Below are 144,179 nucleotides of genomic sequence, written 5' to 3' on the forward strand. Positions count from 1 at the left end.
TTTTAGGATATGAGTAGGGTTGACAACTAAACGGTGCAAGTCTATCTTATTTCTAATCTCGAATCTCAATACTCTTTACTTCACCCTATAATCTGAATCCTATAGTTCGAACGAAAAAGGGTTTTCATCTCATTCCTCACTCCAATGGAGCATGGGCTGGGGGTGTCAAGGTGACCGAACCCATTCCTCCAAAAGATTTGGCGGGGTGAGATGTCCTAAACCCAAATCTATATATAAAAATATATATATATAATATACAAAATAAATAATATATAAATATAATATACATAAAGAGATAGGGACAGGACGGGGCAAAGATGCTAATGTTAGAACGGAGGTGCTATGACACACACTAAGAGGGGATGAATTGGATATTTTAAAAATCTTGATAGAACTTGAAAACTTTTTTACTCAATTGAGGTTTTAGTGATTTAAAACATAGAACATATGAAATGACAAATGTAAAGCAAGAAGAATAAATAAGACAAATGATTTATAGTGGTTCGGCTTAAACCAAGCCTAATCCACTACTTGAGTTTCCACTAAGAATTTTAAATCGATTCACTAAAAATCTCCTACTTACACAAGTAGGGCCCCTAGCTACACAAACTAGAAAATACAACCTCCTAATTAAACTAAGTAGGCCTTCTAGCTACACAAGCTAGGAAATACAACCTCCTACTTAAACTAAGTAGGCCCTCTAGCTACACAAGATAGGAAATACAAGAAGTATACAATTGGAGAGAATCTAAGAGATGAATCTTTTAGTTACAATGTCTCTCAAAAATGATACAAGGCTTGAAGTAAATAATTACAAGTGAAGATCAAAGCCTTGAAGAGAGAAAATTAAAGCACAGACAATTTTAAATACAAATGAGAATAATAGTAGGCTCAAATTATTTCATTTCCATCCATTAGCCTTCTCTTGATCATCCATGACTTGTATTTATAAGTTTCTCAAGAGATTGAAGAGAAATGTAGCCATTTGTGACCATTGGAGTTTGAAAAACTAGCCGTTGGAAGCTTTCTGCAAAAGATATAGTCAACAGAAGAAAATGCATGGTTGACTATATTTTCAAGTAAAACAAGACATAGTCGACGGACAAAAAAACATAGTCGACTATCTTATAACACAAATTTTTCATAGTCGACAGACACATAAACATAGTCGACAAATGCAAAAATATGAAGATGATTTTGAATTTTATGAACAAAAATAGTCGACAGATGAAAAGTCATAGTTGACTATCCTTACATGATAGTCGACAGAGTGAAAAATAGTCGACATTAGCCTTAAATAGTCGACAGATCAAATTAGCATAGTCAACTATTTTCAGACATAGTCGACTATTCTTTTTATAAAAACTAAAACGATAAATGATAATATGAAAAAAAATATTTTGAATCATAAAATTCTTTTACATTGAAATCTCATAACTTTATTTTATTATCAAAATATAATTATTTTTCATCATCAAAATTATATCAAATACAAAACATCAGCTAAAAAGTATCCTCTTCCGACCTCAATCAATAAACCTTTAACCAAAGCGAAACGAGACAAGAGAGATGGAGATTAATTTGAAGTATTTTACCAACACTAGATATATATTAGTGCAACCATGTGCAAAGAACTGAAGTTTGATTAGATGGTTGTGTGGTAGTAGCGGAAACGTACTCGAAGTGCTAATTAGAATATTCTATTTTAGAATCTTTTATATTTTATTATACATTATTATAGTAAAATATAAAAATAATTTTATTTTCTTTGTTTTAAATTCACATAAATAAGAGGGTATTAATGAGATTTAGAAAACTTGACAAGCCTTCACGATTTAGTAATATCAAAAATGATGTTTGCTTAATTATGTAATAGAATAGATACAGGTTTGCTTTCAATAGATTGGTCTAGTTATTGATCACCACTAATTAGAGGGTGGCACTTGTCATCCACGTGTAAAAAACATAAAAGAATTTAAATAAAAATTTATTGAATGATATTTAATAGTTGATATATACATGTTATGAAAGTTGGCCTTAGACTTCACCAAGGTCAATTTTCATGTAAAAAGGTGGCACTTTAAACCATTGTTTGGAGAGTAATCATGAGTTGCCAACACAAATCTTAATAATCGCACAATTATATCATTCTAATGCTTAGAGATAATCATGTATTGACGATTACCAAATTTAGTCGTGCCTTCTCCAAGTCATTTAAGTGAGTAACTGGGCGTCTACATCACCAATATTGAGATTTGTATTAAAATCTTTTAAATTCATAGAGAGGCTTACCTGATGAAAATTGTCACTTAGTTTTCTCAAAGCAATTTTTCAAAGATATCCTTTGATTATTATATATAATTGTACAGTTTTTTTTTTCTTTGTTTAGAGAATTTTCTTTATATACTTGTTTAGTCATTTTTTTTGGTGATGCTCAAAGTATACCCTAGCATAAAGATATGGATGTTTTTGTGGTTTTTTGTTTAATGAAATTTTATTTACAAAAAAAAAAATACATAATTAAAAGGGTATTAATGAGATTTAAAAAACTTGACAAGCCTTCACTATTTAGTAATATAGAAATTATGTAATAGAATAGGTATAGGTTTGCTTTTGATAGATTTGGTCTAGGAGTTGACCACTAATTAGAGTCGGAGTCCGCCTAATGTACGAAAATTTTTAATTGATATATATATATATATATATATTAGAGGGTGTCATGAGTTTCTCACGTGTAAAAATAATAAAGGAATTTAAATAAAAATAATATTTATTGGATGATAAATCACTTTTTAATTTATTTTAGACAATTTTCAACAAAATAAATCTTGATATAGCAGAAAGTAAGGTTCGTTGTCCTCTCTAAGTATTTTTAAATAAGTAATTAAGTATTTTTATTACAAATGTTGACACTAACATTAAAAGCCTTCTAATGCTTAATGAGGGGTGACATGTTAAGATGATCGTGGTTCTCTCTAAATATTTGTTTGTTGGGTAGCCAAGTGCTGGGATCATAAATTTTATTGTTCGCGTCAAAATCCTTACAATAAAGAAGTAAAACTCATGAAGATCGAGAGTTCAAAATTCAAGGCAAAGCTATTTGAAGATTCTTTTGACATTTGTATATATTATTTATGTTAGGAATGTAAAGATATTTTGATAATTTAGAGCCATTATTTTTTAGTTTTCATTATGAGGCTTGAGGTCATTCCTAGCATAAACTGTTGATGTTTTATAATTTTTTTTTATAAAATACTAACTTTTAGAAAAAAAAGGATATAAAATTAAAGTTGTTTGAGAAATTTGTTCCTGTTTATAGGCCAATATAGTCAATTGCTTTTAAAAAAAATACATAAAAAAAATATTTTAAAAAAATATTAACATGATTTCATAATATTAAAATATAATATTTGGTTATATAAAAATATAGATATTATTTAATTTTATAAATATACACAAAGGGTTCAGAGACTTCTAAGACTAATTCTAAAATATAGCTGACTGTCCTTCTAATGTGTTTCTACAATTTACCCATTATATTAAGTTACTATAATGAAAGAAAAAAAAAATAAGATTTATCTTATGAAAGAAAGGAAATAAGCCTAACATTAAGGAGAAAGAAAAAAATTTAAAAATAAAATAAGAAAGACAACTCAACCCCAAGAAAAAGAAAAGAAGACCCAAAATGTTTTCAAAAGCAGTTTCCAAATATATATATATATATATACATATATAGTTTAATTTATATATATTTATAATTTTTATGTAAGTTAAAAGTAAATTACACTACTACTCTCTAAATTTTATAATTCATAACAAATTATTCATTATATTTTTTTTTTATCAACACAACCATTAAATTTTGATTTTTATTAATCGGTTCTTTTGAGTAATTAATTTGATAAGTTTTGAATTGATGAGAAACTAAGAGAATATTTGTCAATGATGATCATTAAAATAGTGTGCTAAAAATGTAATATGTTAGTGAAATTATCGAGTAATGTTTGTATATCAATCGAGAAAAACAACTTTCTTAGTCGAATACAAATCTATGTTACTCGAGTACTATAGAGATCTCTCATATTAGGTCAGAAAGTTTGTCCTTATAATCGAGTATAAAGTTATGTGTAATCGATTAATCTTCTGAATTAAATCTTTTATTGGAGTAAAAATCTTTTATACTTGAGTAATGTTCTTTTTAGATAAGCCTTAAAACAATATCAAATAGGGTATGTCATGTTAATCAAGTAAATCTTATTTGTAATCGAGTAAGAAAAAGTTGTTCTAAAGGGTAATTAATTACAAATTATAGTGTATTCGAGTAAAAATTATATATACACTAAGTAGATTTTGTACTCGAGTAGTTAATACAAATTTTTGGCTGAACAAAATTAATCGAGTATGTAAATTTTGTAATCAAACAATCATCTAAGTGTCCTTGAGTAAGCATATTTTGTAATCGAGTATATATCTTCCAAAAATATTTTAAGTCTCAGGACCCTTGGTGTAATTGAGTACTTGAAATAATAATAGAGTAAAAGTTTTAATATACTCGAGTAAATAAAGCTTTTTAATAGAGTATGCTTTATAATTTTCTATCTCAAAAATCTAATCGAGTAAAAGTAAGTTGTAATCAAGTAGGTCAAACAAAGAGTTGATTGCAAAATATCTATACTCGAGTAAGGATACAACTTAGTCGATTAAACACACTTTGTACTCGAGTAATGTTTGGCAGAATTTGAAATTTATAGTTGTTACAATGTATTAAATGCAACCAGTCTCTACTTTTCAAAATATTAAATGCTAAAAAAATCTTTTCAGACAAATTGTACATGAAATTTGATGTTCTAATTGATTTTTGATATGTTGTTGAGGCAAAAAATTGCAGTTAAGATATAAAGAACATTTTCTCATTCAAGACAACTCAACAGAAGCATTAAAGAATAGAATACTATATAAGGAGCTGGATGTCTGAAAAAGAAGAAGTTGTGAATTTCAAAAGAAAAAGAACTTATCGAGAATTCAAAAGCTTTAAAGAGTGACTTATTGATTACATTAGCCAAAAGTGTAAAGAGATTGAGCTTGTCTTTCCATTCCTCTATCTCTTTGTAAAACCAAGAGAAGAATTTGTAATCTTGTATCATCTTATACCTTCTCTTGCATTCTTTATGTAGCGGCCATCTCCCAGATAATCCCGCTAACATAGGAAATTCGAAAGAAGATAGTCATAAAAATGGATGCAGAAACAATAACTCAAATTGAACACCAATTTTTTTTTTACTTGCTCACTGATCATTAGGAGCCAAAATAAAACATTTCCAACTACAATTTAACTTACATAATCCTTTGGGCTTAATGGCCACACAAATCAAAATATAAGGGCAAGTATCAATTACAAAATGAACCTTACTCTACATGCCCTCAAAACAAATCACTCCCATGGACTTTTTTTGGCTAGGATATTTCTGTACATAACTAAATCAGGGCTCTAGCCTCACTGAACTCGCCCTCAACAATTGCTTTTCCCTTACCTGGAATGACAGGAATAAACAAGATGAGCCACAAGACTCAACAAGCATACAATACAACAATGGAGCAATAGAATTAAGGCATGGATAAAACAAAGTAGAGTACACCCAACTCCCCGGATACAAATAAGAATCACTTATTATTTCCCATCTTTATTATTATTCCTATGCCATCGTCATTATGCATTTTATGCATCTTTTCATTTCTCAAGAATACATAGATTCTCATACATCACGTCGGCTCACAAAGTCTTTCATTCACATGCATGTATACATATATATAGAAAAATCAATTAGCCATTCATTTGGCTAGAGCATTGCCTATCGTGCTTATGATCACCTTAACCCACATCAGGCGCTCCTTTAGGATATCCTTTTCTCCCCTCGCGGAACATAGCCGTTGCACAAAATAATAGGTGTGCAAATAATAATACCATGTAATGTTCATGAAGGTTTCAAGTAGATATATCATACATGCTTCTTTATTAGATGTGTTCTCATTAGATCATCATGCGCACTTAGATATTTCAAGATCATATCCTCACACGAGCTAATAATATTTTCATCCATATGATTTAACATCATTCATTGAGTTTCATTTCCGCGCCATTTCTCAATATGAAACAACTTGATTACATAAATTCATCACTAAAGTCTCATGGTTTTCATTTCTTATTACACACGATAAATTTCCCCTCTTTAAGACACCCACATATCATCAAGAAACATTTTTAGGCTCATTTGAACACTACAAGATATTTGGAGAAGAAATCACAAGCATTTAAGAAGAATTGGACCAAAAAGGAAAGAGTTAGTCGATAAATGGAAGCCAAATTGTCGACTAACAAAAGCCGAAAAACCCACTTAGTCAATAGAAATAAAAGGTTAGTCGACAGAAAGAATTTATGCATTCTGTTAGTTGACAGAATAAAAGAGTTAGTCGACTAACTGGGGATTTAGTCAACAGATGGAGAAGACTTAGTTGACTAAATAAGGACTTAGTTAACGAATTAAAACACTTAGTCGATAAACAGAAGCCAAATTACCTACTTAGTTAACAGATGTAAAAATTTAGTTGACTAACATAATCTAAAACACCCACTTAGTAGAGAGATTGAGGACTTAGTCGACTAATAGAGACATGGACTTAAGAATTTCAACGACAACCTATAAAAACCAAATATCCCAAGCAAGATACTCCAAAACCTTGCTTTACTAAAATTCATCATCAATCAAAGTGTCATTCCTTCGAGAAATTTAGGGTGAACTAGACCCTAATGACAACTCTTAAAAGGACCCATTATGGTAAAAACAAAAACTTTTAAAGGAATGAGAAGAAGACCCACCAATCAATATGGATTTAAGATTGGATCTTCTAAGAAAGCAGAAGAATCGAAGACAAATGGACCAAGAAGAAAGACCAACTTGACCTTAGAGAGAAAGAAGAACCGAGCTTGCATTAACAAAGAAAAGCACCATGAACTTGCGTTGAAATAAAATAGAAGGAACAAGAACTTGCATTTAAAAGGTGAACTTGCCTCCAAAAAGAAATAAGAAGGAAATGGAACTTGCCTTAATGATGTTTAACCCAAGAGAAGAAGAACAACTAACTACAATGCTCCCACTTAAAGCTTCACTAGAGATTATCAATGGAGGGAGAAGAAAAAGTGAAGGAGATGGTCAATCGAGAGAGAAAGGAAGAGAGAGAGTAAGAAGAGAAAAGAAAAATGAGGAGGTATGAGGGAGGAATAGGCTGTCATCAGCTCTCCAACCACCCCCTTGGCTAATTACCACTTTGCCCTTCTCTTTAAAACACACCCAATGCCCTCATTAAACCCATTTTGGACATTTGAATCTTTTTTTTTCTTTTCCCATTTTCTTTTTATCCAATAATACACACTAAATTATTTATGTAAAATACCCATTTATGAAATTTCCATTTTACCCTTAGTTTTATCACACTCAACATATAAGGCAACCCTTCTTTGGTTATTCTACCATTTCATTTTCATTTAATTAAAACACCTCATCTCATGCACATGGGCTCAAGCCCAAATCAATAGCCAACTTATTTTTTTTAGGCCCAATGAGTTAACTCTTCAACTTGGCCCAACCCATTTCATTTAACTTTCAACTTAAACTTAAATTCTTGCTTGATGACTTTTCAACAATTTATGCCACATTTTCACTTAAATTTCAGCTCACATTTTATTTTCCCCCAACTTCTCATTTTCACTCATGGCCTCATTTATCACAATATTTCTAGTACTTAATTCTTGATGCAAATTTATCACACATAATAAATCATAATTCAAATAAAACTCTAGACCCTCTAAGGGGTTGTTACACTTTATTCACATTTCCTTTGTGATATTGTAAAGGTTAAGTTTGATCTTAATAGAAGGCATTGGTTGCAGTTGATCTTGTTTAAAAGCCATTGGTTGCAAATGTTTATAGTTGAGTTTGTTTCAAAAGCTACCCAAGTAAATTGTTTTGATTAAATCCTTGGTGAGGAGCCAAGGTAGTGGTGTAGGCATAGTCGACCTACTATACATTCTGATGTGTTGCTATCTTTTAGTTTATTTTTATTTTAACTTAAAATTACTTATTTTCTTTAAGGGTAAAAACTTAATTCAAGGGGTGCTAAAACAAAATCGCTAAACCGTGAAAACCGATTGCACCGCATCGTGTGATTTTTTTATGAGAACAGGTTGAGATGGTTTGAGAAATCTATAAACCATGTGATTTGCAGTTTGATAAAAATAATTTTGATTTTTAACCGAACCACCCAACTATTAAGAGTCTAACTTTAATTGGTTATACTTGGTGTTTGGACTGAAGAAATTAGTAATAAGTTGATTATGCTTGCTGTTTGGACTTTAATAGTTATGGCATATTTTGAAAATATGTTTAAATTTACATTTTAATTTTTGATTTTGTTTAAGCTACTAGCATAGTTTCTCTTTTTTTTTTCCTTGTAAAAAAATTAATTTTGAAGTGAAAAACTCAAAATATGTTAAAATGATCAACCAAAAAAGGTTTAGACCTAATTTGTTAATCTACCAAGCCAAATAGAAAGTCCACTCAGACAAACCGTGGAAACCACACTGAATCTCATCTTATTTTGATGTACAGTTTGGTGCGCTTTATGAAGACCAAATTAGCTGCACGATTTGGAGTAATAAAAAATCGCACGTATGGTTTGGCATATTAAAAAATGGCTTACACTGGCCAAATTGCACCACAAACACCCTTACTTAATTTACCCCCCTCTTAAGCTAACAAAGTTTTATAGATTCCACTTTTTACTTTAATAAAAATTAACATGACATACATTAATATAAACTCTAAAATTACTTAATATAAAGTTAACCTAAACCCTAGTCACATAGTTTTAAAATTTAGTAATTTTAAGATTATAATAATATATGCTACATCAATTTTTAATATTTGATTTGAGAAAAAATTAACATGATGACTAGATTTGAATGAAAATAAAAGTTTTGTAGTTACGATAATAAAATTTAAAGTAATAATTAATTTGTTATGGAGTATTAAATTTAACAAGTAACAATATAATTTATATAATAAGTTAATAATATATATGATTATTACAATTTTTTTATGGAGTACAACTTAAATAGCACAGACACGCCGAAAAAAGGGTCGTCTTCATGTCTGTGTAGTGTCAAACACATACATGGTGGTTGACATAGTTTTGAGTGTCCAACACACGATTTTATTAAAAATTCAAAAAAAAAAAACTATAGACACGCATATCCGACACTCTAAACAAGCACGTCAAACACTTATAGACACAACATAATATTATTTTAAATTTTTTTACAAAAAAATAGGGGTAAATTTTAAAAATAGCATTTATATTATATTATCATGCAGATTTATTGTTGAACTCTTTTATAACTATTTTAATATTATTTGTATAATAATGTGGAATTTAAATTTATGAATTAAATAATAATAACAAAATATGTGTATATATATATTGTCGTGTTTTCGTAAACTGCTTTCTTTAATTTTTTCCATTTCTCATGCCCATGTCATGTTGTGTATATGCCATCATCTCCATAACTGTGCAACCTTGAATGCAAGTAAAAAAAAAAAAAGTAAAATTTGGTCTGAGGTCACAGTTTTTTGCTTTCATCTTGTTCTTGTCAACTTTTGCCAAGAAAAAAATAAATATTTTGTTAATTTCTGTTTGAAAGTTGGTTTTTTTAATTGCTTTATTTTTATTTTACTTTTTTTTTACAACTTTTAAGAATATAGGAACATGTTTAAAATTTTTTGCTTTCTTTTTTAACTTATTCAAAATAAAGAAGCAAGTCAATTTTAAGGAATATTTGATTGCAACTTTGTTATCACTAAAATCTTACAATTGTAAATGTTTTTGATAAGAAGTCTCGTGTCCAAATGAAAAGATAGAAATAACCATCACAAGGGTTGGGTCCGAGTCCAAGGGCCTAGATACAACTAAAAAGCCCCAGAATGTGGGAAAAAGAATTGAGCGCGAATCAAAGCCCAACCCCAAGCCATATCCCTTGTGGGGTTGATCCACAATTTCAAGATCTAACCGTTCATATGGGGGCAATCCTAATTGTACACTAGGCCAACATTCGATCAACCATGTGATGGAATAATAATCCCTCACCAGCCTCTTCTGTGCCTATATGCAGGCGTAACTTTTTAATTAAGAGTCGGGTACTTCAATTATTGTTTATTGATTGCATCGTTAGTATATCATTTAGTCTTGAATCTAGTTAGTGATTGATTTGAGTGTCGGAGGACTAATCAAGAGGCTAAGCCCCTCCCTCCTCTTGCAAGTCAAGCTAGTCCTAGATAAAATTGGGTTTGAGAACAACTAGCTAGAAATGCCTTAGCATCAAAATAAGCCAATCAACTATATTAATAAGAAAACAAATTTATACCCATATATAAATATCCAAATCATGAAAGTGAAATCATTTTCCTAGTTGATGTTGCTAGGGAGATGGGCAATGTCCTCTAGATTCAAGATTTTTATTTTTTGGTAGAAATTTTGAACATTAGATTAGTATTTTGATAGATAAATCGAACAGCGGAACAATTAAAAGATGAGTTAATGCATATTTGTCACTGAAGAATTGAGGGCCTTTATAACTTACACAAGAAATAGTTCGAGAGCGATTTTCATTGGAGACCTTATTTTAGATATGATTGGACATGATTAATATTTGATGTTAGGAGCTCGAGGGATGCCGATTGAGCCATGCTCATTAATGGCTAGGGTATTAGGTCTCGCCATGTGACAGCTCAAATGCCTTCTAAATTCCCTTTAAGTTAGATTATTAGAAAAATTGTGTAACATGCCGATTTGCTATTGGTCCAAGTGTCTTGTTTGGTTTGGTTCACGTGTTACATTTAGATTGGCTAATGGCTAATTTTGATATTTAAGGTGACACTCTATATTAGTGTACTATACATTTAGGGTCTGTTTGATTGCAATGGTGGAATTTGAGTGGAAATAAAATGAATTACAGGGAATTGAATTACCTAGAATTAAATTCTAAGGAAAATATCAATTGAAGGTGTTTGATTGATTTAATTTTCTATTTAGAAATTGTTATAATTTTTCAACTTTTGGTATTTGATTGTTATAATTTTTTATAAAAATAATTATATATACATATGCAGATAATTAATAAATACACAAATTAATAATCAATACATAAAATAAATTAAATATACATACACAATATTTAAAAAATAAATTAATACATACAAAAATATACATACACACAGCAAAGAGGATGAAGAGCCGCTGCTACCATCGCCGCTGTCAATGGCCGCCGCAGTTGCAGCTGTCGCCATTCACCCCTCGGTCGCACACCGTCACTTCGTCGCTGGCTGTTGTTCGCTCGCCTTTTCTCTCGCTCGCTCCATCACTGGCCATAGATCGCTCATTCTCTCTCTCTCTCTCTCGCTCGCACTCGCTGTCAACCATGGCTTCCCACTGAGCTCCACTCACTGCCCCTCTCTCTCTCTCGCTCGCACTTGCTCTCAGCCATGGCTTCCCACTGAGCTTCAGTCGCTGCCCTTCCCCCTCTCTCGCTCCATCGCTGTAGATCGCTCTCTCTCTCTCTCTCTCGCTCGTTGCTCGCACTTGCTCTCTCTCTCTTGCTTGGACTCGTTCTCAGCCATGGTTTCCCTTTGTAGCTCTAGTCGCTACCCCTTCCCCTCTCTTGCTGCAAATCGAAGGTTTCCTTCCTACCTAGAAAATCATTTCTCTCCCTCACCCTAAGAATTCATTTTTCAGCAAAAGTGGGAAAAGAGAGTCACGTGACCCTCAAGTGAGAATTTAATTTACCTAAAAAATTAAGCAATCAAACACTATAAAAGCTAGAATTTAGATAAAAAATAATCATTTTTTATGAAAAATGTGGTCAATCAAACAGGCCTTATATTAATATGACATAATGCAATGCATTAATGTACGAGACACACACAATAATGGTTTACGCGTGTGCATGAACTTGTTAATGTTAAAAACTAATGGCGATGGCTAACGCACGCAGAATGGTGGGCTCTAATTTCTTTCCCTGAACTGAAAGAAGAACATTATTACCAATTACCAAAGACCCTATATAACAACACGTGAGTCGGTAAGTCTATAGAGATGGATGTAACATCAAATTGACTTCATGGTCTTGGAGAGTGATAGAAAGGTGGTCGCTTTTCCCTGGGTATTGGTTTGCAGGGCCCAGTTGCCACGACTGGACTCCATGGTCTTGGTTGATTAAGTCTTCTAACACTAATACTTTCTTATTTTTTGCAACATAGTTAAATGTAAATAATATTTTGTTAATTTTAATTTTATTTTTTTTATGTTAAAGTTACAATAACATGAATAATTAATAATATTCTATAACTTATCTATCCATTTAGAAAAGAATTTACCTTTTTTTTATAAAATTTAGTATTATAAGTGGTGTTTTTATTTCTATAGTTATAATTTCTTTTAAAATTTTTATTTCTAAAAATAAATCTAAATCATTAATATCAGAGAACATATCATGTTTTAGAAAATTTTTAAGATTTAAACATTTTTTCTTCAAATTCTAATCATCAAGTAATTTTAACTTTTCTGCAGAATCCAAAATTATCTTCGTAAATTTTAAATTGTTCAAATCTATTTGGAAGAGAGAAAATAATATGATAAACTAAATATGTAAAATAATTAATTCTAAAATATTATTTAATAGATAATTTAATCTCCTCATTTTCATTCTCATCAAATTATTTCTTTCTCCTTATTATACGTTTGTCATGAACTTTGATTCTATATACATTTGTTCTGTAATTTTTTTAGCAAAAATCATCGAAGATTTAAAATTATTTTTTTATAATTTTTAAGAAAAGAAATAAGATCTTTCAAGTGATCTATTGTAACATTATAAATATTTCCCAATCAAATTAACAACAAACAATATATCATACCAAAAAATCATGCCTAACAAAAATTTAAAACTTTTAATCTCATATATAAATATTTACTAATCGTATTAACATCAAATAACATATATATAAGTTTTGTTGTAACAACGTTAACTTTTAGATATACATTTAATAATAAAAATATTATTATTTTGCAAACATTAAAAGAAATAGAAACAAAAGAAAAAACGTACGTGTGTGGAACGCCTTTCATGCAATTATTGCTTAGACTATAAGTGAGAAATTTATTAATTTAATTAAAAGCACTTTGTTAAGGCTCATTTGTCAAAAGGGAATGTAAAACAAATGCGGAAAGCAAGTGTGAAGGCTAAAGCTAAGACAAAAGTGAAGGCCGAAGCTGGGCAGAAATTTTTTAGGGTCCCTTTTTGGGGTCTTAGGTCCTAATTAGCTTGTTCTTTTATAATACATAAAATATTTTTTTATAATATTTAATTCACAAAATATTAAAATTTATCACGCAATATAATTATAATTTAAATAATTATTCTAGACCCACTAAAGAGCTGTTATATTATTAGTTGTGCCACACTTAGCCCACCATCTAGGCCACTCTTTTGGAGTCTGTAATGGACCCAAAGACAAAACAATCCAACTTCGAGTTGAATTATTAAATTTGATTAAGATTTTCTCTTAGAATTAATGGATAAGATCAATCACAATTTAAATTTGTTTCCTACAATCTACCGGTCAATCTAAATCTTAATAAATTTGGAATAAATTCCTTGTGAAACTTAAAGGTTGGTCTTGGAGATGAGCCAAATTTCTTCTAACTAGTCTAAGATTACTCTTCTTAAATAATATGTAACAAGGAAATTTAAAATTAAGTGAATAATTATCTCTAAATTAATATAAATATAGAAGGATCTTCAATCTAGGATAAACATTTTCAATTTTAATTTATAATTACATTATTTTTTTTTTACTATTGCTCCACATCTCACATAGATATTAGGGAGCGTTTGGTACATGTGAAATTTTTAGATTTTTAAGAATGTTAAGTTGAAAATCTACATTTTTAACCTAACATTCTCATGTTTAGTATAACCTTTTTAAAAAAGAACCCTAAAAAAAGCATTTTCGGGATTTACTTTTAATCAACTTTTCTACAAAAAGATTTCCATGAGAGGTGAGAATATTAGATTTCCATGAGCAAAACAAAGTTTTTAACAAGTTATTCACATATAACATTCCCGTCATTCATGGACTAGGGAAAATAGCATCCCCATTATTCATATATATGTTTGTATATACCATGTGCATATATATACACACACATCTATACATAATGTGTAAAAAAAAAATGACGTTTTTGACTTCTTAAAATGGTTGTGGATCCCAATATTTTATATACTAGAAAGAATTTATTATTTTTAAATAAAAAATCAAATAAGGGTAATTTTGAAAAAATAATATGAATTCTCACAAATGTTGCATTTAAATCAAACATAAGAATATAAATTTTTTAAAAAAGAATACCCAACATTCTTAAGAATGTTTAAAGCAAACAAAACATAGAATTGCATAAATATTGAGAATCTGTATTCTCAAAAATTATGAATTTTAAAAATTTAAAAATTTCCCTCGTACCAAATATTCTGTTAGAGTAATTTTTCTAGCAGCATCCAAGACAATCTCATTATTCTTTCTTTTGTAGCAATCTAGCTAGTCTAGAGATTTTGAAGTTAAGGCATTCGCACAACTTGATGTGTTTTCTCGACAAATACATTATACTTTTTATTCGGTTCTTGCCTTTAGATTTCTTTGAGAATTTCTTATTTTTCTTTTTCGTGGTTGGATTTCTTCTTCTTCATCAACACGCACTTGATCGAATATGATTTTATAAAATAAATAAAAAAAGTCATTTGAAATTAAGATATAAGAATTGTAAAAATAAAATTCAGCATAGTATGATAATAATTAAGAAATTTACAGATATATTAAATAACCTTACCATGCAAAAGCAACAGCATCATACAATTAGAAATTATTTATACAATAATAAACATAAATTTATGATGAAAATAAAATAAAACTCAAAATCAAATGCTAAATTAAAATTAAAAATTTACAAAGATTATCCATATCTGTACTAACAAAATAATAAATGACATTCAAAAGTAAAAATCAACTTGAGCCAGCATTCGACATCAAACTCCGAACACAAAATATTTTATATCATAGGCAAAAGTACATTAAAAGAGCAAAAAAACCCATAATAACTCCTTAGACTAAAAGATGTAAATTTCCCTACAAAGAGAGGGGTTTAGTACAACGCGCAAAATAGACAACTCCGATATTCAAAAATTGCTCTAAAAATTCTACGAAAAGGATAAGCAATTATTCATAAAGAATTCTAATTTTAAAAAGATTTCAAAATTTTGGGGTAAATATTGATGTTTTACCCTTGTGTTTAATTTTGATGATAAAAAACAACAATTAGTTTTGATTCCTAAATGATGAGTCACGTTTATGATTTTCAACAAAATCACTTTCAAATATTTTGTTAAAATGAAAACAAAATGATTTATATTCTTATACATGGAGATTTGCACAAACATGTATTATGATGAAATCTCCTAAAATAATTTTTCAATTATTAGCTTTGAAGTCATTGATCAACATAGAGTTAAAATTGTTCTAAGGCAAAAGACTAACTAAAACATATTTTTGAAAATATTTTCATTTTGAAAAACTATCTCCCGATATTTCGATATCTAATATCTATTATTGTTAAAATAATTTTTAATGATTTTTTCAAAATATAGAATGTATGTATTTTGGAGGTGGTAAAATTGTCAAATATCGAGTTTGTACTAAAATCAAAATTCTACTTTCTTATTGTTATGGATTTTGATTTTTTAGATATTTTTATTGAATTCAAATGAGAGTACTTTCTTATTTACATTTATGTATTAAAGTAAATGAAAGGTAAAATATAAATAAATAAATTGTAATGTATACATGCTATGGATTGTATCATCAAGCTAAGTATAAGTTTTATCTTGCAAACTGTTGACCGATGCTTATGCATCTATCGACCGGTAGAATGGTGGTCTTTGAAATGACATCCACCTGTCGATCGGCCTACTTCCATCCGTCGACTAGTAGAATGCAAGTTTTGAATCTGTCGACCGTTCTTCTTTATCTGTCAATCGGATTTTAAATTTTTACTCATCTGTCGATCGTTTGTGTTGCAGAATCCCCCAACGGCTAGTTTTTTCACTAACCCAAAGTGATTTTTGTAACAGCCCACTTCTTTAGGGCGTGTTATGCCTTAGGAAATTTGGTCTTTTTTTTTTCTTTACATTATTCCGAAATTCCCCAAGACCTTATCTAGTGCGAGATATCTACACTAGAAAATAAATACAAAGCGGAAGCTGAATCGAACCTGCTCATATAATAATAACTAGACATGATATTCATTACAAAGTTAATTCATAAGCGTCTGACAATACAATGTACATAATTCTTAAACTACTCATATTACAACATAACATGTTACATTTACTCGCTTCTTGACGTCTCACGTCACTACATATCACCATTCTCGGAATCATCTCTGCAAGTCCCGACTGGAACGTTGAATGTTCCAGGGGCGAACCCAAGTTAGATGATGAACCATCTAAGTAAGGGTACATAATGCTATGTCATGAGTGTATGCAATGTCTTTCATCGTAGGTGTCAACTGCACCCCTCATGCTACCTACCATTTTAGCGGCCACCTCTTTCGAAGCCGGGGTGTATGGGTGCACCCTTGGTAAGGCAGCGGTGCCAGTTCGTACCCCCTACGGCCTCATATGCGTGTGATCGATGATATCAACGTGTATTTATGCATTTCATAATCATGTATGCAGTCTACGTGATGGATACATATTAGGGCATGTCAATATGATGAAATCATTATCAAGGAAGTACCACTTACCTTCTAGAGCTTATCGGGCTACCTCGATATCCGTGTTTTGCCTCGATTTGCATGCCAACCTCAAAATTTGCGCGAGTCTCTTCAAATTCAGTCTCAACGTATCCTAATCACCATAATTATTTAAATAAACATTAAAAACTATTTTTTCCATAATTTCTGGCATTTTCTATAATTTTCTCTCTATTTCTTCCTCAATAAATCCAGATTAAATATTTCTAAAATATTTTCTCAAATATTTCACTACGATAATTCATAAAATAATATTCTTGAATTTATGAAATTTTCTAAGGAATTTTACTCACCTTAACTTAGCATCTCGAATTTTCTCGATATGCGTGCCCTATCCTTGAAACGAGTGCCCGGGTTGTTTTTTCTCACCAAAATCTTCAAGATATCACCGAAATATAGTTTCTTATCTTTTGTGATTTTCTAGAATTTTTCCCCATCATTTTCCTATTTTTCTTCTTTTCCTTTCTTTTTTTCCTTTTCCTTTCTTTTCTTTTCTTTTTTTCTTTTTCTTTTCCTTCCACTTCATCTTCTTCTTCCTCCTTCTCTCCCCCTGCTTCCCGCGCAACCACCTGCAACTTCTTCTTTTCTTCTTCCTTCTCTTCTTTCTTTCTTCTTCTTCTCTTTTCCTTCTTCCTTCTCTTCTTCTTCTTCTTCTTCCTCCCTCCCCTGGTTCTTCTCCTTCCGCCATGGGCGCACGGCCAGCTTCGGCCAGCCGCCGAACTGCCTTGTTGCCGGCCTATCACCGCCCTCGTCAGCTCCCGTTGGCCTCATCGACCTTGCTGAAAGCTGCTTGCGCAGCATGCCGGCGCCCCGCCCAGTCGCTGCTCGCGGCTCTGCTCACTGCGCGTCGGCCATGGCTGCGCTGAGCTTGCTGCCATGGCCGTTCGCTGCTGCAACGGTCACTTCCGTTGCTTCCTTGCGTCGCCGCAAGCCGCCCGGACCTTGCTGCCATCCTCCGTTGCGCCTTCTCGCTGCTGCTCCTCCTTCCTTGACCACCATGGCTGAGCATCGAAGCTTTGCTTCTCGGCCATGGTTGCTGGAAATGGCCATTCCTTGGCCACTCACTCTCTCACCCGATCTCTCTCTCTCTCTCTCGCAAGCTCGAGCTCGAGCTTCCTCTGCCTTTCCCTCGGCCGAATGCATCCCTTCTCTTCTTCCTTCCCTCCCGATCTCTCTCTTCCTACCTCTTGGATCCCTGCTTCCATTCGGCCAAGATTGCTGCCCATTTATAGGCAAATGTGGCTTGGGCATTACTCAACTTGGCGTGCAAGATCTTCCAAACTTTGCAGAGGTGAGCTTCGATTACAGACGTGTGGCTGATTTGCGCAAATCGCGGATGCAAATGGCTGATTTACAGGGCATGGGTGGATTTGCAGGGTGCCTGCTACGCATATGCATATATGTACATAATTATATACTACTTTAATATATAAAAATTACATAATTAATTTACAAAATTATATATTAAACTTCAAATTTTATCCCTATTACACTAATACAATTCCCTAATTGCAATTACGGCCTTAAATCTCAATTTAATTTGCATTACAATACCGAAAACTCAAAATTAATAATTCAAAACTTAGTAAAAAAGGACGATTCGCCCCAGTGTCCTTATCGGGCTGTTGTTTCCTCCTGAAACCACTGAAGGGTTGTTCGTTACGCAAAACCAGGGCCCCCCTAAGGTTTCGTTGATTTTTCGGGAGCCTCCTACGACGATTCGGTTTTACAGTCTAAATAGCAACTGTATTTTAGCTGTACCGAAAATTATTCCTGATCCGATTTCTTTAGTCTCCATAAATCCCAACTCGATATGCTCATCGAGACTATATACTTTTCCTTAGACAATTTCACTCCGAGACATTCCTTGCAGTTGATTTGGTACCTGAAATTGCTATAAAAATCAATTTTTCGGTATTCTAAACTCATCAAAATTACGTGGCATCCTCATACGAACATGGGGTATTACAATTTTTCCACTACCAATAGCAAGATTCATGAATGAGCTCTCAAGGAACTATAAATACAAGACAAATGAGCGATTCAAATCAACCAAGAGGATTGATTTCAAGCTTTCAAGTGTTCATTCTTTCAAGCGCTTAATTATTTCATTTGTTCTTCATTTTTCTCTCTAAAAGATTTGATTATCATTTGTATTATTTTGTTCAAACCTTGTATTTATATTGAAAGATCTTGTAATTAAAGGTGTCTACTCTTAGATCATCTCATTTTGTATTATTCTTGGTTTTCCTACTTTGTTGTGCTAGAGGACTTGCTTATTGAAGCAAGGGGTTGAAATATCTAACTTGGTGTTAGAGGGCTTGCTTGTCTAAGCAAGAGGTTGTAAATTCTTAACTTGTTACTAAAGGGCATATGTGGAGAGACAGGAGGTTTTTAGTGGATTAGTTGAAAAATCCTTAGTGAAGAGCTAAGGTAGTGGATTAAGTTTAGTTTAAGTCGAACTACTATATATCGTTGTGTCTTTTCTTTGCATGTGCTTTTCCATTCATTGTTCCAAGCATTTCAATATAATCCTCACTTGCACTAAAATCTCATTTTTCATCAAAAGGATTTTCAAATTCAATCAATTTTTTTAAAATAATCCAATTCACCTCCATCTTGGGTATTAGTGCCATTGCTATACAAATCTAACAAATATCATCCATAAGAATTTTAATCCTAACGAGTTTCAAAAAATCAAGCTAGACATTATCTAAAAGAATCATAATCCTAACAGATTCTAAAATATCAAGATATAGACGTTATATGTAAGAATCCTAATTTTGGATTGTTTAGAATTACTCTATACCCCTCTATAAATAAGCAATAACTCATTGTAGAAAAGATACATCTCTAATACTAGTTTCAATATTGTCTTCATTATTTTTAGTGTCTGATTTAAGTATTTAGAATATTTGTGTGGGAACCTTCCCACACCTTTTGACGATTTTCTTTCTTCCAAACTCAGGCAGCCAGACTACGACGTTTCCAATTAAATAAATTTATTGTTATATCTTTATAACAACAAAAACAAAGAAAACAAAAGGGTCTTATAAGAATGCATCATCCCAAGGTTTTCTAGCATTAAAGCACACACATACATATCGACACAATATAAGTCCAATTATTGCCACACGACCTACATAAATCTATAGATAATACTACAACACATAAATTTTTTTATTAAAATAAAATAGAAGAAAATATATAATAAAGACCTATATTAAATTGACCAATACAACCACCGTCCCTTCTTATGCAACAAACAAAATACACAATACGCCCAAACCCCAAATAATTAAGGCAAGTGAAAACAACATAAGCACAATAAGAGACTCTTCACCATCACCGTATCATTTAGTGAATCCAAGTAGGTATGTAAACAAGGGTCCATCATTTGACCCTTGTTTAATGATTTAGGCAAGTTTAACTCGTTAGTGGAATAGGTTGAGTTTGGGCCATCTTATCTCCATGCCATGCTATTGGCGGCAAGCTCATTTGTGTCTCCTTTCATTTAACCTTTGATTGATATGTGAAGTCATTTTCCTAGTTGATGTTTCTAGGAAGAGAGGCCATGTCCTCTAGATTTGAGTTTTCTTTTCTATTTTTAACCTATTTTGAGTTTTTAAATAATGAAAACGAATTTAATTTTATATTCTTAAAAATACATTTTCAAAAACAAAAAATATTTTTGTAAAGGAAACCTTTTGGCTGCTTTTAGCTAAAATACTCTCAAAAATCCAAAATGCAGAAAATGACCTTTAGTCCCCTATTGCCTTTCGCTCGCGACCCTCAGCTCGTTGGGTCACACAATTTTGTTGTCGTCGGTCTCTCGCGACCATTGTCTTCGTCACTTGCTTTCGCAGTGGCCATGCTTGCTGGTGGCCTCTCTGCCATCGCCATCGTTGCCCATCATTTCTTTGATAGTCTTAGTCGTTGGCGGCCTTGCTTCGTCCTCTACGGCCAAGCATCATCTTCGATGATGCTACTGTTGTCATCGTCAATCTCCCGATGGTAGTCGTCTCTTGCTTCTTCTTCCATGGCTTTCAGGCTTTCCCCTCATTCAACCAAGTTTCTAGAAGCTTGTATCATAATATAATATAATATCTATATATACATGGCTTTCGGACTTTCTCTTCCTATTTTTTGCCAAGTCAATTTATTTATTTCGTATTTTATTCTTGTAACAAAAAAAAATGTTACAAGATTCGTTAATTTTAAAATGTATATATTTCTTAATAATATATTAGTATTAAATAATTCTAATTTACTAAATAATTAAATTCATTGAATAAAATATCATAAAAAAATTATTTTCAAAATTTCAAATAAAATGCATTTTTTAGTTTTCTATTTTGAGAAACAGTTTTTTAGAATAACAAACCAAATGTGTTTTCAATTTTTTGAAAATAGACTAGTAAAATAAAAAATTGAAAATAAATTCAAAACTCAAAATTAAAAATTGAAATATAAAGAGAATGTACCCTTATTTTTTTGTATAAATTTTGATGATTAGATTAGTGTTTTGATAAATAAATCGAGTAGAGGAATAACTAAAGGAGGAGTTAATGCATATTTGTCGTTAGAGAATTAAGAGCTCGTATAGGAGATGGTCCAAGTGTAATTTTCATTAGAAACCCTATTTTAGATATGATCGGACATGGTTAATACATGATGATAGGGGTTCGAGGCATGCCGATTGAGCCATGCTCATTAATGGTTAGGTATCAGATCTTGTCATGCGATGGGCCAGATGCCTTCTATGTGCCTTTTTAAGTTAGCTTATTAGGAAATTGTGCCACATGTGAACTTTCTTCTTGGTCCACGTAATACTTTTAGATTGACTAACAGGTTAATTATTTACTTGACCTTTTATACCAAGAAATTTCATTTCTTGATTAATTATTTTAAAAAATTAAATGAAGAAAACTTATATATATTGATATATCCATTGTGTGCACGTGTATATATATATATAATATAAATGTTACCTAGATACTAAATTTTGATATATGAAGTGACACTATGCATTAATGCATTATACATTTTCTTTAATATGATACACTATAATATATTAACCAACGAGTGTCATTTCAAATATCAAAATTTAAAGTGCAAATAACATTTTTAATATATATATATATATAATTGATCTATTATTCGCATAGGATAATCTGATTCTGTCCAATGTAGGCTCCATGGGGTGAACAAAATTGCACTCGGGACAACGCGTGCAGAAGGTGTTGGGGTAGTAATGGTTTGATGCGGGCAACATATTAATTTCGTACTCGCGCAAGCACACACGGACAATTATAGCGTGAAAACTTTTGTGTCAATCCAATTTATCACGATATTTTGCGGCTAAATTATTGTGATAATTTAGAAGCAAAAATATTTGAATTCCCACCCACTTATTCCTCTCTCTCTTCGAATGACCCAGATTGTTCCCCTCCCTCTTCCCACCGAAAATCTCTCTCTCTCTCTCTCTCTCTCTCCACCGCTTGAAAACCTCTGGCGTGACGTCGCGGTGCTGCCGCCGTCGGTACTGACCAGCAACGATCTTCGCTTCCCTTGCGTCCCAACAGACCCAAATCCACCATTACCAGCAAGCTTATGTATGATTGCAAGGACCTGGTTTTCGCTCCTTACGGGGAGTATTGGCGGTAGATCAGAAGCATATGCATGCTCGAGCTTCCCTGCATGCAGCAAGAGGGTCCAGTAATTTCGCGCCGTGAGAGAGGAAGAAACTGCCCTTCTGATTGAGAAGATCATGGGATCTTTCTGCTCTGCCTCTCCCTCGGTGCTGGTGGTGATGATGAGATTAATTTAACCCATAGATTCATATTTATCTCTTATATATTCAATCACCTGTAGATGTCTATTTATAAATACCCATATAATTCATCATATTCATTGGTTCGAGTCCCATATTTATTCTAACAGGTAAATCTAAGCTTGTAAACCGGGCGGAGGAGTTCTCGGCAATGGTAGAGAGAGAGAGAGAGAGAGAGAACGAGGAACACCGTGGGCAGGCTTTGCCAATATTACCAGGGGTAGATTTGTAATTGTCTTGAGGGATATTTCTGTAATTTCAGTTGGGGTTGTCCACCAAATGTCCGTCTAGCATTATCCTAATGTTAAATATTGCTGGCGATGACTAATGCATGCGGGATGGTTGGCAAATAAAACAAATTGAGTACCACAACTTGAGTCAGTCAAGTCTATAGAGATGTAAAATCAAAATAAAACTCTCTCCCTTCCTTTCTCTCGCTCTCTAGCTACCACAACTTGGTACTCCAAATACCGATCTTTCTTTGAAGATTCCAAGTCATTCCAGTCCAGTTGGTGGGCAATATTAAATGCATTCATTAGATTTATACAGTTTGGATCTATAAATACCCCACCATGCACTTGAACTCGTCATCCACCAAGCCGCCATCACCACCCTTTTCTTAGATCAAATAGTTAAGAGCAATGTCATATTCCCAAACAATTAGTTCACTTTCCATGCATCTTGCGGCCGCCATGGTTCTTCTTGTATTGGCCTCCTCTTCCTGTTCTACTGCTGCTTCTGTGTCCAATGATGAAGCAGCGGCTCTGTTGAGATGAAAGCCAGCCTTCAAAACCAAAGCCAATTTGTGCTGCCATCATGGGACGTTGGAAGCAACCAGTCTTATTGTAATTGGGCTGGAATTGTTTGCGACAACACTAGCAGCATCGCCAACATTGTCCTTAACAGCTTAGGCTTGACAGGTACACTTTTCAGTTTTAGCTTCTCCTCCTTCCCCCATCTTATCCGATTTGAGCTTCGTAACAACTCATTCTACGGGTCTATTCCTGCACAGATTGGTAATCTTTCAAGACTCTATTATATTGATTTTTCTTCAAATCATTTTATTGGAAAAGTTCCATCAAATTTAAGGCGCTTACGAAACCTACAATGTCTTTATCTTCTTGAAAACAACCTTTCGGGATCAATTCCTCAAGAACTTGGGATGTTGACTTTGGTTTCAGATCTTCAGCTCTCGGAAAACAATCTCACAGGCCCAATTCCAACTTCAATTTGGAATTTAACCAACTTAGTTCGTTTAAGACTTCATGAGAACCATCTTTCAGGTTCAATCCCAACTTCGATTGGGAATTTAACCAACTTAACTCTTCTATACCTTTACAGTAACCAACTTTCCGGACCAATCCCTCATTCGTTAGGAAATTTGAATTCCCTTACTAAACTGGTCTTGTTAACTAATAAACTTAGTGGCCCTATTCCTTTAGGATTAGCAAATCTTACACATTTAGAGAGATTCGCCATAAACGATAACAAGCTCACTGGTCGTCTACCTCAAAATCTATGCCTAGATGGATCACTCACAGGTCTTGGTGCATCAAACAACAATTTAACAGGCAATATCCCCAAAAGCTTGAGAAACTGCAATAGCTTGGTTCATGTTAGGCTTGAGAACAACCAACTAGAGGGTAACTTGCAGGAGGAGTTTGGTGTACTACCAAGCTTGGAATACATGGATTTGAGTTATAATTGTTTCACGGGCAAGCTTTCTGAAAAATGGGGGCAGTCCAGGAATTTGACTAGCCTGATGATCTCCAATAATCAACTCACTGGAAACATACCGCCTGACCTTGCTGCAGGAACTAAGTTACAGTTTCTTGACCTCTCTTCAAACCATCTAGTGGGGGAGATCCCAAAGAATTTGCGGGAATTGGGCTTACTATTCCACCTTAATTTGAGTAATAACAAGCTTTCAGGCAATATCCCAACAGAAATATTTGGTACCCAATCCAGTTTACAAAACCTTGATCTAGCAGCAAACAACCTTACTAGTTCAATTCTAAGGGAGATAGCAAACTGTGAAAACTTACAAAACTTGAATTTGGGTGAGAATCGACTCGCCGGTGGTATTCCTTTTGAGATAGAAAAATTACAATTTCTTCAAAGCCTTGATCTTGGAGACAACAATTTAATGGGTGAAAAACCATCTCAGCTTGGGAAAATGCCAAGGTTGGAGAAATTGAATCTCTCCCACAACATGCTTTCTGGTTCCATCCCTTCCTCTTTTGGCAATCAGCCAACAAGTTTGACATCTATTGATATATCTTACAATAACTTGAAAGGTCCTCTACCGAACACCAAGGTTTTTGAAGCATATGAAGCATACAGAGGTAACGACAGTTTGTGTGGCAATCAGACGGGCTTGATACCTTGCTCATCACTTAAAGAGAGGAACAAGGTGGATAAATCCAGAACAAAAACCAAACTTGTTCTTCTTGTGGTAGTTCCTCTGGTAGGGACTCTATTTCTCTTACTTGTAGTTGTTGGAATCTTTCAATTTTTGAGCAAAAGAGTAGTATTGAAAGAAGAAAGTGAGATCCAAGTCGTACATAATGAAAATTTATTTGAAATATGGAGCTATGATGGGAAAATAGTGTACGAAAACATCATAGAAGCAACAGAGGACTTTAATGAGAAACACTGCATTGGACGAGGAGGATGTGGCGTTGTTTATAAAGCTAAGTTTTCAAGTGGTTTAGTTGTTGCTGTGAAGAAGATCCATCCTTCCGAAGATGGAAATTTGGTTGATTTAAAAAGCTTTAGGAGTGAGATTTGTGCACTAACAGAAATACAACATCGTAACATCATAAAGCTTTATGGTTTTTGTTCGGATTCACGTTGTTCATTTTTGGTCTATGAGTTCTTAGAAGGAGGTAGTTTGGAAAATAAGCTCAAGAACAAGAAAGAAGCATTGGGGTTTGACTGGGGTAAACGAATGAATGCTATCAAAGGTGTAGCGAGTGGTTTGTGTTATATGCATCATGAATGTTCACACTCAATCATCCATAGAGACATATCAAGTAAGAATATTTTGTTTGATTCAGAATGTGTTGCTCACATATCTGATTTTGGCACTTCTAGACTCTTAAACATCCACTCCTCCAATTGTACTTCATTTGCTGGGACCTTCGGATATGCGGCTCCAGGTATGACTTTTTTTTTTTTCAATCTTAATGCATACTACTTAATTATAGGTATATTTTAATTAAATTAAATATTATTTATAGTGTAAGTCTGGTATGAATGAGGATTTTCTTATCTACATTAAAGATTGAAGTTGAAACAAACTTGAGGTAGGCACTTTTTGTCACCTTTCCTAATCTATTATTTGGATGCTTACTATTTAACAACACGTTATATTTAGCTACCATGTTCTAAGTATCTTTGAACTATAAAAATTGCTAGTTAAGGTTTGTTCTTTTATCTCTTTCTAATCTTTACCTTTTGTTTTTTAACCTCATTTTATAGAACTTGCTTATACAATGGAAGTGAATGCAAAATTGGACGTATATAGTTTTGGGATTCTAACATTAGAGATGTTAATGGGAAAACACCCATGTGATCTTATCTCATCTTTTTCCTCTTCGTGTTCCTCGTCTGTCTCATTGCCTTCCACTTTCCATGGCATATTATTGAAAGACGTACTAGACAAACGCCTCCCACCACCAGAGGATCAAATGGTAGAGGAAATTTTGGTTCCCACAAAGTTAGCACTTGCTTGCATTAACACCAATCCCCATCTCCGACCATCTATGAGGCAAGTTTATGTGGAGTTATCAAAACAGAGGCCATCTTTTGAGAGTTCATTCCACACAATTGCTTTGGATCAACTCCTTGAAATGAAATGTATTTAACTGGCCCCATTTCCCTTTGTAGTTTGACAAGTCTCTAGATAAATATATCATATCTTATGATTTGTGGTTAATTTTTCTTAGTTCAATAAAAGAAAATTGCCCTTTCTCCACCCAAACAAAATTGTGTATATATATATATAAAGCTCGACTTCTTTTTTGGTTTTCGCTTTTTGTGTGTGTGGTTATTTTAGGGACTAATATTAGATGTTCACTATTTAAACACTAAATTAGTTGGACATGTTCTGTTAATTAAGTTTACAAATATCCTTTTTTAAGTTTAGATCTTATTAAATTTAAAAATATTTAAAAATGCCCAATTAGCTATTTCTTCAAATATACAAATTTAATGTGGTTCGATAATATGCTTGCATCATGGTGCAGAAGAAGTGATAGATTAGAAAAGAGAAACTCTTTCTCGCAGTGCTAGAAAGAAAAGAAGTAGAATGTCCTTGTCCGGGCCAAACTTGGTTTTGAGGAAGCATGTCCTGTGCTCGTGGATCTGGCATAAGGATTTCCTTCTCTCTTTTTTTTTATTGTGTTTTACTAGTTTATTTTGTCCTAACGTGGGATGTTTGGTGTTCTTGTGCTTGGGCTATGCCCTAGTGTAAGCTGTAGAATATTTGCGGTGTTTTTAATTTAACTTTTACTTATAGAAAAAATACCCATTTTCAGAGTCTCAGTGAGATTCTTGAATATGCCAACTCCAAAATTATACAAGTTATATCTCTAACACACTGGAGGCTGTATTTGTTGACCTCAAGGGTAAAATCTATTCATTTTTTTTATGATAACAAAACATTTTTAAAGTTTATTTTGAAAGAATATTTTGCATTTTCAATAGGAACCTTTTGGTAGTCTCCCAAAAAATAAAAAAATTAAAATATATAAATAGGTAACTAGTGCGTGCAACTAGTCGATTGAAATTGATGAGCATCTTAAGATTGAAATTAATAAGATTACAAGTAGTCAACTAATAATCATAATTAGTCGACTAGAGTAAAAAATGAAAACAGTAATAGTCACCTAGTTAATTAGGACTAATTGACAAAAGATTTATAGAAACTCATGCTGGTACAAAATAAACAAGAAGCCAACTAGTTGTTCACCGTTAGTCAACTAAAGTTTTGACAATTAAATCTAAGTCTCTTAGAGAAAATTAATTAGTTAACTAGTGACAATCTACTAGTTAACTGACATGTAACCTCCAAAATTTATCTTTAAAAAGAAAGAACATAAACTTGCCAAAGTTGAACCTTTATAAAACTTTTATATTGTTTTGTTGATTGATCTTTCATCTTATATCAATAGAAGTATTTCAATTCAAAACATTATCCATTTGCAAGAAAATGAGCTATAGAGTTCTTACATTTACTTCTTTATATTTAGCGATCAAGGCTTTATAAATTGGATTTTGTTTTATATTTACTCACTTGTGAGTGAGAAGATTCTCATTTTTGTGCCAGAAAATTGTTCTTGCCACATGAAGTGCTCTTGATAGGCAAGGGATAGTTTAGAGGTTTTTAAAGATTTATCTTTAAAAGAGAGAGAACAGTTGCAAAAGTTGAACCTCTATGCAACTTTTATATTGTTTTGTTGATTGATCTTTCATTGTTGATATACAACGAAAGTATTTCAATTCAAAACGTTATCCATTTGCAAGGCCACACTAATACGCTTAAAGCTTGCACATCTTACTTGGGTCATTTCCAACCTCATCACTTTATTACTTGTGCACACTTAGCCCATCATCTAAGCCACTCTTGGAGTCTCTAACTATAATACCCTAAGAGCGCAAAGAAATGTAATATATATCGATAATAAATAAAGAAAAAAACAACACTAGTTGAATACCTTTTGAATTGAATGTAGGCAAAGAACTCCCGAGTTAAGCGTGCTTGAGCTGAGGAAGCTTCAGGATAGATGACCCCTGAGAAGTTCGCCTAGATCTATTAGGGTAAGTTATTCCGATCTTTCTTATCGCTCAATGTGGGATGTTACACTAATGGACCCAAAGACAAAACAATCCAACTTTGAGTTGAATTACTAAATTTGATTAGGATTTTCTCTTAGAATTAATTAAGGGATAAAATCAATCACAATTTGAATTTGTTTCCTACAATCTAGAGATCACTATGAACTCAATAAATTTAGAATAAACTCCTTCTCGTGAAACTTAAAAGATGGTTTTGGAGATGAGCCAAATTTCTTCTAACTAGTCTAAGATTACTCTTCCTAATTAAATAATATGTAATAAGGAAATTTAATCTTAAATGAATAATTATCTCTAAACTAATATAAATAGAGAAGGATCTTCATTCTAGGATAAGATTCTCAATTTTACATTTTAATTACATTATTTTCTTTTACTATTGCTCCACATCTAGCATAGATATTAAGGGGCGTTTAGTACAGAAGAAGTTTTTCGAATTCTGAGAATATTAGAGCAACTCCAATGGGAGTTGCCATTAAGGGTGTCATCCTCGTAACTGCCGAAATAGCACCCTGAAATAGAAAATTTCCATTCCAATGGGAGTGGCATATGGAGTTACAAAATGGCAACAATCGTCTTGCAGTGCCATTTTTACAACTCATAGAGAGAGAAAAAGAGAGGTTGCATTTGCCAACAGTAAAAAATCCAACGGCTATATTTACCTAAAACAGGGGAAGCGAGACAGAGTAAGAGAGAACCAGAGGCAGTGATCGACCAGCAAGGCAACGAGCGATGAAGGGTTGAAGCTGACGAGGGAAAGGCCTAGGGTGAGGTGGCAAGCGACGGAGCGAGATGAAGGCGAGGGCGAGTAGTAACGAATGACTGAGGGAGAAAAAAATGAGGCGGAGATGGCGACCTACGAGGGCGAGGGAGAGGCGACGACCTGTGAGGGCATAGGGAGAGGCAACAACCGGTGAGGGCGAGCCGCGAGGGCAAAGGGGGCAAGTTGTGGAGGGGTAGGAGGAAGGAATGAGGAAGGTTCTGGAGGTATGTATTATATATATAAATGTTTTTTAGTTAATAAATTATTAATTATATATATAAATATTTTTATTTTGATTAATTATTAGAATTTAAATTGATTATTTTAGGTTAGAATTATATATTTTGATTTTAATTTAAAATAAATATTTTAGTTAATTGTTAGAATTTATTTTAATTTATTATCTTATGCTCATTCTTTAAATTGATTACATTTTAATTTGAATTTTGAAATTTGAATTATATTTTTTAATAAAAAATATTAAAATAACACCATTGTTTGCAACCTGCCATTGGAGTAAATGTAGAATTCAGAAGTGGCATAACACTATTTAAGGTTGCGAATTGATAATTTAACACCCCAAAATAGCAACTCCCCTCGGAGATACTCTTACATTGAGAATCTACATTTTCAACCTAATATTCTCATGTTTGATACAACCTTTTTAAAAAAGAATACTAAGAAAATAGTATTTTCGATATTTATTTTTAATCAACTTTTTCACAAAAAGATTTTCACGGGAGGTGGGAATATTGAATTTCCATAAACTAAGAAAAGTTTTTAACGAATAAAAAGACTAAAACACCCATTACCCTCTTATAATCCCATAACCCTTTCACGATTATTTTCACCATAGCTTCCTTTAGAGTTGGCAAATGGGTCGGGCCTCCTCCCAACCTAGCTTGGCCAGGTATTGTTGCAAATGAGTTGGGCCGGGCCAGTGCTTTGTGGCCCATGGCCCGACCCAGCCCACCAAAAACCTTCCAATAATAAATTTTTGTATTTAATTAATTATGCACTCCGGCCCGGCCTGTCTTGCCTTGGCCCATTTATTAAGGGTCATAGGGCCATGCTAGGCCCCCATTTCCTATTATCCGGCCTTGCCACGAAATGGGTGGGCCAAGTGGGAGGCAAGTCGGCCTGGTCCGACCCACCCATTTGCCATCTCTAGCATCCTTCTTATAAACATATATATATATATGTTCATACAAATATATATTATGTATATAATATATAATTATAACATATAAAATGTGTATATATATACACACACATATATATAATGTGTAAAAAAAAATGACGTTTTTGACTTTCTAAAGAGGTTGTGGGTCTCAATATTTTATATACTATAAGGAATTTATCATTTTTAAATAAAAAATCAAATAAGGGTAATTTTGAAAAAATAACATGGATTCTCAAGAATGTTGCATTTAAACCAAATATAAAAATGTAAAATTTTCAAAAAAGAATACCTAACATTCATGAGAATATTTAAAGCAAACCAAATATATAATTGCATAAATTTTGGAATCAAATATTCCCAAAAATATTCTCAAAAATCACAAATCTCAAAAATTTTAAAACTTCTCTTGTACCAAATGTCTCGTTGGAGTAATTTTTCTAGCAACATCCAAGACAATACAAAATATGGAGAAAAAAGGTTGTATAAGGCTGTATATCAGTGCAATAATGAAGAAAATTACTTAAAATATTATAAAGAAGCGAAAAAGACAGCAAAATGAGTTGTTAGTGAAGTAAGGACAAAAGCATATGAGAATCTATATAAACGACTTAATACAAAAGATGGAAAAAGATATATATATATATATATAAATTAGCTAAAATAAGAGAAAGAAAAACAAGGGATCTAAACCAAGTAAAATGCATAAAAGATGAAAACCAAAATGTATTAGTGAATAATAGAGCAATTAAGGAGAGATGGAAGGAGTATTTCACAAAATTATTCAATGATGGTGGGGACACAAGAGTTAGGTTGGGACATCATAGTAACTGCGAAGGGAACGTGAGCTATACATTTTATCGACACATAAGTTAAAAAAAAATAAAACAAGCATTAAAAAATATGAAAAATCATATGCGGTGGAACCGAATAATATATCAATAAAAACATGAAAATGCATGGGAGAAGAGGGCATCTCCTGGCTAAAAAAATTATTTGACATGATCCTTAAATAAAAAAAGATGCCAAATGAGTAGAGGAATAGTACTTCGGTTCCTATATACAAGAATAAAGGAGATGTTCAAAATTGTGAAAATTATAGAGGAATTATGTTAATGAGTCATACCATCAAACTCTGAGATAGAGTAATAAAGCAGAGTCTCAGAAAAGAAAGAAACATCTTGGAAAACCAATCTAGTTTCATGCCTGGTAGATCAACAATGAAAATTATATACCTACCGAGGCGCCTAACACAACAAAAAAATTGATATTTTACGGCGATTTTTTTGCGGAGGTTCTAAAAACCGTCGCAAAACATGGTATTTTGCGGCGGTTTTAAAACCACCACAAAATATGATTTTTGCAGCGGTTTCTTTAAAATTTTGTTGCGGTTTCAAAAAACCGCCGCAAAATTTAGTAAAACATGTTTTTTTGCGGAGATTTTTAAAAAATAGTCGCTAAATTTAAAAAATAATTAAATAATAAAAAAATTAAATTATTTTTTGCGGCGGTTTTTCAAAAACCGCCGCTAAATTAAAAATAATAATAATTTAAAATTAAAATTAAATTAACATTTGCAGCGGTTTTCAAAAATCGCCGCAAAATTCAAAAGAAAATAAATTTAGCGGCGATTTTTGGAAAATCGGTGCTAAATTTAAAAAAAATAAAATAATTTAAAATTAAAATTAAATTAATATTTGCGGCGATTTCCAAAAACCGCCGCCAAATTCAAAAGAAAATAAATTTAAAAATAGCCGCTAAATTTAAAAAAAAATAAAATTAAAATTAAATTAATATTTGCGACGATTTTCAAAAACCGCCTCAAAATTCAAAAGAAAATAAATTTAGCGGCAGTTTTTGAAAAACCGCAGCTAAATTTAAAAAAATTAAATAATTAAAAATTAAAAATAAAATAAAATAATTCATTAAAAAATTAAATTTAGCGGCGATTTTTGAAAATTGCTAAATTGAAAAAAAAAAACTAAAATTAAAATGAAATAAAAATCTGAAATATTAGAATTCAATATTTTCATTAAAAAAAATTAAATTTTGTTTAAGAAAATAATTAAAAATTAAATAAATATAAAATCTTTAAAATAAATATAAAGTTTCATTTAAATTAATAGAAAAATTCATTAAAAATATAATTTAAAAAAATAAAAATAAATTTAACAAAATGTTAATATATAAAATTTTAATAATTTTTAAAAAATATATTAAGATCAAAAAATTTTAATCTTCCTTTTATTTTTAATCAATTAATTTATTTTTATTTATTCTATTATTCTTTTAAAGAATAATCAATTAATAAATATTTTTAATATATATTAAAAAATATAATTTTTAGTTGTTAGATTAGTATATAATACATATATGTGCATAAATGTCAAGGAGTCATTCGCAAATCAGGCGGTTCGCGCGCACGCAAGAGGTGTTGGGATCGAAACGTGGGAGGAGAAAGTGCGCTGGGAATTAAATTTCTAGCATTGCCACATAGCGCGCGCACAAGCGGCCACGTGGCGCGCAAAGGTTGGGCAGGAAGGTGGCTGGGGCGGGCCGGCCTGGTCTGCAATGGCAAATTAAAAATTTTATTTTTTTATTAATTTTAGTGGCGGTTTAGAAACCGTCGCTAAAATTAAAAATTTAATTTTTTTTATTAATTTTTGTGACGGTTTTGAAACTGCCGCTAAAATTAAAAATTTAATTTTTTTAAAAATTTTTAGCGGTGGTTTTCAAACCGCCGCTAAATCACTTATTTAGCGGCGGTTTCTGAAACCGCCACAAAATTTAAAATTAGAGGCGGTTATTCCAGCTGTTGCTAAAAACCGCCGCAAAACGCTTCGCGACGGCTGACTTAAATTACTTGGCGGCGGTTAAAAACCGCCGCTAAATGCAAAAAAAATTGCTGCTAAATATCGATTTTTTTGTAATGTAATGGAAAGGTATTGGGATCATTAGAAGGACCTGCATATGGTGTTTATAGATCTAGAAAAGCCCTATGATAAAGTCCCTAGAGAAGTATTATGGAGGGTTTTAGAGAAAAAAAGAGTCTGAATAACTGATATACAAGCCCTTAAGGACATGTATCACGGTGCATAGACAAGGTCTAGAACATGCAGAAGGGATATTGAATCGTTTAAAATTACAATGAGACTACATCAAGGTTCTGCACTAAATCCATACTTATTTGTTTTAGTAATAGATGAACTCACTAAACACATTCAGACAGAGGTTTCATGGTGTATGCTATTTGCAGATGACATAGTGTTGGTGGATGGAATAAAAGAGGAAGTGAACATTAAGCTTGAGTTGTGGAGAAATAATTTAGAATCTAAGCTATTTAATTTAAGTATAAGGAAAACGAATATATGGAATGTAAATTTAGTAAGAATACAAGAATGGAGGATGTTGAAAGACCAAATCATACAAAGAAAAAACAATTTTTGATATCTGGGCTAAGTGATTCAAATAGATGGAAAAATTCACGAGGATGTCATGCATAGAATTAAGGCAGGTTGGCTAAAATGGAGAAATGCATCGAGCATTGTTGTTAAAATCCCGATTTTATGCATACGATTTTACGATTCGAAGACTCCCAAACGATTCAAATCCCATGTAAAATCCAATTTGGGATAAAATCTTATAAAATCTCGATTTTACATGTACGATTTTACGATTTTACGCTTCAGAGATCCCTAAACGATTTTACGATTCAAAGACCTCCATTGATTTAAGTTGTAATTTAGAGGATGCTTCTAACGTCTCAATGTCACATAGCATCTGACATTGGAACTTATGCAATGAATTGTTATATTTTGCCTCTAAATTGGAACTTGATTTAACATTGATTGCATAAGTTCCAATGTCACATAGCATCTAACATTAATTGCATAAGTTCCAATTTACTTGATTTAAATTATAATTTTTACTTGATTTAACATTGATTGCATAAGTAAATCAAGACAAACAAGTAATTAATTAATAGACCACCCAACTCCAAATTGGGATATTACTTGATTTAATCAATGTTAAATCAAGAAAAAATTACAATCTAAATCTAATGGAAGACGTTGGAAGCATCTTCTAAAGAATTTTAAGCTATATTTTACCTCTAAATTACCTATATTTTGCCTTTAAATTGCCTATACCAACCTGCTAGTTTTTGAACTATATTTTGGAAATATCATCTTTTGAATTATAATAAGGAATAATTAGGTTATTAAATGATATTAATTCATTTTCTATAAAATTATGTTATTATAAACATATATTTACAAAAATTAAAGGGTATTTTTAATTATCTCTAAAATCTTACGATTTTACGATTCGATTTTACGATACGATTTTATGGACCCTTTGTCGATCCCACTTAAAATCCCGATTTTAACAACCTTGGCATCGAGGGTGTTATGTGATGATAAAATTCCATTAAAACTGAAAGAAAAATTCTATAGGACAGCTATAAGACCAGTTTTATTGTATGACTCAGAATGTTGGGCAATCAAATACCATCATGAGCAAAAGACGAGCGTAGCAGAGATGAAGATGCTAAGATGGATGTACGACCATACGAAAAAAGATAAAATTAGAAATGATGTTATTCGTAATGAGGTAGGAGTAGTACCAATCGAGGAAAAGATGAGAGAGATTAGATTAAGATGGTTTGGTCATGCGAAAAGAAGACCAATAGACGCTCATGCGAAAATAATTGATGAAATGGAATAATTAGTCAAAAAAAGAGGTAGAGACATACTCAAAAAAACTTTTGAAAAGATATTAAAGTTTGATATGAAGTGTATGGGCCTAAATGAAGATATGACAAAAGACAAAAATATATGAACGTATAGAATTCATGTAACCGATCTCATATATGTTATTGTTAATTGTTATTGTATCTAGAACAATCTCATTGTTCTTTCCTTTGTAGTAATCTAGTCCGGAGATTTTGAAGTTAAGCATTCGAGCAACTTAATGTGGTTTCTAGGAAATATATTAATGATCAATTTCTTTGCATCATCAGGCACGTACCTGATTATACTTTTTATTCAGTTCTTGCCTTTAGATTTCTTTGACAATTTCTTCTTTTTCTACTTTGTAGTTGGATTTCTTCTTCTTCATCAACACGTACTTGATCGAATATGATTTTATAAAATAAATAAAAAATGTTATTTTAAATTAAGATATAAGAATTGTAAAAATAAATTTCAGCATAGTGTGATAATAATTAATAAATTTACAGATATATTAAATAACCTTATCATGCAAAAGAAACAGCATCATACAATTAGAAACTATTTATACAATAATAAACATAAATTTATGATGAAAATAAAATAAAACTCAAAATCAAATGCTAAATTAAAATTTAAAAATTACAAAGATTATCCATATCTGTACTAACAATATGATAAATGATATTTAAAAGTAAAAATCAACTCGAGCCAACATTCGAAGTTGAACTCTAGTCACAAAATATTTTATATCAAAATTATTGTGTCATAAACAAAAGTACATTAAAAGGTCAAAAAAGCCCATAATAACTCTTTAGACTAAAAGGTTTAATTTTTTTGAAAAGAGAGGGTTTAGCACAACGCGCAAACTAGATAATTCTGACATTCAAAAATTGCTTCCAAAATTCTACGAAAATGATAAGCAATTATTCATAAAGAATTTTAATTTTAAAAAGATTTTAAAATTTTAAGGTAAATATCATCTATAAGAATCTTAATCCTAACAAATTTGAAAATATCAAGATAGACATTATTTAAAAGAATCATAATCCTAACAGGTTCTAAAATATCAAGATAGATGTTATATGTAAGAATCTTAATCCTAGGCTGTTTATAATTATTCTATACCCCTTTATAAATAAGCAATAACTCATTACAAAAAAGATACATATTTAATACTAGTTTTAATACCGTCTTCATCATTTTCAGTATTTGACTTAAATATTAGAGTATTTGCGTGGAGATCTCTCTGCACCTTTTGACGGTTTTCTTTCTTACAGACTCGGGCGGCTAGACTACGACGTTTTCAATAAAATAAATTTATTATTATATCTTTACAACAACAAAAACAAAGAAAACAAAGAGCTTTATAAAAATGCATCATCCCAAGGTTTTCTAGCATTAAAGCACACACATACATATTGACACAATATAAGTCCAATTATTTCCACACGACCTACATAAATTTGTAGATAATATTGCGACACATAAATTTTTTTATTAAAATAAAATAGAAGAAAATATATAATGAAGACCTGTATTAGATTGACCAATACAACCACCGTTCCCTCTTATGCAACAAACAAAATGCACAATACGCCCAAACCCCAAATAATTAAGGCAAGTGAAAACAACATAAGCACAATAAGAGCCTCTTCACCATCAATGTATCATTTAATGAATCCAAATAGGTATGTTAAATGGTTGGCTAGGCCCTGGTCCATCATTTGACCATTGTTTAATGATTAGTGGAATAGGTCGAGCTTGGGCCATCTTATTTACCTAACCAAGGGCTCGGCTCAACCCATGAACATGTTGATGGGGTTTTCAGCACTTGAAACCCATTTAGGTGATAATGAAAAATTCAAATGACTACAAGAAAAAATACAATTTTAAGTTATATATCTTTCTTTCTTTCCTCCACCTAAATGAGGAAGAAAGTTCGAGTTTTAGGGTTTGGTTTGCGTAGAGAAGACGAAAGCAAGCAGGCAGAGCAATTGATATTTGAGATTACAGTGTTAATAAAATGGGAGATCTTTTCACTTTCAAAGTTTCGTACATCTTTTAGCTCTTTCAAAATATAAAGATTACAAGAAAAAAAATGATATTTTCTAATAATTAGTTCTCAATTAAAATTTTCTTTTATCTTAAAATTATTATACTTTGTAATTCTTAAATACTCATAATTTTTTTTCTTAAATAATTGCACGTAGAGGCAAATTCTGGATTTGTTAGTGAAATTATAGGTTGCATATATTGAAAATCTTAATTGGTTAATAAAAAGTTAAAAGAATGAGAAAGTTAATAAGATAGAATAATTATCACTTGAATTATTAAATCTTTAACTTTTGAAATTTTCACTTTCATAGCTTCTTATATCTTTCATCTCTTTCAAAATATAAAGATTGCAAAAAAAAAAAAAAGAAGATATTTTCTATTAATTAGTTCTCTTTCAAAATATCCAATGCTTGATTAGTATGATTGACTCTCAACACTGAGGAGTCACAATCCAAGACTTGCATATCCAATGTTTGATCGACTTGATATTTTATGATCCTCATATATTTGGGGCATTCATGATCAAATGGTTGAGATCAAAGCATGCCATCTGCAGTTTGATCAAAATGGTTACGGTCATTTTAATATATGTAATTAAGACGCAAGACCCTAATGTCAATGTCAAGTTAGCTTCGACGGAAGGCAATTTGGAAAGGTCGCTTTTCCCTCGGTATTGGTTTTGCAGGGCCCAGTTGCGACGACTTGACTCCATGGTCTTGGTTGATTGCTTTTATTTTTAAAAGCTTCAAAAATAAAAGCTTAACCAAACAGGCCCTAAGTCTTCTTAACACTAACTGTGGCTAGGCTATCTATCTTTCTATCATCACAAAATTCCACATCTTTCTCATTGGCCAATTACTAACAGCTAGCTAGCTAGCAACGGTACATATTTCCAGCTTGAAGATGAATACTGAAACAAAGATGGTGTCTAGATATGGAATCTTGGAGTTTTAAGTGTCATAAGAAGCATAAAAATTTCGTCTCCAAGTAACTATTCGTATACAGAAATGCATGAACTTTGTGTCCATAAATAACCACCAATATGCACAAAGTATACAGCTGAATGGTGAATTCTCCTCACCGATTGGGGACGGCATGAACTTCCACGGCGGGTTACGATGCACCCACAACTTGGTACTCCAAATATTGATCTTTCCTTCAAGATTCCGAGTCTTTCCAATCCAGTTGGTGGATACCGTAGCCGACATGGCTTTTATGCGTGTCTTGACACTCTAAACAGGCATGTCAGACACCTATGAATACGACATAGAGTTATTTTAAAAGTTTTTACAAAAATATGGGGCAAGTTTTAAAATAGCCTTTTAAAAATTAATAAAAAATATTAAAAAAAATTATTTTTATTTTTTGAGATGTAAAGTTACTAATTAAATTTTTGTATTCTAATTTAAAAAATAAATATTTTTTAATTGATAATATAGCCAAATTACTTAATTTTTCTTGTGACATTGTTGAACGTAAATAATATTTTATTAATTTTAATTTTAAGAAATTTTTTTATACTAAAATTACAATAACATGAATGATAAATAATATTCTATAAACTATCCATACATTTGAAAAAAAAATTATTTTTTTTATAAAATTTAGTATCGTAAGTGGTGTTTTTATTTCTATTAGTTATAATTTCTTTTAAAATGTTTAATTTTAAAAATAAATCTAACCATCAATATTAGAGAGCATATCATGTTTTAAAATTTTTTCAAGATTTAAACATTTTTTCTTCAAATTATCATCATCAAGTAATTTTAACTTTTCTGCATTATAAATGAATCCAAAATTATCTTCGTAAATTTTAAATTGTTCAAATATATTTTGAAAAGAGGAAACAGTATGATTAACTAAATATATAAAATAATTAATTCTAAATAATTTTTCAATAGATAATTTAATCTCCTTATTTTCATTCTCATCAAATTGATTCTTTCTTTTTATTGTATGTTTTTCATGAAACTTTGGTTCTATATTCATTTATTCTGTAATCCTTTTAGCAAAAATCATAGAAGATTTAAAACTATTTTCTCTATAGTTTTTTAAAAAAGAAATAAGATAATTCAAGTGATCTATTGTAACATTGTAAATATTTACTAACCGTATTAATAAAAAATAATATATCTTACCAAATAATCATGCCTAATAGAAATTTAAAACTTTCAATCTCATGTTTAAATATTTATTAACTGTATTAATAACAAATAACATATATATAAGTTTTGTTGTAACAATTTCAACTCTTAGATATACATTTAATATTAAAAAGAATATTATTTTGCAAACATTAAAAGAAATAAAAACAAAAGAAAAAACGTTTGTGTTGAACCCCTTTCATGCAATTGTTGCTTAGCTCATTTGTCAAAAATTGTGGCTTGCATAATTTCCCTTTGTCAAAAGTTACAACTCTTACCTTTTCACATTCAACAATTTTCAACATCATCATCAGTCTCTCAACACTAGGGAGTCACTTGCATATCCAATGCTTGATCAACTTGATATTTTATGATCTTAATATATCTGGGGCATGCATGCATGATCAATTGGTTGAGATCAAAGCAAACTATCTCAAAATGGTTACGGTCATTTTTAATATGTAAGACGCAAGACCCTAATGTCAATGTCAAGTTAACTTCAATAGAAGGGAATTTGGAGGGTGATAGAAAGGTCGCTTTTCCATTGGTATTGGTTTGCAGGGCCCAGTTGCGACGACTTAACTCCATGGTCCTGTCCTGGTTGATGGCTATCTGGCTTTCTATGATCGCAAAATTCCACATCTTTCTTATTGGCCAATTACTAACAGCTAGCTAGCTAGCAACGGTACATATTTCCAGTTTGATGATGAATACTGAAACAAAGATGGTATCTAGATATGGAATTTTGGAGTTTTAAGTGTCATACGAAGCATAAAAACTTCGTCTCCAAGTAACTATTCGTGTACAGAAATGCATGCAGTTTGTGTCCATAAATAACCACCAATATGCACAAAGTATACAGTTGAATGGTGAATTCTCCTCACTGATTGGGGACGGCATGAACTTCCACGGCGGGTTACGATGCACCCACAACTTGGTACTCCAAATACTGATCTTTCTTTGAAGATTCCAAGTCTTTCCAGTCCAGTTGGTGGGCAATATTAAAGGCATTCATTAGCTTTATACAGTTTGGATCTATAAAAACCCCACCATCCACTTGAACTAGATCGTCATCCACCAAGCCTTCACCACCACCCTTTTCTTAGATCAAATAGTTATGAGCAATGTCATATTCCCAAGCAATTAGTTCACTTTCCAAGCATCTTGCGGCCGCCATGGCTCTTCTTGTATTGGCCTCCTCTTCCTGTTCTACTGCTGCTTCTGTGTCCAATGATGAAGCAGCGGCTCTGTTGAGATGGAAAGCCAACCTTCAAAACCAAAGCCTGCCATCATGGGACGTTGGAAGCAACCATTCTTACTGTAATTGGACTGGAATTGCTTCCGACAACACTAACAGCATCACCCACATTATCCTTAACAGAGTAGGCTTGACAGGTACACTTTTCAGTTTTAGCTTCTCCTCCTTCCCTCATCTTATCCGATTTGAGCTTCATAATAACTCTTTCTAGGGGTCTATTCCTGCACAGATTAGTAATCTTTCGAGACTCTACTATATTGACTTTTCTTCAATCATTTTATTGGAAAAGTTCCATCAGAATTAGGGAGCTTACGAAACCTACAACTTCTCTATCTTTATAAAAACAACCTTTCAGGATCAATTCCTCAAGAACTTGGGATGTTGACTTTGGTTTGGGATCTTCAGCTCTCAAAAAACAATCTCACTGGCCCAATTCCAACTTCAATTTAGAATTTAACCAACTTAGTCCTTTTAGACCTTCATGATAACCATCTTTCAAGTTCAATCCCAACTTTGATTGGGAATTTAACCGAGTTAACTAATCTACACCTTTCCCGTAACCAACTTTTGGGACCAATCCCTCATTCGCTAGGAAATTTGAGTTCCCTTATAAGACTGGCCTTGTTCAATAATAAACTTAGCAAATCTTTCGCATTTACTTGCATTCTTCATAAACGAGAACAAGCTCACTGGTCGTCTACCTCAAAATCTATGCCTAGATGGATGAATTATTAGGGTTACGTGGTGATCTACTATAGCAAGGTACTTAAAATAACAAGCATTCATGAAAAGATTATAATTTAGGAGTTGCTTTTGTCAAGCAGGGGCATTTGATTTTGGGGATTGTGCTGTCGTGTTGTGTTTCTCATGCTTCAAACTGTATCTTCTCTTCTTCCTTCTTTCCCTTTCACTGTACGATGAGAAAGAAAGGGCCACCATGTCCATGACTCCACGACCGACCGTTGCCGCCACCTGCCAGCCGCACCGCCGCACCGCTGTCACCTTCACCTGCCGGCCACGAAACCTATCCCTCTTCTCATGACCGTCTCTCTCTCTCACGACTATCGCCCCCACCCACCAATCGCACCGCTGGCCACGAAACCCATCCCTCTCACGATCGTCTCTCTACCTCTCATGAACGTCGCCCCCCACCCGCCAGTCGCAGCGCCGTCGCTCTCACCCACCGGCCGCGATACCCATCCCTTCCACACCATGTGAATCAGTCAAGTCTATAGAGATGGATGTAACATCAAATCGGAAACCAAATTGCTCCTCTTCCACACCACGCAGGGCAACAACATCGCCTTGCGCTGCCCATTTAGCCGAATTCAAAATACGACTTTTGCTCTAGGGTTCACTGGAAATTGGCCCCATTTGCAGCTCAAACACCAATTAAATTAAAAGTCTATTTGATCTTTCTTTGAAGATTCTAAGTCTTTCCAGTCCAGTTGGTGGGCAGTTCATCAATATAGAGTTTCGATCTATGAATAATAACACCACCACCCTTTTCTTAGATCAAATAGCTAAGAGCAATGTCATATTCCCAAGCAATTAGTTCACTTGCCATGCATCTTGTGCCTGCCATGGCTCTTCTTGTATTGGCCTCCTCTTCCTATACTACTGCTGCTTCTCTGTCCAATGATGAAGCAGCGGCTCTGTTGAGATGGAAAGCCAGCCTTGAAAACCAAAGCCAATCTCTGCTGCCATCATGGGACGTTGGAAGCAACCATTCTTATTGTAATTGGACTGGAATTGGTTGCGACAACACCAGTAGCATCACCCACATTATCCTTAACAGCGTAGACTTGACAGGTACACTTTTCAGTTTTAGCTTCTCCTCTTTCCCTCATCTTATCCGATTTGAGCTTCATAACAACTCATTCTACGGGTCTATTCCTGCACAGATTGGTAATCTTTCGAAACTCTACTATATTGATTTTTCTTCAAATCATTTTATTGGAAAAGTTCCATCAGAATTAGGGAGCTTGCGAAACCTACAATGTCTTTATCTTCATAAAAACAACTTTTCGGGATCAATTCCTCAAGAACTTGGGATGTTGACTTTGATTTGGGATCTTCAGCTCTCAAAAAACAATCTCACAGGCCCAATTCCAACTTCAATTTGGAATTTATCCAACTTAGACCGTTTAATACTTTCAAAAAACCATCTTTCAAGTTCAATCCCAACTTTGATTGGGAATTTAAGCAAGTTAACTAGTCTACGACTTTCCCGAAACAAACTTTCGGGACCAATCCCTCATTCATTAGGAAATTTGAATTCCCTTACTCAACTGGTCTTGTTCAATAATAAACTTAGTGGCCCTATTCCTTCAGAATTAGCCAATCTTACACATTTGCAGAAATTCTCAATAGGCAATAACAAGCTCACTGGTCGTCTACCTCAAAATCTATGCCTAGGTGGATCACTCATAACACTTGGTGCATCAAACAACAATTTAACAGGCAACATCCCCAAAAGCTTGCGAAATTGCAATAGCTTGTTTCGAGTTAGGCTCGAGAACAACCAACTAGAGGGTAATTTACAGGAGGAGTTTGGTGTATTACCAAGCTTAGATTACATGGATTTGAGTTATAATCGTTTCAGAGGCAAGCTTTCGAAAAAATGGGGGCAGTTCAGGAATTTGACTAAGTTAGTGATCTCCAATAATCAGCTCACTGGAAACATGCCGCCTGACTTTGCTGCAGCAACTAAGTTACAGTTTCTTGACCTCTCTTCAAACCATCTAGTGGGGGAGATCCCAAAGAATTTGAGGGAATTGGGCTTACTATTCCACCTTAATTTGAGTAATAACATGCTTTCAGGCAATATCCCAACAGAAATATTTGGTACCCAATCCAGTTTACAAAACCTTGATCTAGCAGCAAACAACCTTACTAGTTCAATTCCAAGGGAGATAGCAAACTGTGAAAACTTACAAAACTTGAATTTGGGTGAGAATCGACTCGCAGGTGGTATTCCTTTTGAGATAGAAAAATTACAATTTCTTCAAAGCCTTGATCTTGGAGACAACAATTTAATGGGTGAAATACCATCTCAGCTTGGGAAAATGCCAAGGTTGGAGAAATTGAATCTCTCCCACAACATGCTTTCTGGTTCCATCCCTTCCTCTTTTGGCGATCAGCCAACAAGTTTGACGTTTATTGATATATCTTACAATAACTTGAAAGGTCCTCTACCAAACACCAAGGTTTTTGAAACATATGAAGCATACAGAGGTAACGGCGGTTTGTGTGGCAATCAGATGGGCTTGATACCCTGCTCATCACCTAAAGTGAAGAACAATGCTGATAAATCTAGAACAAAAACCAAATTTGTTCTTGTTGTGGTAGTTCCTTTGGTAGGGACTCTATTTCTTTTACTTCTTGTTGTTGGGATCTTTCAATTTTTGAGCAAAAGAGTAGTATTAAAAGCAGAAAGTGAGATCCAAGTTGTACATAATGAAAATTTATTTGAAATATGGAGCTATGATGGGAAAATAGTGTACCAAAACATCATAGAAGCAACAGAGGACTTCAATGAGAAATACTACATCGGACGAGGAGGATATGGCATTGTTTATAAAGCTAAGTTTTCAAATGGTTTAGTTGTTGCTGTGAAGAAGACCCATCCTTCCCAAGAGGGCAATTTAGTTGATTTAAAAAGCTTTAGGAGTGAGATTCATGCACTAATAGAGGCACGGCATCGTAACATCATAAAACTTTATGGTTTTTGTTTAGATTCACTTCGTTCATTTTTGGTTTATGAGTTCTTAGAAGGAGATAGCTTGGAGAATAAGCTCAGAAATGATGAAATAGCATTGATGTTTGACTGGGGCAAAAGAATGAATGCTATCAAAGGTGTAGCGAGTGGTTTGTGTTATATGCATCATGAATGTTCACACCCAATCATCCATAGAGACATATCAAGTAAGAATATTTTGTTTGATTCAGAATGTGTTGCACACATATCTGATTTTGGCACTGCTAGGCTCTTAAGCCTCCACTCCTCCAATTGGACTTCATTTGCTGGGACCTTTGGATATGCGGCTCCAGGTATAGCTGTTATTTTTCTAATCACAATGCCTACTACGTAGTTATATATATATTTTTATTAAATTAAATATTATTTATAGTGTAAATCTGGTATAAATGAGGATTTTCTTATCTACATTAAAGATTGAGTTCAAAACAAACTTGAGGTAGGCACCATTTGTCACCTTCCCTAGTCTATTAATTGGATGCTTATTAGTTAACAACACCTTGTTATATTTAGCTACCATGCCGTAAATATATTTGAACTATTAATATTTTCATTTACACTTTGTTTCTTCTCTCTATCTTCTAATATTTACCTCTTGTCTTTTAACCTTGTTTTGTAGAACTTGCTTATACAATGGAAGTGAATGCAAAGTTGGATGTTTATAGTTTTGGGATTTTAACATTAGAGGTGTTAATGGGAAAACACCCATGTGATCTTATCTCATCTCTTTCCTCTTCGTGTTCCTCGTCTTCCTCATCATTGCCTTCTACTTTTTATGGCATATTATTGAAAGATGTATTAGACAATCACCTCCCACCACCAGAGGATCAAGTAGCAGAGAAAATTGTGATTACCACAAAGTTAGCACTTGCTTGCGTTAACATCGATCCACATCTCCGACCATCTATGAAGCAAGTTTTTGTGGAGCTATCAAAACTGAGGCCATTTTCAGAGAGTTCATTCCACACAATTACTTTAGGTCAACTCCTTAATTTCAATTGTATTTAGCTATCTTTGTTTCTTTTTAAGGTTTGATATAGTCTCTACATATATCTATCATATCCTGTAGTTTTTACTTGAATGTATTTTTTCTTATAGTTTAATAGCTTATTTAGAAAAAAAATTAAAGTAGACTTCTCTTTTTTCCTTGTAATCTTTTTCCTGGGGGAATTGTGGGACTAAATATTAGATATTCACTATTTAAACATGAAAATGGTTGGATATCATTAGTCAAGTTTTAAAATATTTGAAAAGTTCCCATTATATATTGCTCCAATACCACTTATTAGGTAATAAATCAAATATAGAAATAAATTTTGTAACATTCATAAAAGATTAAAATCATATATAACATAGTTTGATAATATGGTAACATTTATTATGGTGGAATAATGAATCACAAAAAAAAAAAACTCTTACCCAAAATTTCACAATCTCACTAGATTTTTTATTACTCTAAATTTGTACATTCTAAACAATCACATATGGTTATTATATTAGATATAGGATTTATATCTCTATCATATTTTTAGTATAATTTTTTAAATTTGAATTCAAGACAATCATATAGTGAGAGAGGCAACCTACGTTTCAATAACTAATTTTAATTTTGTTTAAAGATTTTGGAAAAGATATTAAAATTTGATATGAAGTGTATGGTTCTAAATGAAGATATGACAAAAAACATAAATATATGAAATTCTAGAATTCATATAGTTGACTTTACATAGTGGGATAAAGGCTGAATATGTTGTTGTTGTTTATCTATATTAAAACTAAAACGCCCCATTTTAGAATATAACAAAAAAAAAAAAAAAAAGACTTCACTAGTCTCAAATTCATTATGTCAATATAGAATGTTTTTATAATTTTCATTTTTTTGAATTTTTTTAAAATAAAAATATATTGAAACAATGAGTAGAGGGGCTCAAATTCTTTATCAAGTAGGCGGGTTAGTCCAAGTCAAAAAGAAAAAAAGAAAAAAATTGAGTTTAAAATATTTTTTTGAAGAAAACTTACTTTTTTTCAATAGCAAAAGTAGAGAAGAAATAAAAAAAAAAAAAAAACTTAAAGGTTATCCTAGATCCTGAATGATCGACCACGTGAATTACCCTGAAAGGTTACAGTATAATTAAAACTTAAAGGTTAATTGTCTTAGAATCCCAAAGTTCCCTCCACAAGTTCATGGAAAAGTTTCGGTCCCAGAGAGTTTTAAAAAGCATTTTTAGTTTTTAATTTATTTTCTACAACTAAAGATGTCTTAACTGTTTATATATTCTTCAAAAGATAAGCACATGTTCCCAACGGTAAGTTTGTCTTGATAGAACATCTCTGGTCACAAATTGGTTCAAAAACTGGCCTTCTGTCACTATTGTTTTAGAATTGCTATTTGTAATTTGATAATTTGATGATAAAATAGGTATTTATATACTGACTGTACTATTAATCTTTGTAGAAGTGAATTGTTTATATCAACCAAAAAAAAAAGACAAAATGAAATTAATTAGTGGCAATAATGATACTTTTTTTTTTTTTACTATTGTGTGTAAATCTTGCGTTAACTACTCAAGGGAGACAACATTTGACCACTAATTAGAGTCTGAGTTCGTCTAATGTATGAAAATTTTTATTTGATATATATATATATATATCACATGTTATACATATGTAAAAATAATAAAAGAATTTAAATAAAAATTTATTGGATGATATTTAATAGTAACAATTTACTTTTTAATTTCTTTTAGGCACAATTTTAAACAAAATAAGTCTTGATATAGCAGTAAAGTAATGGCCGTTGTTCTCTCTAAGTATTTTTATATGAGTAATCAAGTGTCTTTATCACAAATGTCGACATTCACATTAAAAATTTTTTAATGCTTAGGGAAATGTGACATGTTAAGATGATTGTAGTTCTCTCTAAATAGGGGTGTGCACAGTCTGGTTTGGTGGGCTTTTGACATTTTCAGTATGTCAAACCGCTTTTGCGATTTTTCTATCAAATCAGACCTCACGGTGTGGTTTGATCCACGGAAATCGTACTGCATTTTGTGGTGCGGTTCGATGCAATTTTCGTGATTTGCCCAAAACATATAAAATATTAATCCACCCATTTTTGTGGTGCGATTTCCATGATTTCATAAATTTTTTTATCAACCATTTAGCCCATGAACCAAAATAAATAAAAGATATTGTATATAAACAATCTATTTATATATAAGCATATTGTTATATAAATTGTTTCATAATTTTTTTATTATTATATTATATTCGGGTGATTCGATTCAAATCGAACTAAGAAATCCTCAAATCGCAAACCGCATGGTTTGAGGATTTCTCAAATCGTGCCAGATCGGCCCTTAAAAAATCATACGGTGCGGAATTGGTTCGGTCAATTTTCACAGTTTGCCAATTTTTTTGAACACTCCTATCTTTAAGTATTTGTTTAGTGAGTAATAGTGCGTTGGCATCATAAATATTAATATTCGCGTGAAAAGCCTTATAATACTTAAGAAGATAAAACTTATGAAGACGAGGAGTCCAAAATTCAAATTGAAGTTATTTGAAGATTCCTTTGATATTTGTATATATTCTTTATGTTAAGAGGAATATAAATATATTTTGGTAGTTTAGAATCATTATTTTTCAATTTTTGTTGCGATGCTTGTGGTATGCCCTAGTATAAATTATTGATGATTTATGATTTTTTTTCAACAAAATACTTATTTAAAGAAAAAAAAAAGATATAACATTAAAATTGTTTGAGAAATTTGTTACTGTTTATGGGCCATGAGTTTAATTTTTATTAATAGTCAATTTTTCTTTTTTAAAAATACATAAAAGATATTTAAAAAAAATGTTATTCACATGGTTTCATAACATCAAAATATAGATATTATTATTCTCACCAAATTGCTTCTATTCTCATTTGTTTGGTGCAAGGGTTATTGCTTGAGCCCTAAAAAAAACAATCTATGGTTATAGCTGAGCCAAATAAAAAATTACTATATAATACAGGATAGTGTTCGTCTTTCTAATCAATCATTCAATAATAATTGTTTTAAATTCATGACAAGAAGTCAAGGTAGTAAACTTGGGTAGTTGAGATCGAACTACTCTAAAATCTGAGTATTCTCTTCTTTACTCTCTTGCATCTCATTTTTGTTATTCGTTGATTCATACTTAAAATTTTAGGGTGAGGTTAATTTATTTCTCTCTTAAGCTAACTTTCCTTTTATTGTTATACCTTTTAAGGGTCTTGCTTAAAAAAAAAGTTATGTTAATAAAATTTCAACTTATAAGATTCACCAATTATTTTGTCAATAATTTTATTACTACCCAATCCCATTTTATTCAAAATTTTGTCTAAAAAATGTAAACTATAGTTGTCAAATGATGTCTAATATACATTAATTTAAAAATTTTATTTTTTATTTATATGTGCATAACATGAGCCATTCTTCTAAGTAAAGGAAAGGTAAGAATTGAATTTATTTTTTTTTTGAAAAAATTTCCTATCTGAAAATATCATATTATCTAAAATTAACAATAGTTTATAATAAATCTATCTAAAATTAACAATAAATCTACTTACTACTATGAACTGTTGCTATCTTTTTTCCTATAAATGAGAGTATATTAACAAAAAAAATCTTAAAACGTATATAGCTTGTGTTAGGGCATACCCTAACCAACCACAACTGAAAAAACACAAAAAATATTATGAAATTGTGTGTCATGACATTTTGTGAGAATTGTTTATCAAACTTGTTTGTCGGTATATCATTTCTCTAAAGAACAAATATTTTTTGTTATTTTAATTTGTTTTTTTTTTCTTTAAGACACAAAATGAAGGGTTTTAAAGAAAAAAAAAATTAATCATGTGGCCTTCTATAGATATTTTTAAACCACAAAAGGGTCACGGGCTATTCACCCTAGTTTTATTTGCATGAAATTGACCATAATCGTAAGTTTATTCATTCATTTGACCACAAAAAAGAAGCCTATATGAAATTGATCAAAGTGTGCAAGATTACCTATCAAAAGTGACCATTTGCCCAATATCCTAACACAAATCCATTTTGATTGGTCCTTTTTCACTGATTGACCTTTTTATTTAACCACTTTGTGTGATCGACTTCCCTTATTCCCTCCACCTTTGGTCTTTTATTTCTATCGTTTTGCCTCACCTAGTCCCCTTCTCTTTTGTCTTTTGGTTTGATCCCAACTGGTTAGCTCTTGTCTCAGTGCATGTTCCCTTTGTATGGTGGCTTTGTGTTGTCCTCAAAAGAAAAAAAAAAGTGAAAAAGAAAAGAAACATAAACTTAATAAAAGAAATTATCACAAACACGATGAGATTGATGAGACTTTCGAGACCAATTACCACCCACTTCGAATAATTGTCATGTTCTTAGCTAGTTCTTCTCGATTATGAAGTATTCTTAGGAATCCTCTAGCATGAGCTTGTCCAAGCTTGTTATACTTGTAAAAAAAGAACAAGGCTCAGTCTTACAATAGATCATTTGATGCTTAAGTCAGTTACTATATTCCGACTAAATGACACAATAATGATGCAATCAATGCATAATTAACGAGGTACCTAATTTGTGAAAAATTGTGCCTTTGTATAAGCTTGTTAGGGATTTGATAAAAAGCTAGATTATGCCACGCAAATAGTCAAATTTGAGCCCTTGAATGAGCTTGGTGAGTCAATAATGTAATATGAGCGTAGACTTAGTCTTGTGCCATTTTTTATCTTCCAAGCTTGGATAACTTTGGGTCCAACCTTGAACCTATTCTAGATTTAGGCCCAATTTTTTAGGCCTAATCTTCTTGGGCTTTAAATCTAAGTTGTTGGCTTAGATCTCTCCTAATTACCCAATATAACATCTCACTAATGTAGTCACAATTTTTTCCCTCGTGCTCATGTAATATCGATACTAAATTTAAATATTTATATCCCATTAATAAAGAATGGGTATTACACGAACAATTCTCCCCCTTATGCTTGTGTTATATCGACACAAAATTTAGATATTTATATTCTATTAATAAAGAATGGGTACTACGCTAACAATTCTCCTCATCAACTTACATTATATGGACACAAAATTTAGATATTTCTATCTCGTTAATAAAGAATAAAGAATGGACATTACACCAACAGTTCTCCCTCTCTTGCACAAATTATATGGACACAAAATTTAGATATTTATATCTCATTAATAAAGAATGAGTATCACACTACCAATTCTTCCCGTCTTACCTATGTTATATGGACACAAAATTTAGATATTTGTATCACATTAATAAAGAATGGGTATTACACCAACAATTCCCTCGCTCGTGCTCATGTTATATCGATACAAAATTTTGATGTTTTGTATCCCATTAATTAAAAATGGGTATTACACCAACAATTCTTTCCCTCAGGCTCATCTTATATTGACAAAAAGTTTAGATATTTATATCACATTAATAAATAATGGGTATTGCACCAACAATTCTGCTGCTTGTGCTCATGTTATATCCACACAAAATTTTGATATTTTGTATGATCTTCAATGCTAAATATTACTCAAAATCTTAAAATTCTATATTGAAATAATATTTTTCATTTATTTAACGGCAGCCCGCGACAAGCGCTGGTACTGTTTAGTCTCATGATCTGCAGAGGCGTGCCGCCTGATAAGTTCACTTTCCCGTTCGCCATGAAACCTTGCTTGGCCTTAGCGCCGCCTTCGTCGGGGAAGGAGGTTTTTTCGCTCGCTGTCAAAGGTGGGTTTCCCGGGATATCTTCTTGCAGAATACACTGATGGATCTCTTCTTCAAGTGCGGGGACCCCGATCATGGCGGCAAGGTGTTCGACAAAATGCGTGTGAGAAACGTAGTATCTGGATTCTGGACCACCATGATTTCCGGGCTGGTGGCCTGCGGCGAACTGGATGCTGCTAATTTGGTGTTTGAGCAAATGCCGGGGAGAAATGTTGTCTCTTGGACCGCAATTATTAATGGCTATTCCAGAAATCAATGGCCCAATGAGGCATTTATATTGTTCAGGAGGATACTGCAGGTTGATAATGTCAAGCCCAATGAGTATACACTGGTTAGCCTGTTGATCGCCTGCACTGAACTCCGGAGCCTGAACTTGGGCCGCCGGATTCATGACTTCGCTTTCAAGAATGGGTTTGATTTAGGGGTTTTCCTGGGAACAGCTCTTATTGATATGTACAGCAAATGCGGAAGCTTGGAGGATGCCAAGCGAGTTTTCGACAGCATGGATGTCAAGGGCACGGCTACCTGGAATTCGATTATTACTAATTTAAGAGTGCACGGGCGTGGAGAGGAAGCTCTAAATCTATTCGAGCAGATGGAGGCAGCGAATGTAGAGCCGGATGCAGTCACGTTTGTGGGAGTGTTGTGTGCTTGTGTACGCACAAACAATGTCACTGGTGCTTGCAGGTACTTCAAACGTATGACTGAACGTTATGGTATCTGCCCCAATGCGGACCCTATAGTTGCATGGTTGAACTCTGCAGCCATGCCAACATTCCAGATGAAATTGGTAAATTGGTGGATCCCTACCCTTCTTAGCTAATTGTGTGTTACAAAGCATTGCCCAGAGCAAGAAATTCATTGTTATTCCTACGCAGAGTTTGTAAACTCATGCGGCTAAGGTGGGAGGGACATTGGGCTGGTTTTCTGATAACAAAACTGATGCTCTGAACCATCACAATGATATATTTACCACGAATACATGGATGCAAACTTTCATCTGGTAAAGAAGGAGGCTGCTGTTAACATCAAGCCAGAGACTTAGGCTGTTTACAAGCAGAAGTTACCAGGTATATACATAAACAATTGTAATTCAGCTGATAAATTTCCCCAGTTCTAACTCATTATTTATGCTGTAACTAGTAACTTTTTTGAGTCTTGAAAGGCTTTTTAGGAATCTAGCGAGTCTTCATCAATTAAGGTTCCCTAGTATATAGTGCATGTTTTAAGGATGAGATAGATGAGCATAGGAAAAAAAAGGAAAACACTCTCTTTACCAAATAAAGTGATAGTTTAATGGCAGGACACTTTCAAAATATCCCATTTGAAGTTTGAATTTGTAGGTTCAATTCCTAACTTCGCGAATGCTTATACAAAGGTTGTCTAATGCTACATAATCCACGGGTTAAGTGGAGGGATCAATTATGTTGTGAATGAGATCGTAAGGTAATGGTTTAATAGAAGATGAAAATTTATTAATAAACCAACAGCTGAAGCTTCCCAAATACAATACCATCCTAGGACCATGAAGCATCAACCACCCAAAACAGAGAGGGCAGAAATTCCTGAAGCTAAACCAAAATAAAACTACTGGTAGTAGAACAGAAAGTATGAGACTACCCCTGTTTGGAACCCTTCTGAAAAATCCCAAAAACCTTGTATAATGATGTAGAAGGCCCTTCAGGAAATCTGATTTAGTTAACATGAATTTGTCTGCACATTCTCTCCCCTTTCCTTTAAATCTTCTTCTGGCAGAATCTTACACAGCAGCTCCAAGACTTATAAAATCTCAAGCATGGACAAATTCCACCAAGGTCTATGGATACTAAGGCAAATAGGCATGGTAGAAGAGTGACTCTTCTAGATAATTCGACCATCAGGCTGAAAAGAATAACATGTCCAAACTTCCTAAATCATTTTCCAAGACAGCCTTCGTCAACAAACCCAAAACCTAATATTACTCTGGGAAACCATAACGCAGCCAGTAGGAAAAAAACTGTTGCAAAAGCACAGCTGCCCCTCACAGTTCCAGATACTAGAATTATGGAGCAATGAATCCATAAGATTTCCATGCTTCCAGCCCACCACCGCTTCAATTCAAGCTAAAATCAAGCTACAAAAACTTCCATTCTCCATGATAGGACCATTAGGACTTTCTACCCAGAAAACAGGCCATCACCTCACTACAACCCAATCATTTCATATCAAATTTGGAAAATTCCTTCAGACTACTCTGCGTCAACCTTTTTTTTTTGGGGGGGGGGGGGGGGGGAGATAAATGGTAAGATTGTATTAAAGAAAACAACTATCCCACAAGACCAGGTCCTACAACCCCAAACAATATTCAAGGACAGCAAAATCAATAACATCCCAACACAGAAAATACACCGAAATTATCCTAAATTTGCAACAAGGACCAACACTGAAGCAGGGGGGTCCCAACTCGAATGTGATGGATCCTTGAATGATAGTCATAATTATTTGGCATTGATATCACCTTGCCTCAACCCTTGGGGTTTTCCAAGCTGATCCTTGCCACGATTGCTTGGTATCTTGTTGAGTGCCCAGACATATTTTTTCAGTTAGATTCTTGAGGGGCCTAAACCCTAAATCTTACATGACATGTGTGGTTAATGCGGTGCTCTACTCGTATAGTTATGTTGTGGGGTCAGTGTAAGCATTACATAGTGGAGTTTTGTCTAACTCATGCAGATGAGACGATTTGCATGAAATTAATAATGTTGGAAATTCAAATACTAAAAAAAATAAATAAATAAAAGGAGATGTTATCTCATTTCCAAATTCTGGTTGAACGATTCTTCTAACAAGCGAGCGTACCCATCAATTAATCGTATGCCCAGGCTAGATGGATATTGATATGTTTCAATTTGAATAATCACCCATCCATTCAACTTATTGGTTGAATAAATAATCTCAAACCCCATCCAAATGTCAGAACACCACATTCAAGACCCAATCACTAAAACAAGTCGAATAAATTTCAATTACTATGATATTTTAATTTTAATTTGACATTGCAATATTGCTCCTAAGTTTTTGGGTTTTTTTATTACAATTGTTACTTGTTAGTTTAATTGTATATATTAAATAAATCCTCTTAAAAAATGATTTTTGTGGGTTCCACCAGTTTGGTTCCCATGGCCGGTCGGAAAATCATATCCATTTGGGTCAACGAACCCTGAAAATTATTAAATTACGTTCATTGATGAAATATCTGAGCTTTTAATTATTCAAATACCTGAGAGTTGTAACAAAATACTAATGAAATCTGATGTGATTAACGAAATCTAATGTTATCTCATTTCCAAATTTTGGTTGAATGATTCTCCGAACAAGCGAGCGTACCCATAAATTAATCATATGCCCAGGCTAGATGGATATTGATATGTTTCAATTTGAATAATCACCCATCCATTCAACTTATTGATTGAATAAATAATCTCAAACCTCATCCAAAGGTCAGGACACCACATTCAAGACCCAATCACTAAAACAAATAGAATAAAGTTCAATTATTATGATATTTTAATTATAATTTGACATTGCAATGTTCGTCCTACTTGTTAGTTTAATTGTATATTAAATAAATCCTCTTAAAAAAAGATTTTTGTGGGTTCCACCAGTTTGGTTCCCATGGCCGGTCGAAAAAGATTCTTAAACCGGCCGGCGTATCAAAATCAACGGGTCAATTCAAAACCAAACGGCGTCGTTAGAGTCTCAAATTTATTTGTTTGCATGTAACGCGCACGACCTTTGCGACGCCGGCAAAATCATATCCATTTGGGTCAACGAACCCTGAAAATGATTAATTGATTAAATATATCTGAACTTTTATTTATTAGTTTATTAATTGAGGACGAGACGGCACGGCATTCTGCTTTCAGCTACTATATTGCCTATTGATTGCAACAGGTATTCAATGTATTGAAGAAACATCAAACGGCGCCGTTTTGGAATTTCATTCACCCAAATATCAATTTTTTAATCAATTTTTCATTCACCCAAATATCAATTTAAACTTCTGAATATACAAATATTTCAAATTTTCCACCATATATAAACAAATTAAATGCATTCATTAGCTTTACACAGTTTGGATCTATAAATACCCTACCCACGCCATGCACCTGAACTCGTCATATTCATCCGCCAAGTCGTCGCCGCCACCCTTTTCTTAGATCAAATAGTTAAGAGCAATGTCAAATTCCCAAGCAATTACTTCACTTTCCATGGCTCTACTTGTATTGGCCTTCTCTTCCTGTTCTACCGCTGCTTCTCTGTCCAATGATGAAGCAGCGGCTCTGTTGAGATGGAAAGCCAGCCTTGAAAACCAAAGCCAATCTCTGCTGCCATCATGGGACGTTGGAAGCAACCAGTCTTATTGTAATTGGGCTGGAATTGCTTGCGACAACACTAGCAGCATCGCCCACATTGTCCTTAACAGCGTAGGCTTGACAGGTACACTTTTTAGTTTTAGTTTCTCCTCCTTCCCTCATCTTACCCGATTCGATCTTAAAAACAACTCATTCTACGGTTCTATTCCTACACAGATTGGTAATCTTTCGAAACTCTACTATATTGATTTGTCCAAAAACCATTTTATTGGAAAAATTCCATCAGAATTAGGGAGCTTACGAAACCTACAATGTCTTTATCTTTATGAAAACAACCTTTCGGGATCAATTCCTCAAGAACTTGGGATGTTGACTTTGGTTTGGGATCTTCAGCTCTCAAAAAACAATCTCACAGGCCCAATTCCAACTTCAATTTGGAATTTAACCAACTCAGTCATCTTTATAGTTCAAGATAACCATCTTTCCGGTTCAATTCCATCTTCGATTGGGAATTTAACCAACTTAACTATTCTATACCTTTCCCGTAACCAACTTTCAGGACCAATCCCTCATTCGTTAGGAAATTTGAATTCCCTTACTAAACTAGGCTTGTCTACTAATAAACTTAGTGGTCCTATTCCTTCAGAATTAGACAATCTTACACATTTGCAGATATTCTCAATAGGCAATAACAAGCTAACTGGTCGTCTACCTCAAAATCTATGCCTAGATGGATCACTCATAAGACTTGATGCAGCAAACAACTATTTAACAGGCAACATCCCCAAAAGCTTGCTAAACTGCAATAGCTTGTTTCGAGTTAGGCTTGAGAACAACCAACTAGAGGGTAATTTTCAAGAAGATTTTGGTGTACTACCAAGCTTGAATTACATGGATTTGAGTTATAATCGTTGGTTTGGCAATCTTTCTGAAAAATGGGGGCAGTCCAAGAATTTGACTAGGCTAATGATCTCCAATAATCAACTCACTGGAAACATACCGCCTGACCTTGCTGCAGCAAAGTTACAGTTTCTTGACCTCTCTTCAAACCATCTAGTAGGGGAGATCCCAAAGAATTTGAGGGAGTTAGGCTTATTATTCCACCTTAATTTGAGTAATAACAAGCTTTCAGGCAACATCCCAGCAGAAATATTCGGTACCCAATCTAGTTTACAAAACCTTGACCTAGCAGCAAACAACTTTACTGGTTCAATTCCAAGGGAGATAGCAAACTGTGAAAACTTACAAAACTTGAATTTGGGTGAGAATCGACTCACGGGTGGTATTCTTTTTGAGATAGAAAAATTACAATTTCTTCAAAGCCTTGATCTTGGAGACAACAATTTAATGGGTGAAATACCTTCTCAGCTTGGGAAAATCCCAAGGTTGGAGAAATTGAATCTCTCCCACAACATGCTTTCTGGTTCCATCCCTTCCTCCTTTGGTGAGCAGCCAACAAGTTTGACATCTATTGATATATCTTATAATAACTTGAAAGGTCCTCTGCCAAACACGAAGGCTTTTGAAGCATATGAAGCATATAGAGGTAACGACGGTTTGTGTGGCAACCAGACGGGCTCGATACCGTGCTCATCACCTAAAGTGAGGAACAATGCAGATAAATCCAGAACAAAAACCAAACTTGTTCTTCTTGTGGTAGTTCCTCTGGTAGGGACTCTATTTCTTGTAGTTGTTGGGATCTTTCTTTTGAGCAAAACAGTAGCATTGAAAGTAGAAAGAGAGATCCAAGTTGTACGTAATGAAAATTTATTTGAAATATGGAGCTATGATGGGAAAATAGTGTATGAAAACATCATAGAAGCAACCGAGGACTTCAATGAGAAATATTGTATCGGACGAGGAGGATATGGCACTGTTTATAAAGCTAAGTTTTCAAGCGGTTTAGTTGTTGCTGTGAAGAAGACCCATCCTTCTCAAGATGGCAATTTGGTTGATTTAAAAAGCTTTATAAGTGAGATTCATGCACTAACAAAGGCACGACATCGTAACATCATAAAGTTTTATGGTTTTTGTTCAGATTTACGGCGTTCATTTTTGGTTTATGAGTTCTTAGATGGAGGTTGCTTGGAGAATAAGCTCAGGAATGAGGGAGAAGCATTGAGGCTTGACTGGAGCAAAAGAATGAATGCTATCAAAGATGTAGCAAGTGGTTTGTGTTATATGCATCATGAATGTTCGCACTCAATAATCCATAGAGACATATCAAGTAAGAATATTTTATTTGATTCAGAATGTGTTGCTCACATATCTGATTTTGGCACTGCTAGACTCTTAAAGCTCCATTCCTCTAATTGGACTTCATTTGCTGGGACCTTTGGATATTCGGCTCCAGGTATGACTGTTATTTTTTTTCTAATCATAATGCCTATAACATAATTATATATATTTTTTGATTAAATTAAATATTATTTATAGTGTAAGTCTAGTATAAATGAGGATTTTCTTATCTACATTAAAGATTGAGTTGAAACAAACTTGAGGTAGGCATTTTTTGTCACCTTCCTTAGTCCATTACTTGGATATTTACTAGTTAACATCTTGTTATCTTTAGCTACCATGTCGTAAATATATTTGAACTATTAAGATTTTCATTTACTGTTTGTTTCTTTTGTCTTTGTTTTAATTTTTTACTTTTTGTCTTTTAACCTTGTTTTGTAGAACTTGCTTATACAATGGAAGTGAATACAAAGTTGGATGTTTACAGTTTTGGGATTTTAACATTAGAGGTGTTGATGGGAAAACACCCATGTGATCTTATCTCATCTCTTTTCTCTTTGTGTTCCTCGTCTTTGTCATCATTGCCTTCCACCTTCTATGGCATATTATTGAAAAATATATTAGATAATCGCCTTCCACCACCAGAAGATCAAGTAGTAGAGAAAATTTTGGTTACCACAAAGTTAGCACTTGCTTGTGTTAACACTGATCCACATCTCCGACCATCTATGAGGCAAGTTTATGTGGAGCTATCCAAACAAAGGCCACCTTCAAAGAGTTCATTCCACACAATTACTTTAGGCCAACTCCTTGATATCAATTGTATTTAGCTATCTATGTTTCTTTTTTAAGATTTTGATATAGTCTCTAGATATGTTTGTCATATCTTATGGTTTTTACTTGAATATATTTTTCTTGATATCAGCTCCTTCTGTAATCTTTTTTGGGGTTAATTATGGGACTAAATATTAAATATTCACTATTTAAACATGAAAATGGTTGGATATCATTAGTTAAGTTTAAAAATATTTGAAAAGTGAATATCTAGATTTTTATCAGGTTTTATGAAGCCAACAATCCACACAAATTAAGATTTATACAAATTATGCAAAACTAAAGTATACAATTGGACCAAATATGCCAATAAATCAATATAAATGAACAAAACAACAAATCTTATTGATTTAAACATTTTACGGTTCTGGTAGATCAACGCATTAAAAATATATTTATTGAGTCTCTTGAATGCTTGGTTGATTTGACTCACTTTGACAGATTTGTATTTGAGATTTGTTTGATGCTTGAGAGTTAATAACCTTCAATGTGCAATATTCAACCTTGTTCTTTTGTGTTTACGAAATATTTATACTTCAAAACCTTCATTTAAATGTTCCCTATTACCAAGAGGCACCTTTAATGCTAGAAAGAAACTCCCACACGAAATTTGAACTGGGGCAGACCTAGGATTCTTTACTTGGGGGGCTTCAAAATTTTTTTTTCCAACTGTGAGCTTTATCAATAGAAAAAAACAATAAGATAAAAATGAGAGTTTAATGAATTTTATATGCATATTTAACATAATTTATTAACTTAAAAAGAGAAAGCAAAAAATAACAAAAAATGTACAATACAAATATTTTATAAAACTATTTAAAGCCAATTTGCGATTCTTCAAAAGATCAAACTTGTCAATGAGTACTTTTGTATCAATACCAAAAGCAATCTCCCTCTCAATGTAGATAGTCATGACGTTTGCTAGAAAGTCATTCTCTATTTTATTGCAAAGTGATGATTTGATGAGTTTCATCCCTAAAAAAGCTCGTTCTGTTGTTGCTATAGAAACTGGAAGAGTCAATACTAGATGAATCAATCTATTAATCAAGAGATAATGACATGATCTATTCGTTTCAACCAACATCCGACATAATTGAGGAAAAGAATTAAAATTTTGAAACTGCAAATGCCAAATTACATCAAACTTGTAGTGATTCAGTTGTTTCCTTAAATCACTTATCTTTTCATTATTAAAATCCAAAGAATAAAATTCCTCAGCTAAACCATAAATAGTATCTATAGAGAATGATTTGAATCCATTTGTAGGACTTAAGCCTCACATAACTTAAGAAGTTCTATTGTTTTCTCGATAAATTTATTATTCAACTCCATCAACTGGAAATCTATTACAACATTGAATATTGGTAAATTTTACATGAGGATACTCATAAATAAGTTGATACGGTCACATATCGATATATGCTTTTCGAACCTCATCTTGTTTGTCTAATGGATATTGTGATACTGGGTTTTGTTTTCTAAGATCACGTTCATAATATGATATTTTACTTTCAAGTGGCTCAATAGTATATTCATCTGAAGGCTTGGATCTTTTAGTTTTGGATGGTGATATGAACTTGAAGGAGCATTACGAGGACCATTTGAGTTACTTGATGATTGATCATCGGTTTTCTTAGTGAAGTATTGGAAGATATTTCGGTTGTGCATTTTAATATACTTACATATCACAATTAACAAAATCTCAATCAAGGCAATTCAAATATTCAATCAAAATTAACAAATTCCAGCCAAGACCATTCAAATATTCAATCACAATTAACAAATCTTAGTTAATGCAATTTCTAACTAAATGCAGTAGTCAAATAACAATTAACAAAAAGCGAAATGCAGTAATTAATTAATCCCTAAAGTCCTAATTTATAAAACCCATCATAGGTGTTAAATTAGGCAAAACAAAATAGAACATAATCAAATGAAATAAAATAAATTAACTTACCTTTAATCTCTTAGTCTAGTGCCTACCTGACAAGAACAAGATTTTTCAGCAATAAATTCTTGTATATTATTATTTTTACCAAATATCCTTAGACTCTTAGCAAAAATAAGTTTATTTATATCTTAAATGATGTGTTGAATTTTTAATAGATGAAATAAATATATTCAATGGAGATGTTCTTTGCTTAGCCAAAATAAAAATAAAGATAAGATGATCTATTAAAAAGTCAGGGGTGAGGCTATCGACGTCAGAAGCAGAGGCAAAGAAGCAGCCGCCTGCCCCAGCCTAGCGTGGCCACTAGCCATCCTCGGAAAAACCCCCCTCAATGATGCCGACGTGGGAACTTGGAAGCAACATCGAAGATTGATGAAGTAGAAAAAATAGATTTTGAAATATATAAATAGAAGAAGTAGAGAGAATAGATGGCTTACCTTAGGAATCTTGATTCTGGAATATGTGAAAGCAGAAAGCTCATTGTTGAGGCAAGATTGAAGAAAAAGATTGTCATAGGAGCCAATTTGAAGGAATAGCTTAGATTAAAAGATTAGGAATTTATTTTAGCTTTGGGTTGATAATGTATTTGGGCTTGGGCTGATAATATATTTGGGCTGATTGGTTGGCAAGTTTGAAAAAAAAAAAATATTTGAGCTAGGTGATTGAGTGGACTTGGAAAAAAAATATTTCATAGTATTCAATAATTAATTCTCTTATGCTAGGATAATGTGTAAAGTATTGGTTTACTTATTCTAAAATAGTTGACTATTGGTTTTCCTATTCCTGTAAACTGGTTCACTTAATCTAAATTAGTAAATAATTGGTTCGCATATCCTAATTAAGATAATATGTAATCTGGTTCACTTATTATAAAGTAGTTGATTATTGATTTTTCGATTTTGGGACAAGAATGTAAATTTGGTCACATACTCTATAATAGTGGACTATTAAGCTGCGTTCTCTTTGTGCTTTTAATTTTTAATTTTGAGTTTGAAATTTATTTTTAATTTTATGTTTTGATAGTCTGTTTTTAGAAAATTGAAAACGTGTTATTTTTTTCATTTTAAAAAATTATTTCTTAAAACAAAAAATTAGAAATTGCATTTACTTTAGAATTTTGACAAAAATTATTTTATGATATTTTATTCAATGAATTTTATTATTAAATGATAAAATTAACTATTTTTAATAAAATTTTATTATTAATTTAAAATAATAAATTTGATTAATAAATTGTTGAGTGATAATTTATATTAAATATTATTATACATAACATGTGTAATATAGTTAATAATATACTATATGTTATTCTATATTTTTAATTATAATATAGATATACTATATTTTTTAATTTTTAAATAAATATATAATTTTATTTTTAAAATTTAGGAATAATTTTTTTTCTTTTTTTCCTTCTTCTATTTTTTAGAACCAAAACATGGAAAATGAATTGTGTTTTCCATGCTTTGGACTTAGAGATTGTTTTGGTTAGAAAAAACCATTTTGTTGTTTTAGGTTTTCTTTATAAATTTTTTTGTTGTTTTTTAAAATGCATTTTTAAAAATGACAAAATAAATGCATTTTCATTTGTTTTAAAAAATTAAAAACTAAAACTGATCAGAATGCAACCTTAGGCTGTGTTCTCTTTATTTTTTAATTTTCAATTTTGAGTTTTGAATTTATTTTCAGTTTTCTATTTTGGTAGTATATTTTTATAAAATTAAAAATGCGTTCTTTTTGTCATTTTGAAAAACTATTTCTCAAAATAAAAAATTAGAAAATGTGTTCTTTTTGAAATTTTGAAAATAATATTTTTAATGATATTTTATTCAATAAATTTGATTATTCAGTAAATTAAAAATATTTAATATTAATATATTATTAAAAATATATATATTTTAAAATTAATGAATTTTATAATATTTTTTCTCATTACAATAATAAAATATGAATAAATAAATAAATAAATGTATTTTGAGTTTAGAGTTTGTTTTGGATGAAAACACTCAAAACAATTTTTGTTGTTTTGGATTTTCTTTATAATTTTTTTTATTTTAAAAAATATATTTTTAAAAATAGTAAAGAGAATGTGTTTTCATTATTTTAGAAAATTGAAAACTAAAAATGACTTGAAAATAATAAAGAGAACACAGTCTTAGTTTTCTAATTTTGAGTCAAAATAATATTTTACTCAACTATGATCTTGTAATCCACTAACATTTTCAAACACATTTGAATGCAAAATTTATGATGAAAACTTTGCTTGAATCATATTGGTTTTGTCATATAATTAAACCTTAAGGTTAATTGTCTTAGAACCCCAAGTTCGGTCCCATACACAGTTTTAAAAAACATTTTTAGTTTTTAATTTATATTCTACAACTAAAGATATCTTAACTTTTTATATATACTTCAAAAGATAGGAACATGTTCCCAATGCTAAGTTTGTCTTGATGCAACATCTCTAGTTACAAATTGGATCAAAAACTGGCCTTCTGTTACTATTGTTTTGGAATTGTTGTTTATAATTTGATAATTTGATGATAAAATGGCTATTTATATACTGAATGTACTATTAATCTTTATACAAGAGAAATTGTTTATATATGAAGAAATTGCCCCAGGGCGTAAATCAACCGGCAAAGAAAGAACTCGCTGGGGTGTTGCTCTTAGGACCCCAGGTCCTATGTTCGGGCTCTAGTCAGAAGATAGTTCAGTAGATCTAGAGCGACCCTGAAAATAAAAAATGTTTGCCGCCTTCATGTTTGCGGTTGTGTCAAGGGTCGAAACCTGTCTGCTAGATCCTCTGATTTACCTCTCCTGCTGGAATCATGGAACCAAGCAGTGGGGGCGCAAGTGATAACACATAATTTAAAAAAAAAAAAAGGCACAATGAAATTAATTAGTGACAATAATGAGACTTTTTTTTTTACTATTGTGTATTAGTCTTGTCTTGACTACTCAAGGGAAACAAGATTTGGTGGGCTAATCGCCATGTTGAGATGAAAGTAAATCTCTTTATGCAGTGATTTCTTGCTAGTAGAATTGAAAATAAATCGAGTCAAATAGAGTTGTGGTTTAGCTCAGCTCAACTCATTTAAAATTAGTTTAGTTGGTGGCTCTGCTCAAATTCGAAATGGATTAAATTTTCGGACTTGAGTTCGACTCAAATCAAGCTCACGAATTGCCTGACTAGACTCATTAGGCTGAAATAGCAGTTGAACGAGACAAATAAACTAATGAACTTGTAACCACCCGTTGGCCTACTTAAGTCATTTTGACAATATCTTGTCGCGTCTCAGCTGTTGAGTAATTATATTGAGGTTTTAAGCAAAATGAATTATATTTCTTCCATTAACAACGACCGGGGACTAATTAGTACCCATTACGTGCCTAAGGTTGGTAAATATTATTATAATATTTGGTGTGCACCATAGGTTGTATTTAAAGGAAATTAAGAAGGAAAGCGAAATGGGAATTGGATGAGTGCAGCCGTGCATAGGTATATTTAGGGGCAGATCTAAGGAGTAGGCACGGACTGTAATCTGTGTTAATCTCAGTCTTTCTTCAAATTTTTCTTGAGATTTGGACTATTGGGGAGAGGAGGAGAGCTAAAATCACCGATAAATCTAGGGACAGCCTTCCCTAGATCCATCCCTGGATATATTCATATATGAAATATATGTATTGAGTAAATATAAAATTATATTAATAATAAACATCATATTAACTTAATGGTACATATGATATGTAATATCCCGCATCGAGCGATAGAAAAGATTGGATCAACTTATCCTAATAGATCTACGTGAACTTCTCAGGAGTCACCCATTCTTGAGCTACCATAGTTTAAATACGCTTAACCTGAGAGTTTTTTATCCACACTCAGCTCAAAAGGTATTTAGTTAGTATTGTTTTCTTTCTTATTATCCTTAATATATATATTAGGTTCTCTAGAGTCTCTTAATTCTTGGACCTGACCTTGGGCTTTGGTATATTATATTATAACTTAAATTAATACTAAGGAAGGGAATTGACCCGCTGCCATGCACAGTTTGCTTTTATATATATATATATATATATATGTAATATAGATACTATAATATATATTATATCATATTAAGTTAAATGTGGAACATTAATTATCTTAATTAGTATGGAAATGGGAAACTAGGAGAAGCTGATGGTTAGGTTGCACGAAAACGAAAATGAGAGACGTTTTCGATCGAAAATGGAAACGCAAAAATGGTATTTTTCTAAAAAGGTAAGAAACGAAAACACAGGTAAACTATAAATTTAAAAAATATAGAATTTTTTTTATAAATATAATGTTTAATATAGAAAAAAATAAAATCATTTTATACATGAAAAACTATCAATGTTTTTTAATTATATCAACAAATCATCTATTGTATTATGAACTAGAGCCACCATCATTTAGCCATCATCGACGCCGATCATTGTCCAGAATGGGCTACTTTCATTACTCTCGCAAACAAAGTTACCATCTACCCGAAGAGCTTCGAAATCCAGGTCTAGTTTGGCTTTTTCAACACTGAGTTTGCACTAGCTGAAGCAGGGTTTGGATTTGCATTCCCTCCCGATCTCAAGGCCATACTCTCTGCCTGTTTGCCTATTGGGCAAGGGTTCCCTGACTAACAATCTTTCGGTTCCATTCAGCTCCATCTCGTGCTTCCATCAAGCTACCAATCATCTCATTCCACATCGCGTGCAATGCTCTCGGAACACCGGAGCAGACGACAGCGAGGGCGACGAAGCGAAGGGCTCTGGAAACAGACGGCGTGGACGATTGGAACTGAGGGATTTTCGAAAAATAGGCTCTGGAAGTAAACGGTGGCAAGGGTAACAAAGCAGACGGCAACGAGGGTGATGAAGCGAGAAGCTCTAGAAGCAGACGGCGACGAAGCAATCGAACTAGAAGCAGATGGCAGTGAGGGAGATCGAAATGGAAGAAAAAGAAGAAGAATAAAAAGAAAAGAGTGAAGGAAGCAATTGGACTGTAATTATATGCTGGAAACGCATTTCTGATTGAAAAAAGTTGTTAAAATTCTCCCAAAATTTTTGAAAATTACACAAACAACCCGAAAAATGTTTTGGACTGTTTTTTCCATTTTCAAAACGGAAAATGGTTCAGAAACGTCGAAACGACATCTCCGAACCGTTTTCGTGCTTCACATACCAACGGAGGTTGGAAAAGCTAAATTGGAGTAAGTGGGCTACCGAAGATGCAAAGAATATATATAAAAATATAAGATTGGATGTTAATGTATTAGATGTTATAGGAAATATTATTATATTATATGAATATATTATTGGATCTTAAGGATATATGTAAAGGAAATATGGAAAGAAGCTGGAGAACATTCCAGCATGTTGGCCGTCTCTACCCCCAAAATTCTTCTTGCCATCCATGTACGTGCTGCCCATGAAGAAATGAATACAATAGAATATATATAAAATATGTGTTACAGAAAGGAGTAGAATATGCAAAGGAATATCATGGAAATACAACAGAATGTGATATGTAAGGGAATATATAATAATATATACATGTTATAAGGGAATAGGAGGCCAGAGAAGCTGCAGGAGGCGGTGGAAAATTCGGGAGAGAGGAGCACGACCGCCTTAGAGAAATTTCACTGGAGAGGTTTGGAGCTTGAGAAAATTGAGAATAGGGAGAAGCCTTCGCCGTTCGTTCTTCCGTTCTTCTTCCTTGCCGATTAGATTGTCTACTACCTCAGCCCTTGGCTTGTCTAGCTACTACCCCCTTTTCTAGACAGCCAGGGTAAAAAAAGTAAATCTCATCTCCACGTGAATAAGAGATGAGGATTTTCAAAAATATTTTTGCTCGTAATTTCTTCATGTATTTATAAAAATAAAATAATAAGTTATTTTGAAGTTGTACTTAATTATGTTTTATAAATAAAAATTAAATATGCAATAAAAATTAACATTAGAATGATAGAAGAAAGAAAAAAATTACACAAATCCCTATATTATATAATAGAAATGATATGTTACATATAAGAAAATATAACTACTATGCAAAAACTTTTTACGATAATATATTTTTTTGTATTATATAATAGATTTTTTATATTATATATCACTTTTTTTAATAATATAAGATACCAACCATCTTGGCCAGTATCAAATTTTTGTTTTTAGGATATATATTGTGGGGCTGTGGACCTTGTGGTCATTATCCTAGACTAGATTGGATGGCAGTCGTGGTCACCTCGTCGTGGAAACGTACTCGAAGTGCTAATTAGAATCTTCTATTTTAGTGTCCTCAAGTATGCATAATATTGAATTGGCGGGTGTATACACGTGTAAGTAGTAAAATATTAATTTTATTATACATTATAGTACAAAATAAAAAATAATTTTTTTCTTTGTTTTATTAACGAGATTTAGAAAACTTTACAAGGTTTTGCACATATTGATTTAGCTGTTGACCACTAATTAGAGTCTGAGTCCATCTAATGTACAAAAATTTTAGTTGATATATACATTTATATATAAATATATATTAGAACTTTATATATAAATATATATATATATATATTTGAAAAAATAAAAGAACTTTCTTTGTGTACTTGTTTAGTTGTTTACATAATTAAAAGGATATTATTGGGATTTAGAAAACTTGACAAGGCTTCACCATTTAGTAATATCGAAATTATGTTTGCTTTCGGTGAATTTGGTCCAACAGTTGACAACTAATTAGAGTCTGAGTCCGTCTAATGTATGAAAATTTTAATTGATACATACATACATACATACATACATATATACATATATATATTAGAGGGTGTCATGCGTTACACACGTGTAAAAATAATAAAAGAATTTAAATAAAAATTTATTAGATGATATTTAATAGTAACTATTTACTTTTTAATTTCTTTTAAACAAAATAAGTCTTAATATAATAGTGAAGTAATGCTCGTTTTCCTCTTTAAGTATTTTTAGATGAGTGATTGGGTGTCTTCATCACAAATGTCGACATTCACGTTAAAAACCTTCTAAAGCTTAGGGGGAGGTGACATGTTAAAATGATTGCGATTCTCTCTAAGTATTTGTTTAGTAACAGAGTATTGGCATCAGAAATGTTAACATTCATATCAAAAGCCTTACAATGCTTGGGGAGTTATGAGTTATGAAGATCGAGAGTTCAAAATTTAGAGTGAAGCCATTTGAAGATTCCTTTGACATTTGTATATATTCTTTATGTTAGGAGGAATGTAAAGATATTTTCATAATTTATAGTTATTATTTTTTAGTTTTCGTTGTGAGGCTTGGGGTATGTCCTAACATAAGCTATTGATTTTTTTGATAAAATACTTACTTATAGAGAAAAAAGATATAGTGTAACGACTCGTTAGTGGATTTATGAGTTATTAATATTTATTTATGTACATTGAAAATTTTTCCCTATTAAATTAAATGTGAGAAATATTTTTATGTGGTAAAATATATGTAAGTAAATTATGTGTTTAATTTAATGGATTGGGTTGCCCATTTGGGCCTAAGCCCATGTATTAGTGGGCTATGTTTTAAGTAAATGGAAATAATTTTGATTGGGCCTAGTCATGTGTAGAGTGTGTAATATCCCATGTTCGTATGAAGTTGCCACGTAATTTTGATGAGTTTAAGATATCGAAAAATTGGCTTGATAGCAGTTATAAGTACCGAATCGACTGTAGGGAATGCCTTGGAGTGAAATTGTCTAAGAAAAATGATATAGTTTCGATATGCGTTCTGTTATATGTATTTCCCGCATTGCCCCGCATGGGCCAGACTCGGTCCGATGGACCGGCCCAATCACCCAAGGCCGAGGAGGCCCCGACGACCTCGTCAAGGAAAGTCCAGCCTCCACCGAAAATCCGGAACTCGTGAAGCGAGCGTCTGGCGAGCTCCCGATAAGCTCCCAACGAGCTCCCAGCAATTAACCAACGAGCTCCCAGCGATTAACCAACGAGCTCCCAGCGATCAACTGATGAGCTCCCAGCGATCAACTAACGAACTCCCAGCGATCAACTAACGAGCTCCTGAAATATCCGCCAGATCGCTAGACTATCCAGGTCGCCGACCTAAAACCTCCAGCTCGCATAAGTGGCAAAGCTGCTGAGAAGTCAGAGGTAGGGTCCGTTCACTTTATCTGTAACAGCCCATGCCCCTCGTAATGAGGATTCCACTCCCGGTCTTGTGAAGACGATAAGGGCTGTTTGTCCCCCATTACACAATGACTGTATTTTTATATGTTATCCGAATTGTAAAAGCCCTTCAATAAGAAGGAGAGTAAAAGAGATCAGGAGGGGCAAGGACAGAAAGAATAATGAGATACCACCACTCTGAAAGAATAATCAGACGGTGGTCGTGGATTAGGCATCGTTCTGGCCGAACCACGTAAAGATTGGGGTGTTCACGCTTGGAATTTTTTTTGGGGGGGGGTTTTCCTTTCTGCTCGGTATCTTTGGATTGATTCACCGCGGCCCAAAACGAATCACGGTCGGCTGAAATTGAACGTCGACATTTTGGCGCTAGAGGAAGAGGGCCGCTCTAATCAATAGCCATGGCTAGAGGAAGGAATACTCGAAGTTCCGAGGCGGCGGTCGATCCACCTGAAAATCACCACGATCGACCACGAGACTTACCACCAAATGGAGGATCCGTTGCCCCGACAACCGATCCCCCTTTACCACCGCCCGCCGGAGACGCTCCCGGCATACCACCACGGGTCCCTATCCAGCCTACTGTTCAAATCACTGGGACAGGGACGATCCGGGATTGGCAGCAGCGCCAGGAAGCATTGGAGAATACGGTAATGCAACTCACCGACGCGGTCAGAATTCTGGCCCAAGCTCAAGCACGGGCTGTCCACGACCCACCGGCGTCGCCTCGCAGAGTCCGCCAACCACGGGAGGAGAGACGCCCACCCGCGGAAGAGGATATCGGGGATAACTATCCGTCCCCAAATCACCGCTCCCCAGTCCGAGAAAGAAGTAGGCGGTCGCAAGCCCAGCAATCAGTAGGACCGGACTCAACTGTGAAAGAGCTGTATCAAAGGGTGCGACAGCTGGAAGAACGACAAGGAGTCCGCAGCCAGAATAATGGCCGCGAGGACAGGACGCCGTTCACCAAAGAGATTGAGCTCGAACCCCTGCCCCGGAGGTTTAAGGTCCCGAGCATGCCACAATATAATGGGGACAGCGACCCCTATGATTACCTGGATGCGTACAACGTGCAAATGGATCTACAGACAACCAGCTCGCTGGCTAAATGTCGCGCTTTCCCAGCAATCCTAGGAGACATCCCCCGAGCTTGGTTCAGGAGCCTTCCGCCTCGTAGCATCAACAGCTGGGAAGAATGCCAACAGAGGTTCCTTAACCAATACAGGGCTCTAAAGAGGCAGCTCGCGCCACCTTGCCACCTCGCCACCATATTCCAAAAAGCAAACGAGCCACTGAGGGATTACATCGCTAGGTTCAGACGCGAGGTGAGCAACGTCGAGGATCCCTCGGACGAAAGCATTCTAACGGCGATCTCCGTCGGCCTCCGAAAAGACGGAAAGCTCTATGAGAGCATCTACCGAACCCCGGTCAAAGACCTGGGGGAATTCTATGAACGAGCCTCCAAGGAAATCCGATGGGAAGACACCTTCGGGACAAAGAAACCCGTCGGGTCGAAAGAAGAAGCCGGGGGCTCCAACCAGAATAAGAGAAGGCACAACGGGGACACCGGAAGAGAACCTCGGGGGGAGCGCTCGAGCAATGAAGTGTTCAAGCGAGCTCAGAAGGCAGAAAGAGATGAGCGACCTCGTAGATCACAACGCTTTGACAGCTACTGCGCCCTGTCAGACCCCCAAGAAAGGATCTTCGCCATCGAAAGGAACAAAGAGGAATTCGGGAAGCCCAACCCGTTAAGAACTCCAAACAAATTCCGAAACAAAGAGAAATTTTGCGCATACCACAACGAGGCGGGTCACAACACCTCGGAGTGCTGGGCCCTAAGGGACGCCATCGAAGATCTGATAAGAAGAGGTCGCTTGAAAGATTACGTAGTGCGACCGACTAATCAACCAAGCCAGCCACCGACACAGCAGCAACCCCCCACCGATGATGACCAGTCACCGGCTGTACGAACCATCTACACGATCCATGGCGGGCCCCACCTCGCAGGACCCTCCCACAAATCCGGCGACAAATACATACGAGAGGCCAACCATGTCTTGCTAGCAAGATCGGGCGAACAGTCGGTTCCCTCGAAGCGGCCTAGGGGTAACCCAATCCCAGAGAAGATGTTTTTCTCGGAAGAAGACGCCAGAGACGTCCATTGGCCGCACAATGACACACTCGTTATACGAGCCCAGGTCGGCAACTCCGAAGTGTCAAGGATAATGGTGGACACGGGCAGCTCGGTAAATGTAATGTACAGAGCATGCTTCTATCAGATGGGTTTGAGACCGGAACAGTTGAGCTCGTCACTAGAGCCACTCTATGGGTTCACGGGGGACGCAGTGATTCCTGTCGGTCGAATCAGCCTTCCCCTCACCATCGGAGATGCGAATCGCCAGGCCACTACTTTGGCAGAATTCCTGATAATTGACTGCCCCTCAGCATACAACGTCGTACTCGGAAGGCCGGCGATGAACGATCTGGGTCTAGTCACTTCTACCAGGTCGCTTACGGTGAAATTCCCGACCCCCGACGGAGCAGGATGTGTACGAGGCGAGCAGCACCTCGCAAGACGTTGCTATGAGGACGCCTTGAAAATGGGAGCAAAGGGAAAGAAAGTAAATATCATCACGAAGGCCGGCCCGCGATCAACCGGCCAATGGGAGGTTAAACACGACCTGGATCCCCGCGAGGTCGACTGCGACAAACCCACCGGTCCCATGGAAGAGCTCGAGGATATCTCAGTCGGTGAGGCGGACGAGGAAAGGCACCTCAAGCTAGGAAAGAGTCTAGCCCCCGAGGTAAAATCCCAACTTACAAATTTCCTTAAAGCTAACCTTGATATATTCGCATGGAACCACGAAGATATGGTGGGAATCACCCCAGAAGTCATGTCACACAGGCTCAACGTAGATCCAAGCTACAAGCCAGTACGCCAGAAGAGGAGGCCGATGACTCCGGAGCGATATGCCGCTCTTAAGGAAGAAGTGGACAGACTCTTGGCGAACGATTTCATCAAAGAGGCCCACTATCCGACCTGGGTGGCCAACCTGGTCCTGGTAAAAAAGAAGAATGGGAAGTGGAGAACCTGCATCGACTTCACCGACCTGAACAAGGCTTGTCCTAAAGACAGTTTTCCTCTCCCCAGAATCGATCAGCTCGTGGATGCAACGGCTGGTCACGGCCTCCTCAGTTTCATGGACGCCTATTCAGGCTACAACCAGATCCCCATGAACCCCACGGACCAAGAGCACACCTCGTTCATAACCGACCGGGGGCTCTATTGTTACAAGGTCATGCCTTTTGGATTGAAGAATGCTGGCGCGACCTACCAGAGGCTGGTCAATATGATGTTCGAAGCACTGATAGGAAAAACCATGGAAGTATACGTTGACGACATGCTGGTAAAATCCGAGCAAGTGACGGACCACGTTTCTGATCTTAGAGAAACGTTTGGAGTCCTCAGGAGATATCAGATGAAGCTCAACCTGCTCAAGTGCGCCTTCGGAGTAGCCTCTGGAAAATTTCTTGGGTTCATGGTAAACAACAGAGGCATTGAAGCCAACCCAGATAAAATTAAGGCTCTGCTCGACATGAGGTCGCCCGTAAGAAAGAAGGAGGTACAAAGCCTCAATGGTCAGGTCGCGGCTTTGAGCCGTTTCATTTCAAAGGCAACTGATAAGTGTGCCCCGTTCTTCGAGCTTCTAAAAAAGGAGAAAGACTTTAGATGGACAGAAGAATGCGAGTTCGCATTCCAATAACTAAAGGAGTACATGGGACGGGCCCCGTTACTCGCCAAACCTAAGGAGGGAGAGAGGTTGACCTTGTACTTAGGAGTATCCCAACAGGCTCTCAGTGCGGCCCTCGTTCGGGGGGAAGAAGGGGTGCAGCACCCCATTTATTACGTCTCCAAAAGCCTAATCGATGCAGAAACAAGGTACGCACCAATCGAAAAATTGGCTTACTGTCTAATAGTGGCATCAAGAAAGCTGCGACCCTATTTTCAAGCTCATGAGATCGAAGTCCTGACCAAATACCTACTGAAGCAAATCCTCCAAAAACCAGATACCTCAGGCCGCTTACTAAAATGGTCTATTGAGCTCGCTCAATTTGACATAAAGTACAAACCAAGGACGGCGATAAAGGGTCAAGCGTTGGCAGACTTCATTGCCGAGTTTACTGGGCCAATTGACGAGGAGCCAGAAAACCTGAAAGGACCGTCCTGGGAACTATACGTCGATGGATCATCGAATGAACAAGGAGCGGAAGCCGGGGTTATGCTGATAAGCCCCGAGGGTCACAAAATCCTCTGCGCCCTGAGGTTCGGCTTCTTGGCCACCAATAATGAATCCGAGTATGAAGCCTTATTAGCAGGACTCCGCCTGGCAAAGGAAATACGAGCTGAATTCTTGGAGATCTTCAGCGATTCTCAGCTAGTTGTCAACCAGGTACGGGGAGAATACCAGGCCAGAGACACGAAGATGACAGCATACTTACAGAAGGTACGCGAACTTTTAGCTACTTTCGAAAAATATGAAATGCATCAAATCCCCTGTTCCCAGAACTCTCACGCGGACGCTCTAGCTCGCCTAGCAACCGCTCGGGACGCAGAATTCTTGGGGGACATACCTGTCGATTTTTTGGCCACCCCGAGCACGGGACAACGAGATGAAACGCTACTGATCACGGCGCCACAAAACTCATGGATGACCCCTATCTTGGAGTATCTGCAAGACGGGAAACTATCGGAAGGCAAGCTGGAAGCACGTCGCCTGCGAGTTCAAGCCGCCCGATATTGCATCTACGATGATAGACTGTACAAGAGGGGGTTCTCAACCCCGCTCCTAAGGTGCATTGACGGCACCGATTGCCAGACTGTGCTAGAAGAAATCCATGCTGGCCACTGCGGTAATCATGCAGGGGCACTCTCTCTGGCACAAAAGGCCCTCCGACAACGGTTTTATTGGCCCACCGTGAAGCAAGATGCCATAGAGACGGTCAAGAAATGCGAGAAGTGCCAAAGGTTCGCCAAGGTTCCGCGAGCTCCGCCAGCTTACCTGCAGCAGATGAGCAGCCCTTGGCCCTTTGCCATTTGGGGCATGGATCTAATCGGGCCACTCCCCACGGCTCGCGGAGGATGCATGCATGCCATAGTGGCAGTTGACTACTTCACCAAATGGACAGAAGCCAAAGAGCTCGCACAGATCACCAGTGCGAAGACACAAGCATTTACATGGGATAACATAATTTGCAGATTCGGAGTGCCACAGCAAATAATAACGGACAACGAAACCCAATTCGCCAGCGAGCAATTCATCCAATTCTGTGAGTCGATGGGGATTCAAAAGAGTTTCACCGCCGTTGATCACCCCCAGGCCAATGGGCAGGTTGAAGCTGTCAACAAAATAATCAAGCAAACCCTGAAGACAAAGATTGAAGCTAGAAAGGGGGCTTGGGCGGATGAACTGCAAACAGTGCTATGGACCTATCGAACAACAGCCCGAAGCAGCACTGGGGAAACCCCATTCTCAATGGCGTATGGGTCAGAGGCTATGATCCCTGCTGAGAATGAAGTGGCCAGCCATCGAAGGGCCACCTTCAGCCTAGATCACAATAACGAGCTACTGGCGGCAAATCTGGATCTGCTCGAGGAATCAAGAGATGTAGCTTGCGTGAGGATCTCCATTCATCAACAAAGGGTGGCACGGTACTATAACAGGAAAGTCCGAATCCGACGTTACAACGTCGGAGATCCGGTACTACGTCTGGTACTCCCAGGAGCACGGGCGGCAAGCGACGACACCTTAGGTCCTAACTGGGAAGGTCCATTTATTATCAAAGAAAATTTGAATAACGGAGCATATCATCTGGAAAACATAGACGGTTCCCCTCTCCCACGAGCTTGGAACGCAGAACACCTTCGTCCTTACTTCAGATGAATGTAATCGTTCTTGCCTATGCTCCGTCTTTTTCATTACGAATGACTTTTATGATTCTGGTTGGAATTTATGAATTTCCATTGCACCTGATTCTTGTTGGTATTTGATTGAATGCCCCCATAACGAGGAGTCGAGAAACCATGATTTGCGAGCTGAAGCCTAAGTAACCCAGCCACGGCGCTACGGTCTACGGCTTAACTGAGCATTCACCTTGGTCCCTCCTTCAGGTCGTGGTTTGCGAGCTGAGAACCAATCATCTTGACTTGATGTCATGGTTTGGAACCTACTGAGCAATCACTTCCGCAAATAACTCCGAGCTTGGGTTCGCTAGCCGGGGTCCTTTTATCTTGGCTTAAAGCCATGGTCTGCGACCTACCTGGGTGTTCCCTCTTAGCTCAAATAAAACTTGTAGAAGCCACTGGGTGTTAGCTGAGGCTGTAACGCGACCTACCAGGACACATATATTGGCCGTACAAGTCAACAAAATAACAAACCATGGTTTGCGAGCTGAGAACCAATCATCTTGACTTGATGTCATGGTTTGGAACCTATTGAGCAACCACTTCCGCAAGTAACTCCGAGCTTGGGTTCCCTAGTCGAGGTCCTTTTATCTTGGCTTAAAGCCATGGTCTGCGACCTACCTGGGTGTTCTCTCTTAGCTCAAATAAAACTTGTAGAAGCCACTGGGTGTTAGCTGAGGCCGTAACGCGACCTACCAGGACAGATATCTTGGCTGTGCAAGTCAACAAAATAACAAACCATGGTGTGTTAGCTGGGGTCGCTCTATGACCCGCCTGAACATATAACTTGGTGGTACAAGTTGCGCTTTCACTAGTTGGGGTCCTCCTATCTTGGCTTAAAGCCATGGTCTGCGACCTACCTGAGTGTTCGCTCCCAATTTGTTGGAAAACTTATTAAAAGCCTCAATATGCCAGCCGAGGCCATGACATAATCTCATATCCTGGCAAAATTTGCGTATTGGACCCTATCGGCTGAGGTCCGTCTTAACTTGGCTAAATAAGACTATTCGCGACCTACCAGGCACACGCCTTATAACGAAGCTCCTCAGCCACTACATGTTAGACGAGATCGCAAGGCCATCCGACTTTACATATATCTCGGCAAGGCTCTCGTTATTTCGTCAAAATATGCTGAACGGGGTTTTCTGGAAATTGCCTTAAGTATAAGTGTTCGCGCTGATTATTACAACTATCATCAACGAGCTAGTTCAAGAGTGTTAGTCTACGAGCTGATAAAACTCCGGATCTTCCTAGACCTATGTTCGAACAGTTCGTTATCAAGTTACATACTCAAAAGTTCCTTACCAGTGAATCTTTCAAAAATACGGTAGTTTTGTTGAAATGATTTTCAAGTTATACCATGAAGAAGTTACTTTCAAGTGACCTCATGGAAATTGGTCCAAGAATCGTTATGCCAAGGCCTCGTCGGAATTAACTAGAGTTCGCGAAGGAATCTGAAGCAACATGCATGAAGTACAGAAAATGCCCATTTTTTATTAAATGAAGCTCACGTTTAAAAAAAAAAAAAAATACATGTGGGAGTCCTAGCTAGGAGAGGCGGTTGGTTCTACAGGATCAACCTCCACAGGGCGAGCTGCAGCAGATAGGGCCCGCTGAAGATCGACCTCGGCAACCTCCACAGGAGGCTCCTTGGCAGTCTCACCAGGCTGAGCCTCGGTGACCCCGGATAACTCGGCCTCGACCTGAGGAGCTTGCATTGTGACCAAAGATGAGGCGAGGGGACTGGCATCGTCAGCGTCCTCTGCGGCCTCGGCAGCATACCGAGCCACCTCCTCGACAGCCTGTGCACCAAAGAAGGAGAAATCCATCTCAGGATGGTTCACCCAAAGGGTGTACAAGAATGCCGAGCAAGTGTCGGATCTGGTCTCCCTACGCGCAGCGTCCATCCGCTCTCCGACCTCCGCCCTTATGTCGTCAATGGTCCTCTTAGCAAGCTCCTCACATCGGGAAGCACGATCATCCGCCCGTGTCCGCTCCTCTTTTGCCACCCTAAGCTCTGCCTCGGTTGATTTGAGTCGCTCCTCAGCCTTCCGCAACTCCCCCTTGGCTCTATTTAGCTCGCCGGTGAGCCCGGAGTTAGCTTGCTCCCACATGTTCTTCGACCTACGAAGCTCCTCGTCGAGATCTTTATTTTTCTGGACCTCCATCCTCAGACGCGTCAAGGAACCCTCCACCTCCTTTTGGGTAGCGAGGAGCTCGACCTGGAGATCTTTCTTCTCGACCGAGAGCTTCATTATTTCAGCCTTTTGGGCGTTCTTCTCGTCCTCAAGCTTCTCTATTTCGACCTGACGGGACGTGCTCACCAACTGAAGCCGCTCCTCAAAATCTTTGTACTGAGCTCTGAGCTTCACGGCAGCAAGAGAAGCCTGCGAAAGAAGAAATATTAGCTCTTTAAAGAGTAGGCTAAGGAACCAAGGTACGAAGAATTCCCACTTACCACCAGGCTGTGACGGGCCATAAAATCACAAAGAGGTATTCCCTTTAACTTCGGGTCGTCGAGGGGCTTGGAGTTCGGACCCAGGAAGTCAGGCACGGAATCCAGCAGGGGACCAACAAAGACCCCTCCTGGCAGGGCCTCCAGGGGTAGCTTCTTGTCATGGACCCTGACCCGTTTGGCCCTGATGTCCTCCCCCTGTTGTAGTTGGTCTGACCTCCTTTTTGAGCTGGTAACAGGGGCGTCTCGAACCTCCACTGCGACCTCCTTCCCACGGGCTCCACTCGAACCATGGTCTCGGGAGGCAGGGGCCCGATGCCCCAGCTGCTGATGAGCTTGCTTTGGCTGTTCGGGCTGACGGGGTAGAGTTCTTTGCCGCTGCTCCTGCTGCCCCCCCTCGCGGCTGCTGGGTTTGCTGCTGCTGAGGGCGTGATTGCGGCTGCGGACGCTCCGACCTCGCCCTAGGACGCTTCGGTTGGAGGAGCTCGAGATCAACCATGCTATTGTCTTGATCAGCTTCCCCTCTTGAACTGATCGGTTCAGCGACCCGCAAGACGGAAGGGAGAATCTCCGTACCCAAGTCCCTGAAATGATCTCCCTCGATAGTCTCGGTGCCAAAAGGAGGGGCGAGCTCGTATTTGCGAAGTAGCTCGTCCGAAAGCTCGAGAATTTCCGAACTCGACCCCGCAGCCACAAGCTTGCCAAGAATATCAGCCTCCTCAACCGATAAAATCGGTTTCGTCCCCCCAAAATCTGCATCAAAGCATGAACAAGTTAAAACAAGCACCCTCAAAGCAAAGGGAAAGTTTACGAGAGCTCACATTCTCTTACCAGGGGTCAGTGCGAAGCTATAATTCCTAAGTAGGGAAAGGGAAGGGCAAGACACGAAGAACCAACTGGACTTGTAATCACCCACGTTGGACTTCCCCTTCGCTTTACCCTGAGGAAGGACGGCCTTATACGGGGAAGGACGAGCCGCCAGGTAATACAGCCCGTCCTTGGCATTTTTAAAAGAAAATAAAAATCTTATCAGTTTTGGCGAAGGGAGAGGAAGCTTATTTGTAAGGAATAAGACGGCTAAAGAAGTGAGTTGGGCATACGAATTCGGTGTTAGTTGAAAGGGGGCGAGCTTGACATCGTTCAAAAGGGCAATAAGGTACGGAGCTACTGGGAACCTAAAACCGGACTCGAGGTGCTGGGGGCTAATAGCTACGAAATTGGCTGGCGGGTAGGCTGCATGGGAGCTCAAAGTAGGGATGTATATTCGGCAGGTCCTGGGGAGACGAAACTCCTGAGCACAAGCCATCACCTCGTGAGGCTTGGCCTTGGATGGGAATCTCTTGAAGACCGCAAGATCAGCACTCCCGTTAGCAACCTGATCCTGAACCGCCAGCTCGGTTCCCGAAGAGGCCAGGGCCACGACCACCTCGCATCCCGAGCTCGCACCCTCAAAATTTTGGCCCTCCATTATAAGGCAATCTTCAGAGTCCGAAGTGTCGTTTTCTCCTACGAAATAGTTGCAGCGCTTTTGACCTGAATCTCCACGGTATTGGTTGGACATCTACAAAGGAAAAGGGAGAACAGTCAGGTCGCAAGTCGCGAACCGGACCTCAAGAATCTAGAAAAAACCCTAGGTCTTCCAGGCCGAGCGCTTCGCAAAGGGGTACCGCCTAGGGCAGAGGGGCTGCAGCCGCAAGCCCGGCGTTCCATGAAAAGCTAATCCTAAGGTCATTGTGCCCGAAGGCCCAGCGAACGCCAAACTAAATCGTGCCGTTTCCTCAGAAATGAGAACGACATCGATCGACGAAGCCAGAGAAACCGCCGACGGCTAGCCAACGGTAGACGGCCTCACAAGAAGAAGAAGAAAGTCACAACAAACTTACCAAAAAGCTACGCCTGACGTCTGAATGGGGACTCGTACCGAGCACCGGACGAGAACGGCGGACGTCTGAAAGCACGGCGGTAATGGAGACCTCGAGAGAAGAAGGAGAAAGTAGGAAGACAAAGGTTTGGGAGGATTTCAAAAACAGCGTAAAAGAAGAAGTAGGGGGACACTCCCCACTATTTATACCGATGGCCTGGTCCATCCCAACCGTCGGATCAAATGACGACTTATCACATGCTCCGCATCCAGCGGTCGCACAACAGCTTGTGGGTCCCACGGGCGTAATCATGCGCAAAAATGGGGGGGGTGCGTATTAAATGCGCTGCCGACAAAGCGTGCTGCGTGGAACGACGAGACTTAAAGTAATTGGGCAGAAGTCGGAGGAGTGGAAGAACAGCTGGCACACGTCAGTTCCCAGCACGAAGATCGCGCCGCGAACTGGGGGGCTTATGTTATATGTATTTCCCGCATTGCCCCGAATGGGCCAGACTCGGTCCGATGGACCGGCCCAATCACCCAAGGCCGAGGAGGCCCCGACGACCTCGTCAAGGAAAGTCCAGCCTCCACCGAAAATCTGGAACTCGTGAAGCGAGCGTCTGGCGAGCTCCCGATAAGCTCCCAACGAGCTCCCAGCAATTAACCAACGAGCTCCCAGCGATTAACCAACGAGCTCCCAGCGATCAACTGACGAGCTCCCAGCGATCAACTAACGAACTCCCAACGATCAACTAACGAGCTCCTGAAATATCCGCCAGATCGCTAGACTATCCAGGTCGCCGACCTAAAACCTCCAGCTTGCATGAGTGGCAAAGCTGCTGAGAAGTCAAAGGTAGGGTCCGTTCACTTTATCTGTAACAGCCCATGCCCCTCGTAATGAGGATTCCACTCCCGGTCTTGTGAAGACGATAAGGGCTGTTTGTCCCCCATTACACAATGACTGTATTTTTATATGTTATCCGAATTGTAAAAGCCCCTCAATAAGAAGGAGAGTAAAAGACATCAAGAGGCGCAAGGACAGAAAGAATAATGAGATACCACCACTCTGAAAGAATAATCAGACGGTGGTCGTGGATTAGGCATCGTTCTGGCCGAACCACGTAAAGATTGGGGTGTTCACGCTTGGAATTTTTTTTGGGGGGGGGTTTCCTTTCTGCTCGGTATCTTTGGATTGATTCACCGCGGCCCAAAACGAATCACGGTCGGCTGAAATTGAACGTCGACACGTTCTGAGTTAGGATTTATGGATCAAAAGAAATCAGATCGGAAACAGTTTTTGGTACAGCTAAAATACAGCTGTCATTTAGGCTATAAAATCGAATCGTCGTAGAAGACTCCCGAAAAATCAACGGAACCCTAGGGGGGCTCCGGTTTTGCGTAATAAGCAACCCTTCAGTGGTTTCGGGATTAAACGATAGCCCGGTGAGGACACTGGGGCGAAATCGTCATTTTCATCTAAGATTTGGATTATTAATTGTGGAATTTCAGTATTATAATGCAAATTAATTTGAGGTTTAAGGCCAAGCTTCAATTAGAGATATGCACTAGTGTAATAAGGATGAAATTTAGGGTTTAATGTATAATTTTTAAATTAATTATGTAAATTTTTATATATATTAAGGTAGTTATATATATATATGAATAAAATGTGCTGTGAGGCTGCCCATGCTCCAAATGTAATGGCTTCGCGAAGCTTCTGTGAAGTTTTAATGGCCGAGATTTTGGCCGCGAAATAAGGAGATTGTGGCAGCAAGATTTAAGGATATCGCAACAAGATTTGTGGAGATTTTCATATTAAATGATGTGCGTGGTGGGCAAGCTTGTAACAGTGATATTTATGTGAAGCCACTGCCTATAAATTGGCAGTGATCGTGGCCGAGGGAGAGGAAGTGCGAGATCGAGAGTGATAGAGAGCAAGGGAGAGATCGAGCTCGAGTTGGGCAATTCGAGAGAGAGAGAGAGATCTGGAAGAAGGTGGGTCGCGGCCATGGCAGCCACGACAGTGAGCTGGTCGCGAAGTAGGGGAAGCTCGCGGTGGTGGCTCGGGGCAGCAACGGCGGCTCGCGGCGGCGGGTGTGAAGCAGCTGATGACGTCGAGGGTAGCCGTTGGGGCGGCCGGAGGGAGCTGGTGCCGCCATGGCCGCAACCAACTGCAACGAGCTGTAACCCGCAGCAGCTAGCGACGGCCGCGAGCAGTGGCTCGCGGCGTTTCTGCATTGCGCCGAGGTCCGGTAGGACGGGAAGCGACCGGTGGCATCGGAGGTAGCCGAAAATGGCTGAGAACAGTCGGAAGCGGCAACCCGCGGCCATGGCAGCCATGGCTGCGAGCTCACCAAGCTGGGTGCGAGGCAGGGGCGATCGCGGGTGCTGCGCGAGCAACCTCTAGCGAGGACGGAAGTCGGTGCGAGGCCGGCGGGAGACGCCAGCAGCGGCGAAGGCAGCGGCAAGGCCGGCTGGTGCGGCGGGTGGCGGTTTTCGCGGAAGTTGCAGGCGGAAGGGAAGAAAGAAGAAGAAGAAGAAGAGGAAAAGAAAAAAAAAAGAAGAAAAATTAGGAAAATAAAGAAAATGTGGAGAAATTTCTGAAAAAAATAGGAAATAGTAGTTTATTAATATTTCAGAGTTTTTGACAAGAAAAGCGGCTCGGGCACACGTTTCGGGAATAGGGCACGCATATCGAGGAAGTCGAGAAGGCTAAGTCAAGATAAGTAAAATTTCTTAGAAAATTCTAGAAATTCTAGAATATTATTCTATGAATTGTCGTAGTGAAATATTTGAGAAAATATTTTAGAAATATTTAATCTGGATTTATTGAGGAAAAATAGGAAGAAATAAAGAAAAAATGATAGAAAATGCCAAAAATTATGAAAAAATAGATTTTAATGTTTATTTAAATAATTATGGTGATTAGGATGCTTTGAGGATTAAGTTGAAGTGACTTGTCAAATTTTGAGGTTGGCACGCAAATTGAAGCAATGTACGAGGCAAGGCACGGATATCGAGGTAGCCCGATAAGCTTGAGAAGGTAAGTGATACTCCCCAATTAAAGTTAGTTTTATGAAAAATGCTTGGTTAGTAAGTGGTTTATGTTCCTCGAAAATGTTTACATCATATTGACATGCTATGATATGTACCCCACACGTAGACTGCATCCATGACATGATTATAAAATGCATAAATATACGTCGATGTCATTGATCACTCGCATATGAGGCCGTAGGGAGTACGAACTGTCACCGCTGCCTTACCAAGGGTGCACTCATACACCTCGGCTTCGAAAGAGGGGGCCGCTAAAATGGTAGATAGCATGAGGGGTGCAGTTGACACTTACGAGGTAAGACATTGCATACACACATGACATAGCATTATGTACCCTTACTTAGATGATTCATCATCTAATTTGGGCTTTGCCCCTGGAATATTCAAACATTCTAGGTGGAGATTATAGCAGATACTGATGCATGAAATGGCACTTATCAGAGTGCATGAAGAATGAAATGTATGTTACGTAGCCCCTGTATGTAAGTTCTGCTATTTTAAATTCTGAACGTTTTGAGGAATGTTGATGTATACTCTTGTGGTTAATGAAGATGTAAGAGTTTATTTATGATCAATGATAAGATGTCAGGTTTCGATCTTTGCTTCCGCATTTGATGTGTATAGTGATTCTCTTTCGAGATTAATGTATGAGAATTCTGGGATGGATTTGAGGAATGATGTGATTTAGTTTTAGTGTTTAAAAGAAAAAATTTATTTTCCCAGAATTGTCCCAAGTTATAAAACGCGCCCGAAAAAGCGGGGCGTTACAGAGTGTGTATTAATTAATGAGTTAGGCCAATTAAAATGAGTGGGTTGATAGATTGGGCTTGAGCCCAATTGCAAAATTGTGTTTTAAATAAAATGAAAATGTGAAATGTCCAAAGAGGGCTTGTAAGTTATGTGTGTGAGTGCGAAAAGTGGAGGGCAAAAAGGGTATTGCATAATTGAGTTGAATAAAGAAAAGAGAAAAGAAATGGAAATAAAGCAAAATGACAAAATTGGGCTTGAGATATTTGTGTGTGTATTTTATGTGGAGGGCAATATGGTAAAAACAAAGGGGAGAGGCTGGCAGACCACTCTCTTCCCCTCATCTCCCCATGCCTTCATGTTCCTCCCAATCTCTCTCTCGTGGCTCTCCCTCTTCTTCTTCTTCTTGCTTAGAGCTTCACGGAGTGAGGAATCTAGCTTCATTGGAAGGCTTTTCTTCTTCTCCTTCGATTTTCATCATCAAATGCAAGTTCTCTTGCACTCTCTCTTTTTAATGGTTTGTGCAAGTTCCTTTCTTTTGGTAAGCATCCATCTTCATTTTTCCTATCTTTTAATGCAAGATTATATCTTTATGTTTGGCCAAGTTGATATTTTCATATCTCCAAATGGTGTTTTTTTTTTTAAAGCTTGAGATGAGTGGGTTGTTCCCATTTTTTTTTTTTTTTCCTAAAATGTGGGTTTCCTTCAAAAGGTCATCGAGTCTTGTTTTTGGGTCTCTATAGGGCTTGTCTTCCCCATCTTTTCTTCAAGAAATGGCAACTTGAGGGTTAAGAGATTAGCTATGGATGATTTTGGTTAGTTTGTGCTTATTTCATGCATTTCGGGTTGCGTCGAGTCGACTTGTTGTGGGTTAAGTCGACTCGGTCGAAGCCGATTTCTTTTGGCCTTTTTTTTTTTTTTTTTTTTTTGTTCTCAGTTAAGTCGACTCAGCCCAATTCAACTTGGTTTCGGCTGAGTCGACTCTCCCAAAGTCGACTCGGTATGCCCTCAAGTCGACTCGGTCGCATTTTGATAGAACTGCGCATGCTGCACTATTTTGGTCATAACTTTTGATGCAAAAGTTAGAATTGCGATCCGTTTGAAACTTCATAAACTAGACTTGGATTCGATTTGATATATAATATCATATATTTTGGATTTTATTTGAGTTGGTTAAGGCTTTCCCAATCCAAGTTAAGCATGATTGTTAAGATAAGTTATTATTCAATGGATGGGCATTTGCTTTTCGTGATGGAACCTATTTAAATGATTGAATTTCTTGTCATAACCATGTTGAATCCACTTAACCAATTGAGTATGCAAGTTAAGTCGAGAGGACTTTAGAAGTGATAATGTGATTACATGTGTGCTTGAGTTAAATTATGAAGTGACCTAGTAATGCCCAAAAAGATCTTTCATGATAGGAAAGAGTCTTTGAAGAAGGAAATACATCCATAAAATACTAAGGTTATTATCCACAATATGTCTTATGATTTTAAATTGGATACATGATAGTGGGGTCATGTGATATATGAAATACGTTAAGCATGGCATGGTAATTACAAGTGGACACTCATAGTATAAAGAAGGACATGCATGTATTATATATATAGCTATTGGTAATACACTGTGTAAAGGGCTTGCATGTATTATGGTGTTAATTCACTCATGATGTGGCATGTACTTGAAGTTGCATATGCATGCTTAATATTATAATTTGCACACTATTATTATTTTGGCGAGACAACTACATCTGCATTTATGGAAAAGGGTACCCCACTACAAAAAATTCATGATTTAGTGAGAAAAAAGGTACTCCACTACAAAAAATTCATAATTTAGTGACGGAATTTTTTCGTCACTAATTAGAGACGATTTAGTGACGGAATTTCCGTCACTAAATTTTAGCAATGGATTTGCAACAGGTAATTCGTCACAAATATTTTTTATTTTTTTTTAAATTTAGTGACGGAATTAGCGATGAAAAATTCCATTACTAAATATTTTTAATATTTTTTTAATTAATATATTCAATTTAGTGACGGAATACCCGTCGCTAAATAATTAATAAAATTAAAATAAAATGAATTTTCTTTAGAGAAAATTTTTCGTCACTAAATTATTAGTAAAAATAAAAATAAAATGACTTTTATTTAGCGACTGAACTGGACATGGCTCAATTATTAAAGAAATAATATTATAATTAAATTTATTTAGCGACGGGTATCTCGTCGCTAAATAAATTAAAAAAATTAAATTAAATTAATTTAGTGACCGATAAAAGTGTCGCTAAAGAAAATGAATAAAAAATAAAATGAAATTAATTTAGTGACGGACTACCCGTCGCAAAATTATTAAAACAAATAAATTTGAAATTAAATAATTTAGCGACAGCAATTGCTATCGCTAAATTATTAAAAAAATAAAAATTAAATTAAATTCATTTAGCCAAGAATTTCAACATATAAAAATAAAATGAAATTAATTTAGCGACGAAACCCGTCGCTAAATTAATTAAAAAAATTGAAATTAAATTTATTTAGCGACAGAATATCCCATCGTTAAATATTTTAAAAAATAAATATAAAACAAAATTAATTTAACCAAGAATTTAAAAAAATAAAAATTAAATTAAATTCATTTAGCGATGGATCGCCCATCGCTAAATTAATAAAAAAATTTAAAATTAAATTTATTTAGCGACGGGTAGTATAAAAAAATAAATTTAAAATGAAAATAATTTAAATAAGAATTTATAAAAATAAAAAATCAAAAGAAATTAATTTAGCGTCGGACCACTCGTCTCTAAATTAATTAAAAAATTTGAAATTAAATTTATTTAGAGACGGGAACTCCCGTCGCTAAAAACTTAAAAAAATAAATTTAAAAGGAAATAAATTTAACGAAGAATTTGAAAAAATAAAAATAAGATTCCGTCGCTAAATTAATTAAAAAAATTGAAATTAAATTTATAATTTTAAAAATAAATTTAAAACAAAATTAATTTAGCAAAGAATTTAAAAAATAAAATAAAATAAAATTAATTTAGCGACACAATACGGGTTGCTAAATTATTAAAAATAACATTAAAATTAAATTTATTTAGCAACGGGACTTCCCATCGCTAAATAAATTAAAAAAAAAATTAATTAATTTAGCAAAAAATTTGAACAAATAAAAATAAATTGAAATTGAACTAGCGACGGAATACCCGTCGCTAAATTATTAAAAAAAATAAAATTAATTTAGCGACAGAATTGTCCGTTGCTAAAAAATTTGAAAAAGTAAAAAAAATAAAATTTATTTAGTGACAGCGTTATCTGTTGCTAAATTATTTAAAAAAAATAATATTAAAATAAAATTTATTTGGTGATGAAAAATTCCGTCGCTATGAATTTAAAAAATTAAAATTAAAATAAAATTTATTTAGAGACAGCATAATTAGAAAAAAAATATAAATAAAATGAAATTAATTTAGAGAGAAACTCATCGCTAAATTATTAAAAAAATAAAATTAAAATAAAATTTATTTAATGACGGGAGATTCATGGCTAAATGATTTAAAAATAAATTAAAATAAAATTTATTTAGCGATGGAAAGCTGTGGCTAAATAATTAGAAAAAAATAAAAATTAAGTTAAATTAATTTAGCGATAGATAACCCGACGGTAAATTATTAAAAAAATAAAAATAAAATAAAATTTATTTAATGACGAGAATAGCAATCCCTAAATGATTAAAAAAATAAATTAAACTGGAATTTATTTAGCAATGGGAATTTTCGTAGTTAAATAATTAGAAAAAATATAAATAAAATAAAACTTATTTAGCAACGAGATGTCCGGTGGCTAAATAATGTAAAAAATTAAAAATTAAATTAAATTTATTTAGGGATGAGATGGTCCGTCACTAAATAATTAGTAAAATAAAAAAAATTATTTAGCGACAATTACCTATCTCTAAATTATTAAAAAAAAATTAAAATAAAATTTATTTAACGACGGGCTATCCTGTCGCTAATTAAATTAAAAAAATAATTTAAAAATTCAATTTATTTAGCAACCAGAATGTGCGTCGCTAAGTAATTAAAAAAATAAAAATAAAATAAATTTTATTTAGCGATCAAATAAACCATCGCTAAATAATTTAAAAAATAAAATTAAAATGATATTTATTTAAGCAACGAATATTTTATTGCTAAATAATTAAAAATGTAAAAAAAATTAAAGTTATTACTCCATCGTTAAATAATTAAAAAAATTTAAATAAAAGTAAAATTATTTAGGAATAAAATATTTCGCTGCTAAGTAATTATAAAAAATTAAATTATTTAAGAAATTTTAAATTGTTTAAACAAATATAAATATAACTTCTATAATACACAAAAATATCTTGAGAGTATCGTTTGGATCATCACCCGATGCTTAAGGCTAGACTTAAAGATCAAAACGAATTATCAACAAAATTTAACTAAATAATAGTCAAAACTATATTAATTTTAAGAAATGTTATAAGGCTACAACTTTACTCTCCACACTTATTTTTTTCATATGTTACAAGGCTACAAATTATTTAGCGACAAAATATTTTTGTAGCTAAAAAATAAAAAATTAAATAAAATTAAAAATTTTATTAAATTTTTTATTGAATAATATAAATCTTTCCATCAAGTTAAGTTGTGTACTGAATATATATAAATCAGGACCACTTAACAAATTGGTATAAAATAATGCATTATGAAATAAGAAATAATTTGTTAATTCGATGAGTTATATGATTCAAAATCTTATTTATTGTAAATAAAACAAGTGTAGAAGGAGATATAGGCAACTCGCAATGTGAAAAAACTTTTCACTATATTATTTATGTGGACTGGGCTCGCCATCTAATCAAAATATTATTATGTAATAAAAATATTATATATATAATTGAATATAAGTTTTCATATAACAATTTTTTATTGAATGGTTTTATGGTCCAAATGAAACCATGCATCTTATAGAAAATTTTCACTCATCTGTTGATGTATCATTAATTTTTTCGATAATAAATTAATATTTGATAATATCAATTTTCTCACTCATCTAGTGATTAATGGCATATGACACTTTTTTAATTTGATATGAGTATGTATGCTACGCACTATATATCTTATGTAAGTTCTTCTTCTTATTGATTTTATTGTCATATTTTTTGTTGGTTCAGGTAAATTCAATCAAAGATCCAACAAGCACTACAAGTAAACATTTTTTTTTAAATAAGAATAAATTCTCTTTCACGTAAACAAACGTTACAATAATTTTATAGATAGAGATTTAATACAAAAAATTCATCATAAAACATTTGGATCATATTATTATTTGAAAATAATTTTTTTATTATTTTGAAATTTCAATGAGATTGGAGAGATAAGTGGGATCATTCACGTCCTAGAGGAAAAATATATACACAAACATGAAAAAAAATTAAATTAATATATTGATCAATGATCATATATGGACAAATGCATCCAAAAGGACATAATATTACCTAAGTAATTTTGATATATGCTCTATACAAATCAAGAAGCACTTCTCAAAAAATATAGAGAAATTCTTAGAAGAAATTTATTTTATCATTGGAATCGATGTACCTGTTTTTTGAGTAATACCCATATTAAGATTATTTTTATTTGTAATATTCTATAATTCTATATGTATGAATCAATCGATCAAGATTTGTGAAGAACCCTAATATCAGCACAACCAGAGATTGTATATTTGATAATACTTGACATGTTGTATCAAGTAAAAATGAAATTAAAAATCTGGCAATTAATATTAAATGCATTCAACATTTATAGTACAAATTCAAAAACATAAATAAATGGGCATAAATAAAGGGGCACTATATATCTTGATCAATGAGGAGTATAATTTTTAATTCTTTATTTGATTTATTTGTGTATTTATATTTTATTATTTTTTCAAATTAATTTATATTTTATGATTTTTATATTTATATTTTATAAATAAAATATTTATTTTTATTAGTATTTATTTATTTATATTGTTTTATGTTTGAATTTTTAAAAATAAAATAGTATATTTTAATCTTTTAAAATTAAATATTAAAATAAATAATATTTATTTTTTATTATTTAATTTTATTAGACAATATTTTATATTTTATATTATTATTTATATTTTTTTAATTTATTTTAACTCCCCATACGTCCCCCCAACCCCCACCTCCCTCTGCCACGCCCCAACCCCCCTCCCCTTTCCCTTCCACTTGTCTCCCTCATCCTCACTGCCTCGAGTGCAATTTTGTTCACTCCTTTTAACGGGGGTGAACATCACCCTCACAAAACTGTGAGGGTGAAAAAAGCAACGAAACGACCTGAATTAATTGATTGCTGTTCCGTTGCTTTTTTACCCTCACAATTTTTGTGAGGGTGATGTTCACCCCCGTTAAAGGGGGTGAACAAAATCGCACTCCACTGCCTCGCCCCTATCCCCCACCTCCCTAGCCAAGTGTCCCCCCCCTCCCCCTATGTGTCCCCATCCCTAGCCCGCCCCCACTTGCCCACGTGTCCCCCCTCCTCCTCCCTCCCTTGTGCCCACTCTCCCCCTGCACTCACCCCATCTCCCTTTTCCCTGCCACACCACGTGTCCCCCTGGCACGAAATTCTCCCCCCTAAAAAAAAAATTTATTTTAATTTCCCACCTGCGCCCCCTCCCCTTTCCTTGGCACGCCACGCGTCCCCCCTCCGCCCCCTTTAAATCCCCACCTCCCTTTTCCCTCCCCCTCCTCTACACTTTCTTTCTGCGTCTCTCCCTCGCTCTCACGATAAATTTATATTTTGCAGTATAGTTGAGCTCTACTTTTCTTTTGTAGTAAGGTATTTTTCTTTTTTTTTGTCCTTATATTTTATTTATATCATTTTAATTGTTAAATGTATTTTAAATGTTTCTAGGATAAAAAATATTTATGTTAGTTATAGATTATTTCCTTTTGCAGTGTTTTATTTAGTAGTTATTTATTAAATATATTATAATAATTTTAAATAAAAAGCTTGACATTTGTATTTTAATTAGTTCTTATTTGTATTTTAAAATTAAATTTACAAAATAATGTTATAAATATTGTTGGTTAGTTAGGTATTTATTAAATACAAGTTTTAAAATTAGAAATACAAATATAATGTAATAAAAATTTTAAAATTACTTTGTAAATGAAATATGAAATATAAAATATTGATTATATAAAAAAATGAGAATGATGAAAATGATGATGATGATTGTTAATTCTATTGAGGACTATTTATGATTGTAGTAATGGAATTTATGGATTTGAATTTTGTGTCCATATTTGTTATCTCACAATTTTTTTTCTATTCAATTAAATAATTAAATTTTTAATTAATAAATTTTGTATAAAAATTAAAAATTTAATTTGTATTTTTAATTAAAAGATTTCTTAATATAATTATATAAATTATAAAAATATATAAATTAAAAAATTTAATTGTGAACATTCGTAAATAGTAATATTTATGAAAATATTTATTTTTATATAAAAATTAATTTATATAATTTTGTTTATATTTCAGTAAAATTTAATTTAATTTAATTAAGAAAATTATTTTTTTAAATTTTAAATTCTTAAATGATTTAAAATAATTCAATTTTATTTAAAATTTCATATATATTTTTATTTATTTAATTTAAAAAATAATTTAGTGATGGGAGCAATGTCCCGCCGGTCACATAATTTTGAAAACATAATTTAATTTTAATTTAATTTTATTCAAATTTTAATATATATTTTTATTTTTTAATTTAGTGACGGGAACACCCGTCGCTGATCAGCGACGGGTATCGCCCGTCACAGATTTTGAAAAAAATAATTTAATTTTATTCAAATTTTAATATGTATTTTTATTTTTTTAAAATAATTTAGTGACCGGCATTACCCATCGCTGATCAGCGACAGGTAATGCCCGTCACAGATTTTGAAAAAAATAATTTAATTTTAATTTTATTTTATTCAAATTTTAATATATATTTTTATTTTTTTTAAAATGATTTAGTGACGGGCATTACCCGTAGCTGATCAGCAACGGGAAATCCCATCACAGATTTTCGAAAAAAAATTTAATTTTTATTTAAATTTTAATATATATTTTTATTTTTTTAATTTAAATATTAATTTAGTGACGAGCATACCTGTCGCTGATCAGCGACGGGTAATGCCCGTCACAGATTTTTAAAAAATAATTTAATTTTTATTTTTTTAATTTAAATATTAATTTAGTGACGGGAGTACCCGTCACTAATCAACGACGGGAAGCGCATGTCACAAATTTCGAAAAAATAATTTAATTTTAATTTTTTTATTAAAATTTTAATTTATTATTTTTATTTTTTTATTCTAAAAAATAATTTAGCGACGGGAAGTCCCTTCGCTGATCTGTGATGGGTATTCCGTCGCTAATCTGTGATGGGAATGCCCGTCACAGATCAGCGACGGAAAACCCGTCATAGATTAGCAACGGGGCGTCCCGTCACTAAATCTTCCGTCGCTGAATTCCGTGACTAAATTTCAGCGACGCCAGTTTTTGTGACGGATTTTTTCCGTCACTAAATTTGATTTTTCTTGTAGTGCCTTATGAACTCCTGACGCTAGTGAGATGGCCATTAACTCAGTAGGTGTGCTCAAGCTAGGATTGACTATTAGAATTTTGATATATGTGCGTATATATGTATGTATCTGCATGGATGTGATGATTTATTGAGATATTGTGATGCATGTGTATTGCATTCCTTGTAAATTGTGACATGAGTATGAAACGATTCTATAAAGGCATGGCGTCCAGTTGAATGATGAGTATCTTTCATGATATATGCATACATGTATAGTATTGGCAGCTTTGGGAGCTAGCCGCATGGGTTTCACTATTATGGATGCATGTGCATGATGATGGAATGAGTGCATATATAGCACATTGATGACCATGGCTTGAAAAGAGAAAATTGGTGTCTATGTGTGGAATGCATGATGTGGTACACGTGGTTAAAGGGGTTTTGTGTGCTAATTTGTTATGTATGGGCATGGTTACATTATGAAAATTTAAAATGTGTCTTAATAAAATATAAAAAATTATTTTCTTTGAGGATGTGTTGATAAAATGTAATGAATTATAATTTCTTGGAAGATGATGTTGTCAAGTGTGGAATGCATGAATTCGATTGAGGTTTAGGGGTTGGGTAGTGAGTTTTCTTTGGCTCTTTGCTATTCATGCCTTTGTATATTAATCTTGTCGTAATTTCTCTTTGCTATATACTTGCTATGCCTTGTGGCTCACCCTTGTTTCTTTTGTCATTCTAGGAAAAAAATGAAAATAATTATTTGGGGCGAGTTCTAGATAGATGTGTACAAAAATATCCTGAGCTCAAAGATTCATGGGTGTAGTTTTGAGGGTATGAGTAAAGGGCTTCATGATATATCTAAAGTTAGTGCCCTTGTATATTTTAAAATGTATGGGTTGTAAATCCGAGCTTATAATGTAAAGAATGATGTATAATATTTATTTTGACTCCTATTGATAGTAAGTAAATATGAGAATAAAAAGAATTTTTGACAAATTTTGAGTGATATTTATATCTGTTTCCATTTTGAATATACCTTCTCTCGAACTTCTTATGCTAGTGGGTAATCTAGGAGCGGGTCTTGATATATAGAGAAATTTGTTACTGTTTATAGGCCATGAGTTTAATTTTTGTTAATATAGTCAATTTTTGTTTTTTTAAATACATAAAAGATATTTTTTTTAAAATCTATTAATGCTAAAATTATACAAGTTAACTTTTGTTAATATAGAAAAAAAATATACCCATTTTTAGAATCTCAATGAGATTCGTGAATATGCCAACTCTAAAATTATACAAGTTATATCTCTAACAAACTTGGGGTTGTTTTTGTTGACCTCAAGGATAAAATCTATTCATGTTTTTTATGATAACAAAACATTTTTAAAGTTTGTTTTGAAAGAATATTTTACATTTTAGATAAGGATCTTTTGGTAGTCTCCCAAAAAATAGAATTGCTAAATTAAAGTATATAAATAGGCAACTAACGAGTACGATTAGTCAACTGAAATTGATGAACGTCTTAAGATTGAAATTAATAAGATTACAAGTAGTCAACTAGTAATCATAATTAGCCAACTAGAGTAAAAAATGAAAATAGTAATAGTCACCTAGTTAATCAGGACTAATTGACTAAAGATTTATAGAAACTCATGCTGCTAAAAAATTAACAAGTAGCCAACTAGTTGTTCACCGATAGTCAACTAAAGTTTTGATAATTAAATCTAAGTCTTTTCAGTGAAAATTAATTAGTTAACTAGTGACAATCTAATAGTTAACTAAAATGTAACCTCCAAAATTTGTCTTTAAAAAAGAAAGGACATAAACTTGCAAAAGTTGAACCTTTATAAAACTTTTAAAAGAGATAGTATAGAGGTTTTTTAAAGATTTATCTTTAAAAGAGGGAGTACATAAAGTTACAAAAATTGAACCTCTATGAAATTTTATATTGTTTCGTTGATTGATCTTTCATTGTATATCAACGAAAGGATTTCAATTCAAAATATTAGGCTGCGTTCTCTTTATTATTTTCAAGTCATTTTTAGTTTTCGATTTTCTAAAATTATGAAAATGCGTTCTCTTTACTGTTTTTAAAAATGCATTTTTGAAAACAAAAAAAAAATTGTAAAGAAAAATCAAAACAACAAAAAGTTGTTTCGAGTATTTTCATCCAAAACAAACTCAAAACTCAAAACTCAAAACATATTTATTTATTTATTTATATTTTATTATTGTAATGGGAAAAATATTACAAAATTCATTAATTTTAAAATGTATATATTTTTTTAATAATATATTAACATTAAATATTTTTAATTTACTGAATAATCAAATTTATTGAATAAAATATCATTAAAAATTTATTTTTAAAATTTCAAAGAGAAAGCATTTTCTAATTTTCTATTTTGAGGAATAGTTTTTCAAAATAACAAAGAGAATACGTTTTCAATTTTTTAAAAATAGACTTCTAAAACAAAAAACTGAAAATGAATTCAAAACTCAAAACTAAAAATTAAAAAACAAAGAGAACACAGCCTTATCTATTTGCAAGATTGGTTTTTGAAATCGTGGACAAAAGAAAATTTCAAGGACCCATATTCTAAATCACAAAAACATATTATTTTGTAAAATAATTCTTGTGTACTTGATAAATATGCCTGGTATGCATCTAAAACATATTAGTTGAAGGTTATTAATAATAATAAAAATAAATAAATATATAAGATTATTTGTAATATCTCAAGAGTCTAGAAAATAGTAGTATATATTGAGAATAAGTAAGGAAAGAAACAATATTATCTGAATATTTTTTGGATTGAATGTAGGCAAAAAATACTCTCGATTTAAGCGTACTTGAGTTGAGAAAACTCAAGGATTGGTGACCCTCTAGAAAGTTCACGTAAGGCCATCAGGGCAAGTTGTCCTGCTCTTTTCTATCGCTCGATACAAGATGTTACACTATTATTGAGAAAATAATTGCACTTAGATGACATGTAGATTTGGACCATTTATATGAAGACTCTATTTAGTTTAAAATGTTAAAATTAACGTAGAAATAATTATAGATTATTTCCCATTATTTTCTTGGTTCAGTTCAGCAGTCTACATTTTCTGCCTTCTAGGTGTTTGACAAAATTCCTGCTTCAGTTCCCAACCTATTCTTCTATTACAACCCCACCAAATTTAAAATAAAAATGTCTCTAAAAATCCTTTCAATTTTAATTTTTTTTTTCAAATACCCGTTTAGTCTTTAACACCATAAATTAAATTTTTATTAGATCAAAATAAATAAAAATTAACTAAAAATAAAAAATAAACATAAATTTAAAAACCCATCGCCACACCAAATCGATTGGAACTATCGATAGTGGATTGAAGTCACCGTTAAATTCATTGACGGTTGGGGCCCAACACTTGTGGGTTCATCAACGACTACAAGAGAGAGAGAGAGGGAGTGCAATGAACCCATCAACAATAATAAAGTTGATTGCAAGACCGCACTAATACGCTTAAAGCTTGCACATTCTACTTGGGTCATGTTCAACCTTGCTTTACGACTTGTGCCACATTCACACTCAGCCCATCATATAGGCCACTGTTGGAGTCTGTAAATGGTTGCTCCAAGGAGATGATTTGAGTAGGTATTTTTGTCATGAGCTTGGTGCATGTTCTTGTGTTGTTAGGTGAGACCAACCTTTCTTTTCGGATTATAAAATATATGATTATTAAAATAAGGCATTTAGATGGAAGTGCATTTAGAAACAGATTATATATCAAAAAACTTACATGGCTACCTACCTATGATGTATGTGATGAGGTTGTGATCCCATGTTGAAAGATTATGGCCCAAACTAGACCCAATATGAAACCAAAGTCAAACTGAGCATAGATTATAAAATATATGATTAGTTAAAGCTAAAACCCGACCAATTAAGAGATGATTCAAGCTCAAAACCTTAGCATTACATGGCTTCAAACTTATAAATACTCCAAGGTTCGCTAACATTAAGCTATCTTTCTTTCTTTCTTTCCTCCACCTGAACGAGGAAGAAAGTTTGGGATTTAGGGTTTGATTTTGTGTAGAGAAGACGAAAGGAAGCAGACAAAACAATTTAGATTTAAGATTATGGTGTTGATAAAAGGGGAGATTTTTTCACTTTCATAGTTTTGTACATCTTTTAATTCTTTCAAAATGTAAAGATTACAAGAAAAAAAAAATGATATTTTCTAATAATTAGTTCTCAATTAAAATTTTGTTTTATCTTAAAATTCTTATACTTTGTAATTCTTAAATACTCATTATTTTTTTCTTAAATAATAGCATGTAGAGGCAAATTCTGGATTTGTTAGTGAAATTATAGGTTGCATATATTGAAAATTTTAATTGGTTAATAAAAAGTTAAAAGAATGAGAAAGTTAATAAGATAGAATAATTATCACTTGAATTATTAAATCTTTAAAATTTGAAAATTTCACTTCATAGTTTCTTATATCTTTCATCTCTTTCAAAATATAAAGATTACAAAAAAAAGAAGAAGATATTTTCTAATATTTAGTTCTCAACTAAAATTTTGTTTTATCTTAAAATTATTATGTTGTTATTTTAATCATTTTCAGGATAGAGAGTCAGCGTGTTGTGAGACATAATTTTCAGCATGAAACACGAGGTTGCTGTCACAGTAGACACATTAAACCTAATGGAGACGTAGCTTTTGATGTTGTGGGCTCGGCGGCGGGGCGTGGATGAATTATTAGGAGTTGCTTTTGTCAAGCAGGGGCATTTGATTTTGGGGATTGTGCTGTCGTGTTGTGTTGTGTTGTGTTTCTCATGCTTCAAACTGTATCTTCTTTTCTTTCTTCTTTCCCTTTCACTGTACGATGAGAAAGAAAGGGCCACCATGTCCATGACTCCATGAGAAAGAGCGGAGGCTGAGAGGTGGCCAGGTTGTGTCATATGGGGCTATATTTAATTAAGATGCATTCAATACCGCCCATCATTATTATTATTTTTATTTTTAACAATTTACACCCTCTTTAATGCTAACATTAAATCATATAAATGTCCAACCTCTCATTCTCACTGTATTCTCTCCCCTCCTCAATCGTCTCCCAGACATACTTTTTTCTTCTTCTCCTCCTCCTCCTCCTTTTCCATAGTTGACTTGGATTGTCGGCGGAAGACTCTTCTGGAAACGGCTCGGGCAGCCCTAACCCCTTCCACACCATGTGAGCCAATCAAGTCTATAGAGATGGATGTGGCATCAAATCGGAAACCAAATTGCTCCTCTTCCACACCACGCAGGGCAACAACATCGCCTTGCGCTGCCCATTTAGCCGAATTCAAAATACGACTTTTGCTCTAGGGTTCACTGGAAATTGGCCCCATTTGCAGCTCAATGACCTATTAAATTAAAACTCTATTTGATCTTTCTTTGAAGATTCCGAGTCTTTCCAGTCCAGTTGGTGGGCAGTTCATCAATATATAGTTTGGATCTATAAATAATGACACCACCACCTTTTTCTTAGATCAAATAGCTAAGAGCAATGTCATATTCCCGAGCAATTAGTTTACTTCCCATGCATCTTGCGGCCGTCATGGCTCTTCTTGTAGTGGCCTCCTCTTCCTATACTACTGCTGCTTCTCTGTCCAATGATGAAGCAGCGGCTCTGTTGAGATGGAAAGCCAGCCTTCAAAACCAAAGCCAATCTCTGCTGCCATCATGGGACGTTGGAAGCAACCATTCTTATTGTAATTGGGCTGGAATTGCTTGCGACAACACTAGCAGGATCACCCACATTGTCCTTAACAGCATAGGCTTGACAGGTACACTTTTCAGTTTTAGCTTCTCCTCCTTTCCCCATCTTATCCGATTTGAGCTTCATAACAATTCATTCCATGGGTCTATTCCTGCACAGATTGGTAATCTTTCGAGACTCTACTATATTGACTTTTCCTCAAATCATTTTATTGGGAAAGTTCCATCAGAATTAGGGAGCTTACGAAACCTACAATGTCTCCGTCTCAATAAAAACAACCTTTCAGGATCAATTCCTCAAGAACTTGGGATGTTGACTTTGGTTTGGAATCTTCGGCTCTCAGAAAATAATCTCACAGGCCCAATTCCAACTTCAGTTTGGAATTTAACCAACTTAGTCCGTTTAAAACTTCATGATAACCATCTTTCAGGTTCAATCCCAACTTCGATTGGGAATTTAACCAACTTAACTAATCTATACCTTTCTCGTAACCAACTTTCGGGACCAATCCCTCATTCGTTAGGAAATTTGAATTCCCTTACTGAACTGAGCTTGTCTTCTAATAAACTTAGTGGCCCTATTCCTTCAGAATTAGCCAATCTTACACATTTGCAGATATTCTCAATAGGCAATAACAAGCTCACTGGTCATCTACCACAAAATCTATGCTTAGATGGATCACTCATCAGACTTGATGCAGCAAACAACAATTTAACAGGCAACATCCCCAAAAGCTTGCGAAACTGCAATAGCTTGTTTCGGGTTAGGCTTGAGAACAACCAACTAGAAGGCAATTTACAGGAATATTTTGGTGTACTACCAAGCTTGGATTACATGGATTTGAGTTATAATCGTTGGTTTGGCAAACTTTCTGAAAAATGGGGGCAGTCCAAGAATTTGACTAAGTTAGGGATCTCCAATAATCAGCTCACTGGAAACATACCGCCGGACCTTGCTGCAGCAACTAAGTTACACTTTCTTGACCTTTCTTCAAACCATCTAGTAGGGGAGATCCCAAAGAAGTTGAGGGAATTGGGCTTACTATTCCACCTTAATTTGAGTAATAACAAGCTTTCAGGCAACATCCCAGCAGAAATATTCGGTACCCAATCTAGTTTAAAAAACCTTGACCTAGCAACAAACAACCTTATTGGTTCAATTCCAAGGGAGATAGCAAACTGTGAGAACTTACAAAACTTGAATTTGGGCAAGAATCAACTCGAAGGTGGTATTCCTTTTGAGATAGAAAAATTACAATTTCTTCAAAGCCTTGATCTTGGACACAACAATTTAATGGGTGAAATACCATCTCAGCTTGGGAAAATGCCAAGGTTGGAGAAATTGAATCTCTCCCACAACATGCTTTCTGGTTCCATCCCCTCCTCTTTTGGTGAGCAGCCAACAAGTTTGACATCTATTGATATATCTTACAATAACTTGAAAGGTCTTCTACCAAACACTAAGATTTTTGAAGATGTTCCATATGAAGTATACAGAGGTAACGACGGTTTGTGTGGCAATCAAACGGGCTTGATACCCTGCTCATCACCTAAAGTGAGGAACAATGCAGATAAATCCAGAACAAAAACAAATCTTGTTCTTCTTGTGGTAGTTCCTCTGGTAGGGACTCTATTTCTTGTAGTTGTTGGGATCTTTCTTTTGAGCAAAAGAGTAGTATTGAAAGTAGAGAGTGAGATCCAAGTTGTACGTAATGAAAATTTATTTGAGATATGGAGCTATGATGGGAAAATAGTATACAAAAACATCATAGAAGCAACAGAGGACTTCAATGAGAAATACTACATTGGACGAGGAGGATATGGCACTGTTTATAAAGCTAAGTTTTCAAGTGGTTTAGTTGTTGCTGTGAAGAAGACCCATCCTTCCCAAGATGACAATTTGGTTGATTTAAAAAGCTTTAGGAGTGAGATTCGTGCACTAACAGAGGCACGACATCGTAACATCATAAAACTTTATGGTTTTTGTTCAAATTCACATCGTTCATTTTTGATTTATGAGTTCTTAGAAGGAGGTAGCTTGGAGAATAAGCTCAGCAACAAGGAAGAAGCATTGAGGTTTGACTGGGGCAAACGATTGAATGCTATCAAAGGTGTAGCGAGTGGTTTGTGTTATATGCATCATGAATGTTCACCCTCAATCATCCATAGAGACATATCAAGTAAGAATATTTTGTTTGATTTAGAATGTGTTGCTCACATATCTGATTTTGGCACTGCTAGACTCTTAAACCTCCACTCCTCCAATGGAACTTCTTTTGCTGGGACCTTTGGATATGCGGCTCCAGGTATGATTGTTATTTTTTTTCTAATCATAATGCCTATTACTTAATTATATATATATATAGATTAAATTAAATGTTATTTATAGTGTAAGTCTAGTATAAATGAGGATTTTCTTATCTACATTAAAGATTGAGTTGAATCAGACTCAAGGAAGGCACTTTTTTGTCACCTTCCTTAGTCTATTACTTGGATGTTTATTATCTTTAACTACCATGTCATAAATATATTCAAACTACTAAGATTTTCATTTATCCTTTGTTTCTTCTCTCTTTTTTTCTAATCTTTACCTTTTGTCTTTCAATCATGTTTTGTAGAACTTGCTTATACAATGGAAGTGAACGCAAAGTTGGATGTTTATAGTTTTGGCATTTTAACATTAGAGGTGTTATTGGGAAAACACCCGTTTGATCTGATCTCATCGCTTTCCTCTTCGTGTTCCTCATTTTTCTCATCATTGTCATCCGCTTTCCATGGCATGTTATTGATAGATGTATTAGATAATTGCCTCCCACCACCAGAGGATCAAATGGTAGAGGAAATTGTGGTTACCACAAAGTTAGCATTTGCTTGTGTTAACACTGATCCACATCTTCGACCATCTATGAGGCAAGTTTATGTGGAGCTATCAAAACAGAGGCCATCATCAGAGAGTTCATTCCACACAATTACTTTAGGTCAACTGCTTGTTATCAACTGTATCTAGCTATTTATGTTTCTTTTTAAGGTTTTGATATAATCTCTAGATATGTTTGTCATATCTTATGGTTTTACTCCAATGTATTTTTTCTTATAGTTTAATAGCTTATCTAGAAAATATGTTAAAGAAGCTAGACTTCTTTTTTTCCTTGTGTAATCATTTTTTGGGGTTAATTATGGGATTAAATATTAGATATTCACTATTTAAACATAAAAATGGTTGGATATCGTTAGTTAAGTTTACAAATATTTGAAAAGTTCCCATTATATATTGCTCCAATACCACTTATTAGGCAATAAATCAAATATACAAATAAATTTTGTAACATTCATAAAAGATAACAATTAGATACACAGATGTAATGTAGTTTGATATAATATGTTAACATTTATTATGGTAGAATAATGAATCACAAAAAAAAAAAAAAAAAAGATAAACTCTTACTCAAAATTTCACAATCTCACTAGATTTTTTATTACTCTAAATTTATACATTCTAAATAATCACATATGGTTATTATGTTAGATATAGGATTTATATCTCTATCATATTTTAGTATACTTTTTAAATTTTGAATTAAATACAAACATATAGTGAGAGAGGCGACCTACATTTCAATAACTAATTTTAATTTTGTTCGAAGATCTATACTAAAAGTAAAATGCCCCATTTTAGAATATAACCAAAAAAAAAAAAAGAAGAAAGACTTCACTAGTCTCAAAATCATTATGTCAATATAGAATTTTTTATAATTTTCATATTTTTGAAATTTTTTAAAATAAAAATATATTGAAACAGTTAGTAGAGGTGCTCAAATTCTTTCTTCTAGTGAAGCTACATGGGTTAGTCTAAGTCAAAAAAAAAAAAAAGAAAAGAAAAGAATTGAGCTTAAAATAATTTTTTTGAAGAAAACTTACTTTTTTTCAATAGCAAAAGTAGAGAAAAATTAAAAGAAAAAATATTCATTAAATGGATATATATATATATATATGATGAAATGGAACTCTTGAATGAATTTATTTTGATCTTACAATTTTCTTGACGGAATACATGTATGAAAGTGTAGGTAAAATATAAATTTTTTGACATGCATCAAATATGCGTAGCAGAATCAAATACGCATCATGCACAGTTTGATTATTTAAGCAATAAGTATATTCATCTTATGAATAACAATATATGCATACTTGAAGTTCGATGTCAAGTTGGGGTACATAAACGCTTTTTGTACTGAGACTAGATTCCATCTCACGTTGTGGTGACCCTAGGCTGTCCATACCTAGTATGCTATCAAGTATCATTCTGATCATCTCTTCTTGTGTTAGAACAAAGATTGCTCATATCACTAGTACTTGCGTCTCAAAATTTTTCGCGTGACAATCATGCACCTGTAATTTTTAATAGAAATGGAGGAAGAAGATAGAAGCAGAAAAATTACAGAAGCAACAAGCAGTGAAGGCTCTCTATAATTTCTCAATTCACGCCCGTCAAATTCCACTGCCTTAACCACCCCAGCTACCTCTCCAATTGGCTGGCATGTGTAGCTTAATTGGAAGGTTGAAGAGGTGACTAGAAGTCGACTCCTCAACCACTGGGAGTTGACTTCCCTACCCAACAAGTCAACATTTGACTCGTTATTTCTCAAGACACATTGAGAGCATGATGTAGATATCAAACGCAATACTATATGATATATGATTATCTAGGTTGACTACCTATTAGTAATCAAATAGTTAACACGTTACCTCACCAGATGACAACTCACGCCGTTTCTTAATACCACTCACGCTGACATGGAACCATAACCACATTATGATATGCACAACACCAATAGTGGGTGTCCGAGGATACCAGCTTGTCCGACCTGTCTATAATCTATTGTAACAGTTGATTACAGGCACCCATACATCCAGCCATCAACTGCTACAACGCAACAATCAACGGTTAGTAGCTATATATCCCACACAAGCAAATTTCGAGACTTTCGGTTACAACAACTTACCCTAGAGGGTACCCACAACCACCACTATCTCACTAAAAACCTAACCCCAACCAGATTCGACATCACTCCCAAGGAAGTAGGGGCAATACAATACCCCGTAAGCACTTGCAAAATTAAACCCAAGAAGTCTCCTATTTAATTTAATAAAATTTGCACAATAATTAACTATAACTTACATAATTAATTTCTAGAACCAAATTAGGTTGAGCAATAATATAGAATTCATAAATCGAATGAGAATTATGAAAGGAGTAAAGAGCTTGCCTTTAATTTGCAGATTTTAAGGTTTTTATACCCACACGTCTCTAAATTAATACGTGCTGCAAAATAGTTTAATTCATCTAAAATTAATAAAATTATACCCTAAATTAAATTTCAATCGTACAGATTAATTAATACACATTTTCACACTTACCTGGCTATTTAAACTTGGATTAAACCAAATTAAATCTTGAATTTTTCCTCATTACAACCTCGGTGCACCTCTCTCTTTTGTATTTTTTCCTTCCTCTACTCGCTGCCAATTTCCTTGGCCGATTGCTGCTAGAATTGGTAATTAAAAGAAGAAGAAATGGGCCACTAGGAGCTGCAGTGTGGCAGCCAGTTGGTGCCACCGCCGAGCCCAAAAAATGACGTCGTTTTGGGGCTAGCTTGCTGGTTAAAATCACCATTTTCCATCCCCAACGCACGAAGCCCCCCCGGGGCAAATCGAACCCGCGTCCTACTGCATGCCCCTCTTAAGCGCGACCGCTCACGCCACACATCGCCTTCAACATATATACGACCCCCATTAAATTTAGAGTAATCCCATGATAGTTTCTAAAAATTGCATTTACACCCCCAAAATTTTCGAAATTCACACACCCAGAATTATAATTTTCGCTTATCACACTTTCACCCATATTTTTTAGAAATCTCCCAATTTAATTTATTTCATTCTTTTATTGCTTCCATAAATACCTCCATTAAAATAATTAATTGAGTTAATCGTCCACTTCCCTGAAATAACATAAATTAGTATTTCCTCCAAGATTCTCAAATAACCCATAAATACCTCAAATATCATAATTAATACTTATTATTCATCTCCAAATTCTGAAACGTTACACCCCAAATAATTAAGGCAAGTGAAAACAACATAAGCACAACAAAAGCCTTCTCACCATCAATGTATCATTTAGTGAATCCAAGTAGGTATGTTCAATGGCTGGCTAGGCCCAAGTCCATCATTAGACATTTGTTTAATGATTTAGGCAAGTTTAACTCGCTAGTGAAAATATATAGGTCGAGCTTGGGCCATCTTATTTACCAAACCAAAGGTTCAACCCAACCCATAAACATGTTGATGGGGTTTCATCACTTGAAACCCATTTAGGTGACAATGAAAATTTCAAATGACTACACGGGAAAATATAGTTTTAAAGGTGTAATTTTAGCTATCTTTCTTTCTTTTGTCCACCTGAACGAGGAAGAAAGTTCGGGGGTTTAGGGTTTGGTTTTGTGCAAAGAAGACGAAAGCAAGAAGATAGAGAAATTAAGATTTGAAATTACGATGTTAATAAAATGGGAGACCTTTTCACTTTCATAATTTCGTACTTCTTTTATCTCTTTCAATATATAAAGATTACAAGAAATTAAAAATTTGTTTTATCTTAAAATTATTATACTTTGTAATTCTTAAATACTCATTATTTTTTTCTTAAATAATTGCATGTAGAGGCAAATTCTGGATTTGTTAGTGAAATTATAGGTTGCATATATTGAAAATTTTAATTGGTTAATAAAAAGTTAAAAGAATGAGAAAGTTAATAAGATAGAATAATTATCACTTGAATTATGAAATCTTTAAATTTTGAAATTTTCACTTTCATAGTTTCTTATATCTTTCATCTCTTTCAAAATATAAAGATTACAAAAAAAAAAAAGGAAAAAAAAAGATATTTTCTAATAATTAGTTGTCAACTAAAATTTTGTTTTATCTTAAAATTATTATGTTGTTATTTTAATTATTTTCAAAATAGAGACTCAGCGCAAGATCAACCTTTAATATTATGTTGTGAGACATCATTTTCAGCATGAAACACGAGGTGGCTATCACAGTAGACACATTAAACCTAATGGAGACGTAGCTTTTGATGTTGTGGGCTCGGCGGCATTATTCATGAAATTAAAGATTATAATTTAGGAGTTGCTTTTGTCAAGCAGCTGGGGCATTTGATTTTGGGGATTGTGTTGTCGTGTTGTGTTTCTCATGCTTCAAACTGTATCTTCTGTTCTTCCGTATTTCCCTTTCACTGTACGATGAGAAAGAAAGGGCCACCATGTCCATGACTCCATGAGAGAGCGCTGAGGCTGGGCGGTGGCCAGGTTGTGTGGGGCTATAATTAATTAAGATTCATTCAGTACTGCCCATCATTTCAATTCTTTGCTTCTAGAAAAAATGAAAGGGATCGTTATTATTTTTATTTTTAACAATTTACACCCTCTTTAATGCTAACATTAAATCATATAAATATCCAACCCCTCATACGGTCTCAGTGCAAGTGATCGATGATATCAACTTGTATTTATGTATTTCATAGTCATGTCATATATGCAGTCTACGTGATGAATACATATCAGAGTATGTCAATATGATGAAAACATTTCGAGAAACATAAACCACTTGCAAATCAAGTATTTTCCATAAAATTAACTTTAATTGGAGAGTACCACTTACCTTCTCAAGCTTATCGAGCTACCTCGATATCCATGTCTTGCCTCGTGCATCGCCTCGATTTGCGTGCCAACATCAAAATTTGACAAGTCACTTCAACTTAAACCTCAAGGCATCCTAACCATCATAATTATTTAAATAAACATTAAAACCTATTTTTCCATAATTTCTGATATTTTCTTTAATTTTCTCTTTATTTCTTCCTAATTTTCTCAATAAATACAAACTAAATATTTCTAAAATATTTTCTCAAAAATTTCTCTACAACAATTCATAAAATAATATTATTGAATTTCTGAAATTTTCTAAGAAATTTTACTTACCTCAACTTAGCATCTCCGACTTCCTCGGTATACGTGCCATGATCTCGAAACGCGTGCCCGGACAATTTTTCTTTGCCAAAATCTCCAAAATAATAATAAATCACCAAATCCTATTTTTCGGGATTTTTTCGAAAATTTTTCCTATTTTTCTTTCTTTTCTTTTTTTTCATTTTCTTTTCCTTTTCTTTTTCTTTCTTTTCTTTTCTTTTCTCCTATTCATCTTCTTCCTCCCTCCTCCTGCAACTCAAGCAGGCTTTTTTTCTCTCTTTCCTTTTTCTTTTTTTTTTTCTTCTTTTCTTCTTCTCTTCTTCCTTCCTTTTCTTCTCTTCCTCTTCTTCTTCCTTTCTTCCTCCTTCCTCGGTTTCAGCCTTGCGCACGCGAACCAGCTTCGCCCAGCTGCCGTTCCGCTGTGGTCCTGGCCTCACCCCACTTTCCAGCGCTCCCGCGCCTCCGCCAGCCGCCCTCGCTCCACCGTGCACGGCCGCAGCCACCGCGGTCGGCCTCGCTATACGCGGCCACTAGCTGTGGCCACTACTGCGCACGCAGCGGCTTGGCCGCTGCTTGCTTGCGCCTCCAACCACATCCGGCCACAGCAGCCTCGTCAGCCTCCATCGTGGTCCCTGCCCACCGCCTTCATCGCCCCCCCGGCAGCTCGCCTTCGAGCTTCCATGGCAGCCCTTGCCCACTCAAACTTGCGGGAGCTTGCGGCCATGGCTGCCGCAAGCTACTGGCTCCCTCTCGGCCCCCTCTACTCCAGCACACACACTTTCTCTCTCTCTTTCTCTCTCTCTTTGATGCTCTCGACTCTCCTCTTGGTGCCTCTCAATCGGCCAAACCCCTTGCCTATTTATAGGCAGCCATTACTTGCTCTCCAACGTGCATATATATATATATATATCGCATTAATTGCTTAACCCCTTAAATCTTGCTGCCACAATCTCCCAATTTTTAACCAAAAATCTCGGCCATTAAAGCTTCATAGAAGCTGGCCACTACCCATTCACGCCCATTGCCCATTCTCGCCCACACGTGCATACACATATGGCTATATATATATAATTATATATTACACTAATGTTTATAAGAAATTATTCGATTAAATTCCAATTTTCATCTTATATCACTTGGACAACTCCGCAATTTCAATTATACCCTCAAACACTGGATTAAATTGCATTTTAATATTGAAAACGCAAAATTAATAATCCAAGATTTACTCGATAAAGACGATTTCGCCCCAAAGTCCTCACCAGGCTGTCGTTTTATCCTGAAACCACTGAAGGGTTGCTCATTACCCAAAATCGAAGCCCTCCTAGGGGTCCGTTGATTTTTTGGGAGCCTCCTACAACGATTCGATTTTTCAGCCTAAATGACAGCTGTATTTTAGCTGTACCGAAAACTGTTCTCGATCCAATTTCTTTCAATACCATAAATCCTAACTCGGAACGCATATTGAGACCATATCATTTTCCTTAGACAACTTCACTCCGAGGCATTCCTTGCAATTGATTCGGTACTTGAAATTTCTATAAAATCATTTTTTCGGTATTCTAAACTTATTAAAATTACGTGGCAACCTTATACAAACATAGGGTATTACATTCTCCCCTCCTTACAAAAATTTCATCCTCGAAATTTGCCACATGTTCTAAATCTCAAAATTAGAACTCTTGGGCTGACCACACTTATCAATCCCTAGACAATCCATTTGTCAACCACACATTCCTTTCGAATTTCTCTTTCAAAGCCACTAACCACATAACTCGGTCCTTGGGCCATGAGTCTTAACCTGAACTCCTATCCAAGTCGGTACACATATCATCGTAATTCATCTTGAACACAAAAGTCCCTGATCTCGATACATCTTGACTTTTATTAAATTGATCCTCAAAGAAATATTTTTATGTCCTCAAACTATTTCACGAACCCTTGGATCCAAAAACATCACAGTTATACATCATCACCTATCCTTGAAACTAGTTATGCCTTACCTTAGGTCATCTCAACTTAATCATTGTTTAATCTTTATATCTTACTGATAGATTATATCTGTCTCCAAATCTTTCCTCCATAACTTAACTTTTAATATCAATCTAAATCTAGTAGTACTAATATTTGTTCATCCATACCCATAACTCAAATAAGTCTTCGCACTCTTCAAAGTGATCATCAAATAACATTTTATATCATCAAATTAACCATTTGGTCCTTAATTTTTTTTTTTTTGTATTAATCCTCGAGTGATAATGTTTCATGTCAACTAACTTTAATTATGTTCGATCCTTAAGGTACCATCTCATGCCAATTGACTACAATCATACTTTACCATAAACAAATCATCTGATTACTTTTCTCGCATTTGACCATCGGCTCTTTTGACTTCCAGTCAATCGTAGCACAAGTTCACTTGCCAACTCGCAATCTTAAAACTTGCTCCCTGACTCTAATGTTTAATCGTCTTGACAATAGTGCTATCAACTTTATTCGTACTATTCTAGCTACTTAGTCCACACATAGTTCATCATCCAAAAATATTAAGCCATCATTGGTAAATTCAGACTCATCATTTAAGAAATAGTCCCAATAAATTTTTCGGTAATACATCATAGCATTTCTCTTGCTTACTATTTTTCACTGACCGCATGCGCTTGGACCGCATATCCACAGGCTCATTTTTTTTTTTTATATATATATTATTATTACTCACTGACATAATCGCCCAGCTACACATCCTCGATTTACCCACTAGGGCTATTTTAGACTGATCGTCTAGCCCAACAAGGCTTTTATTCTTCAAAATCGAAAATCCTAGATCTCTAATAGATTTCGATCTATTACTAACATCCTGACACATCTGTCATTACCTGTCTCTCTCAAACACACCAAAGATTCTGAAAGACATCAATCCGTAACCATCCCGCTAACTGGAGTGGGTAGGTACTTACGTCTCCCATGGTACTCCGATTTTTACTGAATCATGACTTTCACAGCTTAAGAAAATCAATCTCTATTTCCTTAACGAGATTTCCTAAGGACCTTCCAAATCTTTTCTTAAAAAACTTTGAAGTCTCATCACAAATCCTTAGATTCTCATCCCTTAGGGGAAATTTCTCGAAAATCCCAAATCGATTCATCTTTGAAGATACCGGATCAGATCACGTTAACTGGCTCCAATCATTTTTTTTTTAAATAACCGAACCTCAAAAACTTCCCGAGACTCTTTACCTAAGGATACCTTAAACCTCAAATAATGATTCAGGTCCCCATGCAGTTGCACAAGACACAACCCATTCACATGTCCTTTCTCACAAACTTTCGAATCCTCAAGCCCACTTGGCATACTGAACCGTAGTCACAACCTTTGTTGACTAGGTTTCTTATCATCCTTTCTTAGGGTCAATATGACCTACAAGCAACTCTTGCCTTTTAGGTACCCGATCACATACGCTTATCCCTACACCATTAGTCGATTCTCACACGGCCGGTGATTACGTTACCACATAGGTAGCACCTACAATCCTCACGAGCATCTACCATATCTATTTCACATGTCGGGTAGCTTTTCCTTTGTGCCACCTAAAACACGACCATCTCATGATCCCATTGCCATACTAGATACCGAGGTGTTTTACTCCTCGAGCCTCGCATTGTTCGTCGGGTCACCCTCTCCCAAGATGACCGCGAACTTCGATGCAATTTTTTTTTTTTAAATAGAACACTCAATCCATATACAATCCATTTCACTTTGGGTTGATTCCCTAGACTTCTGTCCTTGATCAATCATAGCTAGTGGCACACCTCGCATCCTAGACCATTGGGACTTAGACCTATACAAGGTATCTACCCTACTGGGTTGTTCCAGATCTTTAGCATTTGATTGTCTCCCATGCAATCCACTATGATACTTTGGTCGACGGTCTCCCGTACCTTATCGTAAGCCATTCATCAACCATCTGCACGTGGGTCCCTAGATCCAGATCTATCACTACGAACACCGAACCAGTAGTGCCGTCATGCCGCTAAGGTTCCCTATCCCGTCTCTGCTAGTCACATTAGTTGCACCACCGTTGCCTCATCAATTGGCGCAACTCTTACGCCATCATTTGGCCATCTTCGGCCTCTTGCTTGACTAATCTATTAGATCTCTGATCTTTACATCTCATTTCTGAGATTCTAAATGATCCTCAAAAAATATTTATCATTTGATCCTAACTCTTTAGCTAAGCTATGTCACATCAGACTAATTAATTTTGATTTGATCATCCTTAACAACCATTAGTTATCTCATCTTTCATTGTAGGGATTTCAACTAATAACCTCAAATCAACAGTCTCTGAATCTCTCAGATCCATAATCACGATTACCGAGTCAACCTTACACCTGAATCATATCATCAGATCCTAACTTCAATAGCTTAGATCATCTTGCTTGTACTAGCCCCCATCAGGCTTTTACTATTCACCAAGAATAGTAATCGTATACTAGAATAGTGTCTGTACATGAATAGTATACCAGGTAAGTTCCTAGGAAAGAGTGGTGGGTCACAAATGGACACACTTAAATACCAAGTCTTTCCTTAGTCAGAACTTTCCTAGACATGCACTTTCACTACACAACACTGAAATCCAGTAACCTCTAAGCCTTCAACCAACAATCCCCAAATCTTCAAATAGGGATTTCGTCTTACAAACCATTAATTTCTTTCCCCTAAGACTCCACTTGGGGTTCCTACTAACTGGTTCTATCAATATCGGATACCCTTAAGTCTTCAAATTGTTATTCCCTAATCTTCAAATAGGATTTAACTCCGATATCAACTACATCTGAGTCACTTAGGGCTTCCAATAATCTTAAGCTCCGATACCAACTGTAATGCCCCGCTTTCCTGAGCGCGTTATTGTTGGAAATGTATGCCCTAAAGACACGTTTTGTTTAATTTATGGTAATGATGTTTCTTTCTATTCAGTTTATAGCACATATATTGTTTGCATTTAATTGTTGGAAAAGTGTCCATGCTATTAAGTAAGTGATTCATGTGATGGGTCGTTCTTAACAGTTAGGCATGAATCATGGGTACTTAATAAGCAAGAAAATATTACTCTTGATCTTTTGATAGAACTGGGCATTCTATCATAATAAGATCATTGTGCAATAGATCCTAATGGAGGATGGCTTGCCTTGGCCAGTAAACAGTCCGTTTACTCTAATTGTACAAGCGTATTTGGAATGCGTAGAGTGGACCTGTGATAGAAGCTAATGACAAAGTACTAATTATCATGGAGCTAGTCTATCACTGCTACTACGTGGACGAGTACTCTAATACTTGAGTATTAGTTGGTGGTCTAGTGAACCTAGAGCTATATTCTTAGATTCATTGTGGGTGAGGTCTATTAAAGATCAATAACCTTGTGAGTTGGGAGTATGGTTTCTAATTAGCTAAGACAGACTAATACAAGATAGTTTCTGTGATTCACCCCCTTGTGATTGTCCAAGAATAATCAAATAATCCAGGGCCCTGGGAACGTGACTTAAGAGTGTATGCTTCTGAGTAGCTCCCAGTGATAAGCAAGTACATTCGAGTAGTCACGGATTATTGGACTAGTGATCTAAGGATGGTAGAAATCATTTAGAGAGGTGTTAGTACATTATCCCTTTCTAAATGATGGGTGTTACGCATAGGGGTATTTTCGTCATTACACTAGTAGGTCAAAGACATTGCATATGCAGAATTATTCGTGGGGTCAGTGTTACCATATGGTGATAGTTGGAACACTTAGAATGACAAAATATAGCTACTAGGTAGCAAGGATATTTTGGTCATTTTAGTAGCCGTGAATAATTTGTCTTTTGGTCCCCGGGGTAGCTCGATATGACTCATGTATTATTTAATACATTTGGCTTGTTGGATGAATTACATAGAGAGAGAATTATTTTATTCAGAATGGTCTATAATTAATTGGGCTAGAATAAAATAATAGTTCATTGGTTTTAATTAATTAGGCTAACCCAATTAGAAAATTAATTAAATGGACTAGGCCCACTAGGGTTTGGCCCACTAGGGTTTTAACCCTAGGGTTCTCCCTTTCTATATCTCTCTTTGGTTGTTTTTCATCCAAGGTCGTTTTTGCTCTTCTTCACCGAAAGAGAGGCCACGAGTTCGAGTCATACTCCGGAAGATCGAAAGAGTGCCTTCCAGTTCTGATGCGAAGGAGTCGACGGATTGCAGGACAGTCGTCGTCTCCACCACGTGAAGAAACTCCTGCACGTTCTCCGCCTGTCGCCCCTTTCCGTCCGGTAATCCGCCGAAAAAGTAAGTCTCCTAGATTCTAATCAATACGAGGAACGTTTTTTTTTAAACGCTTCCGTTGCATGCTATGTATCCTCGTTTAATGAACTGTCAGTTATAACTTGGGACAATTCCGGGACAATAAAATTTTTCTTTCAAATACTAAAGCTAAACAACCTCATTCCTCGAATCCGTTCCAGAATTCCCATACATTGATCTCGGAAGAGAATCATTATACACATCAAATGCAGAAGCAAAGATCGAAACCTGATATCTTAACATTAATCATAAATAAATTCAACATTCCTTAAAACATTCAGAATTCAAAGTAGCAGAACATTAAATACATGGGCTACATAACATACATTTCATTCTTCATGCACCCTGCTAAGTGCCATTTCATGCCTCATATATCCTCGAATCTACTACAATCTTTACCTGAAACGTTTGAATATTCCAGGGGCAAAAACTCAAATTAGATGATGAACCATTTAAGTAAGGGTACATAATGCTATATCATGTGTGTATGCAATGTCTTGCCTCGTAGGTGTCAACTGCACCCTTCATGCTACCTACCATTTTTGCTGCTCTTTCGAAGCCGGGGTGTATGGGTGCACCTTTGGTAAAGCAGCGGTGCCAGTTCGTACTCTCTACAGTCTCAATGCGAGTGATTGATGATATCAACGTGTATTTATGCATTTCATAGTCATGTCATGTATGCAGTCTATGTGATGAATACATATCAGAGTATGTCAATATGATGAAAACATTTTCGAGGAACATAAACCACTTGCAAACCAAGCATTTTCCATAAAAATAACTTTAATTGGAGAGTACCACTTACCTTCTCAAGCTTATCGAGCTACCTCGATATCCGTGCCTTGTCTCGTGCATCGCCTCGATTTGCGTGCCAACATCAAAATTTGACAAGTCACTTCAACTTAATCCTCAAGGCATCCTAACCACCATAATTATTTAAATAAACATTAAAACCTATTTTTTCATAATTTCTGGTATTTTCTTTAATTTTCGCTATATTTCTTCCTAATTTTCCTCAATAAATCCAAACTAAATATTTCTAAAATATTTTCTCAAATATTTCTCTACGACAATTCATAAAATAATATTCTTGAATTTTTGAAATTTTCTAAGAAATTTTACTTACCTCAACTTAGCATCTCCGGCTTCCTTGATATGCGTGCCCTGATCTCGAAATGCGTGCCCGAATAATTTTTCTTTGCCAAAATCTTCAAAATAATAATAAATCACCAAATCCTATTTTTCGACATTTTTTCAAAAAATTTTCCTATTTTTCTTCTTTTTGTTTCTTTCCTTTTCTTTTCCTTTTCCTTTTCTTTTTCTTTTTCTTTCTTTTCTTTTCTCCTATTCATCTTCTTCCTCCCTCCTCCTACAACTCACGCAGGCTTTTTTTCTCTCTTTCCTTTTTCTTTTTTTTTTTCTTTCTTTTCTTTCTTCTTTTCTTCTCTTCTTCCTTCCTTTTCTTCTCCTTTCTCCTTCTTCTCTCTCTTCTTCTTCCTTTCTTCCTCCCTCCTCGGTTTCAGCCTTGCGCGCGTGAACCAGCTTCGCCTAGCTGCCGTTCTGCCGTGATCCTGGCCTCACAGCCGCTTTCCAGCGCTCCCGCGCCTCCGCTAGTCGCCCTCGCTCCACCGTGCACGGTCGCAGCCCCCGCGGTCGGCCTCGCTGTGCGTGACCACTAGCTGTGGCCACTGCTGCGCACGCAGCGGCTTGGCCGCTGCTTGCTTGCGCCTCTAGCCACATCCGGCCACCGCAGCCTCGCCGGCCTCCATCGCGGTCCCTACCCACCACCTTCATCGGTCCCCCCTCGCAGCACCCTTTCAAGCTTCCATGGTAGCCGTTACCCACTCGAACTTGCGGGAGCTTGCAGCCATGGTTACCGCAAGCTACTGGCTCCCTCTCGGCCCCCTCTACTCCAGCACACACACTTTATCTCTCTCTCTCTCTCTCTCTCTCTCTCTCTTTGATGCTCTTGACTCTCCTCTTGGTGCCTCTCAATCGACCAAACCCCCTGCCTATTTATAGGCAGCCATTGCTTGCTCTCCAACGTGCATATATATATATATATTACATTAATTGCTCAACCCCTTAAATCTTGCTGCCATATCTTCTTTCTCAAATCTTGCTGCCACAATCTCCTAATTTTCAGCCAAAAATCTCGGCCATTAAAGCTTCACAGAAGCTGGCCACTGCCCATTCACGCCTATTGCCCATTCTCGCCCACACGCACACACACATATGGCTATATATATAATTATATATTACACTAATGTTTATAAGAAATTATTCCATTAAATTCCAATTTTCATCTTATATCACTTGGGCAACACCGCAATTTCAATTATACCCTCAAACACTGGATTAAATTGCATTTTAATACCGAAAACATAAAATTAATAATCCAAGATTTACTCGATAAAGACAATTTCGCCCCAAAGTCCTCACCGGGCTGTCGTTCCATCCTGAAACTACTAAAGAGTTGCTCACTACGCAAAACTGAAGCCCCCCTAGGGGTCCGTTGATTTTTCGGGAGTCTCCTACAACAATTCGATTTTTTAGCCTAAATGGCAGCTGTATTTTAGCTGTACCGAAAACTGTTCCCGATCCGATTTCTTTCGATACCATAAATCCTAACTCGAAACGCATATCGAGAGCATATCATTTTCCTTAGACAACTTCACTCTGAGGCATTCCCTGCAGTTGATTCGGTACTTGAAATTGCTATAAAATCAATTTTTTGGTATTCTAAACTTATTAAAATTACGTGGCAACCTTATACAAACATGGGGTATTACATTTAAGATTTAAAATTTTTTTCTTCAAATTATAATCATTAAGTAATTTTAACTTTTCTGCAAGTCCAAAATTATTTTGTAAATTTTAAATTATTCAAATTTATTTGAAAGAGAGAAAATAACATGATCAACTAAATATATAAAATAATTAATTCTAAAAAATTCTTCAATAGATAATTTAATCTCCTCATTTTCATTCTCATCAAATTGTTTCTTTCTCCTTATTGTATATTTTTCATGAAACTTTGGTTCTATATACTCATATGTTCTACAATCTTTTTAGTAGAAATCATACAAGATTTAAAACCATTTTCTTTATAGTTTTTATAAAAAAGAAATAAGATCTTTCAAGTGATCTATTGTAACATTGTAAATATTTATTAACCGTATTAATTACAAAAAATATATCATGCCAAATAATCACGCCTAACAGAAATTTAAATTTTCAATCTCATATGTAAAAATTTACAAACCGTATTAACAGCAAATAACATATATATATATATAAGTTTTGTTGTAACAATGTCAACCTTTAGATATACATTTAATACTAAAAATAATATTATTTTGCAAACATTAAAAGATATAACAATGAAAGAAAAAACATACATCTTGAACCCCTTTCAAGCAATTATTGCTTAGACTATAAGTGACAAATTTATTAATTTAATTAAAAGCACTTTGTTAAGGTTCATTTGTCAAAAATTATGGCTTACAACTCATTTTGTCTTTTCACATTCAACAATTTTCAACATCATCATCAGTATAACTAACTCTTGTTGGTGGTGAAGCACCAAATAACATCGTTGACCTTAGCTGATTGGAGGGCCACGTGTAGCAACCGTAGGCTACCAAGTGGCACCTACTGGATGGCAACATGTGGCAACCATTTGCTAGTTGCTGGAGGCGCCTAATTGTCATTGATGCCCGCTTTGTCCTTCACCTAATTGCTTTCCCTGCCCGATTGCTCTGCCCGTCTGCCTTTCTATTGGAATAATCGATCATGTTGCACGATCTGATCTCAGCCGTTGATCCAAGCTTTATGAGAAGCTATCTCAGCCTTCCATCAACGCTATTAATTCCCCCCCTCGGGATATGGATCATCAGACATGAAAAAGGGGAAGAAGAGAGGAAAAGAAAGATCGAGGGAGAGAGAAGTCTTCATCTTCGGGTTAGGGTTTCTAGTTTGCTTCACTTTTCTCATTCTCTGTAAATGCTCTGTATAGTGATTGAGTTCTCTGGTTTTATAGCTTACACCTTTAATTTGTATTTGTGATTATAGGGCAATTTTGTTAGCAAAGCATTGTTGTACAGAGAGTATTTTGTGAGAGTTTGAGGGTGTATTCTCCGATTCTTCATTTTAGTGCAATGAGCTCTTCTTACTAGAGCTCAACATGGACGTAGCCTCTTTTTGAGGTGAACCACGGTAAAAATCTTTGCCTCATTTAGTTTTTCATTGCTTTTCATTTTTGTTTTGTGTATGTATGTTTATGCTTCTTGTTTTGGCTATCGTGAGTCTGTGGTTGAATGTTTTTTGTGAATACCCTAAGGTTTGTGTTGTCTATTCACAACAGTGGTATCAGAGCCGTGTTAATATCGGCTCTTAGGGTTTTGTAAGTTCAATCGGCTCTTCTTTCAAATCTGGGTTGTCATCCGTTTGTGGGTGGTCCGGGGTTTATTCTGAGAGTCTTTATCAGCGGGTGTTTGTTGTGTTGGTCTTCGTCAGTGTCTAGAGCCCCTTAGGTTACCTTCATGCAAGGCGAATATGGTGTCTACCTGATTTGAAATTGGTATATTTGATGGCAAAGGAGATTTCGAAAGCTAGAAAAAGAATATAAGAGTGCTTCTCTCTCATCATAAAGTGCTGATAACACTTTAGGCGGATGATCGAAAATGGTTCGCAGATCAACTTGTGAGAACCGAAGAGATCAGAGAGAAAGCCTTTAATATAATCTTTCTCTATTTGGGTGATAGTGTAATCCGGAAGGTAGATGGTATGTCTAACCCTCTAGACCTCTGGAATAAATTAGATTCATTATTTGCTGTTATGACTGCACCTAATTTAGTTTACTTGAAAGGCATGCTGTTTAACTTTAAAATGAATACATCTAAGTCAATGGATGAGAACATAGACAAGTTTACTAGGCTTGCATTATTACTTAGAGGAACTGATCAAGCATTAGGTGACACTAGTGAAGCTATGATTCTGTTAAATTTAATACCTGATGACTATGATGTTGTTAAGCATGCATTGAGATATACTGGCATTGTACCTAGTCTGAATCTTGTAATTTTGGGCATTAAGGTTAGGGAGCTGGAGTTAAGTATATTTAAGAAATCTGGAAATAATTTGTTTGTAAAGAGTAAGAATGAGAAAAAACACTTTACAAGTAACACTGATCAATCTGGTGGGTCAGGGCAAAAGGGTAAAAAGAAAGACAAAAAGGATAAGCAAAAATGGAAATGCTATCACGGTGGGAAAGAGGGGTATATTAAAAAGTACTGCTATGACTTTATCAGGAAACAAAAACAAGAGGGGAATATTACTTCAAATGCTAATAACTCAAATTGCTTAATTGAAATTCTTATTGTTTCTGATTTCTCTGTTGATAATGAATGGATCATGGACTCTAGTTATTTTTTTCATATATGTCCTAACATTGATTGGTTTCAAAATTTAAACAAAAAAGAAACTTGAATAGTTTACATGGGTAACAACCATTCCTGTAGTGTTAAAGGCATAGGTAACATATCACTTAAGTTGTATGACAATAAAACTAGAACACTAACTGATGTAAGATATGTTCCTGGCCTTAAAAGAAACTTGATCTCCTTTGGCACTTCAGATGAGCTAGGATTTTCTTATAAAGTAGAAAATAGATCCACATATGTGTTTGAAGGACATGAATTAATCCTAACTGGTGTTAAGAAAAATGGATTATATGTTTTGAATGGCTGTTACTCTCCCTCTGTTAATATACATTCTGCATGCATTGCTAAAACTGATGTAAGATACATTGTTAATATACCTTGGATCAATGCCTGTTGGGTCCCTCGACTTTTGTGAGCCATGTGTTCTAGGCAAGCAACACAGACTGAGTTTCCATAAAGGAACTCACTTGAAGAAGGTATGCCTAGAATATATTCATGTAGACTTGTGGGGGCCTTCTTAGGTCCCTACCCATAGTGGTAACAAGTATTTTCTATCTATAGTAGATGACTTCACTAGGAAGGTTTAAAATCTAAAGATCAAACTCTAGAGAAGTTTAAAACTTGGAAGACCATGGTAGAAAATCAAATAGATAGAAAGATTAACATCTTAAGAACAGACAATGGTTCGGAATTCTGTAACAAGTAATTTGATGAATTTTGCAATACCCAGGGAATACTTAGACATAGGACTGTTAGGTATACATCCTAGCAAAATGAGGTAGCTGAAATAATGAATTGAACCCTACTTAAAAAGGTCAGGTGGCTCTTATTCACCTCTAATATGCTTAAGTCTTTTTGGGGAGAGGCTCTGTCAACTACTGCCCACTTAGTAAATAGAAGTCCTTCAACTGCCCTAAACTTTAAATGCTCTGAGAAAAAATGGACCGGTAGAAAATTAAATCTTAATTACCTTAGAGTGTTTGGTTGTGAAGCTTATGTTGACAAGTTAGAAGGTAAATTAAAACCTAGGTCCACTAAATGTGTGTTTGTTGGTTACCAAGAAGGGACCAAAGGCTTTAGATTATGGGAAAGACACTCTGGTGGGATAAAAATCATTATTAGTAGAGATGTCATATTTAATTAATGAAGCCGTTTTCCCTTGTAAAATTGGAAACGCAGAAGAAACCAACATTCCTAGAAAACTAGATGATTTTGTTATCTTAGGAGGGTCACACATCAAGGTGGAGCAAGCTATAGGGAATAACAACCTACCAGCCGCTCCAATAGAACCTAACCTAGAAGGTGTTCTAGTGCCTAATGAAAATCAAACCTTTGATCAAGATGAACAAGAAGATGACCCTGAGATTGAGGTGGAGCATCATAACTCATCTCAAGATCTCAGTGACTATTAGCTAGCCCGTGATAGGAGCATGAGGGTTTCTAGACCCCCTGCAAGGTATGCCTATTCAAACATAGTGTATTGTGCCCTAGTAGTAGGGATAGAATTAAGGAGTAGTTAGCCTTCCACTTATGAGGAGGTTGTCAGCTCTAGGGAATGCACTAAGTGGCAGTAGGCTATGGATGAGGAAATGACCTCTCTTAAAGCTAATGGTACCTGGGAATTGGTCCCTCGACCACAGAAACAAAAACTAATCCAGTGTAAATGGTTGTACAAATTAAAAAAAAAAGAATGTCTCCTTCTGATCCAATTAGGTATAAAGCTAGATTAGTGGCAAAGGGGTTCACTTAGAGGGAGGGTATAGACTACACTGAAATTTTCTCCTCTGTAATTAAATTTAAAACCATCCGCATGATGCTTGTTTTTGTTGTTCAATTTGATCTTGAATTAGAATAGTTAGTGATGAGTGCATAATTCCATATATTTATTTCCCTTAAATATGGTCTCTTGGGTGAGATTTATACCTTATTGTGTTGATTTATACTTATTTTAATGGTTAAGGCAATTTTGGATAGGTTAGAATAAATTGGGCTTTTACTTAGAAAACTTCAACTTTTTAATATTTTGACCTTTTTGGGTTCTTACAGATTTTTGAACATGTTAGAGTTCAAGAACGTGAATGAGGTTTCAGAGATTTTGTAGAGGACTTCTTGGGCTTTCCAGAATGGTATGACTTGTCCAAATCCGAGTTCGTTTGGGCCTCCAAACATTGCTTCAACTTTAGGGCCAAAAAGCTGGGTCAAATCCTAATCGGATTAGAATTCTGCACGAACACTAAATCTTTAAAAGGCCATAATTGAGCTTCTGATGTCCAAATTGAGTGATTCAAAAGCCTAAATTTATTTAGACATTCTAAAATATAATTCTTAAGAAGGGGCCGAAGCCCAAAACGCTCTTTATTCGACCCAAAACGGGCTCGTAAGTTACGGGACTCTAGGAGCCCTAATTCCTTTGCTGATTTGGATTCTTTGTTGGGGGATATTTAAAGTCTTGATCCAAGCTCGAGGGGGAGGACGTCCAGGAAGAAAAAAAGGCAGAGAAACATATCCAAGAGGAGGAAGAAGCATCATTTTCATATTTTCTCTTCTTTTTTGTGTTCTTTCTCTCATTATGTGTGGCTAAACTTTGGTTTTTCGGTAGAAGAATATTTTGAAGCCATGGTGAAGAACACTGTGAGATCTTTTTGAGTTTATTTGCAATTTGATTTTCTCTTGAATATTCATGTATCTTCTAATTTTATTGTTTATGATTGTATGTTTTGATTGCATAGACGGTCGTTATTCAATTCTTGATGCATGATCAATTGCTAGCTTGAATACCAAATCCATAATTGTTTGGTCTTTCTTGCATAAGTAGGAACTAGGGTTGATGATTATGGACGAGTTTTCGTTCAATTTCTAGGGAGTACATGTGCTGAATTAAATAAACCGAACTTATGTGTTTATTGTTTAGATTTGGTCTTGTTTCCACAAAGTTTAATGCTGTCTTTGAATTAAATTCTAGAGAGCTTGTTCTAAGGTTGTTTGAAGGTAAGGGTTAATTGAAGAGCTTGTTTTAATTAACTAAGAAGTAAGGGAAATATTGAATGAACAGAGCTTGTTGTTCTTTATAAGGTCAAGTATTCAAGGAAAATTAGTAATTTTTCCATCAATGATCAGTGTCATAATCACTAGTGGATAAATCCCTTCTACCGGAAATGTTTCTATTAATTACTTTAATCTTTTTACATTCTGATTTGTCTTATTAATTTAGAATAATATTCTATTTTTAATTAGTTAATTTTAAAATTCAAAACCCCCCAAATGTTTCTTCTATTTTTAAAATGAATAGATCTAACTAATCCCGGTGGATACGACCTTGCTCATCACTATCACAATTTGCATTTTTAAGAACAAGAATTTATTATTTGTTGGATTCGACACCCATCAGTTAAATGTTAAAACAACATTCTTGCATGGAGACTTAAAGGAGAAAATTTATATGGTTCAACCTTTTGGATATATTGACTTAGATAAGCCAGAACATGTTTGTTTACTGAAAAAATCTTTGTATGGCTTAAAACAATCCCCAAGACAATGGTATAAAAAGCTTGACAATTTTGTCTTAGGGATTGGGTTTATTAAGAGTCAATATGATAACCTTCCATCAACGCTATTAATTCCCCCCCTCGAGATATGGACCATCAGACGTGAAAAAGGGAAAGAAGAGAGGAAAAGAAAGATTGGGGGAAAGAAGTCTTCGTCTTCGGGCTAAGGTTTTTGGTTTGCTTCTCTTTTCTCATTCTCTATAAATGCTCTGTATAGTGATTGAGTTCTCTGGTTCGATAGGTTATGCTTTTAATCTGTATTTATGATTATAGGACAATTTTATTAGCGAACCATTGTTATACAGAGAATATTTTGTGAGGGTTTGAAGGTGTATTCTTTGATTTTTCATTTTAGTACAGTGAGCTCTTCTTATCAGAACTCAATGTGGGCGTAGGCTCTTTTTGAGGTGAACCATAGCAAAAATCTTTGCCTCCTTTCATTCTTCGTTTCTTTTTGTTTCTATTTTGTATATGTATATTTTCCTATTTTGGCTATCATGAGTCCGTAGTTGAACGTTTTCTATGAATACCCTAAGATTTGTGTTGTCTATTTTTAACAACTCTCAACACTAGGGAGTCAGAATCCAAGACACCTGCATATCCAATGCTTGATCGACTTGATATTATATGATCTTAATATATATGGGGCATGCATGCATGATCAAATTAAATGGTTGATATCAAAGTAAGCTATTTCAAAATGGTTACGGTAATTTTTAATATGTAATACGCAAGACCCTAATGTCAATGTCAAGTTAGAAGGGAACTTGGAGAGTGATAGAAAGGTTGCTTTTCCCTCTTTATTGGTTTGCTGGGCCCAGTTGCCACGACTTGACTCCATGGTCTTGGTTGATGGCTATTTGGCTTTCTATCATCGCAAAATTCCACATCTTTCTCATTGGCCAATTACTAACAGCTAGCTAGCTAGCTAGCAACGCTACATATTTCCAGCTTGATGATGAATACTGAAACAAAGATGGTATCTAGATATGGAATTTTGGAGTTTTAAGTGTCATACGAAGCATAAAAATTTCGTCTCCAAGTAACTATTCGTATACAGAAATGAATGAGCTTTGTGTCCATAAATAACCACAAATATGCATAAAGTATACAGTTGAATGGTGGATTCTCCTCACTGATTGGGGGCGGCATGAACTTCCAACGCCGGGTTACGATGCACCCACAACTTGGTACTCCAAATATTGATCTTTTTTTGAAGATTTCAAGTCTGTCTAGTCCAGTTGGTGGATACCGTAGACAACACGGCTTCGTGCGTGTCTGACACTTGAAACAGGCATGTCAGACACCAATGAATACGGTATGAAGTTATTTTAAAAAATTTTACAAAAATTTGGGGAAAAATTTTAAAATAGCGTGTATTTTATGAAAAGATTATAATTTAGGAGTTGTTTTTGTCAAGCAGGGGCATTTGATTTTGGGGATTGTGCTGTCGTGTTGTGTTGTGTTTCTCATGCTTCAAACTGTATCTTCTTTTCTTCCTTCTTTCCCTTCAACGTACGATGAGAAAGAAAGGACCACCATGTCCATGACTCCATGAGAGAGAGCTGGGGCTGGGAGCGCGGTGGCCAGGTTGTGTAATTTGGTGGTGCAATTTTCTCCTAGATTCGGGCATTTGGTGGTGCAATTTTCAACATCATCATTAATATGATTGACTCTCAACACTGAGGAGTCACAATCCAAGACACTTTCATATCCAATGCTTGATCGACTTGATATTTTATGATCTTAATATATTTGGGGCATGCATGCATGATCAAATTAAATGGTTGATATCAAAGTAAGCTATCTATCTGCAGTTTGATCAAAATTAATGGTTACGGTCATTTTAATATGTAATTGAGACGCAAGACCCTAATGTCAATGTCAAGTTAGAAGGGAATTTGGAGAGTGATAGAACGGTCGCTTTTCCCTGGGTATTGGTTTGCAGGGCCCAGTTGCCACGACTTGACTCCATGGTCTTGGTTGATGGCTATTTGGCTTTCTATCATCGCAAAATTCCACATCTTTCTCATTGGCCAATTACTAACAACTAGCTAGCTAGCAACGGCACATATTTCCAAATCATAAAATTGAGGTTGAGAATAACTAGAAACAATAAAAACAATTTGCACCCATTTTTAAACCTAACAGTGATAACAGAAACAAAAAAGTCATCAAAGTGAAACAATCGAGAAGAACTTCAATAACAAAAACTTATCCAAATCATCATTAAAATAATAATTAATTAATTATTAGAAAAGTAAACTCTCATTACATCACGATGAAGGATGTGAGTGTGATCTATAATGCCCACTCACCACAACTTGAGTCTTGGCAAGGTTTGAGGTTGAAAATTTCAAGTCTTTCTAATATAAATGTGGCTATGTATGTGTATATACGTAGTTTAGAAAAAGGCTAAATTCATTATTTTATTCTTGTATTTTTATTTTTATTTGTGTGATTATTTAAATTTTTCATTATTTCTATTACATCCCTATAACTATATTTTTGAGTTAATTTAATTCATGTACTTTTGACATTTTTTTCGTATGATAACTTGAACATTTTATTGTTTCGATTACACCATTGTACTTATATTTTTTAGTTAATTTAATTCTTATATTTTGACATGTAAAAAAATAGACTAGGGTTAAATTAACTTATCTTATTTTATTTATTTACACATCAAAAGTATAAGAGTTAAATTAACTCAAAAATGTAGGTATATGGGTGTAATTGAAATAACGAGAAGCTCAGGTTGCTACACAAAAAAAGAATCAAAGTACAAAAAATTAAATTAATTCAAAAATATAAATTTAAGAGTATAATTAAAACAACAAAAAATTAAAGAGACGAGACAAAAATATGAGTTTTGCCTTTAGAAAATTCAACATCTAGGCCAGGGGCCAACTATCAGCTGGCAAGGGTGCATATTGCCAGCTACTGGTGCCAATTGATCCACAATGGCTGTAACGACCCGTCCTAGATTAGCAATTTTTTTTTTTTTTTCAGTGATTAATTAATGCAATTAGTTAATTTTTAGTTTAATGCATATTTGCCAATTAATTAATTTAATTTGGCAATAGAGATTTTTAATCGAAAAAAATAGTGATAAATAGAATTAATTCTTTTATTTTTAAAGAGAATTAAGAGTAAGGGCTTGTTTGGCTTTTTAGCATTAGTTATTTTATATTATTGCTTAATTATTTAATTAAGTGATATATATATGGGATTTAATTAAATCCAAATATAAGATAATTTAAATAATAATCTCCTAAATAGGTTAGGAGAAGGTTTTAAATAAAGTCTAGTGGGCCTAGGATTAATTAAACCTATTTTAGCCCATTAGGTTTTATTGTTATTAGTATATATATATATGCATAGCATGTAATTGGCCAAAAAGGAAGTTCTTCTTCAAATCTTGGCCGTGAGCAGCGCTTAGGAGATCTAGCAGCAATCAAGAAGTTCTTTTCTCCAATTTTTATCAATTAAATCAGAGCATCTAGAGGCAAGTTCTTCCATTCCATTCTCAAGCTTTCTTCATTCTGCATAGATATATATATATACATATATACGTACAGTTCATGCTTCATAGCATTCCAGGAAATTTCAGATTTAAGTTCCAGTTTTGATCATGTTTTTGTATTATAAATCAGCCCTCATGTGATCTTGGATTAATAGCAAACTATTGTTTTGATTCCTTTTAATGAGAAAGCAAAGAAAACAGAATGTATATTTATATATAGATGCACACAGTGGCAGAAAACCAGATTTTTCAATTGAGTTGAATCATCGATTCTTCGAGTTTTGATCTGTTTATTTGCTATAATAATGATTCTTGCTTCATTGGGACTTGTTTTTCCCAAGATTTCTTCGAATGGTGATGTTTAGAATCAAATTCCAGCATCTGGATACTCTATTAGTATCAGTTTCGATTTCTGGCGAATCCTTTCACTATTTCGAATTTACTTCATTTTTTCCAGAACGTTTTTATTCTCTTGTGGGCCAATTTTGACCTTTATGGAGCCCGAATCTTGGAAAACACAAAACATAAAAGTTGTAGTTCTTCCTCTTGGCTTTCCACATAAATTTGAATCAGCTCAATCGGAGTTTAGATGAGAGAGTTATGGCCAAGATACGAAAGAGTATCAAATCTGTCCAGAATTCCGTATTAAATTCCAGCAAGTTAAAATTCTTTTATTTTCAATAAAAACAGTGTAGGAGCCCGAATCTTGGAAAACACAAAACATAAAAGTTGTAGGTATTCCTCTTGGCTTTCCATAGAAATTTGAATCAGCTCAATCGGAGTTTAGACGAGAGAGTTATGGCCAAGATACGAAAGAGTATCAAATCTGTCCAGAATTCCGTATTAAATTCCAGCAAGTTAAAATTCTTTTATTTTCAATAAAAAACAGTGTATCTCTTCCCTTTATTGAAAATAATATTAGTATAAATTAAAATAAATTATGTTTCAGCATAATTTATAAAATCATGTATTTTTAAAATACATCAAGTATCAGTTTGGCAACAGTTATTTCATGACTAGTATTTAAAATGTCATGATCAGCATTTATTTGTGAGTTATGTGCATACATCCTTGTATGAACATTCAACATGAGTTTATATGGAGCACTACATATTGTGTGCCAGCATCTTGATGTGCATAGCATTGCATGTTGCGCGCCAGGCGGCCTTGTCCGCGGGGATCCCACTAGTTTGCTCGCCTGTGATCGACCAGGGAGCTAGGGGTATATTTTACCCACAGTATATGCTTACAGTTTTTTTTTGTTTGCAGGTTCAGATTAGTCAGGTATGTGTTATCAGTTTATGTGGGCCTTGGGCCAAAGTTGCATACCTGCATTTTACTTTAGATTATGTGCATTACATGTTTATGAATGCAACCAGTTATATCAGATTTATTTATCAGTATCAATTAAATCAAGCATTTAATTCCAGTATCAGTTCAGCAAGTATTTCAGTTATTTCAGTATCGATATTCTTCGATTCAGCTTCAGTATTTCTTTCTAGCTTTATACTTGCTGAGCTTTGTAGCTCACCTTGTACTCTTCACCATTCCAGGTATTACCGGGGGAGTACCAGAGGTAGGGCCTAGCAGCAGTGGATTATAGTGTGTGTGTACATGGAGCTACTCAAGACCAAAGATGTCTGGGAGAGTCAGATAGTAGTCAGATTTATTTTCTATTTTAGTGAGGGCTTTTCTCTCTTATTAGAGATTTATTTCTCGGAGTTTTATTTTCAGTAGTATTATACCAGAGATTTATTTTCCACAGTTGAGATATTCTTATGGTATCAGAGTTTCAGTTCATATAGTATGAGCCAGGTTTATTTTATAGTACAATATTGTTCCAGTAGCACCTCTTCTCGGGCAGCTCCAAGAGAGGGGGTGTTACAATATTGGTATCAGAGCAGGGTTTTGAGGAAGTCTCCAGTACACACATAGGATGTTGGGTAGAGTTAGGACTTGTGTCTGTCAGTTAGATAAGTGGCTTAACTTATAGTATTCTAACCCTAAGTGGTGATGCAGGAAGATGAGTGATAGAAGAGGACGACCCTTTACACGCAGTCAGGCTGCTACTACGCCAGACGAGGTTCCAGTTCCTACACCAGGTTCACCAGGGGAGTCTGGTAGTGACTTGCGACAGGGTATGGCCGAGATGTGAGGCATGTTGGCAGGTTTGATGAGGGTAGTCGATACCCTTGTGACGAATCAGGCGAGACAGCCACAAGTACCACAAGAAGTAGAAGGCAGTGGAAGAGATCCGCTAGACGCCCCAACAGCTCCAGTTGTGGCGGCAGACACTGGGAGCCAATTATTGAAGGAATTCATGGCGTTTCGACCGCCGGCATTCCATGGAGGTACGGATGCAGCAGCGGCAGAGAACTGGATGCTATCAATAGAGAAGCATCTTCGATCTATCGGTTGTGCAGATGATCGACGAGTGCGACTTAGCACGTTCATGTTCAGAGGCGACGCCGAGAGATGGTGGGAGACTGCCCGTCAGAGGTTTGGCAACCGAGAGCCCACATGGATCGAGTTTCAATAGGTGTTCAATGACGCTTATTGCCCGGCATGGGTCAAGGAACAGAAAGTCTATGAGTTCGTTGAGTTGGTGCAAGGTACTAACACGGTGGCTCAGTACGAGGCAGAGTTTACAGCCTTGTCTCGATATGCTCCGGAATTGGTGTCCACTGAAGCAAGGAAGGCAGCCAAGTTCCAAAGAGGATTGCGTGCAGACATTCGACATGCTTTTGGAGGAGCTCTGAGCATGGATTATGCCACAGTAGTCCAGCGAGCGTATACTATCGAGCGGGATCGCAACGAGTGGAGAGCAACACAAGTAGCCAAGAAGGGCACAGGTACATCTCAAGGATCGTCCAATAATAATAAGAAAAGGAAGTGGACAGCCGGACAAGGGAATAAGACAGAGAATAACCCACAGTGTGGTCAGTGTGGGAGGAAGCACGGGGGACCGTGCCTAGCTGGAAAGAATGTATGTTACCAGTGTGGACAAGAAGGACATAGGAAGAAAGATTGCCCGAGGAATCAAGCAGCGCTCCCAGCACCGGAGGTAACTTGTTATAGGTGTAGACAGACAGGACATACGGCTAACAGGTGTACCCAACCACCCCAGAATAGAGGCCAACAGGCGAATCAGAGGCCACCAGCAGTTAGAGGGCCAGGAGCACCTATACCTGCAGTACCAGTAGCTCAGCATCCACAGCCCGCAGATAGACAGGTGCAGGGTAGAGTTTATGCTCTTACCACAGCTGAGGCAGAGCAGGGCGACAGGACTATCCAAGGTATTTTATCCTTATATGGTTATGATGTGCGTGCATTATTTGATACTGGTTCCACACATTCTTTTATTGCACTGCGCACAGTATGTTATGTTCCCCATTCCCGGATTTCTTTGCCATATCACTTGATTGTGTCTACGCCGGGAGATAAGATTATGATAGCTAGAGAAATGTTTGAGAATTGTGAGATCGAGGTTCATGATAAAAAGCTAGTGGGAGATTTGGTAATTCTCGATGTTAAGGATTTCGATTTGATCCTTGGCATGGATTGGTTATCACGGCATTATGCAAGAGTCGATTGTAGGCGAAAGATTATTGACTTCGAACTACCTCAACAACCGGTTCTTATTTACAGAGGAGTTAAGCCTATGGCTACGATTCCTATAATCTCAGTGATGAAAGTCGAGAAGCTGATGCGTGATGGATGTGAAGCTTATTTAGCCTTTGTAACCACTGACGAGGGAAGAAAGAAAAAGTTATCAGAGGTACCAGTAGTACGAGATTTCCAAGAAGTTTTCCCTGATGAGCTACCAGGATTACCTCCTCGGAGAGGATCGGAATTTACTATTGAGTTACTACCTGGTACACAGCCTACCTCTAAGGCTCCATATCGGATGGCACCTAATGAGCTAAAGGAATTGAAGGCCCAATTAGAAGAATTAATGGAGAAGGGTTTTATTCGACCCAGTTCATCCCCGTGGGGCGCACCAGTATTGTTCGTGAGAAAGAAAGATGGATCTTTGAGGTTATGTATTGACTATCGCCAATTGAACCAGGTAACAGTGAAGAATAAGTATCCCTTACCTCGAGTGGATGACTTGTTAGATCAGTTGAAAGGAGCTGAGGTATTCTCGAAGATAGATTTGAGATCGGGATACCATCAAGTGCGAGTTAAAGACGAGGATATTCAGAAAACTGCTTTCAGGACTCGCTATGGACACTACGAGTTCGTGGTGATGCCGTTTGGGTTGACGAATGCCCCAGCTGTTTTCATGGAGTTAATGAATCGAGTTCTACGTGAGTACCTAGATCGATTCATTATTGTCTTCATTGACGATATTCTAGTATACTCACCTAATGTGGAGGAGCATACGGAGCATCTTACACTAGTTTTGCAGAGGCTTAAAGAGGAGCAACTATACGCCAAGTTCAGCAAGTGTGAGTTTTGGCTTACTCAGATTGGATTTCTAGGCCTTGTGGTTTCTGGAAATGGAATTTCAGTGGATCCAGCCAAGACTAAAGCAGTTATGGATTGGCCGAGGCCGACGACAGTGACAGAGATACGAAGTTTTCTAGGACTTGCAGGCTATTATAGGCGATTCATTGAGGGATTTGCTCGTTTATCTTCCCCTATGACTAAGCTAACAAGAAAAGGAGAGAAGTTTGAATGGGATGACGCGTGTGAACGTGCCTTCCAAGAATTGAAGCGAAAGTTAACTACTGCACCAGTTTTAGCCATTCCAAGAAGTGGAGAGAAATACTCCATTTATAGCGATGCATCCCATTCAAGTTTGGGTTGCGTATTGATGCAGGAGGGTCGAGTTAATGCTTATGCCTCAAGGCAATTAAAGAAACACGAAGTGAACTACCCCACTCATGATTTAGAGTTGGCAGCGGTAGTATTTGCATTGAAAATATGGCGACACTATTTATATGGTGAGAAAGTTGAAATTTATACAGATCATAAGAGTTTACACTATCTTCTATCCCAGAAAGAATTAAACATGAGGCAGAGACGTTGGGTCGAGTTATTTAAAGACTTCGACTGTGAGATTCTATACCACCCAGGAAAGGCTAACGTAGTAGCCGATGCTTTGAGTCGGCGAGGAGCTTCTATGGCTACAATGATGGTTCAAGAATGGAAGTTATTGGAGCAACTGAGTGCTCTATCTATTTCAGCCCCAGAGGATAGTGCAGTGATAAGTTGCGCTTATATGAGGATGCAACCCGAGTTATTTGATTTAATCAAGGACCAACAATCAAAAGATGAGAAGTTAGCACGAATTTTGGCAGATATCGAGAAATTTTCTCCTTTGAGATATACTCTACGAAGTGATGGTATACTCTTATTCCAAGGACGTATTTGTATACCTGATGATGGACATCTTAAGCAAGAAATTTTGACTGAAGCGCACAGGAGTCGTTATACTATTCATCCAGGTGTTGCGAAGATGTACCACGACTTAAAGCGTCAGTATTGGTGGAGTGGTATGAAGAAAGATGTAGCCAATTATGTTTCTCAGTGTTCAATATGCCAACAAGTTAAAGCGGAACATCAGAAACCCGCAGGTTTATTACTTCCATTACCTATCCCGGAGTGGAAGTGGGATAATATAACCATGGATTTTGTGATGGGTTTACCTAGGACTACTAGGGGCTATGATGCTATATGGGTGATTGTTGACCGATTGACTAAATCAGCCCATTTTCTACCTATTAAGAAGACTTATCCATTGAATAGATTTGCCCGAATTTATATTGAGGAGATCGTGAAGTTGCACGGTGTCCCATCCAGCATTGTATCAGATAGAGATCCGCGATTTACCTCTCATTTTTGGGGAGCTTTGCATGAGGCATTGGGATCTCAGTTAAAGTTCAGCACAGCGTTTCATCCGCAGACAGATGGTCAGTCAGAGAGGACGATCAGAACTCTCGAGGATATGTTGAGAGCGTGTGTTCTAGATTTCCAAGGTAGTTGGGATGAGCACCTACCTTTGGTGGAATTTGCCTACAATAATAGTTTCCATACAAGTATTGGAATGTCACCATACGAGGCTTTATACGGGCGATCGTGTCGATCACCGATATGTTGGGAAGAAATTGGGGATAGGGCTTTATTAGGTCCTGAAATTGTGGAACAGACGACAGAAAAGATCCGGGTGATCAAAGTAAGAATAAAGACAGCACAAGACAGACAGAAGAGCTATGCAGACAAGTGACGACGAGACCTCGAATTTGAGGTGGGCGACCATGTGTGGTTAAGAGTCATGCCTATTAAGGGTGTGCGCAGATTTGGCGTAACAGGGAAGCTTAGTCCCCGTTACATCGGTCCATTTGAGATTTTGAGACGGATAGGGACTTTGGCATATGAGTTAGCTTTGCCACCTCAGTTGTCCCATGTCCACAATGTGTTCCATGTTTCGATGTTGAGGAAGTATGTGCCAGATCCTCAGCATGTGATCGATTTTCAGACTATTGAAGTTCAAGAAGATGTATCTTATGAAGAGATGCCGACCAGCATTCTAGAGCATAAAGAGAAGATCTTGAGGAACCGATCGATACCTCTTGTGAAAGTGCAGTGGCAGCGACACTCGTCAGAAGAGGCGACGTGGGAATTAGAAGAAGAAATAAGGCGTCTTTATCCCTCATTGTTCGAGTAGCCGGATGTGAATTTGGAGGACCAAATTCTTTTAAGGAGGGGAGAAATTGTAACGACCCGTCCTAGATTAGCAATTTTTTTTTTTTTTTTCAGTGATTAATTAATGCAATTAGTTAATTTTTAGTTTAATGCATATTTGCCAATTAATTAATTTAATTTGGCAATAGAGATTTTTAATCGAAAAAAATAGTGATAAATAGAATTAATTCTTTTATTTTTAAAGAGAATTAAGAGTAAGGGCTTGTTTGGCTTTTTAGCATTAGTTATTTTATATTATTGCTTAATTATTTAATTAAGTGATATATATATGGGATTTAATTAAATCCAAATATAAGATAATTTAAATAATAATCTCCTAAATAGGTTAGGAGAAGGTTTTAAATAAAGTCTAGTGGGCCTAGGATTAATTAAACCTATTTTAGCCCATTAGGTTTTATTGTTATTAGTATATATATATATGCATAGCATGTAATTGGCCAAAAAGGAAGTTCTTCTTCAAATCTTGGCCGTGAGCAGCGCTTAGGAGATCTAGCAGCAATCAAGAAGTTCTTTTCTCCAATTTTTATCAATTAAATCAGAGCATCTAGAGGCAAGTTCTTCCATTCCATTCTCAAGCTTTCTTCATTCTGCATAGATATATATATATACATATATACGTACAGTTCATGCTTCATAGCATTCCAGGAAATTTCAGATTTAAGTTCCAGTTTTGATCATGTTTTTGTATTATAAATCAGCCCTCATGTGATCTTGGATTAATAGCAAACTATTGTTTTGATTCCTTTTAATGAGAAAGCAAAGAAAACAGAATGTATATTTATATATAGATGCACACAGTGGCAGAAAACCAGATTTTTCAATTGAGTTGAATCATCGATTCTTCGAGTTTTGATCTGTTTATTTGCTATAATAATGATTCTTGCTTCATTGGGACTTGTTTTTCCCAAGATTTCTTCGAATGGTGATGTTTAGAATCAAATTCCAGCATCTGGATACTCTATTAGTATCAGTTTCGATTTCTGGCGAATCCTTTCACTATTTCGAATTTACTTCATTTTTTCCAGAACGTTTTTATTCTCTTGTGGGCCAATTTTGACCTTTATGGAGCCCGAATCTTGGAAAACACAAAACATAAAAGTTGTAGTTCTTCCTCTTGGCTTTCCACATAAATTTGAATCAGCTCAATCGGAGTTTAGATGAGAGAGTTATGGCCAAGATACGAAAGAGTATCAAATCTGTCCAGAATTCCGTATTAAATTCCAGCAAGTTAAAATTCTTTTATTTTCAATAAAAACAGTGTAGGAGCCCGAATCTTGGAAAACACAAAACATAAAAGTTGTAGGTATTCCTCTTGGCTTTCCATAGAAATTTGAATCAGCTCAATCGGAGTTTAGACGAGAGAGTTATGGCCAAGATACGAAAGAGTATCAAATCTGTCCAGAATTCCGTATTAAATTCCAGCAAGTTAAAATTCTTTTATTTTCAATAAAAAACAGTGTATCTCTTCCCTTTATTGAAAATAATATTAGTATAAATTAAAATAAATTATGTTTCAGCATAATTTATAAAATCATGTATTTTTAAAATACATCAAGTATCAGTTTGGCAACAGTTATTTCATGACTAGTATTTAAAATGTCATGATCAGCATTTATTTGTGAGTTATGTGCATACATCCTTGTATGAACATTCAACATGAGTTTATATGGAGCACTACATATTGTGTGCCAGCATCTTGATGTGCATAGCATTGCATGTTGCGCGCCAGGCGGCCTTGTCCGCGGGGATCCCACTAGTTTGCTCGCCTGTGATCGACCAGGGAGCTAGGGGTATATTTTACCCACAGTATATGCTTACAGTTTTTTTTTGTTTGCAGGTTCAGATTAGTCAGGTATGTGTTATCAGTTTATGTGGGCCTTGGGCCAAAGTTGCATACCTGCATTTTACTTTAGATTATGTGCATTACATGTTTATGAATGCAACCAGTTATATCAGATTTATTTATCAGTATCAATTAAATCAAGCATTTAATTCCAGTATCAGTTCAGCAAGTATTTCAGTTATTTCAGTATCGATATTCTTCGATTCAGCTTCAGTATTTCTTTCTAGCTTTATACTTGCTGAGCTTTGTAGCTCACCTTGTACTCTTCACCATTCCAGGTATTACCGGGGGAGTACCAGAGGTAGGGCCTAGCAGCAGTGGATTATAGTGTGTGTGTACATGGAGCTACTCAAGACCAAAGATGTCTGGGAGAGTCAGATAGTAGTCAGATTTATTTTCTATTTTAGTGAGGGCTTTTCTCTCTTATTAGAGATTTATTTCTCGGAGTTTTATTTTCAGTAGTATTATACCAGAGATTTATTTTCCACAGTTGAGATATTCTTATGGTATCAGAGTTTCAGTTCATATAGTATGAGCCAGGTTTATTTTATAGTACAATATTGTTCCAGTAGCACCTCTTCTCGGGCAGCTCCAAGAGAGGGGGTGTTACAATGGCATGCATTTAATTTTTGGAAAAATATTTGTTACACCCGATAGCTAAATTAGTTGAGGTGACAAAATCTTTAAGTTATTAGCTAAATTAGTTGAGGTGCATATTAAATTAGGCTTTGTGTTTATAAATAGGAATAGCCACCGGTACCATATCATGTATATGCACTTCTCAAAGAGATCCTCCATGGAAAGAGTTGATTTTCCATCCGTATCTTGCTGTCATGGTTCTTCTTTCACTGCTCTAAACATCATAACATGACTTATTTAAACATTTGGTAAATGAATATGTAAATAACGGGCCATCACTATATTGGTCCCCTCTACTCATTCGACTCGTCCTCTTCTATAGTATGAAACAACGAGTCTGGATATATTACAAATAATTTATATCCCATATGTTAATAATAACAATTTGAACCCATCTTTTGTTGGATTAATTGTTAGTCATGGTATGGCGGCAAACAATCATCTCTATCTCCATGCCATGCTATGGCGGCAAACTCATTTGTGTCTCCTTTCATTTAACCTTTGATTGATATGTGAAATCATTTTCCTAGTTGATGTTTCTAGGAAGATAAGCCATGTCCTCTAGATTTGAGATTTTTATGCCTTGTTTTCTTTGCGGTTTTTAATATATTCTGAATTTTTAGTTTTTCAAAACAGTGAAAATGTGTTTACTTTCATATTTTTAAAAAAAATATTTTTGAAAACAAAGAAAAACCTAACTGTTTTTAGCCAAAACACTCCAAAAAACTCAAAATGCGAAAAACAACCTTTAGTCTACTATCGCCTTTCGCTCCTAACCCTCGCGCCGTCGTTCCCGCGACCCTCAGCTTGCTGGGTCGCACATTGTCGCTAGTCTCCCGTGATCATTGTTTTTGCCACTTGCTTCTGCCACAACCATGCTTGCTTGTGGCCTCTTCGCCACTGCCCACCGTCGTTTCGACGGTCTTGGTTGTTGGCGGCCTTGCTTTGTCCTCTACTGTCGTCCTCTGTGATCGAGCATCATCGTCGATCTTGCTACTATCGTCGTAGAAAATCTCCCACAACGATCATCTCCTCCTTCTTCTTCCATGGCTTCTGGGCTTTCCTCTCCTCCAACCAAGTTTCTAAAAGCTTGTATTATAATGTAATATAATATGTATATATACATGGCTTTCGGACTTTCCCTTTCCTATTTTTTTGCCAAGTCAATTTATTTATTTCGTATTTTATTTTTGTAACGGGAAAAAATGTTACAAGATTCATCAATTTTAAAATATATATATTTCTTAATAATATATTAGCATTAAATAGTTCTAATTTACTAAATAATTAAATTTATTGAATAAAATATCATAAAAAATTATTCTCAAAATTTAAAACATAATACGTTTTCTAGTTTTTTGTTTTAAGAAATGGTTTTTTAGAATAATAAACTAAATGCGTTTTCAATTTTTTAAAAACAAACTAGTAAAACAGAAAACTAAAAATGAATTCAAAACTCAAAACTAAAAATTGAAATGCAAAGAGCAGCCCTTATTTTTTGGTATAAATTTTGATGATTAGATTAGTGTTTTGATAGATAAATCGAGTAGAGGAACAAGTTAAAGGAGGAGTTAATGCATATTTGTTGTCAAATAATTAAGAGCCTTTATAGCTCGTATAGGAGATGGTCTCTTAGTGTGATTTTCATTGAAAATTCTATTTTGGATATGACCGGACATGGTTAATACATGATGTTATGGGTTCGAGGCATGCCGTTTGAGTCATGCTCATTAATGGTTAGGGTATCAGATCTAGTCATGTGATGGGCTCGGATGTCTTTTAATTAGGTGCCCTTTAAGTTAGCTTATTAGAAAATCGTGCCACATGTCGATTTACTCTTGGTCCACATGTCTTGTTTGAATTGGTCCACCTAGTACTTCTAGATTGGCTAGCGGGCTAATTATTTACCTAATCTTTTATACCAAGAAATTTCATTTCTTGATTAATTATTCTAGAAAATTAAATGAACAAAAGTTATATATATTGATGATATCCATTGTGTGCGTGTGTGTATATATATATATATATATACACACACACACTAAATTTTGTAAATGTTACCTAGACACTAAATTTTAATATTTGAGGTGACACTATACATTAACGTATTATACAATTTCTTTAATATGATACATAATACAATACATTAATTAATGAGTGTCATCTCAAATATTAAAATTTAATGTGCAAATAGCATTTCCGATATACATACACACACATATATATATATATAGATACACACTATACATTAGTATTTGTTGTCCAGAGAATTGAGGGCCTTTATAACTTGCATAAGAGATATAGTCTGGGTGTGATTTTTATTGGAAACCTTATTTTAGATATGGTCAGACATGATTAATACATGATGTTAGGCTCGAAGTATGCTACTTGAGCCATAACATTAACAGACATGAGTTTGTTAATGTTAAATATTGCTGGCGATGGCTAATGCATGCAGGATGGTTGGCTCTAATTTCTTTCCCTGAAGTGAAGGAAGAACGTTATTACCAATTACCAAAGACCCTATATAAAAAATTCAGTCAAGTCTGTAGAGATGTAACATCATAATATAACAAATGCATACAGGATGATCTTTCTTTGAAGATTCCAAGTTTTTCCAGTCCAGTTGGTGGGCAATATTAAATGCATTCATTAGCTTTATACAGTTTGGATCTATAAATACCACCCCCCCCCCCCCCCCCCCATGCACTTGAACTCGTCATCCACCAAGCCGCCACCACCACCCTTTTCATAGATCAAATAGTTAAGAGCAATGTCATATTCCCAAGCAATTAGTTCACTTTCCATGCATCTTGCGGCCGCCATGGCTCTTCTTGTATTGGCCTCCTCTTCCTGTTCAACTACTGCTTCTCTGTCCAATGATGAAGCAGCGGCTCTGTTGAGATGGAAAGCCAGCCTTCAAAACCAAAGTCAATCTCTGCTTCCATCATGGGACGTTGGAAGCAACCAGTCTTATTGTAATTGGACTGGAATTGCTTGCGACAACACTAGCAGCGTCGCCTACATTATCCTTAACAACGTAGGCTTGACAGGTACACTTCTCAGTTTTAGCTTCTCCTCCTTCCCCCATCTTGTCCGATTTGAGCTTCATAACAATTCATTCTACGGATCTGTTCCTGCACAGATTGGTAATCTTTCTAGACTCTATTATATTGACTTTTCCAAAAATCATTTTACTGGAAAAGTTCCATCAGAATTAGGGAGCTTACGAAACCTACAATGTCTCTATCTTTCTGACAACAAGCTTTCAGGAACAATTCCTCAAGAACTTGGGATGTCAACTTTGGTTTGGGATCTTCAGCTCTCAGGAAACAATCTCACAGGCCCAATTCCAACTTCAATTTTGAATTTAACCAACTTAACTAATCTATACCTTTTCAGTAACCAACTTTCCGGACCAATCCCTCAACAACTTGGCTTATTAAGGTCTTTAAAGAAGCTCCGTTTGCCATTGAACAATCTTGTGGGTTCAATCCCTCATTCGTTAGGAAATTTGAGTTCCCTTACTGAACTGGTCTTGTTCAATAATAGACTTAGTGGCCCTATTCCTTCAGAATTAGCAAACCTTACACATTTACAGGCATTCTTAATAAACAATAACAAGCTCACTGGTCATCTACCTCAAAATCTATGCCTAGATGGATCACTCACAACACTTGGTGCATCAAAGAACAATTTAACAGGCAACATCCCCAAAAGCTTGCGAAACTGCAATAGCTTGATTCGAGTTAGGCTTGAGAACAACCGATTAGAGGGTAATTTGCAGGAGGAGTTTGGTGTACTACCAAGCTTGGATTACATGGATTTGAGTTATAATCGTTTCAGAGGCAAGCTTTCTGAAAAATGGGGGCTGTCCAAGAATTTGACTAAGCTAGTGATCTCCAATAATCAACTCACTGGAAACATACCGCCAGACCTTGCCGCAGCAACTAAGTTACACTTTCTTGACCTCTCTTCAAACCATCTAGTAGGGGAGATCCCAAAGAATTTGAGGGAATCGGGCTTACTATTCCACCTTAATTTGAGTAATAACGAGCTTTCAGGCAATATCCCAACAGAAATATTTGGTACCCAATCCAGGTTACAAAACCTTGATCTAGCAGCAAACAACCTTACTGGTTCAATTCCAAGGGAGATAGCAAACTGTGAAAACTTACAAAACTTGAATTTGGGTGAGAATCGACTCGCAGGTGGTATTCCTTTTGAGATAGAAAAATTACAATTTCTTCAAAGCCTTGATCTTGGGGACAACAATTTAATGGGTGAAATACTATCTCAGCTTGGGAAAATGCCAAGGTTGGAGAAATTGAATCTCTCCCACAACATGCTTTCTGGTTCCATCCCTTCCTCTTTTGGTGATCAGCCAACAAGTTTGATATCTATTGATATATCTTACAATAACTTAAAAGGTCCTCTGCCAAACACCAAGGCTTTTGTAGATGTTCCATATGAAGCATACAGAGGTAACAACGGTTTGTGTGGCAATCAGAAGGGTTTGATACCCTGCTCATCACCTGAAGTGAGGACAAAAACCAAACTTGTTCTTCTTGTGGTAGTTCCTCTGGTAGGGACTCTATTTCTTTCACTTATAGTTGTTGGGATCTTTCAATTTTTGAGCAAAAGAGTAATATTGAAAGCAGAAAATGAGATCCAAGTTGTACAAAATGAAAATTTATTTGAAATATGGAGCTATGATGGGAAAATAGTGTATGAAAACATCATAGAAGCAACAGAGGACTTCAATGAGAAATATTGCATCTGACGAGGAGGATATGGCACTGTTTATAAAACTAAGTTTTCAAGTGGTTTAGTTGTTGCAGTGAAGAAGACTCATCCTTCCCAAGATGGCAATTTGGTTGATTTAAAAAGCTTTAGGAGTGAGATTCGTGCACTAAGAGAGACACAACATCGTAACATCATAAAACTTTATGGTTTTTGTTCAGATTCACGTCATTCATTTTTAGTTTATGAGTTCTTAGAAGGAGGTAGCTTGGAGAATAAACTTAGGAATGAGGAAGAAGCATTGAGGTTTGACTGGCACAAACGGATGAATACTATCAAAGGTGTAGCGAGTGGTTTGTGTTATATGCACCATGAATGTTCATGCTCAGTCATCCATAGAGATATATCAAGTAAGAATATTTTGTTTGATTCAGAATGTGTTGCTCACATATCTGATTTTGGCACTGCTAGACTCTTAAACCTCCACTCCTCCAATTGGACTTCATTTGCTGGGACCTTTGGATATGCTGCTCCAGGTATGATTGTTATATTTTTCTAATCATAATGCCTACTACATAATTATATATATTTTTTGATTAAATTACATATTATTTATAGTGTAAGTATGGTATAAATGAGGATTTTCTTATCTACATTAAAGATTGAGTTAAAACAAACTTGAGGTAGGCACCTTTTGTCACCTTCCCTAGTCTATTAATTGGATGCTTTCTAGTTAATAACACCTTGTTATCTTTAGCTACCATGTTGTAAATATATTTGAACTATTAATATTTTCATTTACTTTTTGTTTCTTCTCTCTCTCTTCTAATATTTGCCTCTTGTCTTTTAACCTTATTTTGTAGAACTTGCTTATACAATGGAAGTGAATGCAAAGTTGGATGTTTATAGTTTTGGGATTTTAACATTAGAGGTGTTAATGGGAAAAAACCAATGTGATCTTATCTCATCTCTTTCCTCTTCGTGTTCCTCGTCTTTCTCATCATTGCCTTCTACTTTCTATGGCATATTATTGAAAGATGTACTAGACAATCGCCTCCCACCACCAGAGGATCAAGTAGTAGAGGAAATTGTGATTACCACAAAGTTAGCACTTGCTTGTGTTAACACCGATCCACATCTTCGACCATCTATGAAGCAAGTTTCTGTGGAGCTATCAAAACTGAGGCCATTTTCAGAGAGTTCATTCCACACAATTACTTTAGGTCAACTCCTTGATATCAACTGTATTTAGCTATATTTGTTTCTTTTTAAGATTTGATGTAGTCTCGAGATATATCTATCATATCCTATAGTTTTTACTTGAATGTATTTTTTCTTATAGTTTAATAGCTTATTTAGAAAAAAAATTAAAGAATCTAGTCTTCGTTTTTCCTTGTAATCTTTTTTTAGGGGAATTATGGGGCTAAATATTAGATATTCACTATTTAAACTTGAAAATGGTTGGATATCATTAGTTAAGTTTAAAAATATTTGAAAAGTTCCCATTATATATTGCTCCAATACCACTTATTAAGAAATAAATCAAATATAGAAAAAAAGATTGTAACATTCATAAAAGATTAAAATCAGACACATAGATATAGCGTAGTTTGATAATATTAATGAATCACAAAAAAACCAAAAACTCTTACTCAAAATTTCACAGTTTCACTAGATTCCTTAATACTCCAAATGTGTACATTCTAAACAATAGATATGTTATTATATTTTGAGAAAAAAAAATGTTATAGAAATTCTAAACTTAGTTTCATATTGGATATAGGATTTATATCTCTATCATACTTTGGGTCAGATGTTTTAAATTTGAATTCAAGACACATATATAGTGAGAGAGACGACTTGTGTTCCAATAATTAATTTTAATTTTTTTCAAGATCTATATTAAAAGTAAAATGCCCCATTTTAGAATATAACCAAAAGAAAATATTATTATGTCAATATAGAATGTTCTTGTAATTTTTTTTTTTTTTGAAATTTTTAAAAATAAAATATATTGAAACAATTAGTAGAGGAGCTCTAATTCTTTCTTCTGACAAAGTCGAGTAGGTGAGTTAGTCCAAGTGAAAAGAGAAAAAAAAAAATTGAGCTTAAAATATTTTTCAAAAAAAACTTACTTTTTTAATAGCAAAAGTAGAGAAAAGTATAAAAACACTCATTAAATGGATTTATATACAATGAAATGGAACTATTGAATGAATTTATGTAGGTCTTACAATTTCCTTTCAATACCAAAAGTAAAAAATAAAATTACACCTATTAAATAATTTTTTTACACGCATAAAGTTTTACAAATTAAAGTGAATTTATTTAAACTCTACAATTTTTTTTAATAAAAAAATGAGAAAATGAAACGACACTCATTAAATTATTATTTTTTGTATTAATAAAATTTCAAAAATTCTATTATAATTATTTAAATCTTACAATTTTCTTATAAAATAAACTTTTAAAAAATATAAAATACATATCCCCTGCGTAGCACAGGTACCCCATTAGTTTGTAAGTATTTGATAAGTATACTTAGTACATATCTAAAAAATACTAACTGGTCATTATAATTAATGACAAAAATAAATAAATAAATAGAACTAATTATTCTCTTAATTTTCTCTAAAGTTTTATTGGTCCTTCCTTATAATAGATTAGGCAACCACCTTCCTTATATATGCCTATCCAGCATATATAAGCCCAACATCCCCCTCCTGGCTCGCCGATGTGCAAGGGATTCGCCAAGATCACTCACCGACTGTTAAGCACCAAGTTCGCCCTCCTTCAAATACGTGTGCCCCTGCACGTGCTAGCCCCATCATCTGGTACCAAGAGGTTGCCTCTAATATCAACTATAATACCCTAGGCAACCACCTTCTTAAAGGTTGCTACCTAACCATCATATATAAACCCAGCATTCGTCTCTTAGTCAGTCGATGTGGGATTCACCAAGGTTACTCACCGACTGCTAAGCACCGGGTTTGCCCCCACTTCAAACATGTGTCCCCGTGCATGTTGGCCTTATCATCCGGTACCAGGAGGCCAGCTCTGATACCAACTATAACAATCTAGGCAATCACTTTTAACAGGTTGCTACCTAGCCAACATATATAAGCCTAACATCTTCTTCTTGGCCAGTCGATGTGGCATTCGCCAAAATACTCACCGTTTGCAGCGCACCGGGTCCACCCCCCCTCCAAACACGTGCGCCCCTGCACGTGCTAGCCCCACCATTCAATACCAGCTAGAGGTTGGCTCTGATACCAACTATAACAGTCTAGGCAATCACATTCAAAAGTTGTTGTCTAGCCAACATATATAAGCCCAGCATCCCTCTTCTGGCCAACCGATGTGGGATTCGCTAAGGTCACTCACCAACTACAATGCATCGGATCAACATCCCGGTATTTCGAGAATAGAAAATAATAATTAATTTCTGTAATTGAAGTGATTTATGATTTATTGAAGTTTTGTGGATTTGAATAATTTTGTTGGAGAATTAATTATTGTATTTGATGTGAGTATTGAATATTTGTGTATTTAAGAGAAAATATTAATTTATTTGTTTTAAAAGAAATGGACAAGTAATTGTTGGAAATTTGGGATGTAAATGGTATTATTAAGGCGGGGTGTGTTTCATAATTCTCAAAAATTGTGGGTGTTAAGTGTAAATTCCAGAAATGGGTTGGGGATCACTTTAAAACTAATTGTGTGCATATATTTATTAAGGAAGCAGCTAGGCGAGATGGCACACATGCGGGTGGCCGTACGTGTAGGAGGTCATGCGAGTTCTAATGGTGTGCGCACGTGGCTGGGTGAAAATGATGGATTTTTTCCAACAACAAGCCAACCTGAAACGACGTTGTTTCGAGCTGAGGCAGTGGCACCCCTAGTTGCCATGCGACTAGCGCTCAACCGCCTAATCATTTTTGTATTTAAGCCTCCATTTCCAGTGTGAATTCAGGTAAAACAACAATGTAATAGGAAGGGAAAAAGTTTGGGAAGAAGTCAACAACGAACAACAACGTGAGGGAAGAAAATTCAAGGAAAACTTTGTGCAATCGAAGTTTAAAATAGTCAGGTAAGTGGGAAAAAATATATTAGAAATTCTCTATGATTGGAATTTAATTTAGAGTGTGATTTTACTAATTTTGGGTAAAATTATATTATCTTGCATAGTGTATTAATTTAGCTATGTGTGAGCTGAAAAACACTGAAATCCCTATTAAGGCAAGCTCTCTACTTCCTTTTCAGGGTTCCTTTGCTTTATGAGTTTCATTCCTTAATCCAATTCAGTCTCAAGTATTATTTATATGGATTATAAATTTCTTTAATGTAAATTAAATTAAGTTAAATAAGAGACTTCTGAGATTTTATTTGTTAAATGCTTACGGGGTATTTTATCGCCCCTATTCCATTGGGAATGATGCCAAACTAATTTGGAGTCTAAGTTCCTAAAGGTTGGGGTACGGTTGTAGGTTCGTCGAGTGTGAGCGGTTGTAACAAAGGGCATGAGTTGTCGAGCGATGAGGCAAATGTCGACCGTTTTGCGAAGATGGAGCAAATTGTCGACCGACCCAAAGAAGGCTGTCAACCAATTGTTCTTAGTTATAGCTTGTCAACTGGTACCTGGTCATTATTAACCGACTTTGGCATTATGTGACATACTGCATGACATTGTAATGATATTTTACTCTTGTATTTGATTTTGATGATGAAAAAAAAAATCAATTTATTCCCTAAGATTGAGATTGGCACAAACAAGTATTTAGATTTAAAAAAATCTCCTAAATGGTTTTCAAATTAGTTTTGAACCCTTGGATAAATGAAGCAAAATATTTTAAAGGTAAAAGATCATGTTGTTGAGACCAAGAAATGTTATTTTTCTAAGTCTAGAAGATTAACACATTATAAGGAGATATACAAGAAAATATTTTTATTTTGAAAAACTATCTCCTGGTATTTTGATAGATAGTATTCATTGTTGTTAAAACGATTTTTAATGAATTTTTCAATAAATAGAATGTATGTATTTTGAGAGCGGTAAATTTACTAAATCCCGAATTTGTACTAAAACCAAAATTCTATTTTCTTATGCTTATGGATTTTGATTTTTTGGATATTTTTATTGAATCCAAATAGAGAGTACTTTCTTATTTACATTTATGTATTAAAGTAAATGGAAGGTAAAATATAAATTAAAGAAAATGAGGACATTACTTAAACTAAAGAAATGTAAATATATTGCAATGTATTGTATCTTCAAAGTCTTCATCTATTGACTACATGCTTTCAATTTGTCGACTATGTATTTCATTTTATTAACTAAGCCTTAGGCTCTGTCAACTATCTTCTTCAATATGTCGACTATATGCCTAGTATCTGTCGGTTATGTTTTGATCTGTCGACTATCCTCATGGTTCTATTGACAACATAATTTAATCTGTCGACTATCAATGTGTATTTTAAAAGTAATTTTTTTCATATTTTTTATCTATCGACTATGCATACATATTTATCGACTATGCCCTAGTTTTATTCAAAAATATAGTCAACTAACCTATTTAGTCTGTTGACAATTTGTGTATCTGACAGTCTCCAATGGCTAGTTTCTCATTCTCCAACGGCTCAAAAAGGCTAGTTTCGGGCAAAGCTTTTGGAAAGCCTATAAATACAAATCAAGGAGATCAAGAAGAGGCTAATGGATGGAAACAAATTGATCTAGAGATTACAAATCATTTTATTCGAGCTTTACAAGAGTGTGCCTTCATTGTTATATTTTTTTCTCCCCAACGCTTCGTTTTATCATTGTAAATTTTTCTTAAGCCTTGTTTTCATTGTGATAGAATTTGTAACTAAGAGTGTTAACTCTTAACTTCTCTCTTTCATTTGTATCACTCTTATTTTCCTAGCTTGATGTGCTAGAGAACTTGTTCATTGAAGCAAGGGGTTGTAATACCTAACTAGGTGCTAGA

At 35.2% G+C, this 144,179-nt stretch overlaps 7 protein-coding genes across 11 annotated transcripts; all 7 read left to right on the forward strand.

Moving 5' to 3' along the window:
* Positions 1-17,770: 17,770 nt before the first annotated feature.
* On the forward strand, positions 17,771-26,673 carry LOC127799847 (MDIS1-interacting receptor like kinase 2-like). The gene is made up of 4 exons (XM_052334062.1): positions 17,771-18,003; positions 23,561-23,820; positions 24,247-25,965; positions 26,288-26,673. The coding sequence occupies exons 1-4, from the start codon at positions 17,771-17,773 to the stop codon at positions 26,671-26,673; spliced, it is 2,598 nt and encodes an 865-aa protein (XP_052190022.1).
* A 14,290-nt stretch (positions 26,674-40,963) lies between these two features.
* LOC127799184 (MDIS1-interacting receptor like kinase 2-like) lies at positions 40,964-58,849 on the forward strand. 3 transcript variants are annotated; one of them, XM_052332961.1, is made up of 3 exons: positions 41,039-43,872; positions 57,071-58,038; positions 58,365-58,849. In XM_052332961.1, exons 1-3 carry the CDS (start codon positions 42,329-42,331, stop codon positions 58,751-58,753), a joined length of 2,901 nt encoding a protein of 966 aa, XP_052188921.1. In that variant the 5' UTR covers positions 41,039-42,328; the 3' UTR covers positions 58,754-58,849. The 3 variants fall into 3 exon arrangements, with proteins under 3 accessions (XP_052188919.1, XP_052188920.1, XP_052188921.1); XM_052332959.1 differs by lacking the exons at positions 57,071-58,038; positions 58,365-58,849 and adding an exon at positions 45,176-45,794 and having other exon boundaries at positions 40,964-44,849; XM_052332960.1 differs by lacking the exon at positions 57,071-58,038 and having other exon boundaries at positions 40,983-44,849.
* LOC127799186 (pentatricopeptide repeat-containing protein At3g26630, chloroplastic-like) lies at positions 51,179-53,592 on the forward strand. The gene is made up of 2 exons (XM_052332966.1): positions 51,179-52,120; positions 52,209-53,592. Exons 1-2 carry the CDS (start codon positions 51,371-51,373, stop codon positions 52,215-52,217), a joined length of 759 nt encoding a protein of 252 aa, XP_052188926.1. The 5' UTR covers positions 51,179-51,370; the 3' UTR covers positions 52,218-53,592.
* Positions 54,963-100,564, forward strand: LOC127799185 (MDIS1-interacting receptor like kinase 2-like). Of its 3 annotated transcripts, none has more exons than XM_052332963.1 (3): positions 54,963-55,809; positions 97,446-99,683; positions 99,996-100,564. In XM_052332963.1, exons 1-3 carry the CDS (start codon positions 55,548-55,550, stop codon positions 100,382-100,384), a joined length of 2,889 nt encoding a protein of 962 aa, XP_052188923.1. In that variant the 5' UTR covers positions 54,963-55,547; the 3' UTR covers positions 100,385-100,564. The 3 variants fall into 3 exon arrangements, with proteins under 3 accessions (XP_052188923.1, XP_052188924.1, XP_052188922.1); XM_052332964.1 differs by lacking the exon at positions 54,963-55,809 and adding an exon at positions 96,603-97,445 and having other exon boundaries at positions 97,538-99,683; XM_052332962.1 differs by lacking the exon at positions 54,963-55,809 and having other exon boundaries at positions 96,609-99,683.
* A 25,853-nt stretch (positions 100,565-126,417) lies between these two features.
* Positions 126,418-128,718, forward strand: LOC127799848 (uncharacterized; the record flags this gene model as incomplete). Its single annotated transcript, XM_052334064.1, has 2 exons — positions 126,418-126,751; positions 126,872-128,718. Coding segments are annotated over exons 1-2 (2,181 nt in total), but the record flags the coding sequence as incomplete, so codon positions are not given.
* Positions 128,719-136,193: 7,475 nt separating this feature from the next.
* LOC127799849 (probable leucine-rich repeat receptor-like protein kinase At1g35710) lies at positions 136,194-138,235 on the forward strand. Its single transcript, XM_052334065.1, has one exon. It carries the CDS (start codon positions 136,226-136,228, stop codon positions 138,233-138,235), a length of 2,010 nt encoding a protein of 669 aa, XP_052190025.1. The 5' UTR covers positions 136,194-136,225.
* A 10-nt stretch (positions 138,236-138,245) lies between these two features.
* Positions 138,246-139,447, forward strand: LOC127799850 (MDIS1-interacting receptor like kinase 2-like). The gene is made up of 3 exons (XM_052334066.1): positions 138,246-138,253; positions 138,349-138,731; positions 139,059-139,447. The coding sequence occupies exons 1-3, from the start codon at positions 138,246-138,248 to the stop codon at positions 139,445-139,447; spliced, it is 780 nt and encodes a 259-aa protein (XP_052190026.1).
* Positions 139,448-144,179: the final 4,732 nt, after the last annotated feature.

This window comes from Diospyros lotus, chromosome 4 (assembly GCF_014633365.1).
Source record: "Diospyros lotus cultivar Yz01 chromosome 4, ASM1463336v1, whole genome shotgun sequence".
Classification (NCBI taxonomy): Eukaryota; Viridiplantae; Streptophyta; class Magnoliopsida; order Ericales; family Ebenaceae; genus Diospyros; species Diospyros lotus.

Coding starts and splice junctions, on each gene's coding strand:
- LOC127799184 (XM_052332959.1), top strand. CDS start 42,329: ATGTCATATTCCCAAGCAATTAGTTCACTTGCCATGCATCTTGTGCCT. Junction 44,850..45,175: donor CTTTGGATATGCGGCTCCAG/GTATAGCTGTTA, acceptor CTTGTTTTGTAG/AACTTGCTTATACAATGGAA.
- LOC127799847 (XM_052334062.1), top strand. CDS start 17,771: ATGCCGGCGCCCCGCCCAGTCGCTGCTCGCGGCTCTGCTCACTGCGCG. Junction 18,004..23,560: donor AGCTTTGCTTCTCGGCCATG/GTTGCTGGAAAT, acceptor CCAATGATGAAG/CAGCGGCTCTGTTGAGATGA. Junction 23,821..24,246: donor GTCTATTCCTGCACAGATTG/GTAATCTTTCAA, acceptor CTATTCCTTTAG/GATTAGCAAATCTTACACAT.
- LOC127799185 (XM_052332962.1), top strand. CDS start 97,166: ATGTCATATTCCCGAGCAATTAGTTTACTTCCCATGCATCTTGCGGCC. Junction 99,684..99,995: donor CTTTGGATATGCGGCTCCAG/GTATGATTGTTA, acceptor CATGTTTTGTAG/AACTTGCTTATACAATGGAA.
- LOC127799850 (XM_052334066.1), top strand. Junction 138,732..139,058: donor CTTTGGATATGCTGCTCCAG/GTATGATTGTTA, acceptor CTTATTTTGTAG/AACTTGCTTATACAATGGAA.
- LOC127799849 (XM_052334065.1), top strand. CDS start 136,226: ATGTCATATTCCCAAGCAATTAGTTCACTTTCCATGCATCTTGCGGCC.
- LOC127799186 (XM_052332966.1), top strand. CDS start 51,371: ATGGATCTCTTCTTCAAGTGCGGGGACCCCGATCATGGCGGCAAGGTG.